Raw genomic sequence first — 144,179 nt, forward strand, 5'->3', positions numbered from 1 at the left:
GCGTGATCTTTATTATATTAACAAGGAACACTTTTATTCTAGAGGTATACGAACTAAATTATAATTTGAATAAGTGCTAATAGCCCTTACGTATAATGATTAATACATCTTTCTTATCCTAAACCAAGAATGTAAAGCAAATTGATTCGTCAAGCAATCAACTTGTATCTGTGTGACTTTCAAAAATGCACGTAGACATAATATACAGGAATAGATTTCTGAAATACATTTACTCACGCAAGAAATCAATGGTGCAATTACGAAGATTTCATGCATAGTAACTGTATATACACTTGATTATTCTAGAGGTATGAAGACTAAATCGTTCTTTGCATAGGTTTTAGCAGTTGTTATCATGATTATTATGATTAAGCTGAGATCAGGAGCACATAAATATTATAGCCTCAATGTTTACAGGCACTCAGAGAAGATATTAATGGTATTTCATTGCTGAATGAGAAATAATTACACACCATGGTTTATATGTACTCCGTATCATTAAGTCATTTAGTTAGCTCGAATTTTGAGGGACTGCAAATTTGATAACAAATGGAATTTCTTTATTCATATTTCGTTTTTAGGAGGAAATGATACTTCCAAACAATGTTGTAATGATGTCCAAAGTACTTCTTTTACCCTGTATGTCTCACTAAAAGGGAGAAAATGAAAGGAAGGCAGATACCTCTCCATTTAGGGTCACGTAAAAATACACCCGCTATCGCTCGCTTCGCTTCCTAACAATGGCGCCAGAACCTACCCATGAGCGTACTACGCAAAACCGAGAAAGTAGACCCTCTTAGCGCAATCTATATTCTTAATGTGTTTACAACTATGATCTTCGGTATTACTTCATCAGTATATCATCAAAACCGAAACGAACACACTTTGGCGGTGCCACATTTTGAAATACTAAATCCTCGCATTATGCAGACTTAAAGCATAATAAGATGAGGATACCATTGCATAATTTGTAGGACAATCAATATTTTGCACTTCTATGAGCAATTTGACATGGACAATTTGGCAAAGCAGATTTCATGGTATCGTAGATCTATCCATGTTAGTCGGATTGACTTTGGACAAAAAAAGGAGAAAGTTTCGAAAGTTTACAACTTTATTTTTTTTTCTTCAAAATCAATTATGGAAATTGGATGCTACAGTATCATTGTCAATCAATTTTTTACGTTAAAAAAGATCAAAGCAGACTTGTACTAAGGTCAATGGGAGACTTACAAGGCCATGTCATTATCACCTCACCTATTTTGCATAATTATAATATAACTGCTAATCTTATGACTGTTCCACAAAAAGAAATGAAACTTTAATAAACTTCTGTAATTGTCTTTTACAATGAACTTTTAATTGAACTTTCTTTTAAGTGTGAATTAAATGAAACCTAGATCTATACGATTCTGTTTTTATTCAAGACAAGTCAAACATGCATGTATAGAATGGCACGTCAGCACATATCACTCCAAATAATCACCAAAATGAAACACTGCGTGCATGCCGTAATTTATTTTCACATGTTTATTCAAGATTGATGAATCTGCGTGTTACAGCAGAAACTCTCAGTAATCAGATAAACTGATAATTATACATATTTGATATGTGTGTTCTCTTTCGGCAAGTCAAACACATAACAATGACAATGTTGTCTTTTAGACATATCACATACACAATGCACTCATATCATCAAAATTCGATGTTAAATATACCTACCCGGTACGCTTTCAAGAGTCATATTTGAAATTTGATAAGCATCAACATCTTAAATGAAAGCAAGATATATTATTCAGAGGGTTGAAGGTTCAGGTGTGAGCTTAATCTCCCTCTGAATTATATCTAATTGCTATGCCTTGTCCGCCTGTGACTACTTAAAAAAACAATGTCGGAATTTCGGATCTTGGGTGTTTGTTCTAAGTCACCACGGCAACAAGGAATTAACAATTTATGATCAACTGCCTGTCATGACTGATTAAGATCAGTAATCACAGACTGACGACATGAACTGGATGCAGAGCGCACTTATACAATTGTAGTAATAGAATGGATGGTACAGCTGTACTGATATTACGCATTTGTAACTGGGCCAACAATACCACACGTGTACAACATCAACTGTATTTGCATTTGATTTATCATGAAAAGAATATGCTGCTTTAGTTCAACACATCACAAAGCACAGTCCAAACTCAACTGACGGGCTATCAGGTTTTTACGTGCATATGTTGCAGTGTATACCCTGAAGTGAGAAGGGTTCACATTGCAATATTATAGTAAGAATATGATTGTGTGTTTCAATTTATACATTCTGCTAATATTATTGTTACGGGTCAGTCCCAGAGTTAGGCAAATTGGGACTCCATTTGAAAGTTTATAGGACAGCTTCTCATGGGCGGACACCTCTTATGAGAACATTGTTCTTATCTGTGGCTCTTCTCTTCCTCTACCACTGACGAGCCCCCCTATAGAGTTTACTACCCCCAAGCAGACTCTCTGTCCCAAGACCTGACCACATTTGATCTTCTGTTACCATCACTATAGAATAGAGTGATTGTTCTTAAAAGTAGTCTACTGTAAGGGGATGAACCAATTCCTTAAATTAAATTCCTCATGCGACTCAAACAACGACTACTTGCGTATATCAGCGAACCATCCGACATAGGCTTCAACAGTGGCAAGTATGACATCAACGCGTCATGAAAAAATACCTATACCCCGAGCTCCTGTCTATCGATAATATTTCCTTTGTCATCAAGAGGAACAACAACCACATGACCATCAAGACAGAAAGTCTACTCTTCCTTGACATTGTCAACTACCTGGCATCCGGCTTTTCTTACGATGTATTTCTAAAAGCTTACAGCTGTTCACAGGCGAAGGACTATATTTCTTATGGATGGTTTGACTCTCCCGAAAAACTTGACCACCCTAGCTTGCCATGACACGAAGCTTTCTACTCTCGTCTGAAAAGTTCCGACATAACATCTGACGAGTACATACGCCTACTGTCAACGCGTTTGAGACGAGTATAATGCGCGCACCTTGCGAGACTTAAATAATAACAAACCGAGATACCCAACCTTTTTTCGAAGCTGTAGAAAAGATGATAACTTTCTGTATAGAGAAGTCTATCGACATATGTTAGAGGATGGGATAGGTTGGATGGGTTTGATGCTGAAGTTCCTCATGACATTCACTCCCTCCTCTTACTAACTTCAGCCTCACTCACAATAACGATGCTGACCTGTTCTGAACCATGAAGGCAAATCTCGTTGGCGGTCCATCCATTATATTTCAAAGATACCACGAGAAAGGAGTCACCAAATAATGTGCAGTGGAAAAAAATTGTTGAAAGGTGAAATGGTATACGATGCTAATGCACTTTATTTGTGGGCTATTATGCAGACGATGCCTACTGGACCACAATATCAAGGCGTCAGTCTCAGCATCAGTTTAAACGAGAATCTCAACGTCCAGTCGCACAAGAGTGGCTAGACTATAAAGCGTTTTCTAAGGGAGTCTACATACTAGCATGCCGGGAATAACCATGAATAGATGAGGACTAAACATAGGGCCTACCCGTCGATGGTTTCCACGCTGCGTCCAACACTGTACTCTACCAATTCCACGGATACTGGTGGCACGGCCACAATTGCCGCCTGACGCAAGGAAGAGATTTCAACGAAAAGCGAGGCAACGGCTACCAGCGATTACATCAAGGAGTCTGGTAATCAACCTCGTTGAAATTGAAATTGGGAGTGCGATTACCGGTAGAAGCGTCAAAATGATGCGGGCTTGTGTGAGTTTCTTTCTCAAAACAACAGAACACTTGACAAGAACTACATGAGGGGTGAATATTTTGATATGGATGATCGGCTACTGATCATGTTAGATTCCACTGTAAATCACTGTTGCCAATGATTAATTTAGTTTCCAGTTAGTTTTCCGTTGTTGTTTTCTGGCTCACTACGCCATCTGCACATATGTTGGTCTACGACGTTTGCAAACAGTCACATAGTCAGCATACACACAACTACAATTATCGGATAATTTCTATTTTGGATTTTATCATTGTGTAGGCCTGATCATGTGTTACAAAATACCCTTAATTAAGTAGATCTTGGTAGGGCAATTCTTGTACATCCATAATTGAATTACTTTTTCTCACTGCTATACTACGAAGTGGAAATGTTCAAGGATGCAACAAGTGAACGCATCATAGACACCTTGGAAAAGATGTTCTGTAGGTACGGAATCCCCATGTCTGTTACATCTGACAATGGGCCACAATTCAGGTTAGACACATTCAAGACCTACATGACAAAGAATGACATCTGTCATAGGCGAACGACGCCACTACGACATCCATCTGCAAATGGTGAAGTAGAGAGACAGAGTAGGTCACTTCTAAAACCCATTAGAATTGCGCATGCAGAAGGTAAGGACTGGAAAAAGAAGTGCGATCTTATTTGTTCGCATGTTGGACAATTTCACACTGCACAACAGGTGCAACACCTGCTGAGTTGATGTTCAATCAAAAACTAAGAACTAAACTACCAGAAATCAGATGTAAGAGCTGTGAGCATAGGCAAGATGAAGAAGTGCGTGACAGATCGAGACGCATTAAGCAAGCACAAAAACAAAACCTACATGGATGAGCAAAGAAATGCATAACAGAGCATGCTGAAAGAAGGCGACCAAGTTTTGCTTAGACAAGCGAAACATGACAAACTGACTACACCTTTCATCCCAAAACCATACACTTTGGTAGAGAAAAGGGGAAACGGTGTAACAGCAGGATCACCAGAAGGTGTAAGATACAAAAGAAGCAGTACACAAATGAAAAGGTACAACACTGACAATGAAACGGACGAAACAATGTCTGAAAATATGACAACACAAGACACTACTGACACAAGAAATGGAACTGACTCAGAGACTGCACAAAACTCAAAAACTAATGTGATGGATAGACCAAGAAGAGAGGGAAGGAAACCTCCTGAAAGATTCAAGGATTTTTTTGTTACATAAGTAGTTTTGCATGATTGTAGATTTGTATGTATTGTAAATGAACAACACATTTTGCTTTGCATTTCAATGAGTGTAACACGGTATACTGTTATATGACATTCAAAATTATGTGAAAGAATCCATAACTAAAACAAATTTTGTACTCATGTGGACTAACAAGTCAATAATTATGTGGAACACTTGGCGATGTCACAAGGTCGACTTCTATGAAAGAAGGAAAACACAGTTTAATTCATTTGGTATACACACAAAAGTAAGATAAGTAATCTAAGGCATTTTTTTTTTTGCACTCATTGCCACAATTTTCAAGGATTATTAATTTATTGCAGGAATTTGTGGATCTATTGGCCCAAATTCATGAGATGGTACACTCTTTGTCCATGGTTTAAACCATGGACAAAGACCATAGTTTTGTATGGGGTGCCAAGTGTCGCATGGCCTATTTCATTATGAAATCAGTCATTTCGTTACGAAATGTTAAGGAAGTGACTGATTTCATAACGAAACAGGCCATGCGACACTTGGCGCCCCATACAAAACTATGGACTTTAATTTGTCCATGGACAAAGTCTTTACCACCTCCGTGAATTTGGGCCATTATGTTTGCAACAATTCATAATGAAATTCACAAACTAACCAATATAGGTATTGGTTAAATTGAGAATGTCTTATATTTGATGTCATCATGTCAGAAGCTTATCAACATGTATAAGAAATATAATTTTTGAAGTGACCAAATTTAACAGTGAAATGTAAAACACAAACCAGAGTAAGGAAAGTATTTTCTTGTTGAGAAACCATTACATTTGTGTGTATATGGGTACATAAAGCAAAATGCAAGTTAAGACTGAGTGTGTGAGAAAGATTAGTAAGTATGTAATGTATTTGAATTGCATTGATTCATTGGCAGCTAGCTGCGCATGCGCTTTGCGAATATTACACGGATGCAACATGGTGAACCAGTAAGAAGCGTGTCAAAGTGTCTCTAAACGAGGTGCAGTACCTAGGCAATAAAGTCAGCGAAGACGGGTTGCAGCCAACAGAGGGACGAGTTCAAGCCATCAACTGAACCGACTGAATCGACGAACGTCAAAGAGCTGAAGGCGTTCCTGGGCATGATCAACTATTATGCCAAGTTCCTGCCGAACCTGTCAACAATGCTGGAACAACTTCATCGTTTGTTGCGAAAGAACGCATGATGGAAATGGGGACCAGAACAGCGAAATGCGTTCTCACAAGCGAAAGAAACACTCAAGTTAGCACAGGTGTTAACGCACTATGACACCAGCAAACCACTGGTCCTCACCTGTGATGCCAGCCCACATGGAGTGGGGGCAGTGCTTTCACAAGTGATGGAAAACGAGACTGAAAAGCCAATAGGCTACGCATCCTGCAGCCTGAATGATGCTGAAAGAAATTATTCACAACTATAAGGAGGGTCCAGCCATCATATTCGGAGTGAAAAAGTTTCATACCTACGTGTATGGGCGCAGATTCGTCGTCAAGACAGATCACAAACCGCTGCTTGGTTTGCTCAACAACAGCAAGGCCGTTCCAGCTATGGCATCCCCCCCCCCCCCCCCCCCCCCCCCGCATGATTCCCTGGCCGTTGACTCTCGCAGCGTACGACTACGAGCTTTTCTACCAGCCAGGTCCGACGATCTCCCTCGACGTCGTCTCCCTCAACAAGTCACAGTTGAGCGAACACCGATCCCAGGGGATATCGTTTTGCTCATGAATGAGATGAAAAAAAAAAAATCGCCAACAAATACCGCGAATGTGAGAATGATGACGCAAAGAAATGCGATGCTCTTGCATGATCGCGATTTTGTCATGAATGGGTGGCCGGAAAAACCACCGGATGAAAATGTCAAGCCCTACTTCAGCAGAAAGAGTGAGTTGAGTGTGCACGAAGGATGTGTACTGTGGGGTAGTCGCGTTATACTCCCACCCCAACGTCGCGCTCAAATGCTGGAAGAAGTTCATGATGCCCACCTGGGCATTGTAAAAATGAAGGAGATTTGTCGAAGCTGTGTGTGGTGGCCCGGGATCGACAAGGACCTGGAGAGAAAGGTCCGAGCATGTGTCACTTGTCAAGCACCTCAGAAAGAGCCGCCAAAAAGCACCCCTTCATTCGTGGGAGCAACCTTCGCCGCCGTGGTCTATAATGTCTATGAAATGTATATGTCTGTAAATACAAGCCTGATCATCAGTTGGCTGCCAGAACTCAATTAAAAAAAGATATACTGCACACTTGCCTGTGCATATAGTCATTCTTCATACTTCACTGTGAGAGAAGAATACCAGTACTACATGACTGAACGTGCTATATTGGAGGCTGTTATGACCGAAAGGGTTTTTCTTTTTTTTTTTGAATCATAGAATGCGACAGCCATGCTCCCGATCATCTCAAGGACAAGTTCTCTGAGATGTGTCCTATATTTAAGAACGCAAACATCGCCAGAGATGACATCGGGGAATTCACGAAGGCGTTTGCTGAAGACCATGATAACATGATAACGCCTAGAAGGAGCCTCATAAGGAGAATGTTCGCTACTCAAACCATGATCATCAGTCCTCTCCTCAAGTGGTACCTACTGCATGGACTTGTAGTCACGAAGATCCACCAAGTCGTCGAAATACACCCCACAGTGACGTTTTCAAGACTTTGGCGAGGCAGTCTCAAAAGCTTGATGTGATGGTAATCGGAATAAAGACAAAGCTATTATCGCAGACACCATGAAATTGATAGGCAATTCGTCATATGGTAAAACTATCACCAACAAGGAGAAGCACTGCTCGTGAAAGTCGGCAATTTCATCAACACAGCAAAGTGTGTGCAAGATAAAAAACCTTCGGTCTTAAAACCTTGACACGACGGTGATCGGGATAAAGATAAAGCCATTATCGCATATGCTATCATATGCAATTCATCGTATGGTAAAACTATCACCAACAAGGCGAAGCATCGCAACGTAAAAGTCGGCAATTTCATAGACGTATCAAAGTGTGTGCAAGATATAAACACACAAATAATGTGCAAGAAATTGAGTTGGCGAAGAGGACTGGGGAATTACTACGGCTTTCTGGTAAAGTACTTGGATCTTTGTGATTATCCAATGTGTCAGATGGACACGGACTCGGCTTACGTGGCCCTAGCCGGGAATGCAATTGAATCCCTCATCAAACCAGACAAGCAAGAGGTATTCGAACAGGACAGGTGCAACTGGATACCGGGAGATGACACCCAAGAACATGCTCGTATACTAAGGCACATAGCATACTACTGCCAAGTGCCTCTCTTTCGGCAAGCTACATTTTCTGGAGACTCTTGGTAGTCCTTTATTCAAGTACCACGTCACCGCCTGCCACTGATTTTACTGAGGTAGCTACGCATCGATGTGATTGCGCGGAACTGGTTGCCATGCGAAGTAATCCGACTATGACTTCACTTCAGCTTGACGACTTCCCCACACCCGATTCAATGATACGCTTGTGTGCGACACCTCGAATGGGCGACCTCGCCCATTTATTCCCTGCGAGTGCAGACGAGCCGTATTCGATGGTACCCACGATCTCACCCACCCCGGAGTTCGCGCTTCTCAACGCCTGATTGCGGAGTGCTACCTGTGGCCTGGTATGAATCGAGATATTTGTAAATGGGCTCGAGAGTACACCTCTTGCCAACGAGCGAAAGTGCATCGCCATATCAAGGCACCCATCAGTACCTTTGTCACGCCCTATGCCCGCTTCAACCATGTTCATATCGACCTCGTCGGCCCGTTGCCATCTTCGAATGGATTTTCATTCATTTTCACTTGTGTCGACCATTTCACTCAATGGCCCATCGCCATGCCTATCGTGAACATCACTGCTGACACCGTAGCAAAAACTTTCGTCGACCACTGGATTGCGTAGTTTGGAACGCCAGCTACGATCACCACTGCAAAAACCCTCCATGGAAGGTTATCAAGGCTTGAAGAGCAGAGTGGCAACCTACAGCATCAATGGTCTCTCGTCCAAGGACAAGATGTGGAGTGCTACCACTGAAAGAAACATGGCCACTTCTCGAGAGAGTGTACCGACCCAATCCAGCTGGAAAACTTCACCCAGTGCTGAGAGTCAAACTCTGGGTGTTGTGTCAGAGAGAGAGGATAAAAGCTTAAAAACAGAAGGATTTACATTCGACGGTTTGTTGGGGACTGCCACTCTGTCAAGATAATTCTTGCAGGGGAATATAGAACATATCCGATCATCAGCCATTGCTTGTGGACATCTCCCGTCAAAGCTCTCAAATGAGTCACTTAACACCAAATATTGAATGAGTTTTATATTCTAACCAGGAAGCTATTCACTTTGTGATGGACCTACTGATAAAGGATATCTTGGCTGGGTTGGAGCCCCTGCATTTTTTTTTTTCCAGGAGCTTTAACATTTTGGGTAAAACTAACTACGTTTTCGAATGGTTCTGTTGTCATTTGTACCACTGAATCATGTCAAAATAATCTAAATGCAGAGCATGCTCATCGACCGATATATCGGAGAACACATTAGTGACAAAATGTGGAAAGCTCTGGACGTCAATGGTGAGATAGTGGACATTCTTGTGTTAAAAATCATGGAAATGCTACTTCGCGAGATGGCAAGAACTTGATAGAGTGGTCAGAGATAGACAGATTTATGAGCTCCAAATGGAACTGGCAGGAAGTTACAACATGACGAGATGGAGAAGTACCAACTCAGGAAGAACCTGCTTGATTTTTCATGGCCTGCTTGAACAGGAGTGACAGGACATGGATGATGTTGTTAAAAAGATCTGTGAGAAGCTAGATAACGACCTCAAAGTCAACGACCTAGACAGGACACACCAGCTTGGAGTTCACATACACAAAAGTCTGATAAAAGAAAGAACTGGCTTGTTTTGGGATATAAAGAAAAAAAAAACACACTGAAGACTGACATAGTGTGTAGACTTACGATGGCTGTATAAAAATGCTCATGCAAGACTCCTCGAAAGGGAGTTGCCTGATGATGCATTGGCCACCATACAGCAATTGGTACAAATGATGTCAGAGTTCAAATTATCAACAAAACATTCTTTAACTGGTGTGCATTGCGGGCAAGGAAAGTGTTCTGATCCCTGCCCACAGTTTCGAAGTCATCACTACGACTGGCCAAACATGAACATCAGAACTAGTCAACTGGTTCTTGCAATCTTTAACAGGAATCGGGAGTAACCTTTGGGTGACATGTGTTCCTAAAGAAAGGATGTGAGTAGTAGTGGTCAACACAAATGAGGAAGATGTCTTTTTGAAACGCTGCACACCTGGCGCCTGTGTTCAGCAGGCAAACATGATCGATGACCAGAGTGCTGTATGGGACAGAGGGCAGGAGGCAAAGACAAAAGGCTCACTGACCAAATCAGCGGTTCCCTTTAACATGACCTCTCTCAAAGTACAGTGACCTTTTCAAAGATGGACTGGGCAAGCTGAAAGGGCAAATGCAGATTGTCATTCATAAGGATGCTCAGCCCAAGTACCACAAAGCGTGACCTGTCCCCTTTTTGTTGAGAAAACATGTCAAAGACGAGTTGGATCACTAATTACAAGAGGGAGTGATTCAACCTGTGTGTTGTTCTTTGAGATGCTCAGCCCCGTTGTACCTGCCATGGTGTCAGGTGCTTTACAAATATGTTGAGATTAAAAGACAACAGTAAATTGGCTTTCTGAGACTGACATCTACCCCTTTTCAAGAGGGTGACAGCAAGACCAAGAGTAATGAAAGTAGTCTCAAAGATATCACTTTATCACACGAAAGCCATTGGCAAATGGAGAAGCAGGTGACTAGCTTCCTCACCATTCAAAGACTTTTGAATGGGCACCTGATATGAAAAAGCAGAAGAGTGACTTGTTCAGGATGCAGATCTTGAGGGAACATCTCAATAAGAATACAAGCGAGAGAAATTAAACTATTGGTGCCAGGGTCTATCGTCATAGTCATCATCTAGGTCGACACAAGATTGCCGACAAGTGCTTGCCAAAGGTCTGCAAGGCCGTTGCTCATCCAAGGGATGCAGCTATGAAAGTCGTGGAGAGGGTAGATTGTACTGGGAAAGCACAGTAATCCATACTTGCATATGTGCATAGGCAGGAGTTTCACACAGGTGGAAGATATAGTCTATTGTCATGAAAATGCATCTTGAGTCTTTGACTGTATAGAAAGGAGGTGGATATTCCACACCTCTCATATTTTTCTTGTGTGAATGACAGGAAGGTTACATCTCCAACGAAGCACGATGCATAATCATGCACAGGATTCTCAACCATAGATACATCGGACGTCAGGGGACAGACAACAGGTCAAGGCCCCACCACAGCTGTGCCTTCCACAATAGACTTCGAGCAGCTCAAAACTCAACTGGCAGTTTTGATGGAGAATCAACTGTCGGACTCCCAACGCAAACCACCCGTCGGGCATCATGCGAAGCATGTACCCCAATCTTTCGCCGGGAATCCGTGGCGTAGCCAGGATTTGGTCTACGTATTTGTGGACCACAAAATCTGGAATTTCCTTCTGCCGAGGGCAAGGGCCACCAATGCCAAGTCACAATTGCAACTGAATACTGTGAAAAGTCTCCTTCCATTTGTGGATGTTATCCTACCTTAAAGAGGTCAAAAAAGGCAAGAAGACTGTCCATATTGAGAATTTATAATGTCTGGCCTCATATGGCCTCAGCCTGGCTGGTTATGCCAGCTATCAAACTGGTATGAGGCGTCGGGAAGACATTAAGTATTATCTGCATGTTATATGCATGAAAACAGTGCCGATAATCGATTCCCTATTTGGAAAAAAATCTGTCCAAAACTTTAAAAAGCATTTCGGAAGCTTTAAATGTGGGCTGGAAGGTATCGCTGGCAAGCTGATCACCTATTGCGATCGGCAATGCCGTCGCAGAGACAATGGCCCCTATGATCGCGAACCTGCCACATCATAAAGGGATGCTTTTTGCCAACCGGAGCCCCCAGCGACTGTTTCCTGGACGCCTCCAGCTGGTCATAAGGCTTTAGCCTACTTTCGACCCCCAACTCATCTCTAGAGGGCCGCATACACCACAGCCAAGCCTGACGCCAATTACTATAAATTCTGACACTCTGTACCCAGTATAACCAATTTATAGTTGTTCAAATGTAAAAGTGAATAACAGCCCAAGTTTCCCCTTTGAGGTCTTTGTGATGTACCCAACAATACACATTCAAGTGAAATCGGATAGTAAAAACAAGCAAAACATAACACACACTGTAGGTTACATGTGATGTGTGTATCTTTAGTGCAACATATTATTTAAGAAAAAAAAAAATTAATCAAATTTTTTTTTGTTTTGTGTTTTCTTTCTCTCTATTTTCAGAACAAACCGTCTTTTCTACATCATGAAGTTTTATATTAAGCTAACATGAAACATCACAATGCGTAGTTATAAACCAAAAACACAGGACTATTTAACATATTCCCCACTAGCAATGGCAAATGCAGTTAAAGCAGTCAAAGAACGCAGAATGGGACTAAAGATATCATGTGAGATATTTGGAGTTAAATGCACAGCACTTCAAAAGAGACACCATTTGTGGATGGGCGTCGAGGAACTGACTGGTATCGGGACTTTCTGAAGAGACATCCAACGCTGGCTCTACACAAACCAAAACAACTGACAAGCAGTCATGCCAGTGCCACAACAAAAGGGGTAGAACGGTAGTTCATCAATGGTTTGAGGTACTTGGCAAAACCCTCAGAAAACTTGGCCTGGAAAACAAACCAGCCCAGATCTACAATGTGGATGAGACAGGTTTGCCACTTGACCCATCAAAAAACAAAGTGATCACTGAAATAGGATCCAAGAATGTGTTCCGCATGATAGGAGGGTCTGGGAGAGAAAGCATCACTGTCCAAGGATGCAGATCTGGGTGCGGACATATAATTCCTCCTTATGTCATCTACCGTGTAAAGATCTTGTACAAAAATATGGACTCTTGGAGGGGTACAAGATGCCAGATACACAACGTCGACCAATGGATGGAGAGAAGGGACGCCTTTTATGACTGGTGTCAAAACATGTTTATCCCCAACATTCCCAAGGCATGTCCCATCCTTCTGATGAGCATGGGCTTTGATGGGCAGACTCCACAAGGGGCCTTCAATGAGCTAAGAGCAGAATATGGAGACGCCGTCACTGATGGTCCGTTCGCTGCCTTCTACGAGCAGATTCAGAGGACGGTCCTACAGGATCGCTCTCAAGTCCCTTTTCACATGCATCGCAGATGACTATCCTCAGGCCATTCATGATGGGCAAGGGGACTGCATCCTCGTAAACTAGTTCATGCATGGCCTAAGAGATGAGGAGCTCCGACTTCAGCTTGCCCCCATGAGACCACGCACCATGCCATTCAGGGGCCTCTGCCAGGAAGTTAGGATCACACCCATGACATCAAGGCCAGACTCCTCCATATCAGTAATACATCAGAGGACACTTTGACCTTGCTGAAGGGCATGATAGCAACATAAAAGAGGACCATGGAGAGGGTGGCTGCACGGGAGGAGAGACTTGAGGCGCTGGAACTGACGTCAAGCAGCCCTAAGGGGTCCGTTGGCCAAAGCAAGGAGTGCTGGGAGTGTGGCCAACCTGGACACTGGCAGAGGAATTGTCCTGCACGTATGGGACCAGGTGAGAGTGCGACACTCCAGGGCTGGAGGGATGCCCTTCATCAGGCCCAACAATTAAACGGGCAAGGCCTGCACCAGCAGAAGACAGGCTGAGTGTGGGCAACAAAATTTCAGTCAAATTTCAGGGCCCAGCAATGTAGATTGCCTTTTCATAAATAACATCCAGTGTACAGCCCTTGTTGATTCCAGATCCCAGGTAACGACTGTGTCGTCTTCCTTTGTTAAATCCCACCCAATCCTCTCCAAAATACCCCTTTCCCACTCTACCATAGAAATCAAAGGCACCGGCGGCCACACCCTTCCACACTTTCTCCCCATTGAAGTTGAACTACATGGACATCAATACCCAACTGATTGGGACGAATCTAATCCGGGCCTTTCGTAACGAGCAGCGGTGCATGCAAGGAGCAGCCTACCTTTCTCATGTGAGGGAGGTTAGCACTGCGTGGTACCTTGCCTGTGCTGCCATAGACGACGCTATGCCTGGTGACGACCAGGGAAGACTTGGAACCCTCCCCTACTTGGGGGCACCAAGAGTGATCCAACCGGGTGGAGAGGTTGACCTTCCCTGCCATCCACCGATAGGATCGTGGCAAGCATGCACCGCTCTGATTGAACCATTCGAACCAGCTCGACATGGTCTCCATATGGTTGTAGGGCAAACTATAGTTGACGTCTCAACAGGGGAGTGTGTTCCAGTTAGAGTGCTCAACTTTTCTGACCAGCCCCTAAGAATAAACCCAAGAACACAAGTAGCACAACTGTACGTCGCCCACTCCTATGGAGAACCCCATCACCTCGACAGTAAATCTGCTAGGCTGAACAGTCTAGCAGCCAGCCCTCCTACACGTGGCCCAATGAATACAACCCCTGTGATAGATCTGTCAAACACCCTTTTTGCCAACTCGAAAGAGGAAACAGAGATGGTCTCCCTCATTCAAGAATACGCTGACGTCTTCTCCCAACACAACTTCGACTCTGGATGTGCGACGGGAGTTGAACATGAGATCCCACTTGTCGATGATGAACCCTTCAGGCTACCTTACCGTTGAATCCCTCCCGCACAAAATCAGGAAGTCCGGAAACACATTCAAGAGATGGAGGAGGCTGGCGTTATCCAAAAGAGCACCAGCCCCTATGCATCTCCCACGTAGTCATGCATAAGGAGGATGGTACCATTCAACAATGCATCAATTACCAACGCCTCAACACCAAAACCCGCCGAGATGCCTTTCCAATGCCCCGGATCAAAGAAGCCCTCGACTCCTTTGGCAAGGCAAGATATTTCTCTACCCTTGATCTGACAAGCGGATACTGGCAAGTCCATGTAGCAGACCAAGATCGACCAAAGACTGCTTTCACCACCTTGATGGGCCTTTACGAGTGCATTCGCATGCCCTTTGGGCTACAAAATGCTCCAGCAACTTTTCAGAGGCTGATGACTAACTGCCTGGGTGACCGAAACTTTGAGTCAGTCCTCTTCTACCTGGATGACGTCATTGTTTTTTCGGTGACATTTGATGTACACATAGCCCGACTGAGACTTGTTTTCGACCCATAGGGATGCACAATTGAAAAATAAGAAAGAGAAGGTGTCAAAGTTGGAAAAGGACATTGAGAAGTTATACCAGGTGATAAAAGAACTGAGAATTACAAGGACAAAAAGGAGCAAATTTGCTATAACGTCAATAAATGTGCTGCAATCGAGAAGTTTGAGAATGAAAATCAGTCAACGAAAAAGAACTTACAAGAATTGGAAGTCGACAATGACTGTCTCCGAAACCAAATGGATGAAATCATGGCTGATACAGAGGTTACTACTTTTGAGGACGGTGTGACACAAGTGACATCCGTGTTGTATGCTATGAGCTCATCTCCCGAGGAGTGGGATCAGAACACGTATCAGACATCATTCGCTTGGTAGTGCAATGTGTTGCAGGCCTGGATTGTGGCAAACTCCCAAAGCCCACTTGTATTCGATACATGGCCTTTGAACAGGCCTTGCTTTCGAAACATGTGGCCAAGGAAGCCATTGAAAGCATAAAAAATCCAGTGACTATGCAGACGGATGGAACATCCAAAAAACATGTTCCATATGTTGCCATGCTGGCCAGTACTGACAAGGGGACCTTCGGTCTGGGACTAACTGGGGTCGAAACCGAAAACTCTGAGATTCTTCTCCAGGAAACTATAAGCGCAATGGAGCAATTACTGACTATTGAGAATGCTGTTGCCAATGAGGAAACAGTCACTCAATTACTTTTAAAAGTGAAGAATACCACGACAGACCAATGTGTGGTCAACAAAAAGTTTGTTGAACTGCTGGAGTGGCGAGAGACAACAGTCCCAAAAGTGACCAAAGACTGGGACAAATTAAGCCCTGAACTGAAGCGAAGCATGACAACTGTCAACGATTTGTACTGCAGTAAGCACTTGGTGCTTAACCTGCAGGAATATGCATTGGCAGCATTGAGTGACTGGGAGTCTGTGGAGGCAAGTGGGGGAAAGATTGGGAGAGAAAAGCATCTACCATGGAGCAGAAAAGAATCAGCTACATTTTTAGCCATACAGACAGTTTGTGAGGCATTTGGACCCAATGCAAATGCCCAAGCTGGTTGCCTCATAGAGTTCAATGATCAAGTCAACGAAGTTGGCACTACCAATAAAATGAAGGCATATCGAGGAAATCGTTTCAATGTTCCATTCGAAAATGGGGGTGCCGTTTATTTCCACCATCAACAAGGCCACATCAAAGCAGTCCATAACAACCTCCCACCAAACAAACAAAAGAACCAGCTTATTCGATCAGTAATATACGACCTGGAAGATAAGATTGTTGTTGGTGGCATCTGGGCTATGGGTCTCATCAATACACATATCACCTCACCGCTGATGAAGATGCTCGGCAAACAAGAGATCACCGTCGTGCATACGACCCGATATTATACTTGGCTTCATGAATGTGTGAGCAATTGGATGAAGAACCCACAAGATTTACTGGATGATAGCGCGGTCATGCTTGACGATATTCTTCCAGACAAAGATGACATTCATAAAGCCTTATATGCCGATGTTGACGAGGATGTAGAATTCAACACCAAACAAGCACTGAGCATTATCCTTCACAACATGTATGTCTGCATCACGCGCCAACTAGAAGACCATTTTCCTGGCGGGAAATACAATGACCCTGGAGATGACATCATCCAGGAAACAAAGACATGCCCAAAAGACAATGTCGCTGCTGAAAGGGTTTTTGCTGGTTTGGACTACCTCAAGCGCAAGAGCCCAAACATCTCAGCACTCGCCATGCAAGGGATCTTGCTTTAGAGTATGAACAAAACATCCAGCTATCTCAATGAGTGCTCTCTGTCGAAAAGAGATCAACTAGTAAAAAGGCAATCAAAAGCCGTAAAAATGTAGTTGCATTGTATCAGGCGAAAAAAAAAGAAAAATTAAACATAATAGACGTGAAGCTCTTGAAAAAAGGTTGCAGGAGAAAGAAGCCAGGGAACGTGCATTGATCTTGCAAACAGTTTCACATACAGAAAGTGTTTTAAAACTGTGTGGGTTTATTTGTAAGTCTACAGATGATGCAGACAGGCTTGTTAATACTCAGCCCGCTGATAATAGGAAAAATGCGTTGATTGCCCAGATAAAATACTACAAATGTGTAAACAGAGGAATTGTTAAAGGTTCTCTCTTTTTCATGAAATCAGAAGGGAAGCCCTTATGAGAATCAAAGCTCTCTGAAAACTTGAAAGAAATTCTCCATCACTTCCATGCAAGCGAACCTTCAACCACTGAGGGTAGCAGTGCGTCATCTCTACCAAATGACAAAGTCAGGGTCCGCGCAGAGCTAAAAGAAAAATTACTAGCAAAATTAAATTGTGGTGCCACCACCAAGAGAAAGTGCCCTTTTCCAGCTGAGTCTGTTGTAGGGAAGAAAATACGGCATACATGTTTGAGTCTCTGTGGTGAAAAGTTAGTTGTCTTCAATGGTACTGTCCTCTGTGAGAGTACACAGAGTGATATAGAGAAATTGATGGAGGATGAATACAAGTCTTGATAAGGAGTACACATTTTATACAGTGACATATGAACCCCCATATAACCAACAGTTTGTTTACCCTCTGAAGAAAGAATGGGATGATAATCTTCTCAAAATACGATAATGTAATTCAGTTCAACCATGTTATAATAACGTCCTAGGGACCATGAATGTTGTTGTTTTAAAGAACGAAAGGAGAGAGAGAGAAAAAGGAGAGAAAAAGGAGAGAGAGAGGGACCATGAACATTACCTTGTTATATCAGGAATCTCATTATATCAAGGTAAAAAACAAGAATACAAAGAGCTTGGACCAGCAAAATTACCTTGTTATATCTGACTTCGTTATAACGAGGTTCCACTGTATGTCATGACAAGTCTTCACACTGGTATCAGATATATTTAGTAAATAAGAATATATTGTTTTCCACAGCCCTCTCTTTTGGCACATGTAGATTATAGTATTATACACCCTGCTCACCAATGTTTTGGGATTACAGATTTGATGTGTGTTGAATTCAATGCTTTTGCATATTTAATTGGGTAATTTACAGGGTTAATTGTGTGCCTATAAAGATCAGCTTTACATTAGATTTCACTTGTAATGCATACCTATGTAGTAGGCCAATTATATGACCAGGTACTAACAGGATTTGACAATTTTGTGTGAGATTTTATAGCTCTTCAAAGTTTATGGATATCTAATAAGGTGGTTATATTTGTGCCAAATTATTGATTATTATTAAATCACACAGTGGGTTATTGATAGTTTAATCAATGTTATTGCATTTTCCTATTTCAAAATATGACAGGCATGACGAAAATTAATTTTTGGGGAAAAGTTGGAAATATGCATTGTGCCTAATTTGCATAATTAATGAGGTAAACATATCAATTTTGATTTCAAAAGATGCGAATTGGGACAATTAAACACTATGCCAAATTTGAGCAATATATCACTAATGGTATTCGAGTTATTCAAGTTACGCATATTAGCAGGACTTAGTCATTTTTTCGACTTTTCTTTGATTGCGGTCATCGATTTTAGCATGATAACGGGTTTTTGATAGTCCGTAAAATGAATTTCTGCCACAATGAAACTGCAACTTTTTTCGAAGTCAAGAGAGTTCATCATGGTTTACACCTAAAAATGTTTTTCATGGTTTTAATCCACGTTGTAATTAATCTAGAGGTATCCAAAATACCTTCATTATCATTTTCAGCCCCAAATTGCAGATTTTGGCAGGTTTTCGACTATTTTTGACAAACTGTCTTCCATGATAACTTTGAATGCAATGTTCAATTTGCATGATTTTTGTACCAAAATAAATGTTTCATTGAGATCTTTCATTTGAACCCAGTTTCAAAGATACCCAAGTGATTTGAAAATTTCATGTGTTATGCCTAATACAAGCATATGACAGTTTGTATATAATGTAATGCATACAAGACTATTCATTATTTTGTATCACAGTTTCTGTACAGTCACATACCTTTTGTATTATCATCCACAACATTTTAAAGCATGTACATTATTTCCCAAATATTTCATGTCACCTGGACAATTTTATGAGCAAACATGAAAACCAGAAATACAAGAAAGGAACATTAGTTGAATTAAATATCCCTTTTGGGTCAAAGTTCAAACAGGAACTGAAACCAATCCACTTCATCAAGAGCTCTTATTAGGCTCAAAACAGGACATGGTGTAGGCCTTTACACCAAATGCAACACAACACTTGTGAAAAGGAAATAAGGTGCAATTCATTTGAACAGGACACAGCCTACATGTAAGCATCAAAAAGTCAATATCTGCTTCTCGGTTGTGAACTCTGTTTGAGCCATCTTCAGTGCCGTCTTGTAGTCATCAAGGGCAACCAGTTTGTGCTGTGGCGCCCTCAATTGGCCAGACTTGGCCCAGCTGCAAAGGTCATGGAACATTTGCCTTGATGCCTCTCCTAATAGAAAAAACAAAACAAAACAACACAAAATAAACCAGTTGACTGGTCTGAAACTTTCAGCATACATAGCATGATTGAAAACCTGGGACAATATTCAGATTTGCTTGAATTTGCTTGTCACAATTGTATCAAAATGTAACACTACAATATGATATTACAATTGGTATATTTTTTCTCTGAATGTGGTTACACAACTTCATCACCCCAGAGAAAATTGAAATGGCTATGTAAACTTGACATGTCTTTTTCACACATCTTTTAAAAACATTATTTAACATAATTGCTCTGTGGGGATACAGACATTTTTAGACATGAAGGCAAAGGACATAAGCAGAATAGTGTTCTCTACAATGTAATTTCATCTCTATGAACATAGTTTACTGCAACTTGATGACTTCTTCTCTGTATGCTTTTACATATTAAATAATTAGGAAATAAGTAAATGAATAATTAAACACTGAAAGAGCTCATGAAAAAAAGAGGGCTACTACCTTTAATCCTCCACAAGTCAGTGCACTTGATTATAATTTGCTAAGCTTTTTGATTGGCAGGTAGTTACTAAGTTGTAATTCCATTCAAACCACAGACCAATATGTGCATTGAAAGAACAAACTCAGTCAACTGGGCTCCATCTTGTTTGATGTTGCCTCCCTATTCATCCTTATCCTTCAAAGGTTGCCCCCCCCCCCCCCCCCCCCCCCCATGGTCCTCAGGATCATCACTGACCCTCCTCTGCCTTTTGTCTGTCCACGATCCTTTAATCCCCCTTCTTTTATCTGTTGGGCTCCTTGCCCATGACCCCCAACTCTCCCCTTTTGTTTTCTTTGTTCTGTGTCCCTAGCCCCCCCCCCCCCCCCCCCCCCGATTGTTCCTGTTGTGTGTAGTCCTTATATGTGATTGCTGTCCCTGCCTGTTTGTCATTTTGCCTCTGATGAAGATTCTGCTAGGATTGAAAACTTAGGCCCCTTTGACTCCATTTTACTCCATTGGCTCGCCACTATTGATAAGTAGTTTTCAGCAGCTTTTTCCGCTACATATTTTATTAAACAAGACTCACTGGTGCAGTACTTCCAATTGAACTCCCTTGTAGTATGATACAGATTCCAGGACCACATGATTCCTACTTATCATGCAAAGAAAGCAAGCCAGATGATGTGTGAAATCGATGAGGAAAGCACGTTTAAACATTTGAAAGAAGAAATTGCATATTACCTGCTGTGTTTTCTTCGTGCCACCTGCTCATCCAGAAACCAAGGAACTTGATGTCGTTGAATATCAGGGACCCAGTGGGCACCATGACTGGTTGTTTGGACATCCCTCCATATGTGACTATCGTTCCCCCTTGCCTGGATGTGCGTATCACAGACACACACAGAAACAAGTATTTAGAATATTAATATCGCATGGCTTTAGAGCAAGTTGTATTTTCATTTTACATTCTGAGATTGTTCATAATATCAAGTATGGTGTCAGGTGGAATGTGAGCAAATCAAATACTCCTTTTAGCCAGAGTGAAAAGTGTGGAGTTGCAATGCAATATAATTCTGTTTTCAATAAGATCATATAAAGGTCACCCCTCTTTCTTTTTCGTTATGATCCACTCTTTTTATGTTCACATACATTAAAGCCATTGCTAGACACCCAATCAAGGTCAAATTAACTGTCATTATTCATTCAAAAGCAAAGTCTATACCTTTTTTGCGATAGTGTTTCACAACACATCACTGACAATTTGATTTTCCTTTTGATACATTGTAAGTATTACTTCCACATTCAAATTTTCTGACTTTTTTTCCATTCATTTTTATGCAAGTGGAATAGCAATGCTGATGTCAAAATTCACGCTGTGACAACACGATGAAATGGACAATTGGTCAATACAGGAAGGTATGACACAATACCTTCTTGGTCAAGATAACCTTTTCTTACTTTACATTTTACTGGGTTCCTCTGTACTTACTGTAAATTCTTGATGATACTAATCACACTCTTCCCACCTATTGCATTGATGGCAAGTTTGGGTTTTGGCAGTCCCTGTTGGCACAATGACAGAAAGACAGAACACTTCTAGTAATTTTGTGCATACATTCCTCTGATGGGGCTAATCAAAAGAAAAAGAAAAGAAAAGAAATATGCTTATTCACATTCCTCAGTTTATTGACATACACTGATTGGAAATATACATGTGTATATGTGACCCTGCACCACAAAACCAACAAAAAGTCACCAGACATGGATTTTTAGTTAAGGGCAGATTCTGAAAGAGCAGACTCTAATCTCTAAAATGATGTACAACTCAACTGAAATGGACTCTAAATCTAAATATTGGAAAGAAAGCCACACTCAGGAAAAGTGTGAACTGAGAAGAGGCTCTGAAGCACAGTCTATTCAAGCACTTTAATCTTTACCAAGCCGTGCTAGCTGTGCGATGAATGGGACAAAAAACAGTTTGTAAACGAATGGAGTAACAACAATGAAGGGATTTTCAGATTAAGCTGAAATTAAATATGCTCTGTTAACACATTCTGTCCATAATGCCAACTTTCAAAGGAGTAGCACTATCTTTTCTAAAGTTATTATAGTTGAAAGTGAAGAGTGTGTACAAGGATTTTGAAGAAATGAAATGGGGACTCTAAAGACACACCTATTCACACTATTATAAAAAAGTGTTCAAGATAAACTGCTACAAATCACACTTTCCTGTTTGTTTTATGATCCCAAATTTTAGCATAATGTAGAAGAAGACTTGCTCTTTCAGAAAATATAAAGGAGTTAAAATTGGCTAGGTCGGTCCATTTCACCTTTTTTCAGTCCTCCCACAAAATCAGTGAGTGTGACTTTTTGTTTGTTTTGTGATGCAGGGTCACATACATATTTTTCTTCTTAAATGGAGCTTTCCCTTTAACCAAGTACCAGGTATTCAACATTATCAACAGGGTCAACTTGTAGTTGACTACATACTCACAGGAATATGTAACACAGTCATTTGTTCTTGGATAGTCCTCCTAGCTCTTTAAAGCCAGACTGCACTATTACATGTTTATACAAACAATGAGTCTGATTTAAACATGAAGGGCAATTATCATATAATGATGAAAAACTACAATGCCCTTTTTTGAAGGCTTTAAAGACTTGTCATGGATGAACATATTCTGTGAGCACACATCTTTATAACCCATCTTTATAACTCATCTGCAGTCTTCCAAATCCACTTCTAATGTTGCATATTTTGCTAATCTCTTGTAACTGAAACCCTTATGTTGTTGTGTACCACACACTTTGTGTTACATGTAATTATCCTAGATATGTATTCTTTTTGATAATTCTATGGTTGTGAGTTGAATAAACTCTGCAATTATTAAAAAGAAGGATTTAGAAAGATAACAACAGACCTTAACGGGGGACTAACGATACAATACTAACCTACTTGTGTGCGCTCCTGCTCTTTTTTAAAAATCCAATCAGGCTTCATCAAAATGACCTGTACTCTAACTTGGTATTTATGCTGTGTCTTACTTTAAGAAGAGCTGATGCTTCTTTCCTGAGGGTACTCTCCGTCGTTACCACGGTAGCACCAAGTCCATGCAGGAAATCTGAGAGTTCTGTCAGATTTGGGCGTTCTCTCACAATGTTGATTGTCTTCAACCCTCTAGCGGCAGCAATCTGAATCACAGCTTGTCCTGCCCCACTGTTGGCAGCATTCTGTAATACTGTGTCACCTTGGTAGCACACAAACAAACAAACAATTAAAAACAAGAAAGCATTGAAATGTATAAATCTTTGATAACAAGCATGTCACACACTTCATTCATTTAAACAAGTATCATCAAAAGCCCTACATTTCATATCAAGGGAAATGCTGCTTTCATGTCTGGTACATTGACCAATGACTGGTCCAAGCTACATAAAAAAGAAAAAAAAAAACCAGTAACAAAGTCTACACCAAAAGCAGGTAACTTCAAGAAAAAAAATAAATGTAAATCACATGCTTCTGTATTCTATCTAAATCAATATTCTTTGTCAATAGTAGGTATGATATAGCATGGAAACAAAACTTTGTGAAGGGACTTGTGGAGTCCATTATTGCTGTAAACAGATTTCATAGCAAACATGAGATAGACACCACAAAAATATTTTAAATGGAAGCAAACAGCTGTAACAAACTATAATCACTCAGTGGAAGTTTGTTTACATATATCCAGACCACATTTTCTTGCGTGATATAGAATTTACTTTACAGCACACGCCATTGTTAATATCACTTCAAATTTCTGTAAAGAAAGAGGGGGAAAACTTAAGTTTTACTCCTGACTATAAACAAAATGACAACATAAATTGTCACAGATGCTACATACAAGGTCCATACTCAAATACACTGATATTTAATGACTTTCCAGAATTTTAATTTCTTAAAACATCCGATGTTATTAAAGTGTCATAATAATTGGTGCCAAATGGAAACCTGAACAACAATACTTTTATTTATTTACTTATTTATATATTTATTTATTTATCTATTTATTTTTTAGCTCACCAACCTTCCTCCAGGTGTTCAAAGTCAGCCAGCATCCGGTACGCTGTGCATGCATTAACTCTTAGTGTTGCTGCCACTAGAGGGGGTGTGCCCTCCGGCACTGTCATCACAGCATCGGCTGGACACACTACGTGTGACCGCCATGTGCCTACAGTATACAGTATGATAAGCCAACAGAAGGAAGCTCAATAGTAAAGGAAGATGGTACACATTCAAAGTTCAACTTCCTCTGCAATGATTGACAATGAAATTACAACTCTATCTATAGCAGTATCAAATTATGTTAGAAATTTCCCTTAAAAATATCATGTGGACTAGAATCTCTCAAATCAGCATAAGAAAAATTATCCTTCATCTTGCAATTTTGCCAATTTGATGCATTTTTAATGACCATACAACAATTTGAAGGTCAATGAGTTGTATGATTTGGGGTCATAAGAAGGACTCCCCATAGCGAGGTCCATGGAATAGTTTATAAAGTGAAGGGGGGGGGGGCCTGTGGGTCACTGGTACCCCACAATTTTCTTTTCTCTTTTTAAACAGACCTCAGGAAGTTGGAGGGAGGGCTGCACCTCCTCCCCCCTCCCCACCCAGTGCCACGACACCTGCACAGTACTTTTGGTCATGTGACCTTGAAGCGACTCACATAGAAATACTTGACTGTCAACAAACCAATCCTTGATGCTTTAAGCTATTAAAAAGAATAAAGAATAAATCAACTTCTGCTAAATTATGGAGAAGGTGTGATGAAACAATATCCTTTTGAGTAGTCTAATGAAAGAAGAACGACTTTCAAGCAAATGTCAAATGATATACTGGCACACTTGTTCTGTATACACCCACACACATTACAATGAGAAAGAAGTGATATTACAAATCATATAAAGGTAGCTTTGCATGCTACAATGGAAGACTTTCATACTGCATGTGATACCATGCCAACTTTTATCCATTCATTTTATTACTTCAAATTCCCCAATTTGGCGAAATACAACTGTATTTCACAGATCTGTAGCTTTTAACACGTTACACTGCGTTCATGCAACCATATCAAAATGCACAGAATATGACCCAGTAAATAACTCTGAACACCTTCTTGAGAGTAACAGGATGCTGAAATGTTACAAAAGGCAAAGCTTACAGAGTTCTTCTCACCTGTAAATCTTCCAGGAAATATGACTCTTTCTCCCTGATGCATGTCTGTGACATTGCTTCCCACTTGTAGAATTTCTCCAAGACCCTCAAATCCTGCAACAGCTGGAAGGGATGGCTGGATGGGATAGATACCTGCCACCAATCAGGGATGAATTACAGTAAGTTATCTATTTTCTCATCTGTCCATGAAGTATTTTAACCTCGGCTCTGTTCGTGGTTACCAACATTATACTCTGTCATTACAACAAAAAATATCTACACTTTGTATCAAATGAGCTACAAGTATAATCAATATAAGTATAATACCCTGTCAAGATTTGATACAGGGCTTTCAGTCAATGGTATTTAGTAGACAATACAACAACAGCTGGTAGTGGTACTCAGGATAAAAACTGCCGAATAACAACTTAAAATTATATAACACACAGAGTGAAATAACACTACATACAAAGTTATCTTTCAGGTAGAAATTAATATTCATGACATGGCCTAACAATGGTAAATAATCAGCTTTGTCATATTTCTTCAAAATTAAGCCTCCAACAAACATTCTTTTTTTTTCTGTTATTTTTTCTGTTTTCTGTATTTTTTTTTTTTTTAATCCCTGCTTATCCATGGCCATCACGGCAGGCCTCTATCATCTGCACTGCAGATGTGATGCAATGTATTTTTTTTTTCTTAAATGATTAATCACTGTGACTAGCATAGAGATGTTAATAGTTCACCTTGGATGGCATTGATGTCTGATGGGTTGATTGGGGCCGCCACCATTTTGACCAGAACTGAGTCTGAATCAATTTCAGGTAAGGTTTGTTCTTGTAGACTGTAAAGAAAATGATTTCAGAAAAAAAAGCACAGTTACCAACTTCGGCTGGAACCTCAACTTCAACTTTATTGAAAGTCAAACATATACATCAAAATTACATGAAATAAAAATATTACAAGAATTTACATTTGAGTTAAACATGATTTTTTTGTTTTCCCTTTTTTGGTTTGTGAGTGCAAGGAGTGGGGTCAGACAAACAAAATACAAGTTGGGACTCAGTTGTGTGGCACAATGGACAACAGTCAATGATGTCAAGTGACAAGAAAAGTAGCTACAGTTGTCAATGACAATTATGTGTTCCCTTAAATTTACATTGTTATTTTGCATCAAATAATCAATGATGATGCAATGTAGATGTAAATCAGACATCTGTGACAATTTGTGTGTCAAGATGTACAGTACCACTACCAGTATTCCATTTAAATTTACCCAATTTAAAATTTAATGAATGAAACTGTCTGTTCTTCTAACACTGTATTATTCAGGTGCATGAAGCATTAATCCCTGTCTGCATCTGTCATGTCCTGATAGTGATACTATAAAATCCTCACCTTTTAGTTTTGACTTACAGTCTACTTAACTTCCTTCTTTTGCAAATGTCAAAGAACTCTAGAGTAAAACCCCCAATTTTCGGACACTTAAGATTTTTTACAATATTTGTTCAACTCAAATAATACTCTACAAATATCTATAATAATGTATGTTAAATATATCTACCTACTTTTTCCCAATATTGATTTTGTTAAATACATTATAAGATTTCACAAAATCACTGAATATTATCACCTTGTCAATTCCCCAAAATTCGGACAGCCTCTCCAAAATTTGGACACGCATGCAATGACAATACGCATACAAGGCTGCTGAAAAATGAGCGCGCGCCACACCTTGTTGGCGCAAGGTTGCATCAGGGACGTTGCGGCGCCCGTTCGTGTCCGTATTTTGGTGACTCTACACTTGCATTCACCCCCTGTACATTTATTCACTGCATTGGCACGTACGGAGATTTTGTTTTTCTTTTGTGTTTTTGAGGATACCATCACACTCTGAGCTTGCAATAAGCGAAAAATCTCGCAACAGAACGGCGTAATTTTTCAATTTTTAGCGCTTTTCTGGCGACCCTCATTCTTTACACAGGACCCAATTTGCGCGCGCTTTGGAAAAGTTATGGCGATTCTGCGTTTTTCACAGCAAAATTTGGGATTTTAGATGGAGTTTTGGAGGTGACCATGGTGACTCAGGCACTTTCCTGTGTAGCCCGACCAGATACTGTTACGCTATGCGAAAACAGCGTCTGACGAGCACGGCATGCAGCCTCGAAGTGAGGAACCTCAACACAACTACAAAGATTGAAAGATTGTGTACGGTGTGGACATGCTGGATATGATGATCAATTTCGGTAAGTTTCATTACGTACATTTGAATACTGATAGCATCAGATGTAGAGTAAATATTGAAGAGTATACTCGATGAGTTTGAGGTGACAAAAATTATCGTAAGTATCAAAAGTCGAAGCTATCGTGATACGATTACGTCGCTCTCCTAGTGGTTGGTGGTCGCGCTCGTACAGCCCTGTCGCGACGTACCATGTACAGCGACTGGGCTGTGTATAGTTATTTCCTGTGGTGAACGAGTGTGCCAGTATGTGAAACGATGTGACGGTAGAATTTGCTGGCTTGTGATAAGTGATAAGTGTCTGGATTTTGGAGGCCGGCCGAAAATTGGGGCTTTTATAGTTTTAACTCTAAATAGACCAGCTAAGTTAAGAGTAAGACTATCTGAGTAAAAGACAAAGCAAGAAGAGAAAAGGTGACAGAAGACATTGTCATTGATTGCCTTCCATGAACATGACGAAGCCGAGCAAAAAAAAAAAAAAAGTTCTGAACAGTCGAATCACAACATGAAGCTAGCATACCACAATCAATATCTGGCCCTAGAGATTTTCCTAAACAAGATAGACATTCTAAGTTCGATTTCAAGCCAAGTCACACTGCACCGAGGTTGACACATAACATACATAAAAGATACATAGTTTTGTACACATGGGCCTGCTACACTACTTTCACATGCACATTTCATTTCATTCTGTAGGCCTAACGTTATATCTATTTTAGGGTAACTCAACTTACGTTATCACCTTCTCTGGGTCACCACGCTCATGATATATCAACGCTTTTCCTTTGAATATTGAGGAACATAGTCGTCTGCATGACCTTAATCGATGTGTTGAAATTTTCAGCAGTTCTGAACCTAACAGCGAAATACCTTTGGTGACCATGGGCGCTGCCATTTTGAAACCTTGAGAACGGAAGTGCACCCTCTATCGCGGCTTATGTGTGCAAACGCGGGAAATTTTGTACGACGACGGTGTACGTAGCTATTGTACCACGTATATCAGCCCATGTAATGTGGGGAATGAATGAATGCATAATATCAATGCAGTATCGTTCTACGCACACTCACTGTGACCGGTGTCATTGACATTGTGGGCTATCGCCGTAAACTACCAGTGCCACTAGATATCTAATCCTAGTATACGACTACGAGTAAACGTAACTTATTTTTTTGTTGTCAAGTCGTCTGTAGCTCTACTTTCCTTGATACCATGGAGTTCTCTGAAACTAGCACCAAGAAAAGGATCAAGAAGGAATCTTTCCTGGATAGAACCAAAGAACCTCATATGCTGTTTTATCGCATCCCCCCGATTGAAAATATTTCCCTCAGTGAGTTCGAGGAGTTGGCGAAGAGAAGACTTGAAGGTATGTTAATTACAGTGAAATCATCATTAATATCACATCACATCACATCAGATACGGGAGTAGAGGATTGGTCCTGTAGTATTCCGGTCTCAACATAGAAATAACTTCAACTTCGTTGCTTTGTATTTGCGTTGATGGTTGAGGAGCAGAGCCAGAGGTTTTGAATCTCTCCCTGCTCCAATGTCTATCGAATAAATCTTTGAAATTATAATTGAGGAAGCTTCAATAAATTACTACAGTAGACTAATCTACAGTCAGATAAACAAAGGCCACAAAGCAACATGTGTTTAACGAGGCTAGACAAACAACTGGACGATCCAGACGTGAAACCATCTGAGATGAAGACAGGAGGTCACCATAAAAAAAGTGCATTCCTGTAGTCTTATAACATGAAGACACTATCAATCATTGTCATGACATTGATGACAAACTGATTGTGTACCATTATGCATGATGACAATGATGATAATTGACCTGTGGATGGATGCACAAAACTGTTTTCATGTAATTGTAAATTTATAATGATCATATATGATATGAAAAAAAAAAATGATAGTAACGTCTTCATAATCATGATTACGACAAAAAGGGGATCTAATGGTAAATTAACACCCCGTCGAGACCAAGCGCAGACGGCCGGTACGCAATATAAGTCAAAGTGTTTGTTTGTTTTTTAGCATGTAGGGCCTAGAGGTCTGCATGTTCATGTTCCCAATGCTATTAAAAATGTTGTATGTGTAAGAAATACTGCATGTGTGACTGATGACTGTGTAGATCTACTTTGTGTGCGCGTGTGTGTGAGAGAGAGAGAGAGAGAGAGACAGAGACAGAAAGAGAGATAGAAAAAGAAAACATGTTTCTACAAGTCAAGTCAAATGTACATGAAGAATAGTGGCAATCTGGCAAGCAAGCAGATTCATTTCATTTGGGATTGAGATGTGAAATTATTTCTTCATACCAAATCTGCACGATTGGTTAAAATATTAATGGCAAAAACAGTATTATTAAAAAAAAAAATCAAATTCTTTGTTTCTTATAAGGGAGAGAAAACATAAACAGGGTTACAAATGTAGCATTCACTCTGGAGACACAAAATGCTTGTCAAATGTCAAGACAATTTGTTCCTTGATAATTAGAAAGTTTATCCTTTCTATGTGCCTACAAGGTCATTTACACACCCAAATTAATACCAGGATAAGCCTTATTGGCAATAAGGCCTAAAGATGCATTTTGTTATTTATAACTTTCTGTGTGTCTTCACTTGTCTGAAGTGGAGGATGATAGACATACTGGTAATGTTCAAAACATGAGTTATGTGCATATTAACCCATCTTTTGTACTGAGTGTTTCACTGTATAGACCTGTTGTTCTCTCTCTCATCAAACAGTTCTGAAGCATGTGGAATCAGTTGGGATCCGTCATGTCAAAGGGAGTGATGAGTACAATGAGAGGATGGACAAGGAATTAAAGAAGCTGATGCCTATAGCTCACAAGAGAGTAAGTAAATGCATGGCTGCACACTAACGTATTTTTTTTTTTTTTTTTTCTACTGGCCCAACCTTTTTATCTGACCAGTAGGTGCCCAGTTTTTTTGTTGTTGTTTTTTTTCATTTTTTACTGGTCTATTCCTGAAAAAGTTGCTGGTCTGACAGTGGTTTTTACTGGTCCTGAACTGTTGGACCAGTGCCAGTTTGCAGTATTGAGTAATGGAACTGATAATTCCAGGCTCAGAAACATTCAAGATCCCTCACTCATTGTCTGTGATGCCCATCTGTTCAGTCTTAACTTCAGTCTAAAAATCAACATTGGTATATTTGGTTTGATACTTTTGATACCCTTGGTGTGACTTCTTATTCATTATGTGTAAAAACAAAGTGACTTTTAGACAAGTGGCCTCATGTAGCCAATATTGACTATCAAAGATTTCAATGAAATCACTTTAAATCATATGTACACTTTATGTATAGTATGCTTTCTCCTGAATTTGAAATGGAGCTTGAACTTCTAATCGATGCAGACTTTTCCAAACAAGTGTTTACAATTAAAACATTACAATTTAAATTTGATAGTGACAGTTGCTCCATTATCCTTCCTGGATATCATTTTAGCTATTTTTCACTGTTGCTGATGATATGTTTTAATTACTTTGAGATTGTGTCAGTCCCCAAACCCTAATGACAAAGATTACAATTATGTACTGGTAAAGTGGAAATTTCCTGTGCATTTCTGGAAACATGATACTAGCTAAAAAATGAAAATACACACATTTTTGCCTGTTATGTGTACTTTACCAGGCCAAGCAAGAAAAATTACTCATGTGAAAATTTCCACTTTTTAGTATTTATTCAGTGCCATTGAATCCATTATTTCTTGTTTTGGGTTTATGTGCAGATGAGCGGGGAGGACTTGGCCAAACATTTACGGGATGACAGAATCTCACATTTCATCCTGAGGTTGGCCTACTGCAGATCGTAAGTAAAGCCTGAAGAAGGTACAGGATACCCATGCAGGTGTACTGGTAGGGGACTTCAAATCCATCAGCCCACTTGCTTGGAGGTAGCTAAAACTTACTGAAAAGCAAGTGAAATGAAATAGTAGTTGCCTGTTAAGAATGTGGAACTCTGTCTCAAATGCCCATTTCGGATAACTTGATGATGTATATTTGTAATGCAGTAATGGGATGTTGTGATGTGTCAACTTCATTATAATCTTATATTGTATTACTTCTTTAGGTACCTTAAAAATGAAACTTTGTTCGTTCTAATATCAAAATGTTAGTCTTTTTCTCTCTCTCTCTCTTTTCATTCTTTTGTATACTTGCCTGATCCCACTTGCTCAGTTACTATTACCGCTTTCATAACATAGTCTTCAAATCAAAATGACACTTTGCAGTGACCAATGTGGTGGTCACACAGTACTGTAGTCTGTACATTGGTATTGAAATTATTTCAGACATAACTTCTCAGTACAGCAAAACAATATGTTCTAATGATGTGTCTTTGTTTAATCATCCATGCAGGGAGGATTTGCGGAGGTGGTTCATACAGCAGGAGCTTGATTTGTTCCGCTACCGATTCCTGCGAGAGTACAGTGAAGCCATTACCCAGTTCCTGGCAGAAAACAAGTTGCACTACTCTCCAGTTAGTATAGAGAAGATCAACCTTAGCAGGGCATAGTGGGGGGGGGGGGAGGGTGGAGGTTGCAGTGTGTACTACTTAGAAGGTTAGAGGTTCAAATCACATTGATATCTTTCATTGTTTTCATCATTCAGCAAGACAATTTTTATGTCATTGATCTAGGAGTGTGAATACCAGCATGACTGGATGTGCACAGTTTCATTCAAATGCATTGTGATAGATGTATCACATGAATAGTTCATGTCTAGAACGATGTATTATTCTTTCGTTGTTTACATCCTTCAGCAAGACAATTTCCTTGTCATTGATCTGGGAGTTTTGGAACATTGAGGTTTTTCAATAAATGTACACACCCAAATTCCCAGGCTGATGGCATGTTGTGCATAATTAAGACAGTAAAAGTAGTAGTAAAGACACAGCACAACTTGGTTATCCTAACTTCCTCAATCCAACCAAATTACAGCATGACAGGCAAGCAGAAAAAAGTGTCAACCCCCCCCCCCCCAAAAAAAAAAAAAAACACGCACACACAAAAAAACAACAACCAACAACCAACTTATGAATAGTTGAGTATTTATTACTTAGAATGAGAATATGAGGTATGCCATGATGATTATTGCCACATCTAGGAGTACAGTGGACTCCCATTATAATGAAGTCCTTGGGAACGGCAGATTTCTTTCGATATATCGAAATTTCGTTATAACCGAACAAATAAACAATAAAAGTACATATAGTGGATTATAATGCGGCCTGAATTTTTACTTGGTTGTAACCGGAATTTCATTATAACTGTGTTCATTAAAACAGGAGTGCACTGTAGTTCTTATAAATATTGCAATGCATTCAGTGTCTAAAACTTCTTCCTCTCTCCCTTATAACCCATCTTTTCCCTTCCTAATGTTTTCCTGTTCTCATTTTGCAGATCCCTCAGCAGGAAAAGGATGCACTGGCCGACAAGCTTGTCAAGTCTTCCCACGGGATCAGCGCGGCCATGTTGGCCCACACAGACTTCTTCAAGGTGCCCTTCACAGAGGCCCTGGATCTGGTCCGAGGACGGAAGGTCTTTGTGCAGAAGGTAACCTTTGACCTTTGTCATAGTCAAAATGCTCCGTAGCCGTCGTTATCACCCCCGTCACTGTGGTTTATGCAAGAATAGTTGCAGAGGTTGATGACAGGAAACAAAGTCAAGCTACCAAGGGGAGGCAAGCCCCAGCAAGGGGCCTTATGGAGACCTGTCCAAATTTCTTATCTTGTGCCTCCGCAAATTGGTGAATTTTGCTACCAGTATCTGACAGTGAAAATCACAAGCTATCAGCAGAGTTGAACTGAACCCCCCCCCCCCCCCAAAAAAAAAAAAGAAGGAAAAAACAAACAAACAACAACTATCATTGCTATGGGGAGAAGACCTTGTATCTTGAATTTTTGTGGAAATCACTTTTTTGGATTAACTGTCAGATAATCAGTTAAGTAATGTTCTGTCCAAATTTTAGCTCTATTACCCAATAATGCTGCCACCATGCCATGTCAAAGGAAAGGCGATCTCATTTGTTATCATATTGCTTTGCCTGCCAAATATTATTATCTGTGATGCAACAGGAATGTAGATTATAATTATGCTTTGCAGAAGTGAAAAAGGATGCAGAGATGGAGTGGTCTGAACCATACCCCAATCCTCTTATGCCATTTTCCACCTATATATAAGTTTTTATACAGATTTCATGATGATTGGACAGGAAATTATTTCCAGGGTATGGCATCAAACTTTTTGCATAATTTTCAGAGAAATGCCACACAGATGATAGTTTCATAGAGGCATATGATGCTGAATTGTGTTGTACACAGTCACTCCATCATTTTGTACTTTTGTAACTAACTACAATGTACTCATACTAGAGTGCTCTTCAGTTTTAGTTTCCTGTTAGGCAACGAGATCAAATTTACAAGTGTTTCAAGGAAATTTGAGATAATTCAATGACTATCACATTTTTTTTTTTTAATTTTCCATAATGAACTGTTCATCCACATGTGATGTTGACTGAATATTTCTATTTATATTCATTATTAAGTGATTTGGTGGTGGCTTTATTTTATTAATTTATTTTTTATTTATTTATTTATTTTATATTACTTATTTATTTTTTTTTTTTTTTTGGGGGGGGGGATGGGCTATGTTGCACTGAAAGAGAAATGTTTCATGGTAGCATGATGCTGAACTTTATCACTTTTAGTCCATGGCTTGGTACTTTAATGACTATGAATGTTTGTGTGCATTTCAGTTCTTTTTTCCTGTATCATATCCTGTAAGGCAAGAAGGAAAAGTGTTAAGTGCTTCAAGGAAGTAATGAAACACACAGTACTAGGGTGTTTTTTTTTTTCTTTGTGGCTGAGGAGAATGAACTCTACATCATTCTTCATTTTTTTGTTGTTGTTGTTGTCATGTCTGTCTAATGGATATTCGAGATAGGGGAAGGGGGCATGACAGAGTTAGGCGGGGCACTAGGAGGAACTTTGCTTAGGTTTTTTTTATTTTTTATTATGAATACACAAAGTATTGGTACTTTGTATGAAATTCTGTCCGAATCTTAGCTCAAAACATATATTTATAATGGTTGTTTTAAAGTCAATACAGAGAGAGAAACCATTCGCCTACATATCTTAATGACTTAAAAAATTAATATGCAGACTTGAAAAAAGTTAATTCCAACACATGTGCTTGTTCTCTTTGCTGCAGGGATATGCCTTTGTACCGCACGGTGATCTGGTGTCCATAGTACTGACTGCCTTCCGCTCCCATCTCTCTCATGCTTTAGCGGTACATGAGAATTTTGTCTCTTCACTTTGTGAATATGCGTGGAAATGTCATTTCTGTTAGTAATGTGGAGAGGGAGATAGAGAGCAGCAATTATGTACATGCATTTACGCAGAATGATTGGTAAATGAGTCAGAGAAAGAGAAAACTATCTAGATGTAAATATAGAGCAGCAGACAGAGATGGGCAGAAAGTGCCAGAAAGAGAGATAGGGGATTGGAGAGAAAAACATAAGACAAGGAGATTGTAGAAAAGTAGACTTTGGTAATGACAATGTATTTGGAAAGGCCAGTTTTCACCACAAATAATCCATAACACCTATTTGGTGATATAAACAGTATGATGGTTAAAAATAGTTTGTGCTATGTAAAGGGAAGAACATGGCAAAAAAACTGAAATGAAAAGTTGATATAAGGAAATCTGATTTAAAAACAAACAAAAAGGTGTTCTGTATTAAATTGTAAATTAGAAACAAATACCCAAAATGACTGTTCCCTTCCTGCAAATACTTTTAGCCTTACAACCAAGAACATGATTTTGAATAACTGTAAAAGTGGAAATTTTCATGGTGTGGAAATTTTTGCACATTTTGCACGACTAGAAACTAGTGAACTAGAAAATAAAGCACAGAAATAATTTTGCATATCAAATGTACCACTGTGGTATGTCTTGATTCTGCAGAATTAAAAGCAAGTGAAATTCATCGTACTCAGCAAAACGCAAAAAAAAAAAAAAATATAGATATATATATATATATATATATATATATTTGCGTGAAAATATCCACTTTTACAGTAGAAGAAAGGATTAGCAGGGAGAAGTATAATTTCAGGGCAAGATTTTGTACAGTCCTGGAAGATATATTCTGAACTTGGCTTCTCATTGACAAGGTGCTCTTTAGTCTTGTAATGCCCTTTTATTTCTGTAGTGGATAAAAACTGCTACTCCCCCCCCCCCCCTTTTTGTTGGGTTGACTTGTAGCATCACACACTCTTCCATTTTGTGTCTCTTCAGATCACAGCAAGGGGGGTTCCCCACTTGGAGGAAGATGGCCGCCTCCTGCCAATGCTGAACAACCTGAGCAAACAGTACCTGGGCCAGGACTATGGCAGCAACAAGAGGTCTGGGAACTGCAAGATCAACCTAGAGGACATCAACAATGTGAGTTCTGAATTTAATTTGCCCAGGACCAAGACTACTGTAAAATGTGAAATTTTAGCGGCATGAATTTTGCGAATTGGAGCCAACAGCCTTTTTCACAGCATGAAATATTTGCGAAGTGCCTCTGGCTTTCAATTTATTATAGCGTAGACAAGAGCTTTCGTGTGCATTTTAACTTTGCGAACATTGGCTCTCGCGAAATGTGAGATATTAAAATGCACGCGAACATTCCTTGTTTTACAGTAACTGTAGAAATTGAAACCCAAGTGTTATCTTTTTCTTTTTGTTATTACGAGTATTATGATTGTTGTTGATATTGCACTGGCTAAATTTCAGTTTACTATGCTTGTACACCAACCTGAGGAAAAGAGTGTTTTTATACATGACTTTGTATGATCTCCAAAATAATCATAATGAGTTTTTATGCCTCCATCACGAAGTGTTGCCAGAGGCATTATGTTTTCGGGGTGTCCATCTGTCCATCCGTCCTTCCATCTGTCTCTCTGTCCTTTTGTCCATCTGTCCGTCCCTTCGTCCGTCCTTCCATCCGTAATCAATTTTGTGGACAACGTAACTAAAAAAGCGTTTGAGATATCCTAATGAAACTTGGCATGTACACATAATATGTATGAGTGGGTGAAGTTGTGCCTATCAACTTTTGGGCACACATGCTCAAGGTCAAGGTCAAATGCACAAAATTTCACTATTTCCCCCTGATCTATGCAATGCCTGAAGGTATTTTATTGAAACTTAGCCTATATATGAACTACCAAATGAAGATTCTCCAGAGTGTTTCGGGTTGTAAGGTCAAAGGTCAAGTGAAAATGTTAAAATTTCACTTTTTTTCTCCATATCTCACAAATGGTTCAAGGTATCTTCATGGAACGTAGTACGTATGCATGCACTGACTGGCAGTGATTATCTAGGGAATGTAGGGGTCATGGGTCAAAGGTCAAGTGAAAGTGCTAAATTTCACTTCTTTCTTATAAACATATGAAAGGGTCAAAAGTCAAGTAAAAATCCTCAAATCCCCAATTACCTGCATTCTAAGACAATATAGCCATTCATCCAATTAAACCTAGTCAAAGGAAAGTGAACATTTAACACATTTGTTACAAACCTGTCATGTTAATATTTTGCCAATTATATGAAACTGTCATCACACATTGTCAAGACATTGTACTATAGACCTATTAGGAGAACCATGCATTATGGTGGAGGCATACCAGTCGCCATAGTGACATTTCTAGTTTCTTTTTGTTATTATCATTACAATCATAATTGTTCTGTTGCTGCACTAGCTAAATTTCAGCTTTTTATGCTTGTACACCAACCCGGGGATGAGAATATTTTTGTACGTGACTTTTATGTCATTCCAAAATAATCATCATATGAGTTAATGTGATATTTTAGTTGGCTGCTAATCTTGTGAAATTTCTCATACTGCGAAAAACTTCTTATTTGCTGTATCAGAACTTGTTCATTACTTTTCTTGTACTTATCAAAGTTCTGGCAAGTTCAAGAGATTTGCCTTTAATATGCAAGGTTAAATGCATATGAAGTTTTGCATTATTTTTCCAGACCATATGCCAGGGCAATATCTCAAGATTTACAATGCAGAGAGAATTTGATATGCAGATGAAAATGAATGTCAACCAGAATGCATGTTTGCATTAAATTTGATCATTCTCCTTCTAAATTTGTTATATTTTGTCCATAAGTATTTGCTTCTTCTGTGCCCTACAGTTGGCCAAGCAGTCGTTCCCGCTGTGCATGCGTCAGCTCCATATGTCCCTCCGCGAGCACCACCACCTTCGTCACGGAGGCAGGATGCAGTACGGCCTCTTTCTCAAGGGAATCGGCATGACCCTTGAGCAGGCCATGACCTTTTGGAGGTCAGAGTTCACTCGCATCATGGATATGGACAAGGTGAGAATGTCTGGGCTATGAGAGAAAAGGAAGTTACATTACCTTAAACATGGCTAGATTCATTGTGAGAAATTTGAAAATTGTACCATGTATAATATGGTTGAATCAAATTGTGGAAGTTTTTAAAGCAAATGTGTGAGTCATCTGACTCAGCTATGCCTCAAAGTATATTGCCCAGAGCAGTACGTTAATGGCAGATAGTCCATAGTGTAACTGCCCTGTTGAATTATCTGTGAAATGCAAGTATTACTAACTACTTGATTATTGTATCATCAACAAAGAAAGCAAAGATATCACTCCTGTTTGAAATGATAAAAGATGAATCGCTGAATAATACATACTCATAAAATCAAATCAATTGGGAATGCCTAAAAAGAGCTGGGCTGATTATGTAATTATTAGGAAGAGACACATTTACAAATCTATTCAATTATATGCTTTCCTTTACAACAAAGAAAAGCAGCAACTAATGTATGCAAACTGGAATCCAAGTATCATAAAATGAATTCAGTCTGTGCAGATGGATGGACTAGCATGTCACTATGTCCTCAAGAGAAAAACTATCCATATGGTGTATGATGTAAACTTTTGATATTCAGCAACAGCTAGTAAACAGAGGATCCATTGCACTGCTTCTTTCATTCAATGATACACGTATGTTTTCTTCTTCATGGGTGAGGTTTGGGTGCGAGTAAACTTCAAACTTGAATGGTATTTCTTAATACTCGATGCATAATCTTAGATGAAAGTAATGATTTGATCAAATTGTAAGGGCTTTGACTTGTAACATGACAAAATTCTATGGTTGCATTATTGGGAACTTTGAAATGCCTTTTGATGACACATCTTTGGTTCCCCCCCCCCCCTTCCTGCCTTCAGTTTGAAAAGCAGTATTCGTATAACATCCGCCACAACTACGGGAAGGAAGGAAAACGAGCAAACTACACTCCCTATAGCTGCATGAAAGTCATCATGAGCAACGCCCCCGGTCAGGGGGACTATCATGGTAAGACACAAATTATGTTAACCCATTGAGGACAAGTCCCGCGTATACTCAGGCAGGTGTCTATGGGAAATGCGTGTTGTAGCAAAATCAGTCTGTCCGCAAAGGGTTAACAGATCAACCACACTTCTCAAGCGTGCTGCACACTACATGATCTGACTAGTCGCACGACTCTGGAGCCAAGCCAGGTCGTACGACCAGTGGTGCGACTCGACACCGCACAATAAGCAAACCACATACTTGTAGATACAGACTGTAGGTTTACAACTGTACTGGCATCAGTACGTACAGTAGCGTGATTGGCTGAAAGTTCCACGTCTGGTCGTGGAAATTCAACATGTCAGATCTTCATGACTGGCATTGCGACATAGTTGCATGACTAGAAACTGGCAAGGACATTAGACTCACTATATACTACCAGGAAATCAGCTGTACTGTTGTTTTTCCACAATTATATGAAACAAGAAATGATATATATCCATTTCAGGTGCAGACAGACAATGCTTAAGAGCAAATATGCTGGCAGACAGTACTAATTTTGCAAGCACAGAGTAATCACATTTGTCAAATACGTGTATCTGTACGTGCTGTATGTGGTTTGTTTGTTTGTTTGTTTGGGTGTTTCTTTGTTTTTGGTTCTTTTTTTTTTGGGGGGGGGATGAGCAGATCTGCCAACTTTTCACATGATATTTAGACTGAGTTTACTTCATTTAGAATAAGAGTTTCTTCTTGAAATAAAAAATTTAGTTGTTTTGTTTTTTTCTGAAATGTGATTCTGCTTCATATATGCAGTTTTCCTATTTTCTAATGAAGTATTTATTTTTGCATTCACCTTTCAACTTTCCTGTTTCTTTATTCTTTCAGACTTGTAGTTTGCATACCTCCAAAAAGCAATTAAATTCTTCGTGGACACTAATGATTATGATCACACTGAAATTTGTTTACATTATGACTCATTGATGCAAACTACAATTGATTAACTTTGTTCATACAAAACCACATTGTTTGCAATGCAGCCAGGTTTTTCATGCTACAGTGTACTTGCACAATGGGTTTAAACCTTTGTTGAATTCTATTAGGTTATAGCTTGTATGACTTTCTAATTTTAAATACAAATTAGTAAATGTCTGACAATAAGCAAAGACAGGTATGATGAAAGATAGTCACATTCCTGTGCTATCTTTGAAAATGTGAATTTTATGAACATAATGTTTCTGTCTTTGGACATTGTTATTTTGATGGAGGTGTGAAAAAGATAGTTGTAATGAATTGATGAAACTCATGGAAAAAGAAAATTGCACTCAATATCTCACATTCACACATATGACCTGCAAGGACTCGTTACACAATTAGTGATTTAACTGATCAAGTCCAAGAAAAAAAAGATGCTATGGTGTGATGCTCTTTCTCTTTATCATAATTTCAGCATTAATTGCTAGTTTTTGATAAGACAGAAGAAACATATTTATCAACGTATTTTTTGTTACTTCAGCCCTATTTTGTTCATGTTCAATAATTAAAATTGTTTATTTCAGACACAGTTCTATTATCAAAAGCCTATGACTGATTCTTAAAGGGATGATATAGTTTTGATTGAAATGGGGCTTTAAGGAATTCAAAGTTTACTTGATGATAATTGGTTTTGAAATGGCTGAGATATCAAAAAAAAAAAAAACAACAACAAAGAGGTCTTAATAAAAGATGGGACCCAACTTTTATTAGGACCACTTTTGTTTACTTTGTTTTTGGATTTCTCAATGGTTTAAAAACCGATTTTCATCAAGTAAACTTTGAATTCCTCTTAGAATTGTATGCTCTTTCATATTTTATGAGTCTATCTCTTTATTTCACAAAAAAGTTGGAAACCTTAAACCCCATCTCAACCAAAACCATACCATCCCTTTAAGGATGGCTCAGCAGTAAAATTCAAAGTTGCCAAGATAAAGAGACTTTTTTAAGTGTAATATTTTATATTTCATAGAATAAGTCGTATACTTCATTTGAGTTTGTTATGGATATTTATGTGTATAGTTACATCTTTTTGTAAATATATTCCTCTTTCGAGCTATTTTTATGTATTCTTTTATATCATTTGCTGTAAAACGTCACAATTCGGCCTTTGGCTGCGACGATGTTGATATCAATAAACCATTTCAATTCAATTCAAAAAAAAATTAGGACAACATGATAATTTCTGCAGCAAAATTTACCCCAAAGCTTGATGGATTAAAGCGAAAGTGATTTTGGGAGGATAGCTCACAGATTCTAATGTAATCATATTGCTCATTTTGGTGTAGTCTTATAATGTGTGATCTCGCTATCTACAACATCAGTACCAGTCCGAGACTGGACTGCCAAGTATTCATGATTTGTCCAGGGTTGTGAAAGTAAAATCTAGTCATGGATTCCACACTGCACGTAGGCCACAAAAGAACTGCACTATTAAATCCTAGGGACTACAATAAAAAGAAGAGTAGAATTCAACCCGTTGATTTCAAGTTCAAGGCTACTACATTCATATCTTAGGTACCAAAAAACCTCTGTTTTTAGATGTTTAATTTCAGCAGTTTTAAGCCCATCAGTTTTGTGCACATAGCTGTAAATAGCTGGTAAATATGTATCAACTATAAAACAAATACTAGCCATGAATTGACTACTGTAAAATGAGGAATGTTCGCGTGCATTTAAATTTTGCGAATTTCGCGAGCGGTGACATGCACGAAATTAAATTGCACGCGTAAGTCCTTGCCTACACAATATGCATTGGATGCCACTCGCGAAAATTCGCGAAAATTTCATGCTGCGAGAAAGGTAGTCGGCTCCAATTCGCGAAATTTTCATGCCGTGAATATATCATGTTTTACTGTATACTTATCATTTATTGCACCGCTAAGTGATACATACCAGCATCGTCTTTCCCCTCTATTCATTCTCTGCAAAAATTTGCTCTTATCAGCTCAGCTGATTTTGTTTTGGTTGTGTGTTTAGAAAAAAAAACAAACCAGAAACCAAAACCATTTTGACTTCTCTTGATGCTGAAAAGGCCATTCTCTCCTAGTTCTTAACTACTTCCTTTGTTGGCAGAAAGGCCTTTGCTGAAATAAAAGCCTTTACCCTTTGTAGCTGAGATGAAATACTGCTGCCTACTAATTCTTCCTTCATGTCATTTTTGTGTTTTTGTTTTTGTTTTTGTTTTGGGGAAATGGATTTTTCATGTAGGATTTCTAATTGACCAAAGTCATTAATTATGAACCAAAGATGAAAAGATCATTGGAAGCAGTTGCCATGGTTTTCTTGGCAAGGCACTCCATCTTTATTGTTAAGTCCTTTAGAGGGAGACTTACAGCTGTTGGTTCTTTGGTAGTGGTTGCTTGCTGCTTCTGTTGTGGCCATGTGAGATACCGCTATATCCAAACTCAGTCACAGTGCTATGAGCATATTTCTAAAGAAATTTGTCTTCATAACAAGTCTTCTCTCTGTTTTGTCTTGCCCTAATTGATTGACACAGCATTTAAGCATAGACACACTTTTAGTAATGTTTTATTTCCATAACCCCAGGTTGCCCATTCCGTCATACCGACGCCCCTTTGCTCAAGCAGCGTCTCTCGTCATATGGTCTGACCCAAAATGGAGTTGATCAGGTAGGTTGAAACATTTGTGTTGTTCATGATGAAATGTAATATATTAACAAATTCTTTGAGACTAGAGATATAAAGTTGTAGTAGGCTGGTTGGGATTTGGTAGAATTATCTTAGAAACATACTCACTTACCGAAGAACAAATTTATAAGTAGGATTCACTGAATAATGAGAAGAAACATTGACTTTTGAAATTATGTGGACATTAGCTGGTAGGACTAAATTCTATCTTTCACTGTTTTGTTTATCAAATTTTGCATGACATCATGATCAGAACAATTATTTCCTGTTGATAAAGTAAAATGTATTTTCTTTTTCATTTTAAATTTGTTCTGTCTTTCTGAAACTTGTAATGTGCTCATCACTGTATTGTACAAGCAAAAAAAAGGATTATTTTCAAGATTCTGTTATTAGTACATCATTCAGTTCATTCTTTTTCCCCAATATACATAAGTAATTCTGTTCAAAAATACAATCCGACACGAAGGCTACGTTCATCATCAGATGCATTCTTACTCCAAACACCCAGAGTAAAACATGGGTATGGTGATCGTGCTTTTTAGCTCACCTGAGCCAAAGGCTCAAGTGAGCTATTGCGATCGCCCTTCGTCCGGCGTCCGTCGTGCGTAAACTTTTTACATTTTCATCTTCTTCTTGAAAACCCCAAGACTAATTTTCATCAAACTTGGCAGGTAGCATCCCTAGGGGGTTAGGAACTCAATTTGCAAAAATGGGCACCATGCCCCACCCAGGGGGCCCCCAGGGGGCCCCCAGGGGGGCCCAAACCCCCCAAAATTAAGGAATCTGTAAAAATCTTCTTCTCTAGAACCAGAAGTGATAGAGCTAAGTTAATACTATGAGTATGGGGAGGGGGGTGGGGAGGGGTCCTAATAGGGCCTAAATTGTACATTTTCATCTTGTTCTTGAGAACCCCATGACCCATTTTCACCAAACTTGGCAGGTAGCATCCCAAGGGGGTTAGGATCTCATTTTGTTAAGATGGGCACCATGCCCCACCCAGGGGGCCCCCAGGGGGGCCCAAACCCTCCAAAATGAAGGAATCTTTAAAAATCTTCTCTAGAATCAGAAGTGATAGAGCTAAGATAATACTATGAGTGAGTACATTAATGACTGTAGTTTCAAGTTTGTTCACAGCAGATCCAGGGGTGCCCCTCTTGGGGGCGGGGGGGGGGGGGGGGGGGGGGGTGGGAAGGTCCAAATGGGGGCCTGAATTGTACATTTTCATCTTCTTCCTGAAAACCTCAAACTTGGCAGGTAGCATCCCTAGGGGGTCAGGATCTCAATTTATCAAAGTGGGCACCATGCCCCACCCAGTGGGCCCCAGGGGTTCCCAATCCCCCCAAATTAAGGAATCTTAAAAAATTTGGGCCCTTATAAGTTATTGTACATTTTCATCTTCTACTTGAGAATGCCTGGTCAAATTTTAGTAGAGCTGTGAATAATTTAGATTAGTGACTGCGTGAAAGGTGAACTTGCGATACTCAGGTGAGCGCTAGACCCGCGGGTCTCTTGTTCCGTTATGGGACCAAAATTGTGGAATCAGTTACCTCTTCAGTTAAGGGAACTGTCATCTACAGAGTCATTCAAATCCAAACTTAAAACTTATCTGTTCCTTTCATACTGAGGACTGTAATTGCTGTATGTCATTAATATTGGATCAATATTGTATTTTTAATTGATATATGTTGTATTCTTTATTTGGTATATATTTGCTTTTGTTTACCATTTTCTTCTTTGTTGAAATGTTTGAATATGTATATGCATGTAAATATATGATATTTTTTTCATTTTTGAAGCGCCATGAGCACTGAAAAGAGGACCTGTGCGCTATACAAGTATCCACTATTATTATTATTATTATTATTATTTGACAGCTATGCCTCTTATATCTCTGCAAGGTTCTTTGCAAGGAATTAAAATAGCTGCAGAGATTGCAACTGATTGATAAATTTAAAAAATAACTTGATGCAAAAATCATTACTTTGAACTAAAGAGATTGTTAAGTGTTCAAAACCGCATGTGCTTCAGAGAGATTTACAGATTGATTTCCTTCTTGGAAAATAAAACTTTTTTAAACTGGCTTAGACTGTTGTGTGTAATAAATATCTGTTGTCTGTTGTGCATATTTTGTCAACATTTGTCCATTGCATGTAAAATCTGCACCACTCAAGCCAAGATTTTGTACTAATTTGGCAGAAATCTTCATTAAGGGGCAGGGAACACAAGGTTATTCAAATAGAACAGGATGTGACCCTAATGCAGGCCCAAGGTCTGGGCCCAAAGCAAAATTTCAATTGTAATCTGCTTTAGATTCAGCAGAGTAATGTTGCATGTAATACCTTTACATGTTTTGAACAATGTCAGCATGGCCCCATTGGGCCTTTGGGGGAGTAATATGTTTGTGCTAAAAGTCCCCTGTTGCTTGCCATTCCATTCATAGAGGCCTTTTAAACAGGAATACCCTTCCATTTATTACAGATCTTTTGTGTTATCCCTCCCATAAGTTTCAATCATCGTCCCTCTGTCGGTAGTGCAGGTAATGTGTATTGTTTTTAGATACCTTTAACAGTACAGAATGAGGACTGTTAATAGGGGGGGGGGGGGGGAAAAACCTTTAGAGGTACATAACTACAGCTCACTTTAATAATGACATACTTTTAAGGGGCACCACATGGAATTTGCATCAACATAAAATCTATTTTTATGCTAAGGTGAGTACTGAGCTGCTGGAGGCTGTTTTTGGTTTCTTCCTAGATTTTCACTACTGTACATTGTTGTCAAAACTGTATTTCATCAAATAGCTTATAAATGCGAGAGCAGATTGCAATGTGCTAAAAAAAAGTCAAAATGTTGTGATGGTCTGTGCTCCAAATAAAGATTATGAACAATAGATGACATTATAAAAAAAAAAAATGTATTCAATCAATTTGCTTTGCAAGGTGATGGACTTGGTCAAAGGGAACCACTACCAGTTGGCCTGCACCAGGTACTTTGAGCTCTCACACAACGTCCCCGAGGCAGAGTTCCTCTTGAATCATCCCAACCAGTACTTTGAGGAGAGTGTGAGGGTCCGTGGTGGTGGAAGCAGCGCTAGGAAGGGTGAAGGTAAGGAATATACTAAGGAGCTTCTTCTTTTTTCTCTCACTTTTCTTCCTCTCCTTCTTTTCCTTCCTCGTGTTCATCTTCATTTTCCTCTCTTTGTTTGTGTTTGGACTTACATCCTTCTTCCAGTATCTTAGAGATTTGTGTGTGTTTTTTTTTTTTCAAACTCTATGTTCTTTGAGTGTGTGTACCACAGAAGGAAAATGCACAGCATATAAATTAATGCAATCAATTTTAAGTGAAAACAGTCCAGGAGCTTAGTAGTGGGTCTTCTGCCAGTCAGTGATGGAAAGCCTTCATCTGTGGAGCAGTTTGAACTGAGTTCTCTTGGAGGTCATCTAGGCTCTTTCTCCTATCCTCGGGAAACGAGCACTGTCAGTAGCATACTGTGGTGTTATGGTGTGTGAGCTAACCTCATGAATGAACCTTTCAAAAATATGCAGCTTACTGAGAAATGTGTGGTTGTCGTACAGTTTGATTCTTCAAGCATATAGATCATTTCTCACAGGATGATTTTGCCAGAAGAAATGCAGATGAAAAGTACAAGCATATTACTGAACTAGGAATGATAATAAGCATTCAAAGAGTATCATTCTTTGTGAGTACTAAGCCCCATTTAATCAAAAGATATAATCGATTGTGAATTCCCTTACCACACAGGTTGCCATACTCAAGACAGAAATTAGCCATAAAATAACTCTTCATAAAACAGGGCCCTGATTTGCATAGATTGTTTCATAGATTGTTTCATAGATTGTTACAATGCTGTTTACCTGAAGTGAAAGAAAGTAACAGATCAGCAAACATCAAGCAATGTTGGACAAATTTCAATGAAAAAAGAGATATTGAAAGTCAGCAAGTCATCCTACAATGGCAAGCTGCCAGGATTGTGACAGAGCTGTTTTAGTCTCATGACTATTATAGTTTGTGCACGATTCCTCATATTCCAGTCATATGGACACGGGTTCCCTTTCCTGAATCACAGTCTACCATAATCTGAGCCAATCTTTAGGTTTTATTGCATTTCCTTTCATCAAATCAACTTTCTCTTTCACTATTGACAGCAACAAAAAGATGACAGCTTCATACAGCACCTTTACAAATGTAGTGTGTAATTATTAATCGAAATATTAGTTTTGAAAGAGCTCTGAACAGTTACAACTGCTTAGGAAATATTGACTTCCTTGTAGATCTGTGTACCACAGTACCAATATGCTAGGTACAGCATATTTTGCATTGGTTTTCAATTCATTTTTTTTTTTTGTAAGTTTGCTGACACTTGCAAAACAAAAAATATGCCAGACAATTGTCTCCCACAGCAAATGCATTATTTATTTTGCCTCTGAGTTAGGTACACACTAACTTTGCTTTTTAAGAGGAGATCATTTTTATTTCTCATTCAGTCACTTTGGTTCGCAATCTCAAAAATAGCCTCTGACAAAAGTAAAAGCGACCAACTGTTTTGACCTGTTACATGTAACATCATTTAATGTTTTGATGCCAAGGAATTAAAAACAAGCAAAATTTATCTCACCCAGCAGAGTGAGGAAAGTCTCCACCTTTACAGTACAGATCCAAGTGACTCCCATTTTAAACAAGTCCTCTGTACTGGCATATTTTTTTTTTTTTTGTTATATCAAAATTTTCGAATATCCAAACAAATAATGCCTATATCTGATAAAGCAAAATTGTACAGAATATACAATGTAATTTGGGGATCTGAATTTTTACTTCATTGTAACAAAAATTTGCTATGATCGTGCTTGTTGTAATAGGAGTGCATTGTATGTTGTACATCAGAAGGATGAAGTGGCTTAAAGGACAAGTTCACCTTTATACACATGTGAATTGAGAGAATGCAGCAATATTGATAGAACATACCAGAGAAATTTTGAAGAAAAGTGGAAAATCCATACAAGAGTTATGATTTTTTTTAAAGTTCCAGTGCCACCATGGCCGGATAAGAAGACTTCTTCAGCTTGTGATGTCACATGTGTAGAACGACATAAAGAAAATAAAAGAAAATTCAACATATTTTCACTTTTCTTGAATGATAAAAGAGCACTTGATTTGCCTCTTTCAGAAGGCAGGTGGAAGGACATTATTGTTAACATACCTCTGTGACAAGTCGAGGGAATGTGTACTTTTTCAAAAATGAAAGTTTGTGAATTTAAGAAAAAATATTTTCCTTAACTAAATCATTCTACACATGTGACACCATAAACTGTAGTAGTCTTCTCATCCAGCAGTGACTGCACAGAGACTTTAAAAATTTGTAACTTTAGAATGGATTATCTGATTTTCCTAAAAAAATTACACCGATGTGTTCTGCTGATATTGCCGCATTTACTCAATCCGTATGTTTACAAAGGTGAACTTGTGGCCTAGTCCTGTAAAATAGATACCCTATCCCCCCGAGAATGTGTCGACATTTTAATCAGTACACCTTCACTAACATTTTCTGGCTCTCTTAGAATTTTCCTTTCATCTCCTCAGTGTAACAGTTACATGTGCTCATGAGACAATCAATGGACCTTCCTCTCTCTCCCTCTCTCTCTCTTTCTGACACACACACACACACACACACACACAAATTAGAACTACATGTATATGAAATACAGTGATATGCTTCTAGAACTTTATTGTATAAAAACCAGCACTAGGCTTCTTCTTTGTAACAAAAGATAATATTGACAGAATAATGATATTTATGCTTTGGGTCGTACAAAACTTGCATACAACAGGCCTGTTTCTACATTTTATCTCACAAAAGTACTCTTAACATTGTTGGTACATGAATAATGTTTAGATTAACTGCACTACATAAATGTACAACCAGCTCCCCTAAATTGCGTCATTTTGTGCACGTAAAGGTTTCAAAGTCATTTATCGTCCTGCAGATGATGATGAATCATTCTGCGCATTACCACAGCAACAGCAATTTGATAGATGATTTATTGCCAATATCTGTAACACAAAACCACTGCAAATACGTACTGCCCAACAAAAGTATAGGGTTTCTGTTCACCAATAATCACACAAATATCTACAACAGTAACTGAGGAAATATACTGATGCTCCTCTAAGCAGGAGATAGATGTTAAGCATATTTATGACATTGAAAACAATTTGTTTATTGATAAGAAATTCAATAAATGTATGCAGATAAAATGGGTTTCAAAGGAATCACATAAACTTGTTCTGAATGACAGATAACACCTTTGTATGTAGTAAACAACTACATACTCACTACTGCGTGTATGTTCAAATGTTTTATTAATCTTTTGCTCACACAGGAATGGTATGGTAAATTATAGTACGATATAGTTTGGTACAATATACAAAAATTGAACAGTCCTGAATGTGAGGATAAGAAATTTCCCACGGGGTGAAAGATGAGACACAATATTCAACTTCGCTTTGCCTTGCAGAACAATGCTTCTCATCTTTCATCAAAGGCGAAATCTTGTTCTACTGCGCGAACAAAGGCCATTCACTGTTTGTTTTATACGACGTCGGATGTTAAAGGGAAAGGTCCATGCTAAGGCCTGAATATGTTGTATGATGATATAAATGTGAAACTTCGAGTTTGATGAAGAACCTGTGGGGGTGAGTAAGTGTTTGGCGATATCATCGAATGCTATCCTTTACAGTAATAGCAAACAATATTGAGAGGGAATACATATGTTTTCTTACTTGACGTGATGAGCAGTCAATAAATCAGATACCAAAAATATTTCAAAGGCAGTGCACACACTATATGGTATAGTACAGCATGGTGTGGTACAGATTAGATTATATGTCAGTTTGCGCTTTAATGCCTTCTGAATTTAATATTTGTGAAACAAAAGACCACAAAGAAAATATCACACCTACATCACTATAGTGTATGTTAATTCACTATGTGGAAATTCTGGTCATCCCTTACCGTGCCTCAGTACTTTACATGATGGTATGATAATTCTTTATTAAGGTCACAGATAAAAGGGAAACTTGTTTTTTCAAAGATGTCTTTCATTAAAATCATAAAAGAACTTTCAACAGCTGACATGCCTTTTAGAGTGTCAGAGAGAAAAAAATCCCCCTATGATACACTGTATTACAGCATAGTTACTTGGAATAAAAAGAAAAAAAAAAAAACCTTCAAGCAACACATAAAAGAAAAAGTGTACTTATTTAACAGTAAAGTAAGATTCTCACTTTATAAGCCAAGTCCTATTTTGTTTTGTGAAGCAAAGGGAAATGCAAATTTGACGACATGCTCAAATGTCAACATGGATGGGATTAAAACATTTGTACAGACACACACACACAAAAGAAAAATAGTCACAGATGTCTACCCTATTTATATGATCAATGCACTTTTGATAGAACATGCTTATGTAACACACAAAGAACAGTGCACATCTACAAAATCTTGCACAGAGAATGCTTTGCATCTTGGCTTCACCTTTGCCTTTTTACAGAAAAGAAAGGAACAAAAATTACTTCCTTCCTGTCAGCGAATGAAACTTTAGGACAGCTACTAAAGGATGTTTTCTTGTTCTTCTGATTGAACTCAATTATCGTGTAGAAGCAATATGCCTAGGAGATGTTTTTCTTGCCAAATTTTATCGATGCCATGATTTAAGAGCAACTTCTATGGTAATTTGTGCCCACAGTATAGTTGCTTGGGCAGTCACAATTTAGTTTAAAAAAGAAAGGCTTCTCCTTTAATAGCGTGATATGCTACAGGATACAGACACAATTTTACACATGAAGATATTCAGCCATTGTAAGTTTAGACTTCAGCGAAATTTAAAAAACAAAACAAACTGTGTGCCATAATGCTGGACAGCATGGAAGCACATAACTCAGTTACAAAATTGCAGAATAAGTCTTTGTGACCGAAAAGAAAAAAAAAGTGACTGCTGCAAGTATATCGTGGCAATGAAAACCAATGCATGAACAATGCATGTCCGAAAGATTAAAGCATTTTGTGGACAATTTGTAAATTCGATATGACCAAACACAGATTACAATTGTATGTGGTACTAACTGGCATGCACTGGTATGCAATAATGCAGGAGTAGTTCGGAAGCCAAATTTGTAAAAGTGTTCTGTCAGAACAGCTTTTGCACATTATATCCACAGGATTTGTGGAAGGTGGTCCTGACAGCATCAATACAGCTGTAGTAGTGCATTTTTTTCAGCCATGCACAGTGGTTGAGTTCAGGCATATTTTCTGACATGTATAATCATTTTGCTCACATACTATCCATTACCCAATGATTTTTTTAAAACTTTTTTTTTATGAAGCAGGCACCAATGCTTCATCCCCCCCCCAAAAAAAACAAACAAACAAACAAACAAACAAACAAACAATGAAATAGGATTTTGGGGACAATGGCACCAGGATTGATGTTAACAAGTGTGCTAATCTCTCGTAACAGTTGACTTATATATGAAAATTTGTACCAAATCCAGCACAAAGTCTGAGTGTTTGACACATGCTGTAGCCGTGTCCTGTTACTACATTCAATTTAATTTCCACTAGTTGAAACCAAATAAAAAAAAAAGGAATCATCTCAGAAGTTGAAATGAACTAAATAAAGAATGAATAATTTGTATATGAAATAAATTGTAGTCCACTATGACATGCAGGAGGTTCCATGAAAAATTACTGTTGCAGGAAAATACAATTTGCAAGTCTTAACCCCACCCCCAGTAACTGGAACTGGGCATTCACAAAAAGCAACAGTAGAAGGGATTATGTGTATGTTGTACATGGAATATTTATTGGTGGATAATTACTCAGTGAAGCTTGGTAGCTTTTGATTTATGTGTTGGACACACAGGGCATGCAATATCCAAATCTTGCATCTTAGGTGCGTACAGTATTAACAAACATTTCCAAATTTCCCGATGAGCAATACATGGTGAAAACAGATCTCGATGTCATTTCCTGTCATTCTATACATTTAGAACTGTGAAATTTTGTTGTCATGTGACACTTTATAGTAATGAGAAGATTTCCTGGTAGACATATAAAAAATATATTGTATAAAATGGATGTTTACCCCACATCAAAAGTGTATTTACAGTTACTAAAATATTGTCTGGAATACATGGATACTAAAGTATTTAAGGATTTAAGCATTTCCCAGTAATATACAACATTTGTACACACTTTATTTACAATCTATGATTGATATGCTATAGTTAGTCTCTTTGATCTGTACATTCAATGTCACATTTTTAACACAATTAGATTTTCTGATAATCATATTACTTGTTGAAATATCGTGGCCAAACTGTCATATGAGAGTAACTGCTGTAGTTGTAAGTACCACTGTCCTGAACATACACTTGCTAGTACACTTACATTAAATTTTATTAAAGTGCACAATATCTTTTTGTCACACTGGTACAGCTGTATGGTCATACATCACTTGTGGTCAATGAATCTCTGCTGACATAAGCTACCAGTACTCCCTGTTGATTCTCAAAACACATTATACAAGTGTAGACTTACATTGTGTTTTGTATACATTGTAGTGGATTTTTCCAGCTGATTATTTACAGAGAAATTACTAGACACAAACTTTGTATCTACAACTGTAGTACATGTACATGTACATTCAGCCATGAATATGGACATGATAGAACTTGTACTACATGTACATGTAAATCGTATTATCAATAGTACCTACGTAACTTTGTTTACAGATCTGAATAAATCAAACACTTACTGGTTTTTAACAGAAGATGCAATGTCTGCCACAAAAAAAAGTATTTCTCCAATTTTCCTAGCATCGAAAGAACTGAAAATGCACTGTACGCACTTACATGTACATCGTAAAGTGTACAATTGTAGCTTATTGTTTAAAATGAATACATGCCTATATGACTGGATATGCCAGTGGGCAAGGTCAGACAGCATCAAAGCGTATAATGTAAGGTCTGTAACTGATGGAATGGCAAATGTACAGATGTTGAGGCAAGACGATATTGTGCAGCATTTTAAATGTGCAACAAATGGAGATCCATTACAATTTTTCCACTGAGAGGAGCATCTCTTCACAAATGCATTTTCCCTGATCTTACCAGCACAGGATTACTTTTGTCAGTACCGGTATCCACACGAAACTCAGGAACTCAGGAAATACCTCAGCTCCTCCTATTTTTGGAATCAAATGCTCTCATGCCTCATGACTCTCATGCCTCACGACTCTCATGCATGGACATGGACCATTTATGGTGTGTCATGACAAAAGAGTAAAGAGCGAAAACAGCAAACACACAATATACTGGTGCTTTCTATTCATAAGAATTCAGCCGTATTTTCCCTTTCATTGACATTTTGTTGAACTACAAAAAACATACAAGTACGTATGCAGAGGTGTAGGGAAAAGCAATTGAAAAGTTTCTGCCAAACATATTCCCCAGAATATCAAGCTTTGAGGTACACAGATAAACCTGAGCATGACACGATCTCAATGAACAATTTGTTTTCATGCAAAATATCTGCTTGAAAATGTCAGAGCACATCCAAACCTGAGATAGCTCCCACCCCCCTTAAAATAAATTCTTTGTATTATCCAATTGCAACAAATAGCATACAAGTAGTACCCCCATCACATCATTCTCTACGAGAAAATAAATTTTAGTGTCTCTTAATTATGAATACTTTTTGTACATGTGGATGACATACACATCTACATGTCATGAAAGTTGGAGAATCCTAATTACACAGTTTGTAATGGCCAGTACATATAGGTGGTAGATTATACTTTGCATAATCTCAAACAGACTGCCAATAATGAGCTGTCTTAAGGTTGAACTCATGGCCATATCACTTGCACTCGCCTGTTTCCCGAGTCTGCGACCACCAGTCGTCCATCTTTGGTTACCGAGATGCCAAGAGGTTCATCAAACAAGCCACTGTCTGTCCCATGTCGTCCAAGAGAGAGTGCGTAAGATCCAGACGGGTTGAAAACCTCGATGCGGTGGTTACCGCTGTTTGCAACATAGATGTATCCTTGGGAATCAACAGCGATGCCACTGGGGCAATTCAGCTCTCCAGGACCAGTGCCCCACTTGCCGAAGCGATACAGGTAGGTGCCTTGAGCAGAGAAGACATGGACACAGTGCTTGAATGCATCAGTGATCAGGAGCTCCCCACCTTGGGTGAAAGTGATGTAGGACGGGTTGCGAAACTGGCCGTCTCCTTCACCTTTCTTGCCAATCTGGCGAGTGTAGTTGCCCAGCGGATCAAATACTTTCACACAGCCATTGTTGTAATCACAAACATAAATGTTGTCCTTTTTGTCACACACAACTCCAAGAGGGCCATTGAAGTTGACGTTGGCCTGCCCTCTTGATCCAAACTGCTTCAGAAACTTTCCATGGAGATCCCAAATTTGCACCTTATGGTTATACCAATCTGAGATGATCAGGTGACCAGCGCTATTGGTACACACACACTTGGGGAATTGTACCTGACCTGCACCTCCACCCCTACTCCCAATCTTTGTAAGCATTCGCCCTTCCTCATTCACAACCATGATGCAGTGCTGCAATTCATCCACCACTGCAAAACAATTATTGAGCTTGTCGAGGGCATGCACTCCAGCTGGTTTCTCAAATATTTGCCCTATTACCACACTTCGCTTGCTCTGGTCTTGACTGGGTTTTTGTCTGCCCGGCATATCAAAAGTCACCCACTGGTGTGTGCTGTTTCCAGTACTCGTAGAACTTGCAGCAACTGCAGTTTGACGGGATTGTTCAGACGCCTCTGGTATGTGCACGTTCCTTCTTGGTGGAAGAGGAGGTGCTTGAGGAAGGACTGAAGATGGTGCTGTGTTCTGCCGCAACAGAACACTCCTTGGTCTTTCAGGTGCGCTGGTCGAGGACAGCCTTATGCTACCAGGTCGACGAGGAACAGGAGGTGGCTGATCTCCTCCAGCAGGGCTTGGTTGCTGACTCGAGGATGTGGTAGTTGGTAAGGATGACCCAACTGACTCCATAGATATGTGTCGCATCGAGGCAGATTGTCTTGTCGACTGTGACTGAGTTGGTAATCCTGCTGACAGTACTGGACTGGAAGTGGAAGATTCTGGTTGACTGGAAAGTGACTGGATGTGCTGAGCAGCAGGAGTGGGAGGAACCACAGCACCTGTAAGCATGGCAGCTGGTTCAGAAAGTCTCCTACTCGATCCAGTTTGCTGTCGAGTTAAAGCAAAAGCTCGACCATCATAAGAGGGTAGGGGATCAGAAGTACTGGATGCAGTGACTGTTGACTGACCTAATGGAATATTGCTATTAGCAGGAGATCCTTGCCCTGAGAAAGAAGACACTGATCCATTGACTAATGTTGACAAAGAAGGAGAGGAAGCATTCATGGAAGCAGTTGGTAGCGAAGAAGGAGAACTGAAAGGATTTGAAGAGGAACTTTGGGTAATGGAAGTGCTAGGAAGGGACATCACCCCTGACCTTGCAGCTTGCATGGACTTAAGTTTGTCTGTGCTAATGTTCAAGCACCCATATGCCTGGATACTAATTGAGAGTTGCTGCTGATTGGGATCTGAAAATGCAACATTACAGATTCGTTGGTCAATGTTCAGAGCATAGTGTTCAATCTGTGCAAGGTATCCTCGACACATGCTCAGCAGATTGATCAAGTCAGCTTCCCTTGGTTCAACAGATGACATGAGAGACTGCCGCATTTTGGAGAAGTCCACTTGGAGTTTCTGCAGGTACTGATACGCGCTAACTCTTTGACCCTGAATGAAAGCCAGTTCTTCTTGCCGGGCACTGGCAAGTTGTTTGATCATCTGATCCCGACGCAACTGCAGTTCACGAGTCCTTGCCTCAAAGGCTTTGTCTACCTGATTTTTCACAGATAGAAACAGCTCTTCAGTTTGCTTTTCCTTGCCATCAATCTTACTTAGTTCCACAGACTTTTCCTGGAGCTTTTTCGCCAACAGAGCGATAGAATTTCGCACTCCCTCATTTATAGCTGGAGGCTTTGATTCAGACTTGGGAGGAGCTGATGACAAATGTTCCTTGAAATTCTGAGTGGCAGGAGATGGGCCAGACTTCTGCTGAACCTCAAGTAATGCCAGCATAGTGAAGTTGTTGGGAAGCTGCTGGGGGCCCTCTGCTGGGCATGCATGCTCCTGCCGGCACTGAGGGCACTGCAGCTTGCTACCCTGGTTGAGCATGTCCATGCACTCCAAGCACAGAGTATGCTGGCACGGCAAAAGTTTTGGCCATCGCGTTGAAGAGTTGAAGAGCTCCAGGCACATAGGGCATTCCAGCAGTCTCTGTATTTCCTCAGCCATTGTGACAGATTCAAATTCCTCTGATGTTGAGGCTCAAACGAATTTTGAAGAAATCGAAGATCAGCACATATGGATCACCATGAGAATCAACAGGATTTTATTCACGGTCTACAAATCTAATCATTTCCCTCCAACGACGGCAGTCACTCGATCTCTCAGTTTCACTGAACTGAAGTGACGAACTTATGACACGGGTTGTGATGCATGCACGTCAGTGGTTAGCCTTGTGCAGCTTCTGATGTCAACCAGGAAGTGTCATCCTTCCAAATGTCTATGCAACACCCAAGCTGGAAAGGGCCGTGCTGATCACGTTTCTTCTGCAAAAACCTGACAAGAAAACAAACAAACAATACAACAAGAGTGAAATGTGGGCCACAGCCAACGATCAAAGGATATAGGGAAAGGGCAAATGGATGGTTGATTAATTAAAGTACTATTTAATGGAAATATGGCAGCAATCAGTAATATAAACATATGTGCAGTTAAAATAAAGGTTGGGAATCACGTACAGGATACCGAGTTAATGAAAGTACCAGTTCATACTGAAGTGTACATTTATACCCATTTCATGTCACTGGGCAGTGTGTGCACTGTACTTTCCTGCCACACAATTTCTAATTTGAAAGCTTTCTATTCAAACTTGAGTTTGCCAGGCACATACAGTTATGGTTCATTTTTAAGGAATATCATATTGTCTTGGCAGAATATTTCAGTTGCTAAAAATGTGTTAAAATGCACTTTCCAAATATAGTTGTTGTCCTTTCGGAGTGAAGATTTCTGGTATCACACATTACAACATCCATGTTTTTTCAGGGGGGCATTTCATGGAGGAACTTGTCGGATAAAATGTCCAACAAGTTCAGAGAAATAAGCCAATCAGACTAAAGAATTTCTCAAAACTTGTCGGATATAATTGACTTGTCAGATATTTTATCCGACAAGTTCCTTCATGAAATGCCCCCCAGATCATACATTATAATCATCTCCATGTATTTTCTTTTAGATTTCAAATGAAAAGACCACTAGCTGCTAAATCTTTGAACAAAGGGCTGACATTTGAAAACACAGTATTGCATTCGTGCAATCAAAAGCTCCAGAAACATGTTTCAATCACTTATCAGGTTACTTGTGAATTCTTTGTAGAGTGAAACCAACTATCTCAAGAGTGTGTACATAAAGTTCTTCCTTTTTAATTGCTCCTTGCTCTCTGAGTGTTCATATTTGATCTATTGTAGAAACCAGTAGAAGACAATGGTGTGGGGGTTTGAAGAAATTGCTTCTTTTGCCCATTGCTTCAAAATAAATGGGTAAGTGGTTTGTTGTGACACACAACACTTAGCTGACTTAAAGTATACAATCACCTGGAAATTTCTGAGTTGATGTACATGTAAACCACACATCGTAGGAAGCTACACTTAGACTTAGTAAACTTAGGAAGATACAATGTATGAAGACCTGAAAACTACAAGATGCATACAAAATAAGGACAGAAAAGCCCAGAATTGGAGCCCTGTGATAACCTGATAATATAAAAACAAAAAACAGCTATATATCCAGTAAAGACGTTCACACAATTGTTCTCCAGGATAAGTCACTGATATTTGTCATTTTTACTTCTATTCAATACTAATCCATTTTGTTGCATATTATTAAGGACAGATCGCAGGTAATTCCACATTTTTTTTCCCCAACACCTACAATAATTTTGTCTCTTTTTTTAACACAAGCTTGTCATACAGTTGTAAACCCATGCAATTACACTTTTTCTACGATTCTATGTCTCACACTTGATGATGCATATTGAGGTAGTAAGAATCTGGCAAGCCAAATGTCAAGCAGGACAGGATAATTAAACCAGTAGACAGAAGCACACAAATTAACTGTGTACCAGGATCCTTTGTGCGTACGTAGCCAAACAAATTACTCACATGATGGACGTCAGAGATGTTAAAATACTGACTTGCTGTCCACCTGACCAGACATTTCAGTGTGCTACAGAATAGACAATGTCACACTCACTCCCCTACATCTAATACAAATCTTATCTCACGACAGCTGAAAGGGATCTGTAAAATTCACTTCTTTCCGTGCAAAAATGATGGGCTGATCAGTATAAAAAGAAATATATTATTGCTGGACATGAGTATTATCATATGAATACAATAATACAATATGATGTATGTACAGTATGTGCAATCATAGCCAAAGACTACCCGACTTCTCATACAATTTAAGAAGAGTTTTGGTCAGTACATGCATGAAGACGGGATTGTGTGTCTACAAATATTAAGGCACCGATACATTAACATTTATACTGCAAATACATGTTCAATCTTATTTCATTTATCTCCTTGGACATTCACAGTCTTCTTCTATGAAGAGTTATAAATGCTATTCTAAAATGTAATAATACTTGTATAACAGCGTTTAGGGTTATGAAGTTTTGTGTTAAGAACCTGAATTGTGAAGGTAAAAGCAAGGTCATGATTAGAACACAGGTACTGTAAGAACAGATACTATGTCTATCAGTTTACGTCATCTCTTCCAGTGCACAATGGAGAGGTAATGCAACACAAATTAATTGATTTTCAGACAGATCCTAATGACGGTTGGGTGTATGGACCAATCAGGTTGTTCCCTGATGTACGTGAGCACTACAATCACTGCCGACGTAATCCAAAATTGCCCCCCCTACTAATGGATATGACAGATAGTCCAACTGCCCTGTGCATTGATTGATACATGTACTACATGTACAGATGTTGTCTTATGTATGTATAGGACTAGGAGTCTGTATGTGTGTGTTTGCATGTGTTGTATAACGAGAGGCTAATTCTTATAATTCCACTTATGTGTTAGACTTTGTATGCTGATCCACGCGATACATTGATAGTACACGCTTGATCTTCACTATACCATTTGTGTGGTGTCATTTCTATGGGTAATCACATCCAAATAAGGAAAAGTTGGACAAATAGATGAAAATTAATAATACAACTATCATACGGCAAATGAGTTTGATGATCACCAATACGTAATGTTGTGTTTTGATCATTAAAACTCTTTTCAAATTAACTCCAATCAAGCAAGCAAAGTTCTCGTTCACCTTCAAGGATATCACAAACCAGCATTTTCCAAGAAGTCAACACAAAACTTGCTCAGTAATACTGTTATGCAGAATTTCATGTCAGTTCTCTTATACAAACATGGTATGATTTGGAAGAAAAGAAAAATACCCAAAAATATATTGTACTGTATGTTGGAAAAATGATTTAGCAGCACAAGAAAGAAGAATAAAGCTGCTTTTTTTTTTTGTTCGGCCGAATAGAAAAAAAAAAAAATACTGAATATCAGTGACTGACGAAACATGCACAGTCAGCAAAGAGCATCCACTATAATTTATCACAGATCAGTCTTTGTCTTCACAAAGCAAACAAATGTCTGTTATATTTTCTGCACATGAATTAAGTTAGTAACACCAGGAACAGTGCACTTGGACTGGTATTCTTTCAAATCATCCTTTAAGGTAAATACAGATAGGTGCACCAGAACTTGTTCAACCTTTTCTTATTGCTGAGCCTCCACATGTGCTGGTATTTAAGATGAACTTTAGAACTCCCCAATGTACATACACGTAGCACACATACAGTATATAAATGCCACTATACCAACCATACCCACTTGCTCTATAATGACTGAAAGATTCCAATGTGTTCCCGTTATACATACTGCTGTATGTAGCAGTTTTGAAACTTTACATTCCCTGATTATACCCCAAGGACTGGTGTGAATACATTGTACAGTTCTGTACATGTACAGAATTTTTTAGTGAGGGGCAGTACATTGTACTGTACATTTATGTATTCATTTTCAGGAAACAATTGGAACATTCTGCACATAAATTTTTAGAAGTACATGTCTCATCACATCTTATTCTATACATCAGACAGAAAGAGATGTATGTTTCCTTATTGGCTAGATTTTCATATTGTAAGTTCCTGAATTGAACGATGAAATACAAATTATCCCATTGTCTGCATGTGTTATTGCCAAGTCAAGAGTCGTGCTGGTATATCAAGAAATGAAAATGAGCGCTTTACTTTTTATTGCAAGACTGATGGATAATCGGTAGAAAAGACTCCTATTGTACTTTTAATTTTTGAATATACATTGTATATTCCTCTGTTCAAGAGAGAACTCAAGACCTTTTTATTTCAGTAACTGTGCTTTCTTTCAATTGGGATCTCTTCATGAATGAAGCAATTTGGGAGGAGGTCTTACCTTTCTGCGCCAAGAGTGCCACTGTGTGACAGACATGGCGCATTACAAGACTCCATTATTATTATTATTATTATCATTATTATATTTCCATTTTATATCTTTAAAGGTTTTCTGTGTACTGGTACATGTGAATATCATATGAAGGAGTGAAGAGATTGTGTTACAGGACACATCTTAACTATTTTTATTTCCAATGGTGGGTATAGTGGATCCATCTTGTGTACGTTGAGTCTCTCCTGAACCAATCCCCCACCTCTGTGATTTGACACTAATGAGGCATGGAACACAATGGAAGATTGTAAAAGATACTCTACGTGTAGATTGTAAACTTGTGCCACCACACGGCTGGGCTGGTTTCCGCAAATTCAAGACTAGTCTCAGGTTGTGTGGATATCTGGTCATGACCTGGAAAATTAAAGAGATCTATCAGTGCGGTATTTGCGGTGGACAGAAATCCCACGATCCCATTCCCCGTATCCTGGTCACTGAGTGAAAAACGTCCTTCCTTCCTGCAATAGTGCCTTCCTCTGTACTAGCTGCTCACGCCCACACTTTAAAGGGACTGTACAGTAGTGGTTGAGGTGGGGATTCATGTTTTGAACATTCTTAAGTGAGATAATGAGAAACCTCTTATGAAATATGAAAGAGCATGTGATTTTAAGAAGGATTCAACGTTTATTTGATGAAAATTGGTTTTCAAATGGCTGAGATATCCCCAAAAGTGATAATAATAAAAGGCGACATGCCCCACCTTTATTAGGATCTCTTTGTTTCACCTTGTTTTTGGATATCTCAGCCATTTCAAAACCGATTTTCATCAAATAAACTTTTGATACCCCTTAGAATTGCATGCTCTTTGACATCTCATAGAGTGGTTTCTGAATATCTCGCAAAACGTTAAAAGATAAATCCTCACCCCGACCAGAACTGTACACACCCTTTAACTAATCAACTGTCCTCGTTCTGACTAAGCTTCTCTTTGTTGGAGGAGGACAATTTGCAGTGAACAGGTGGAAGCCATACCACAAGTGAATAATCAATCAAGACAGAGGATAGTGTGCAAGGAGAGTCACAGGTAAAATTTCAGGCAAAACAGGCATTGTTAAAAGAGCTCAACCATTTGAAACACAAAAATTGATTATTTGGAGGAAAAGAGGTTTGCAGAACAGTACAAATGTATGTACAATGTGTACATTTCTGTTTCTCATCTCTATACAAAAAAAAAAAAATAACTTTAAAGTTTAAATTGACAAAGTACAGCTGTATTCAGACCCATTTTTAATTTTTGATAAGTGAAGGTGTAAATCTGTAGATTGCTGTAACTCTGCACTTACCCTGTCCTGTTGTTTGAATTTTCTTCCACTAAATATAAAATTCGTGTAAATTACTTCAAACTGCTCTTTAACCTTCAAAGTCGTTTTATGTAAACCCTAAAAACAATCGACTGTGAGTTAACTTATAATACATTGTATATATGTATCAGTAAGTTGCCAAATGTAACATCTCACAACATAATCCATGGGTAGACATATGACAAAGATAATGTGAAAGATAGCCTGTGCTTCCTTTCCTCTATGGTTCATCATAGCTTCCTTTTGGCCATGTTCCTGAATTTCAGTCAGTGGGACAGAGGTTGTAGCCCACCAGCATTTAACACCGCAAAACCAGAAATAATGGCGGTATCATACCGGTATGGATTTTTTTTTTTTTTCGAATTGGAGCCGACAGCCTTCTTTGCAGTGCTCACGAAATGTTCACGAATATGAGCCCGCATGAGACAGCCTTCTGTATGAAAATTTTGTGAATTGCCACTGGCATTTAAGTGATGCATTAGAGTAGACAAGAACTTGCGTGAATTATAATTTTGCAAATCTTGGTTCCTCACGAAATTCATGAAAATTTCATGCACGCAAAAAAATTGTGCATGTAATGCAGTTTCTTCAGTGACAAGGTACTTTAAAATCAGCTCTATACTGTTTCCTTGTGCATGTGATGCGGTGTTTTCAGTCTACAATGTATTATTAAACCAGATAGAGCTGTATGTGTGTAAGTGCAGTTTGTTATAGCCAAACAAATAAAGTACATATTATGTTATGTGGATATTTCATGATAATTTTGGGGCATGATACTTTGCTACATTGTAACAATTTTTATTTTAATCATATATAACTGTTTGGAGCATACTGTAACAGGACATGCAGCTGAGACATCCAATTCCCCTTGCTTGTCACAACAGACAAATTTAGACAATGGGACATTTCTGAGAATAAAATGTAATATTTCATCTGACTAATCTTTAGGACACAAATGTATTAGAAGTAGTTCAATATTATGCTTCTGTCACAATCCTTCTAAAACCTGGATCTAGACATCTGAACAGGGAAAATTATCTGGAGCAATATTTAAACCATACAGTTGGGGTCTAATGATGCTGTTACCTCCAGTTAAATGAATGGTATATATTATGCTGTCCAATGTATGGATAGAATAACATTTGAGATAAGCCCTGTACATGTTTGACTAACAGAGATGTCCAATTTTCCATTTTTTTACTGTTCCGCACCTATAGTTTACTAGTCCTGTTCTTTTTTCTTTTTACTCTTTTTTTAACTGGCCCCAATGATTTTTTTAAAACATTTTTTTTTCCTTTAGAAACAGTCGTGTCAGACCACTGAATTTGGCAATTCATGAAAAGTTACTGGCCCAACAGTGATTTTGACCGGTTTTGGAACGTCGGACCGGTGCCAGTTGGGAAGCATTGTATATAAAACTCACGCCCAAATACAAAATACATGTACAGACATTAGTAATGGTCACATTTTGGCAACTACTGTACGGTACATGGAAAGTATGCTCTTCCAAAAAAAGTTTTTATAAACTCCCTCTGCCAATTATAGCCTTCCTACATTTAATATACACATAGGTCAACAGAGACTCCAACTCTCCCGCTTTCGACGGGAGATCTCCCGCCGAAAGCTCATTTTTACAAAATCTCCCGTTCTCCCGCTTGAGGATTAATGTCTCTCGCCCTGGCTCTGTGTCTCCCGTTTGAAATGATTTCTTACTTTTTGTCTTCGTTTGTTGAAAAATAGGCCTTAGATAGCACGAGAGAGCATCAAGAACCCTAATTATTAGAGCTTCCAGGGCCCAAACGGGCCCTGGACCCCGGCCGCAAGGAACTTCGCGCTCGTGATTATGTGCTTCGCGCACATTAAGTTGGAGTCTCCCGTTTGCTAGGGGTTGCAGGTGGGAGAATCTCCAGATCAAAAGGTGCTTGGGGTTGGAGTCTCTGGGTCAAGCACAGGATACCAGACAAAATCAGTACATTGTATGCTTATCATTAGTTTGCACCATGCAAACTTGGAGCAAACTCAAAACATGTTCAGTTGTACACATTTGTTGTTCAAGTGTATACATTGTAAAATGCACTGGCCAGCCACAACCTTTACAACTTGTCACATTCTGACAAATGTGGTGAAACAGGAAACGAAACTGAATGCTTCTGATGCGATTTCCACATGGCTGCCAGATATCGCGCCTGCTGATTGCCCTGCTGTAAACGTTTACCGACATTTTAGCACCATTACAGGGATCGCATGGAACAGCATTAACACATGCGCTCAAGGTAAAGCAATTGATGTGGCGTAACTCGGAAGGATGTTCATATTAAATATACATTCACTTGTCACTCTTTTCATTTTAACTCACGTAAACTAGCCCAAGGTAAAAGAAACCGATATGTTAGTAGCATCTGCCATATGATGCATGTATACAATTGTCATGTCAACTCAAACAAATCTCTGGAATTCACCATTATGCACAGTGCACAGACACAGATGCACAATTTTAACCATTTGTTGGTCCTTATCCAGGTCAAATTATACACAAGAGTTCTCCATTAAAGAACAGAAAATAAGACAAATAAAAAATAGTAAGTAGTACATAAACTTCTAGATTCATACAACATTTAATGCTCCAATGATGTACATGTACATATCTTTATGGGATGCTCCTTTTAGGTCCTACTGGTATTGCACAAGACACCATTATAAAACATTCTCTACCTGCTCTTCATGTATTTTTTTTTTTACCTTACAGAAAGGACCCCCTCCCCCCCCCCAAAAAAAAAAATAATAATAATAACGTACAATGTAGCTTTACATCATGCCTTTCATTATTCTGCATTTTTTCTCACCCATTCCCCCCCCCCCCAAAGTTGAATGAGCTTCTTCAAATCAAAGCAATTTTTTTTTTCAGACTTTGATAAAATAAGTAAAAATCAATTTGCCCATACCTTTATGGGCATACATTATATCAAATGTCTCTCTTTGGCAAGACCTCTTATGGCACGAACTCAAAGGTGATAAAGTTGGCACATGAATGCCAAAATCAGACTTAATTGGCATTCCTGAACTTTCCTGTGTCTTGTCCGAGGGTTCCCATGTCTTGTGAAATTGTAAACTGTATCATGAAACCAAGGAGTTATAGTGTACCTGATAACTCCTTGATGAAACTATGAACAGCATTTTGATGTATTTTTGTGTGGGGTGACCGTGTTGTCTTAGACCCATTACTTTGTCTACTGTAATAAGCCAAGCTCATCGCCAATCATGTGCAGCATTCAAATAAAAAGTAATCATACCTTGGAAGTGGGCTTGAAGTTCAACCAATACAAGAAATGCATTTTCTCTCCTTTTCTTATTGATTTTGCTTTGGGATACTACTGTATAGACCGAATATTTCGCAAGGTTTTTATTTTCGCGAATTTTGCGAGTCGGGTGCCATAAGCTGTAGTTCAGGTTCCATAAGCTGTATTATTTCAAGAAATATAGGTGTTATAAATAAAGTTAAATTTTGTTTACCCAAGAATGTTCTTTTAAAGTTACATTCATCTTTGATTTTACCTTATTTGAATTATGGTATACTCACCTGGGGAAACACATATTCTTCACATTTGGAAAGACTACTTTTGTTACAGAAAAAAGCTCTACGTATTATTTGCAATGAATCGTGGAGAAGTCACACTGTGATATTTCATGAAAACAAAATCTTAAAGGTAAAGGATTTGTATTTTCTACATCTAGGACAATTCATGTACAAACTTACCAATAATTCTCTCCCATTTGTGTTTGAGTCCATGTTCACTAAAAATAGATCTGTTCATCTTTATCCTACCAATCCAACTCATTTCATTTGCCATTAACTAGGACGTATGTTTGCTAAATCTACATTTTCTTTTACTGGCCCCAAATTTTGGAATTCTCTCGATAATAGTATGAAACAAGTTCTAAGTTTAAACACATTCACATTCCAACTGAAGAAGTTGTTCATAAATTCCTATAGCGGAATGAGTTACATTTTAGTTAGCCTTAATTTTGAGCTTTCTTTTTTTATTCGTCATACTCATTCTTTTCTTTTATCTATTCCTTCCCTACATTTATCTCGGTGATCCATCGCATCTTGTACCTCGCACGTGCTGGCATAGACCCTTCATCTCTTCTCCCTTCTCGCCTTTTTCCTGTCCTCGTGTCTCTTTCTATTTCTTCTTTTAAAATAATTTCCTCTTTTTCCTTCAGTTTTTTTTTTTTAATCTTTCTCTTTACAAGAGGTTACTTGTGTTTGTTTGTCCGTCTGTTTGTTTGTTTGTTTGTTTGTATAGGTCTGTATGTGTTGTGCACCTGTTATATTACATATATCTAGCAACTTGCTTCCTTTATGTTATTTAGTCTTTCAAATTTCATTTGCTTTTCTAATGCGCAATATTATTTACTTCACATATTTTTATTTGTGACTACATTGTATTGATATTCTGTTATTTTGTGTATGAAAATGTTTTGCATTGTTGGAAATGAAATAAGTGAAATGAAAAAAGGTCTTATTCATGAAATTAAAGACACGTGAAAATATTGACTCTGATCCCGATGTGAATGTTACGTACGTGTGTACATTTTGTACATTTCTCTGTTCAGTACAAGACTCCACGATCATGAATTTAACTACTCGCAAAATCGTCGGGAATTCCCGGTTCGCGAAAATTTAGACTTGCGAAATACATTGTAGGACCTACATGTGTATATGGCGTATACAGTATGTCAGAGTGGCAGGGATGGTAAATGATATGGTAAATATCCTCAGAAACAATCATATTGTAGATTAATCTTGTATTCATGACACCATTATTAATTTTCTACTGTGAAGATCACATTGAAATGCAACCTACAACTTCTATAGTTTGCCTGCCGTTTGGCAGTGTTTTTCTCTCTTTGGAATGCAAACTCACATTTTTAATTTGTGCACCTACACTGTACTACGGACAATTTTCAGCTTCAGGGAAACCCCATTATTCAACGAGGTCTCCAGGTCCACCAACTCTACCTCCTCATAACTGATATCTCGTAAACCTAAATACAAAAACACAGAAATCGAAAATCAAGACTGCCAGATTTGCCTCATTAGAAGCGGTACCTCGTAAATGAGCCTGATATACAATGCTAATTTGGTTTCCCTTTACTATAAAAACCATTCATTACAGCCTGATGTGGTATGTTTAAACAATGGATGTCACCATACAGACAATGCTTTAATACTGTATGTTTACTTTGATATTCCCTCTTGAAAATAAAATGTATAACAGTGAATCAGGAAATCTCCTTACACAGCATAAATCCCTAGATCACCTGGGATCAGTCCTGGAAAAAAAAAAAATCTTTTTTTTTTTCCCCTTTTAACACAGACAGGGTTTGGAAAATCAATTATGATCCCTGGGTATCTGAAGGAAACTGCCAAAGCCAGCAAAGTGAAGAAAAATTCCATGTCAATATTGAATTCCCATTCTATGGGTGGGGTTAACAAAGGAAGTTCACATAGACAACCTTGTACATGTGTGCAATAAAACTGAAGTACTGGTATCTGCCTACCAGTTATCAACTTTAAGTCGCAAAAAAAAAAAAAAAAAAAATCCTACAATTATTTCTTATGTTTTGAAAATAAAAAGTTCATGACACATTTAATGTTTAGTATCTTTTAATACATTAACATTATGTGAATCCTTGCTCTTCAGTGAGGAATTGTATTGTGAGATATAACAATGCTCAATAAATAATTGTATACTCCGGTCTGACCAGACTTCAGAAACTTGTGACTTACAATATTCTGACAACAATACATGATTTACAGGTATATGTTTGATTTTTTTTTTTTTTTTCGTTTTGTGCGACACATACATATAGTACATGTACAGTAACTATAAAAATTACAATACATGTACAGGTGTTCAACCCATTCAGGGAAAGACAAACAAACTTTGACATCAATAGACTATTCAGAAGGATGTCTCTTTTCCTTGATAATTCTGTAAGTCCTGCTCCATTGAACCAGGGAACCGCTCACCCCCCCTGACTGAACAACAACACACTGATCAACTGAATATCTACACCGGGCAGGCACATGTAGCAATACTGGACACTATACACAATAAAATGTTCATGGGCATAGTACATAATATTACCTTTGATTAGACCTCATCAATGTTTTATTTCCTACACTTAATTTCGCACAGCATATAGGCTTGTACATTGAAAGGTTGAATGCGCTGCACACTGCATCATCTGTATGTTTGGCACATTACCAAAATATGACTCATTTTGTGTTCAAATGTTATGTTTCCTTGTCGCACCAAAAATGGTTTTTTGGCATGTTTTCTCTAGGTGTATGATATACATTGTACTGTACTGGGTGTGTAGTGACTGAAAATGTTAAAGGGAAGGTAAACCCCAAGAGCAATGTGGATTGAGTGAAAACAGCAGCATTAGTAGAACACATCAGTGAAAGTTTGAGGAAAATCGGACAATCGATGCAAAAGTTATGAATTTTTAAAGTTTTGATGTTGGAACTGCTGGATGAGGAGACTACTAGAGGTTATGACGTATGAGTGGACAACAATACCAAGAAAATATAAAGAAAATTCTGCAAAAATCCATTTTTCATGAAAATTACAAATTCCATCAACTTGATATTGACATATGTTAAGGGTAGCAATTATTCTTCCTACTTCCTGAAAGCGGTTGGTCCATTGCTCTTTCATAATTCTAGAAAAGTGAATTTTTGTTGAATTTCCTTTATATTTTCTTTGTATTGTTGTCCACTCATACGTCATATCCTCTAGTAGTCTCCTGATCCAGCGGTTCCAACACCAACACTTTAAAAATTCATAACTTTTGCATCGATTGTCCGATTTTCCTCAAACTTTCACTGATGTGTTCTACTAATGTTGCTGCTTTCACTCACTCCACATTGTTCTTTGGGTTTACCTTCCCTTTAAGTGGCCCAGAGGGGCAAGTATCATTACTAATATCTAGCACCTTTTCTCACTCCCATACCTAAATGGCTTGTGCAGATACAACTGGGCAAGTCATTTTAGCGCCGAGTGCAGTGCGCTCCCAATATTCGGGACCTGCTAGAGTGGGAACCCTGTTCAAATGTGAAGTTTGTACATGCTACACACGTCTATAATTATGTGCTCTTTGTTTACAAAAAAAAAAAAAAAAAAAGATGAAGAAGAATAAATAAAAGAACATGTGCAGGTACTCTACATCATCAAAGTTTGTTAGTGTGAATTCAGGTTGTAAAATGCACACTTACATGTACAGTGTATTTACTCAAGTTATCAGTACAGGGTTCAAGTGCATAATGTACAATGTATGTCATGACATTCAGTCATACAGTATGCACATAATGTACAAATTGTAGGTACCATGATATGCTATTCCCCGAGTACTGGGGATTAAACTGTGAAAGTTGTTTTGCAAAATGAAAATTACAATTGTCTAAATTTGCAACAAAAAAAAAAAATAAAATGTCTTAGCAACATTCATCATTTGCCATTTCCCTTCTGGGCAATGAAGCATACAGTACAATGATTTGTATAGTGTACAATGTATGTCTCACTATTGTAGTAGGCTACATGTATCATACCGGTACACATTTTGGTTTTTGTTGTTGTTTTTGTGAGTGCTGACTTGCATACAGTACTGGTACAAATAACAATGTACAGTATGTAGGTCAACTATAGGCCACTCTTGAAGTAGAAGCCCCACTTGAATGTGATACATACTGTAACTTTGTTTCACAATACCCGCCAAATTAAGCTTGTCTATTAAAGTGTACCAGTGTATTTTATAAAAACCCCTCTTATGGCCCTGATGCTGCTGTATGTACGTAGGTCCATTCACACACACCTTGGGGAAGGGACATACAATACATGTACGTGTACAATTACCAAAGGGCACAATTATCAGTTTCTTTGTTTTGCACAATTTTTGTGATTTTCCACACAACAATGTACTCCACTTTCACCTGACTCTATCTGTGTTTGAAATGCTGTGCATTTGAATTGATGTTTCTTCCAGTAACAAAGAATATTGGCCCAGTGGATCATCACACTTCGGATTTACAAAGTGCATTCTTCTCCCTCAACTTAACCTTGCCATTACTCTGAGCATAAATGTTACAAAGCCACAGCTCATTAGACTATCAGCAGCACCAGGATTCTGCCTGCACTGTTTTCAATTCAGTCCATGCCATTGCACATATTTTTTGTGAAAGTTATTTCTATTTATACTCATTCCTTTTGTCCGTCACTAAAAGCTAAAAGCATCTGTCAGAGGATATGGATATGGAAATCAAATGCGGGGAGGAAATGGCCTCTGGGCTTTCACAGTTTGGGTGCAGGTGTACTTCGGCGGGCGATGACATGTATTCCTGTAGCTGTGGCACACGTTTCTTAGCATCCATGTATACACGTACACCTGACCTGACCCACGGTGCAACAGTTGCATTTTGTTGAGGACTGCATAATTGATTAATGTGAGCATTGTACTTTCTCAGTTCTGGCCATGTCACATACATTGTAGCTGACATCAAGCACTGCCAAAAGTACATATAAACCTTTTATGGCACTTGCATGGGTGATGTTAAACACATCGGGTAGCAACATGCACTTTAACAAACTACTGGGTATATGATGCACTGTGATTCCAGGAAAATGCAGACTTGATTATCTTCTAGCCTTTTACAGCTGTACATACTGAAGGAATTTGGCATGGTTTTGCCAGAGAACCCACAGCTAAAACGAACTTGAATAGCAACAGCCAGTGCCAAATTTGACAGGTGTTCAGTCACAGTATAGTGCCATTAATGTGAAGTACATGTAGTACTGTAAATCTTCAGCACATCTACTTACTGTAAAATCTTTAGCACATCCACATACAGAATTGGCTATTTCCAATTCTCAGGACAAAACATGACATGTCTGCTTCAGCAGCTTTTCTAGGATTATTTTGAAAGAAATCCTGTTATTATTTTTTTTTAATATACAGTTCAAAAACAAACTGAAGTGCTACTAAATCTCTTCTTACAGTAATACTGCTCAGGATACTCTCATTACAACTTTTTTGATAAAATTTTGTGACGGTGAAGTAAAAATTCAGGTGCCAAAATTATTAATTCTATATGGTGCAAAATGCCTTTCAGATGTACACCGTGTACATGAAGGAAAAGAAATCTGCCATTCCTGAGGACTTCATTAAAGGGATGGTATACATTGTAGTTTTAGTTGACATGGGGCTTCAGGTTTCCATTTTTTTTGACTATTTTTTTTTTTTTAGATAATGAAAAATCTCTAATGAAATATGAAAGAGCATAGCATTCTATGAGGAATTCAGAGTTTATTTGATGAAAATTGATTTTGAAATGGCCGAGATATCCAAACCAAAGCGATCCTAATGAAAGGTAGGACCCACGTTCTATTCAATAGGATTGCTTTGGTTTACTTTGTTTTTTGATACACTTGTACAATTGTATCTCAGCCATTTCAAAACCGATTTTCATCAAATAAACATATAATTTTTCCTGGAATTGTATGTTCTTTAATATTTCACATACAGGTTTCCATTAAAGTACATGTATCTCTCAAAAAGTAAAATGCTGAATCCTCATCCCAACCAATACCATACCATCCCTTTAACCCGTTGAGGATGATTGCTGAGTATACTTGGGCAGGTGTCCATGGGAAATGCGTGTTGTAGCAAAATCAAACTGTCCTCAATGGGTTAAAACAGGAGTCGCCTGTACGCTGTACAGTATATTCACGATAATCCATGGTGCTGGTAAATCTCTTTTGATGGATACTAGCTGCATTTTACTTCCAAGTGGTACAATATGTAGATCATTCAGTCTCATGCACTTACAGTGTATGTTGATCAGGATGACCGGATAAAAAGCTAATACAATGTAAATTTGCACCAAAAAGGGACACCCAAAAAGCATTCATACATGTACAAAGTCACAGCAGAGCTTTGGGCAAGCGAGTCTAATGGTAATGTCCTGTAAAACAGGGGAAAAGTAATCTACACTGTAGAGATTCAGTCATTGAAAAGTTTAATCCTTGGAAAAGTATCTGTACATGTGTATCAAAAAATTATGTGCATTTTATACAGTACATGTATGTTGATATTCATTATCTGGGATACATGTAATGTAAGCTGGATGCAAGACTTGCAAATGACTTGAGGTTTACAATGGTTTACACATACATGTATAATGCATTGTATCAAGCACATCTTTCAAATACTTTGAATGTCATACCACAAGCTTGATTCATGTGCTAGTAAGTCTATGAGTAGCCAAATACCACAGGAATACACCAGAGTAACGAGCAACGTACTGCATGGTGCTGCTCTTATCATTCTGCAACACAGAGCACTCTTCCTGAATGGAGGCAAAGCTTGGTACACCTGCCCATTCTGTTAACTTTCCTGATTAAAATTTGACATTCCTTCTTTTGGTTACTTAATCCACAAATCAAACTGAAGAAATTTACAGAACAGTACTGGTATGCTGAAGAGGTGAAAACAAACCTTATGAAGCAACAGACGGTACAAGGTGTATTCCATAAATTTCATCACTCATGCAAGCTCTCTTAAATTATTCTCATCATGAATTCTTCTTTCAAATTTCAAGACATGCAACATGAATGCTGATTAAGTTCAGTGCTTTCCTCAACACTTACATTACAGTTGTACAGCAAATATTTACGTTAACAGTGTGCATTAATTAGAAAGAGCTCACACTTGGTTCACAGCACGTATCAAAATGTTGGAAGTGATTACAGACAATGAAATCAAACTCATGACTTGCCATTTGATTTTAAGAGTCTGCGAGATGCAGGTTTCATATTGAACAAGCATTTGATCTACCAGCAATATGAGAAATGCTGGCTCTACTCTATAGCGTGTATGCCCATCGGTGCTCCGACAATTTAAATTGTCGCTACTGAGCTTTGGCAGTACTCCATATTAAACTGTGAACAGTAGTCACCTATTACAGTACTTTTTGTTTTCCTTTGTCTGGACTAATGCAGTGAACTGTAAGTAACTATTACACATATTCCACTGTTATGAAGGGTAATATCAATAGCTCTAATCTATGCGTACATGTACATCTTGCCAAACTCCCTGCAAGATCACAGAGTGACTAACGTGCCAACTCCTCACGGACAATCAGTGTTTACAGCCAGACAAGCAAAATGGCATGCAGTTGGCTGCTTAATGTGCTGGTTGCTTGCTTTCAAGTGGGACAATAAACTTTTCTTGTTTTTTTTTTTTCATCTTCTCTTCATTGCCCTAAAGAGCTATCTACAGTGTAGGTATTTAAGATTAAATTAGTTGTTTGTTTTTTTTCCCCATAAGTCAATTTATGTCAACAAAAAAAAAAAAAAAAAAATGCTATCACTTGATTGCAGTAATTTGCACTCACACATACACTTGTACACGTTTTTGGTAATTTCATTAATAAAACACATAATTAATGCACATAATACTAAACCATAAGAGTCATCAAAATATGTGTACATGTACGGTACAATTTTGTCTGCACCATGCATGGTGGAAGTTGTTACAAATACCAGGTCAAAAGCTCAGCTCCACCTTTTCCAAACACACATTAAAAGTACATGTGGTAAATCCATTCAGACCGCAGGCACACACCAAGAATCAGGCAAAGCTCGACTGTCGATTGAGAAACACCTTTGGTAGATGACGACCGGCCGAATAATGCCCTGTGCGGTTCGAGGAATGTGGTTGCAATTCGCTTTGTAGTGGTTGCCCAGCTTGAGCATGATATTGACAAAAACCATTTGCAGCCCAGTGCACTTAGTGTGTGATGTGCTACCTTTGCCAGTTATTTGATCATTAATTAGTTATTAGAGAATAGTTACAGACTGCAAACTTACTGCAAGTGTTAATCCAAATAGAAGCAAGGCACTTAAAAAGATCACATTTCAGCTGCATTTTCAGCCACTCCTAGAGTTCTACAGCGTGCACTCAGAGTTACAGTTAAAAATACCTTGCACAGCCCAGTCGCTGTACGTACGTAAATGTTCGCACAGCGTATTAACAGCGTCTGGTCAGACTAGCATTGCACTTGCTTACAACTGACTACAACTGTACAACAAAGTCCAGAATCATGCCAACCGATACAGGTGCCTGCTGAGGTGGTATTAATATTTGGTTGTTGACATTTAGGTTTTCTACACAGCGTACTTGGTACCAGGTACTCTACTGTACTGGTCTCTTTCGTGTGAAGGAAATTTTATAGGCCTACAAATAGAGAGGGGAATTAGGATCTGCATAGCACATGTGCCCGAGCTGAAGTAGGCCTAAATCTACATAGTTCTAGTACATTGTAAGCATCTCATTTTATCAGAAACCGGCTTAGATGTCAGCCCACATGATTGCCCTATTATGCCCACATAAGCACAACTAACGTTCAGAACGTTAGGCAGTGTTTACGATACAAAATGCCTTTCGCAATATCACCAGCTAGGACTCTACGCGTAGAAAGACTTCGTAGGTCCCTAGGGTCTACATGGCACTTGTCAATGCCCGTGAGAATTCGTGGAGGTGGTCATTGCCATTGGCATTGGCATTGCATTTTGTCAAAGGCACGGTCATCTGTCTAACTCTAACGTTATAGCGTGATATGAACTCACCGCGTAAAAAGCGAAAAATAAGAATAGCCGGCATCAGTGACAGTGTTGAGAGACCTTTTCTCCGTGCTGTAGTAGAAAGAGTTACTAGTATTCGACCTTCGAACGCGAACGAAAATACCGTTGGTTTAGTATGGAATCTCTGATCTTCTCAGGACCGGTGTAGTGTGGTTACCATGCGATGAAAAACGTTTATGTACATGTACCACACTGGAAGTCAAGCATCCTTTGAACGTTCAGCTGCTCGGCACGCTACCGTAAATATTCTGTGGCGATGACGATACTAAACGTATAACCGCGGTTCGACGCGGCATATGCAACTGATATCGGCTCAAATCAAAACACGACTTAAAAGTAAAGTGTCGACTGTGCATGTGGGGTCTTAACATCCGATTAGAAGGGTAATTTTGATCTCCTCGTTCCTCTCACCTTTGTCACTTTTCCCTTCCTGATTTCGTGCTTGTTGTCAGTCACCCAACACCGCACCGGAAGCTGTGTGCGGATTATAGTCAATTGCATTGCATTGCTGTTGATAGATATTGTTCGTTGCGTTTTTTCAGGTGGAAGTCGTGTAGATTGGTCTGTTCCATTTTCATCATCAGCGATGACGATCTTGAAAAAGGGGTGTGGAACTGGAAAAAACGTGGAAGGAAAGAATTCACCACATTTTACTAACCACAAACGAAACCGAAAATACGTGACTGACAAAGGTTGCATGTGACAAGTAAAGCTGATGGTCGCGATAGTCATGAGGATGTCCCAATACACAGACTGGGTGCTGTACGCAAGTGATGGAAATTTCTTTCACTTGTCAAAAGTCACGAATAATGTTCTGAATGGACGAATCCGATTTGATTAACCAATTTTCTTTCCTGGAAGTCACAAGTTGGCCGTTCCGTCGTCACGTACGTCAGGTTCACGGACGAGATCGAATGCTTTCGTGGGTTGACCATCGGAATGGATTACTGTACGTCTCTTTTTCATTTATAGAGTTTGATTCTGATGCCAGCTGGGAGAAGTAGTTTGTCGCTTACACAGTAGTAATTAGACAGCAAAAGGGGGAAGACATAAATTTAAGATATTCACATGTCACAACATATTGTCGATTCCTCCGATTTTCTGTTTACTCAGCAAAAAAAAAAAAAAAAGAAAGAAAGAAAGTAAACACTTTTTCAAGTTCATCTTTCTCATTGATTATTTGACTAATAGCAATGTTATGTTAAAGGTAATTTGATTGGCTATCAACCTTGTAGGTCAATAAAAAGGGAAACTTTACGCATCAGTGAACACATTCGTTTTTCTCTTCCAAGGCACAAAAGTAAAAAATTGCAAAAATGGACAACTTTGTTATTCAAGCGTATACGTGCTCTTCCATGTAACAATGAGAACAAAAGACAAATTCATCACAATAAGAAATGCAAATTAATTTACAACAATAAACCTATGATCTCTATAATGCCTCTGCAAGCCTCCAAAGATAAAGAAAGGCAAAAAAAAAATATGGAAGAAAATCTAGCTAGAAGAATCTTCAGTCAAATCCACACTTAAAACACATAAGAGAAGAAGCAATGGTAACAAAGATGGTAGAAATTTGAAATGTTATTCCAAATAAAGAAAATTTGAAATTTTTTTCTTGAATTTGTCTCATGCATTCTTAAATTCCTTAAGTAAAATATGAAATGAGGAAATTCTGTCCATTCTATCACCTTTGCGTCTTACTGCCTATGTCATTTAAAGTTTGAGTTGACAGCAAATTCTTATGTTCCCCCTTCAGTTTCCCCGCTATGATTGTGTTTGAGAATATAAAGAGAAACTTAAGGGAACGGAAACTTATTTCTACTATTTCACTCATGTCTCTCATTGAGTTTAATTGGTCTTTTGTTATATCATTGCTATTGCAAACGAATTTCAAAATGTCAATTTCTGCATTTTTTTTTTTAACTTTTCTGCCTTGGAGGACAAAAACGAATGTGTTCACTCATGCGTAAAGTTTCTCTTTGTATAAACCTACCAGGTTGATAGCCAATTAAATAACCTTTACAATGATTTTTATGCCTCCGCCACGAAGTGGTGCCGGAGGCATTATGTTTTCGGGTTGTCCGTCCGTCCGTACGTCCGTCCGTCCGTCCGCTTTCGTTTCGCGATAACTTGAGTAATATTGACTGGAATTTTACCAAACTTGGTCCAAGTATGAAGTATGATGGGGCAATTATTTGATTAGATTTTGGGTGAAATCGGCTAAAGGTCAAAGGTCAAGGTCAAATCATGAAATTGTATCTGTTTACGCGATAACTCAAGACTGGATAGAGCAAATTTCACCAAACTTTGTTGGAGGATAATGTATAATGGGACAATACTTGATTAGTTTTTCAGTGAAATCGGACAGAGGTCAAAGGTCAAAGATCAAGGTCAAATCCTAGAATTTATCTGTTCACGTGATAACTCAAAGCTGGATGAAGCAGCTTTCACCAGACTTGGTCCAAGGATGATGTATGATAGGACAATTAGTTGAGTAGATTTTAGTGACATTGGCAAGAGGTCAAAGGTCAAACGGTCAAGGTCAAATGCTACAAATGTTGCAATTTCCCCCATATCTATGCAATGCCCAAAGGTATTTTCTTGAAACTTGGTGTGGACATGTACTACTGTGTAGAGATTCTCCAGAGAGAGTTTCATGTCATAAGGTCAAAGGTCAAAAGGTCAAAGGTTAAGTGAAAATGTAGCAATATCACTTTTCTCGCAAATGGTTCAATGTATCTTCGTGGAACTTGGTACATACGCATGTACTGACTGGCAGGGATTATCTAGGGAATTTAGGGGTCATGGGTCAATAGTCAGGGGTCAAAGGTCAAGGTCATCTCAAAATTTTACTATTTCCCTCATATACTAGTATATGCAATGCTTGCATTATTAGTTTCAAAAATTAATACATGCTTTACCTAATGGAGATTCTCTGGGAAATTTCCAGCCAGAAGGTCAAAGTTCAAAGGTTAATGGTCAAGGCCAGGTTTCAATGCCCCCCCCCCCCTCAAAAAAAAATCCATTTTGTACCGTCATTACACTCTTTCTTCATACCTTGAAAATTACTCAATGCATAAACTTATAAAAAGGTCTGTCAGAATTCAAGTAAAAATTCTCAATTCCCCATATTTGTGTACCTGCACTCTTAAAAGATTAAAGCAAATCCAGTTCAAGACATTTCTGACAAACCTGTCATTTCAATATTTTGCCAGTTATGTGAAACTGTCGTGGATCACACATTGTGAAGACATTGTACTACTAGTATACGCCTATTGGGAGAATCATGCATTATGACGGAGGCATCAGTCGCCATAGCGACATTTCTAGTTTTTTTCTAATTCTTCTATGAAAAATATGAACTGGAAAAAGTGTTTATTTTCTCTCTCTTTTTTTGCTGAGTGTATTTCACCAACTTACTCAGTTACTCCGTAGTATGTGTGTGTGTGTGGGGGGGGGGGGGGAGTCTTCTTCTGGTGTATAAGTGCTTATACTGTTAATTCCTCGACATCAAGACACGAGATCCATTGTTGCTTGATTGTTAAGCCATACAGTGAACAATATCATAATTATGCGCTGATAAGTAGGCCTAACTAATGAAGTTTACAAAGCTACACCGGAGAATCAGCAATTGAAAGGTTTATTTGGTTCATCTTAAAGGAATGGATAGTTTTGGTTGAGACCTAACTTCAGGTTTCTAACATTTTTTTTGTTTTGTTTTTTTGTGAGGGTATATAATGAGAAATCTCTTTATATGAAAGAGCATGTTGAGAGCATATAAAGAGCATGTAATAGAGATATGTAATGAGATATCAAAAATAGAGCGATCCTAATTTTTTTTATACACTAGGATCGCTTTGTTTTACTTTGTTTTTTTTTTATGTCTCAGCCATACCAAAACCGATTTTCATCTAATAAACTTTGAATTCCTCTTATGATAGGACTATGCTCCGTACGTGGTTTCTTGGTATCTCGCAAAAAGTTAAAAGCCTTCATCTCCACCAATACTAGACCATCCCTATAAAATCTACATGACCATGCCTATAATTCCTGTCGCTTCACAACATATAAAAGTCGAGTAACTTTATCCTTCATTAGATATTCGTGCATAGTTTAAATCAACTTTTCAGCGTGGTTATAATTAGCAGAGTGTACTAGTACACCGATTCTGCAGCCGAGGTAACGTAATTCTTCATAGAGGAAGTACATGTATTAACGGTTTGGCAGGCCCGTATACATGTATCATATTTTCTGCTGTCCTTTATATTTTCTCTTGATCGTGTCCTAATGTTTCATATATTAATATATACACGTGTAACATAGTTTAACAACTAACATGAATATATTCGTTAATTTAATTCTTTACAGTGTTGTCAGAGTAATAAAAGCAAGCAAGAGTGGTTTCCCGTCTTTTCTTTTCTCTCTTTATAGAGAGAAAGAAAGCGAAGAGCTGCACATTGTCTGTGCCGTAGATATTGTCATTTGACTACAAAATATTAAAACTAATGCTATATACACAGGTGTGAATTTTCTTCAATTTGTCTTCCTCTACAAATGAATCTACACCTCAACCTTCACCCTCTGATTAGTATTCTCTTGCTTTCATTAACTAGTTTGAATTATAATGCTTTTCGGAATAGAATATATGCGACGTCGGTGATCACTTTTCGAAAAAACGATAACTGTGTAAATGTGCAGTGGGACGGTACTCTTTCTTTCTGCAGGAGAAATAAGTTCAATGAGGTTCTATCGAATTGATTGACTTTCAGAATACGTCTATTGCCATGTTTGAATGGTCCATAACCAGCTATACACTTTAGACCTTTGACACGAGAAAAGAAACTCGGTTTCGAATGACGAAATACTTATTTCAACGAAACAGGAATTTCTGGGTTTCATTCTTCTTCCTATTAGTATATATGTGAGATATGTAACATTAATATGTTCGTGGACCAGTGGTGGAGGAGGAGTCGAAACATAAAACTTAGGAGGATAGCTCCCTGAAACGCCAAGCACAGCAATATCATTTCATAATTATATGTTTTCGGATTATCATTGAAAGGTTGAAATGGCTCTAGCCTTTACAGATAGGGCTTATACATGTATAGCAGTGGTGTGTGGGCCGGCTCCCATTTTTTTCTTTTTCATATAGACCTTCTTTATGCTTCATGATCGCCAATTTATAAAGAGGGATTAACCCGAAATGTGTGGATTCTAAAATGTAGAAATACACATCCGTTAAATTTTAGGAAATGGGGACAAGCTGGATCGACCAACTTTCCTCAAGCATCACTTCGTTTGTTATGCTGTATCTGTAGCAATGAAATTTTTGTACTCGTGTCGTATATCTAGTACAATATCTCTTGTGCTTTTATACTTTATAACTCGATTTAAATTCAGATTTTCACCGATTTGTTTTATTGTTTGTTCATTTGATTTTTATTTGTTTATGTAAAGAGTTTGATTAGCCCTTTGATAGAACCTGGTAAAAAAAAAAAGAATATTATATCCCGAAGAGACCTGTTCTTTATTTTCCATATCATTTTAGGGTAAGGTTTTTATATTTTTAAGAACGTTCTTTAGCTAAACCGCCACTTATATAGAGCCTCTTGTATGCATTACAATTTCAAATTCTGTAATGGTTAGTAGTTTATAGCTAATGTCGTTTCATTCGAATTTGAAACAGTCTCCCTTTACCTGTGTTTGTGTGTGTGGTAGCAACATGGCATGACAATATTGTGTGTGTACGTGCGTTTGCGTTTGCTGTATGGTGTCTCCTGGGTGAATGGAGCTAATTGGTGCACGTGTCACGCTTTCTTCGTTCGCCCGAGGCTTTGATTGAGATTGTAATCGATATAATGGACAACCGGAGATGACTTTCCACAAATTCAAGTCCATGAAGTTGCGGATAATGGGGAGCGGCGCGAAGCGTTACCCTCATAACCTCGTGTTACACCCACCCGTCAGTCTTAACAGCATGTGAATGCGCGTTTACTGTTTTAAGCTGTTATTTTCGCGAGGGTTTAATTTTCGCGAATTTCGCGAATCATAGAACTTTTGGATCGCGAATTTACCTAACGAATATGGTTCTCGTAAAACTTGTGCGTGTTCAAAACGTGAAACATTTTAAATCACGATTGTACCAGGGAGGTACGAGGCTCGCCTAGCCAGCGGGTAGTACGCTGTACCTCCTTGCATTAGCGGCGGAGGCTGCGGCATTAAGTGAATGCTGTAATAGATCTTTACACCCGTATACCCCCTACTCACTCAAGCTGTATGGATTTGCTTTTTACGTGTATGTAAATTACTCTTCTCTTCAAATCTCCATGTATTTCTCTGTTAGAAATGTTGTTTTAATGCCATTTTTATCCAGACTGTAAAGTGTTTGTAAAAGACTAAAAGTCAATGAATTTTGAATGTTTCAATGCGTTATCTATGCGTTGTTTGTTTTTTCTTTTTCAATGGTTAACAGATTTCATTGAGTACTAGTAATCACACGAGTTCTTTGCACATCTATCGTCATACATTTGTTATGTAGGTCTAAGTGCACACATCTATAAAATATGTGTGGGACCAAATAGGAATCTCTATGTAATCATTATTTTATAATATTATATGAATGCAATTTTTATTCATCTATTTTTCTGTGCGACATACCAGGGTTCTCTTCTACCCCGTCCGGTCGAAGACCAACGATGCGCTACTCGTCGTCGCAGCGGTCACAACCCCCGTCGCAGTCATCGCAGGCGACGGTGAAGACGGACCCCGAGGCGGAGTTTGACGAGATGGACATCTCGTTCGAGGAGGCCGAGGCACTGGAGAAGGCACTGACGGAGGCTACTGCCTAGACGACAATTCACAGCGCCAGCAGCTCTTCCCGCGTGGCCAGGAGAATTCAGGAAAGTGTATCAACAAACCTCCTCACCCAAATTAAAGGCTTTCAAGATTGTGATTTCTTTTTCTCCTATGTGTCTGGTTAAACTGAATAAGTGTGGATATATCTTATCTTCATGTGTTGCTCCTGCAATTGGCACGTGCATACGAAAAATCAGTGAATCATTGTCAGATAAGCTTTTTCCAAATTTGTTGACTCTGTAAGGGTGGGATTTCACGGAGCACGCGAACGATTTGCGAAGGACGCGAATGGCAAAATCCAGCATTCGTATTTTAGTCTGCAAAAGATCGCCAAACGAACGTGAGGGTTCGGAAGCGTCGTCAATTGTTCGCGAATGTCGTTTTTACTTCGGCGAGAATTTAAAAAAAGTTTGAAATTTTTTGCGAACCTTTTCCGCACACTTGGTCGTGATTTGCTCGTGAATTGTTCTCGAAAGTGTCTTTAAAGCCTCGTCATATGCGCAAGACCTTCGCAAGACACGCGCGATGTTCGCAAAATGTTCGTGAAACCCCAAACAGACTCCGAAACTTTGGAGAATGTCTCGCGTATGTTACGCGAAATCTGCGAAGTTTTTCCGATCATTTTACGACGTAATCGCAAACTGTTCGCGTACCTTTTGAGACATTCTCGCGAACGTTTAGCGCACGTTTGGGGGATGTATGACCTATACGTTTTCTACAAATAAAAATCGTAGCATACATCTAAACATCAAACAATTATTAACAACTATAGTAACAAAAGAAATTAAAAACTAGCAAAGAGAAATAAATGTTTGATATAAAAAAAAAATCGCAGAATACACTTAACAATAATCTAAAGTATGTAAAATTTCATTTGAACTATAGAGATTATGTGTTGGAGGAACTGAAAAAAAAAAGAAAGATCAAATGCTTTACTAGTGGAGATATGTCCTAGCAAAAAAATGTAGGCAAGCACACGATAGAGAAATGAGAGAAAAAGAAGGGAGAAATAGAGGAAAGAAAAAAATTCAACTCGAGACAGCTTCCACCTCTCCTTGGGTACATTTTCTCCCATGATTATTGAAAATTTTTCGTTGTTCGCATTTCCGTCGCGTGTTCTTCGTGTACGCAACATGCTGTACTTTAGCAATGATACACACCACATTCGCACATACGTCGTGGAAACTTCGCACAAATTGCGCAAGAATAGTTTTCGGCTTCATTGTCGGAAAACATTCGGAGAAAAAACTTTTCCGAAAGTTGGATTTTGTCATTCGCGTCCTTCGCAAGTCGTTCGCGTGCTCCGTGAAATCCCACCCTTATGGTGGATTTTGTCATTCGCGTCCTCCGCAAGTCGTTCGCGTGCTCCGTGAAATCACCCTACGGAGCACGCGAACGACTTGCGAAGGACGCGAATGACGGACCACTCTATAATATCTCAGATGCTCTGTGCAGGATTTCTGGTTTCTGGTGAGAGTGAATTAAGTGAGGATAACTTATTTTTATGTGTTCCTCGTGCAGGTGGTACAAGATGTGTATAATGGTAAATCAGAGAATTCTTGTCGAACAAGCTTACTTCAAATTTGATGGATCTTTAAGAACCACTACTCTAAAATACCTTAGAAACTTTGTGCAGGATTTTTTTTTTCTCTCTCTCTCTTCTTTGTGTCTGATGAGAGTGAATAAAGTAAGGATAACTTTATGTGTTTCTTAACTTTATGGGTTTCTCCTGCAGGTGGTACATGACAATTCCATGTGTGGAGAATTCTTGTCAAACAATTGAATTCTAAATTTGACGGACCTTTAAGGAACCACTACTGTAAAATACCTCAGAAACTTTATGCAGGATTTTTTTTTTCTCTCTCTCTCTCTTCTTTGTGTCTGATGAGAGTGAATAAAGTGAGGATAGTTTATCTTTATGTGTTTCTCCTGCAAATGGTGCATGTGTATGATAAATCTGAGAATTGCACAAACTTACTTCAAATTTGATAGACCTAAGGGACCACTATATGACTCTAAAATGCCTTAGATACTTTGTGCAGGATAATTCCTAATGGAAGTATAAGAGTATGTGTGGGCTATGTCACGAGATCTTTGGAGGTATTAGATGACAATTGCCATAGCGACCTTAGAAATAAATATTTGAATATTTACTCCATCCAGAACCCTCTTGAACATGCCTGCAGTGATGTGCTCTGCTTTCATGCAAAGATCTCTGTAATAAGTCTTATAGTAAAGTACAATTTTATATCATATAATGATGATGCTAATAATTCTAGGGATAATCACAGTGATTATAATAATGTTGTTGATGATATTGATAATGGTAACATACTAATTATGTTGTAGAATTAAAGATGAAAATACTATTACATGGATACGGTAGTTGTGGAGAGCTAGAGGAAAATCTATGTGAGAGATTTCATCATAACTTGTCAGATGCTCATGAATGAAATGACAGTGATAATTTGTGAATACCGCAAGTGAAAATGAGTCATAGACAAGGAATCTGGAGCAAGTCGATATCCCAACGTATCCACAAATCAGTAAATGCACCAAAGTAAGTCTGAACCAACGAAGATCGGGATATTTGGGGGTGGGGTGGGGGGGGGGGTGGGGAGAGGGCTGAGGAGAGTGGTTAAACAATCAATAAACCCTAAACCTTGTCATGACAGCCTATGACCAAACCTTGGTACTGTGTGAAAATTCAATCGCATACAGTCTGAAATGTCTCATATTCTCTTAATACTCATATTTCCTAAAATACACAAATTGTTTGGATAACTGCAAAGGATCAATTACTAGTACCTGTCGTGTTTGTTATGCTAAATAGTATAGGCATGTCTCAATTTCATTATGAAACATTGCCAAAGTGACTGTACATATCTCAGGTATACATCTGCTTTATTTTCTCACCATTAAATGACACCTCCTTATTAATGCCTATAAATATAGACATTGTGTCAGCAATCATTCTGACAAATCATGTAGGGTGCTGAGATTACCAAGACCAGCATTCATGTAGAAATCTGGATTGCATATATATGCATACTGTAAATACAAAATTAATCCATTGTTCATAATAATTATACAGTGTATGTATGTAAGCAAGTCCGTTATGTTGGACTGATGTTATAGCCAGTGATAACTGTTACTTATTCTCAATTGGATGTTGAGTTCTGATTTCTGTGTAGTCTATTAAATATGTCTGAGAAAAACAAACAATTATTTGTACATTTTACTGCTTCTTCATCAAATGCACATATCATATGAAAAGCAAAAAGCATAAAAGAACACCAGATTTCTGGTAATAAATTTCAACTTTTGTAAAGCAACAAGTGTGTGGCGAGTATCAGTAAGCATTATCTGTTGTATCAGATACGTGTGTGGGAATAATGAAGTTCTATGGATAATGCATTCCAGTTTAAGCCATGTCAGAACTATGTGAGCGAGAAATGTCGAAAAAAAATTATATATATATATATATATATATATATATATATATATATATATAATGCTCTTGTATAAATATATACAAGAGCTTCCACAGGATGCTAACAGTTTTCCTTGCAAACTCTTTCAAGATACTTTTATAGATTTCAGTAACTTTCAACAGCTACTGTGAGTGTAACAAGAAATTGGAATGTTATGTGTTAATGCACAGTCATATCATGTGAAAGCTTTGAGCAGATGGTTATCAAAGTTTTCAATACCACCTCTTGAAGATCTTCTTGTACCCTGTAGATATCGGTACTTACAGTACAATAAAGTGTATGCGATATGTGTGGAACAAGAAATGGAGTGGTCGTGCAGTTTAAATACATGCGTCGTAGCTAGGATAGGCCACACAAGTAGGAAGTGTACAAGAGCTTCGTGGGAATGATAATGAGCTCTCATCAACCTGTTGAGGATGAGCAGATTCTCCTATAACACGCACTTCCCACAGACATCAGCCCAAGTATGCTCTAGTCTTCAATGTGTTAAAACCTCTTTCAAGATACACGGTACTCGCATAGTTTACAGTATTAAAGGTAGGGAATCCCATTTGCATGCCTTAAATGAAGAGTTGTATAAATACAGTGGTATGTTGAAGAGAGTATCATTTTAGAAACTCCCATAAAGTATTGAAAGTGGAAGGTAACATTTAGTACATTTTTATTGACCGATAGATTTTGAATTTAATTTTTTCCGGCGCTCACCGTAAATTCCAGTACATTACTAGGCTACCTTTGCAGACCCATGCACTGCATGTGTGTCCATCATGTATATTTTGTGAAGAAAGTTCATCAAAACTTACAAACATTTCTATATACATTCTTGCCACACACTCTATATGTTATTAATACATCAGCTCTTATACTTTTAGATTTGTGTTTATAGATAAAAAAATACAGAAGACTGCAACAAAAAGGCTTAAGTGTGGCTGACACACAGAACTACTGAATAGATGAGTTTTGTGCATTACTCAAATTGTAGATAACTGTTGACTTCCAAATTTCTCAGCAGTGGCCTAAACAAGTCCCCTGAGGTTCATATTTAATGTTTTGCTGCATTTTGGGAGGTCTGTAAAAGGTATCCCCTACCTTTAAAGCACCCTACAATATTTATGCATCATGTGTGTAACCAGGAAAGAAAGTGGTTTACTTTTATGTCAGCAGACTGTCAAAACCACATGACTAAGAAGTGCATGGTATAAGAGAGCTCAGATGATGTTTTATGAGGTATCATCGCCAATTCTCGTGAGGCACTCTTATAGATTGCAATACTTGAAATACACATGTACACAGCACGCTGTATGTGCGAAATATGAAATTAGGTGGTTGTGTTTAAATGACACAACATTGTAATTTCCATATTAAAGGCAGACTTATTGAGGTGTTTTCACCACTTAAAACCAAACTTACTGGCATTGACAAAAGAGTACATCCATATATGACACTCTAGGCATAATCTTGTATATCTTTCCAATGGTTTACAGATTTTATTTTCCATATTCTTACATTATAATATTCTTTGCTGATTAACATAAGCAGTTCATTGTTAAGCAGCTCTTATGTTAACACTAAGATAAACACTCAAAAGTGTGCCATTCTAGATGCCATTTAAAGAGGAATCATCCTTGGGATTCCTGGCAACGTTACTTTAGCAAGTGTAGTCATGATATCAAAGGTCCCATGACAGGATCAACCGTACCTTTCCAGGAATTTGATTCCTTTGACATATCAACACTCGATACTGCCAAAATAAATGCCATCCGTTGACTGTAGACATACAACAAAAATATCTTGTGGCTAAGAGTGAAAAACTGAAGCAAGAGTCATGAAACTACCAGGATTGTTTTATCATCGGTGTGTCATTGTACTGATAAAACTCCTGACGGATATTCGACTAAACTCGGCAACTAAAATCGACTGGACACAATATTGTAATCAATCCCACAAACGGACCAGAGGGGAAATAGCATGAGGTATCATCTGCTTGTTATTTTCAGATGGTTGATGTCACAGGGTGGACACTTTTTTTCTTTCCTTTTTTGTTGTTAAAACTGAAAACTAATTAAATGTACACACTTTAGACTGAGATTGAGTAACGCTATGGATTATGACACTGACACAAAGGTGTGAAGACATCTTGTAACCACATGACACTAGAATCTTCCAAATTAAAAAAAAATAAATAAAAAATAAGAATGTGGAATCTGCATGGACATGGGGAAAATGAAAGTTCATCCCTTCAATTTTCACTACAGTTTCCTGCCTTTGTCAGCTACACCGACACTAAGTAACAATTTTGTTTGGTAAATATGTGTACCAACACATACACATGAATGGTATGTTTGGATCTAATGGACTCAATTAAAGGGAAGATAAGAGGTGGGGCATCATTGGCAGTGAACCATGTGGGGTTTTTTTTGTTTTTTTTTTTGTGGGGGGGGGGGGGGGTTCTGACTGCACACACAATGATGTACAGTGGAAACATGAATGTGAATTAAACCATGGCAGTCTGCCATCTCATTAAACTTGAGCTATGGGAGCAGAAGAGGGAGCTTTACTGAATTTTTGGACGAATGCCATCAAGTCAATAGTGTTAAAAAAAAAAGGATGGGAAAAAGCCTCAATAGATCATAACTACCATCACATTTCTTAAAGGACAAGTTCACCGTCATAAACATGACAATTGAGGGAATGCAGCAATATTAGTAGAACACATAGGTGAAATTTTGACGAAAATTGGACAATCCGTTCAAAAGTTATGAATTTTGGAAGTTTCAGTTCTGCGATCGCTGGATGTGAAGACTACTACAGCTTGTGATGTCATATGTGTACAACCATATAAAGAAACTATAAAGAAAATTCACCATATTTTCACTTTTCTCGCATGACAGAAGAGCACATGACTTGCCTCTTTCAGAAGGCAGGGGGAGTAATATTACCCTTAACATATATCAGTTACAAGTTGAGGGAATGTGTACTTTTTTCAAAAAATGAAATTTTGTGGAATTCTCTTTATATTTTTCTTATATCGTTGTACGCATGTTACATCATCAACTGCAGTGGTCTTCTCATCCAGCAGTGACTGCACAGAAACTTTAAAAAGTCATAACTTTTGAACGGATTGTCCAATTTTCCTCAAACTTTCACTGATGGGTTCAACTTATATTGCTGCATTATCTCAATCCACATGTATATGAAGGTGAAATTGTCCTTTAATATTCATGGTTTTGAATGCTGCATCACTCCGTACAGATATTATTTCTGAGGCTTTTGGTGAAAGATTCTTTCACATCACTACCTAATTTGGAAGAAAAACGCATGACCACAAAGTTTGACACATAATAACCTTTCTTTACCTCACAACTTAGAGGTACAGAAAAAAACAAAAAACAGATGATGATCTGTGGTTTTCTGAGAGGCATCTGCAAGTCTGATAAGAGTGAGAAGTGAAACTTTGAAATAAATCCCTGCACCACCTTCAGATAGATCTTTGTCACAAGCACCAAAAGAACCAATATCTTGCTGAAATTTTTCCATAACATCCACTGATGTTCTTTTTTCCTCACGCAAAATGGTAATTCTATAATTCAATAATAGATTCTTCAGCCATCAATAATATTTCATTCAATTTTATGGATGTTACATGCAATAAAGGTTTAAACATGGCATATGCAAAGCAAGTCTCACATGGACTTTGTCAATTCTTCTTCATTTTAATACAGACATTATCAAACAAAAGAATGGAACTTTACTGTTGATCATGTTTAAATAATCCATTCTCTGTACTTCTATATTCTATATCTGGAGCACACAGCAACTGGAAAGGGGTGAAAAAAAAAGGAATAGACATGCCTTGATTTCATATGATGCAAGAATTTGTAATTTTGTAAAGTATGTACCCAATGCCCTTAAAGCTTTTGATAATTCAGACAGTTCAAGTAGGTACACATATATTTAGAGTAGTATCAGTAGAGGAAAGAAGGTCCATTAGTCCGATACATCATACAATACATACACATTTTGAATTTCCTGTACAAAACAAAATCTTAAAAATAGCATTCAATATCGATCTAAAAATAATAAAGAAAAAAATGTATAGATGAATTAAATATCAGACAATAATCTTTTAATATACACAATGAAAAAAAAACAGTTACATTGACACAATAATATAGATAGATACACCTCTACATGTCTCGATAAGTAACTCTAATCATCTTGGTAAATTTGCAGTCATATGTTGCTCTCTCTCTCTCTCTCATACTGACATTGCAGTGTCTGAACAAGGAGGAATCATGCTAAGCATTGTGAACAGGCATAATGATAAGAATGTGTGCAAGCATATATCCTAAGGCTTCAGGAAAGTTGTGTGACTACTTCCCCTTAAAAGGCAATATTAAACAGTGTTGACAAACCATCGATTTCTACTAACACTGCTTGCCATCAAGCGTAACCACTACAAACAAAATTTAGTCAGATGTTGTCTAATGAATTTGATACAGAAGTTGCAATGGGTCCTTGGAGCCTTCCTCAGGTTCATGTAGAAGGTTAATTTAAAGGTGCATGATTTATACATTTCCATTTTACCAAGACAAATGGACTTTGTACACAGGAAAAGCATGATAAATGGTGGTACTGGTTTTGACATAAATGGCCTTGCAACCAGTGTTTCTCAACAAGCTTACCCAACATTTAACTTTCCCTAAACCGACACTCCAATTGGAAGTAATAGTTCGACACAACCGAAACTTGATATAGATCCCTTGGACTAGGAAATCCAGTTCATTTCATTACAGATTTTGCTATACATGTTACCAGAAGACAGTACGTCCCCCAAAAGCATACATTTTGTACATTTTAATGGGATGACAGAAAATGATTGTTTTCATGCCCACAACTGTGTACCTAGGAAACACATAATGTAATGTAAACCAGAAATATTTGCGTGCATTTCAATTTTGCAAATTTAGCAACAGCCATGGTTCGTGAAATTAACATGCTTGTGAAAGTTATTGCCTAAATCATATGTATTGAATGTCAGTGGCAATTAAAGAAAATTTCATACCACGAAAAGGCAGTCGGCTCCCATTTGCTAAAATTTCATGCTAAAATATCTTGCTTTACGTATACCGAGTTATACCAAGCTTCCACTACACTGTGCATGGTGCCTTGATACACACTGAATATGATTCTTCTTGCCATTATGTATGCTGTGAGCCTTGCAGCACCCATCATCTAGAGGTCCACATTTGCATATTACAAATCACATTTCATTTTTTTTTTTTGTCCACAGGCTAGTAGGGCCTACATGTACAATGTATGTTAGACCAAGATGTGCACTGCGTTGGTGAACATTTCATAATTTTAGTCAACCTTCAAGGTTAGTCTACAGAGAACCCATTTCCCAATAAAGAACCTGATAGGATGAATGCACTGGCCAAATGTACAGACTCAGGAGTGCAAATATGTCTGCTGCCATCTACAGGCAGCATTGCATGAAGTATCAATTGTAGTTTGCATGGTGAATGTGGGAGAACAGTAGAGGATCAATCAGCTTCACTTCATTTCCAGTAAATCAGAAAGGTGTCTTGCTGAATTCAAAGGAAATATTAACAAACAAATAACTGACATACTAGTCTTTGCTCATTACTTCATATAAATAACATGTTTTCATTCCTAAATATCTATGACCCTCTGAATTTCTAGAAAATAGATAAAGCATAAATATCAAGTCTTCTCATACTTTAATTTTGTTTATATTTCTTGGAATTTTGTTGAGGACTTGCAGGCTTCAGTATACTATAATCATGCTTTTGTCCAAAAATAAAACCAATTTCTTTAAAAGACAAACAAACAAAAAAGAATTAAAGTCAGTCATTGATCAACTCCTCCATAGGACAATGTAAAAACACTGATCTCAAACCTCACCATCAATATGTGTGACAGCTGAAATTACAAAACCCTGGGTTTTCTGAACTTCTTTCGTCACACGAAATGTCAGCATTTTTCCGACTTGTACAAGTGTATAGCTCAAAAAGGTTTTCCCTTCAAAACAATAAATAATCAATAAAAATAAAGACGCAAAGTCTCAGATGAATTTTGAGTTGAAATTGCACTGTTTAAGATTTTTCCTTCCATAAAAGATCATTCATGTCCAGAGTGAGTAGTAAGCCAGTAGGAGTGCATTAGCATACAAAAAGAGCAAAAAAGAAGAAAAAGGAATGATGGATGGAATTGTTCAGAGTATGGTGTATTCTATGAAGTGTTTCTTTCTAATAAGCACCTTGAAGCATTTCACTAAAATGTCAGATACATTGTCACGCACAGAGTCAGACATACAGTATTTCCATGTAATGAAAGCAGCTGAGAGATACTGGCATACGTAAAGAAGGATAATTTCTGACTCTATTTACACAACCTTGAGGCAATGCTTGCCTAGCACATGCTCTTTTCAGAGAAATATAGATCTGCTCTATCGTAAGAATACAACACCTATCTGATTTGCTTGAGTGGTCATGCATGACCCCATACAACTGACTTGACATGTCTCAAATCCAGTTTTTAATCATTTTGTTAAAATAAACTTGTTAACCAAAGTTAGGTAAGTGGCAACATAGAGAGAGAGAAAAGAGAAAAGAGATTTTTTTTTCTTTTTTTTGAAGAAAAACCATAGATCTACTCCCAACTCTCCCAGTCATCGTCAAGGTCATCATCGACAGTCGACATCAGCTTCGTTGAGGCATTCTTCATGTCCTCCTCTGTGACCTCGATGTCGTCGAAGTCCTTCTCCCAGTCGTCGCTCAAGCTGGATTCTATTCAAGGACAACATTGTATGAAAACCCAAATGTTCACGACAGCATATTGAATGTCACAGCATACGCAAAAACATATGCTTGAGTCAGAGCACCTAAATATGTACAGCTTTACAGCACCTCTGAATATGTACATTTTTTTTTTCTTTGCTTACATACGAGGTGTTGAAACCCCAGACAGTTAAGACTAATTACACCAAATAGGCCTATGTTTAGTGCACAATAGCAAAATAACATAGCAATTGTAATTAATAGTTTTTCGTTTTTCATCCATTATAAAACAGCAATGTTCTCTGGACACTTGTTTTGCTTAATTCTCTACTTTTCCATTTCATAAACAATGAGCAATAAAAAACATTTCTTTTGTTTACACTGAAAATTCAACTTTTAAATGAAGTCAAGCATAAACATACCAGTCTGACATTTTGTTTCATTAAGCAGAGCTCCACACTAACTTTTTTTTGGGCGGCCCGATGTGGTCACCAAAATCATCAATTTCAAATTTTTGGTGGCCCGAGAGAAAAATTTGGTGGCCCGAAAAAAACAATTAAAACATTAAAAGTCCTTTCTTTTATGAGTCACACACTCACTGTATGCATTTATGCAATTTCTGCGCAAAAAGTTACGAATTTATTGACATACTTTTCAAGAAAATTTGGTGGCCCGAGGCGGGCCACCAAATTTGCCCTGTTTTGAAATTTGGTGGCCTGACTTTCATTTTTGGTGGCCCCGGGCCACCAGGCCACCGTTAGTGTCGAGCCCTGCATTAAGTATATCACTTTAGAACTAACTCTATGGGACATGTTCTGATAGGGAAATGATTTTGTTGATATTTTCGCACAACACAAACAGGATGAACTAAATACTTAAAGTACTACAGTTTGCCCACGAAGATTAGTACTAATTGAAATAATGCCAAACTCCCATCCAGTTTACAATAATTAACTATGCCTAAACTTCACAAAATTTATGCTAATGAAAGACCAGGAAGTTGGACTTGGCATTAATGCATTTAATCGAAGGTGTGACACCATCAGAAAGCATTCTATTTGTTTCACATTTGCAGTTGTACCCTCAGGCACACTGGGGTGTGAACAAAACAGCCTTACAGAATACCCAAATTTATGTGTAGATTGAGTGAATGCAGCAATATTAGTTGTAGAACACTTCAACGAAAGTTTGAGGAAAATTGGAAAATCTATTCAAAAGTTATGAATTTTTACAGTTTCTGTGCAGCCATCCCTGGATGAGAAGACTACTACAGTTTGTGATGTCACATATATGCAAACGATATAAAGAAAATACAAAGAGAATTCCACAAAATTTCATTCTTTTTGAAATGTACACATTCTCTGGACTTGTTACTAACACATGTTTAGGGTAACATTGTTTCCTTCAACTTTCTGAAAGAGGTAAGGCAAGTATTCTTTTGTTTTGAAAGAAATATGAAAATATGCTGAATTCTGTTTATATTTTCATATTGTTGTACATATGTGACATCATAAACTGTAATGGTCTTCTCATCCAGCGATGGCTGCTCAGAAACTTAAAAATTCATAACTTGGGAACAGATTGACCAATTTCCTCAGACTTTTGTTGATGCGTTCTACATATATTGCTGCATTCACTTAATCCAAACCGCTGGGTAAACTTGTCCTTCAAAATTGCTTTGGTGGGTATGGCATGTAAACAAGGTAAAGGCAAAAGGAAATACTGTATACGCCGTTATTTTCGCGAATGACAAGGTCATAGACATTTTCGCGAGATGTTGTTTTCGCGAATCGACGCCGACGCTTATGTTAATGCTCTATTAACAAAGCGCATGGAGACAATTTCGCGTGTTGTTAAATTCGCCATGCAAGTGCAATTCGCGAAATTTGCGAAAATAAAACCCTCGCGAAAATAACAGCGTATACAGTACATGTACATCATATTTCAGCACCGTGGCAATTCCACAGCCTCACCTCTATTGCTTGCCTCAGAAGCCACTGGTGAGGTCTGCTCCTTCTCAACAGTCTTGCCATCCTCTGCACCTGGTGTTTCCACTGTGAGTTCCTCAAGTTTCAGGGTGTCCTTGGACTTGAGGGTCACCATGTCCGTGTCACTTTTCCTTTCCATCTCTGTGGCATCAACAGCCTCCTTTGGTGGTAGGGACTCCGCACCACCTTCGGCTGTGGAAGACACTTGTTTGGGACCGGAACTGTTCGATTCTGCTGCTTCTTTTCTCTCCACCGATTTGCTTTCTCTGCTTGGTTCCTGTTTCTGCCCTTGTATCGTTTCCGGGTTTTCATCAGTCCTTGTTGAAGATACCGCCGATTCAACTTTCTGGTCCGTTGTCTCAGAGTCTGTTGCCGAAGTCATGGGCATTTGTGAAGAAGGTATAGTCTGTTCCTTGGCTGTTTGTGAACTTGTTTCTGAGTCCCGCATCATAGAATTCGATTCCACTGGTCTGTCACTTGGCAACTGTTCGGGTTGGTCAGCAGAGGATCGGTTTGGTTGGTCCACTTGTGACTTTGTCTCCCCCTCAGCACCGCATTCGCTGAGCCGCTGCTCCGCATCTTGCGGTAGGACGACAAATCGTTCAACTCCGGACTGGTTCTTGGTAGCTTCTGGCATGGTGTCCCAAGTTTCGTCTGACAGAAAAGGGATAATCAAAATTTGCCATTATAATGCATTTCATTTGGTAAACTGATAGGGATGTTCTTAGAAGAATTAAAACAAAAAACAACTCCTATCAGCATTTAAGGAAACTTTCACAAGAGAAGAGATGCCATATAAACAGAACAGCCACTAAAATTGGATAAAAACTGAGAAAGTTATTGAATTGTATAAATTTTGTTTGATTTTGCACAACAGCGTTACCATAACACAATAACAGATGAAAATAGATCTGGCAATGATGTCACTATCTTGTAAGAAACAATATAGAAGTGCAATGGCAGTTGTGAAGGTTGACCCAGAATTTTCTTTTCCAGAGAGAATGAGAGAAAATTTTGAATGCTTGAATGCAAAACAAAAAATAGAAATAAAAAATAAATGGCAATAACATCACCTCAATGAGATGCTGAACATTGTCACCTTCAAAAAGACAGGATGGAAACATGAACTCCTGAGACAAAGAGAAAACACAAGACTATGAGATACTGATGGACTGATTTCATGTCTTTTCTACAAAGAACAGTTTTATTCTACAGTCAAAGTAACAAGATCTTCCAGAGACCTTCATCCCCCCAGCCGAGGTCCTCCTCTTCAAACTTCTGTGATGACGTCATCTCGGCCCGCTCTTTTAGCGCTCGCCTCCTTGCCTCGTCCTGCTTCAGTTGCTGGACGCGGTATAAATAGCGCCCCCAGAACTCCACGTGGGACACGGCCGCCGGTACCTGTTCACATGGCAAAAAAACACATCCGCGTCAACATTTCCAGACACTTCGTGGTTATGGAGGTAGAAAAACGTTAATGACATTCTCAGGCTAAGAAGAGTTTGCAAGTCTGATTGTCATAATGTGGTGGAAGTCTCAGGAACAGAATAACTGCATACATGAACAGTTCCTTTCCAAAGGTGCTTAATCCATTTGAAAGGGGAAAACTTGGATTTTTATTTCCAATGCTTCAAAGTGTTTTCACACGATGACATTATGTCCCATAAATAGTATCATTTGATTTTTAAAGAATTTATATTTTGGGGGATTTTGTAGATTTAGCACTTTTTTGGAACAAAATTTAGGCACAGTGATGTACATCATGTAAAAGTTATTTTAGTGACTAGTTTCTGTGACTGTGAATTTTCTGGGATGATTTGTAATTTCTACCCAATCCCACCAAAGAATTTATATGCACAGGAATGAAACATTTCACAGCTTTTTTCTTAATCAAGTACTGTAAGCTGTTATTTTTGCATACAGATATTTTCGTGAATTAGGAAGTCACAGACATTTTCACGGGATGTTATTTTCACGGATCGACACCGAAGCTATCATGAATGCATTGCTACCATAGCGATGGCAACATTTTTGCGTGTTGTTAAATTCGTGATCCAATAGTGATTCGCGAAATTCGTAAAAATAACAGCTTATACAGTAATATGTGGGTGATCTGAAAAGCTACACAGGTAGGAAAACTATCCAGCTTGGCCTTACTCTGGGGTCAAAGTGCGTTCAAGCATGCATACGGCTCTCTGATTGGATCCTGTTGGACTAAGCATCTGAAACCAAACTGATTTTTCATTGCCTGAATTCTCCATTTTTTTCACAAGAATTTCAAAACATTTGAAGAGATTATTGTATGCAACTCCTAAATATGAGTACATTTCTTTCAAAAAGTCCAATTTGATCCAAAAAAAAAACTAGAAATGTCGCTACAGCGACTGGTTATACCCCCGCCAAACAACATTTCATAAGCTTTGGTCAAAACAACATTTCATAAGCTTTGGTTAAAAAACTGAGGAAGTAGTTAAATCTGCAAGATCTTTCCTTGATCTTCTGCCATTAATATGCCGTTACCATGGCAACGTACTTTCGGGTACTGTCGAAAAATGCGTCTTGCACATCTACAACCAAAGGCACACATCTGTACCAAGTTTCATGGAAATTGGGCAAAAACTGAGGAAGTAGTTTGCAACACAAAATTTTCCATCATTTTGGCTCATAATATGTGAGCTGTTACCATGGCAACATACTTTTTGTCACTGTCAAGAAATGTGTCATGCTGACCTATATCCTACGACAAACATTCAATATGAATTCCATGAGAATTGGAAGAACACTGATGAAGCAGTTTTGCCATGAAGCATTTTGCCCTATATTTTACCAATAACATGCCGTTACCATGGCAACGCACTTTTTGCCACTGCGGAAATATGTGTCTTGCACATTAACATATTCAGATGAACATCTGTACCTAATTTCATAAAAATTGATCAAAAACTGTGGGAGGAGTTCGCGACGCAAGATTTGTACCCATTTTTGCCCATAATATGCCGTTACCACGGCAACGTACTTTTGGGTACTGTCAAAAAATACGTCTTGCACATCTACAACCCAAGGCACACATCTGTGCCAAGTTTTATGGGAATCGGTTGAAAACTGAGGAAGTAGTTCGCGACGCAAGATTTGCAACGGACCGACCGTCCGCTGATTCCTATATACCCCCTTCAAACTTCGTTTGGCGGGGGTATAAAAATGGATTTGGCACCTTTTGGAGAGGAACTTGCCATATGCAGGGAATCCATTATCCTTCACAGTCATCAAGTGTAATAAACACAATGTAAACGAGTACCTCACTGGCACTGACAAAATAACAGTAAGTAAAACATGTGTCTGCCATGACACTCGACATGAGCCTGTTCAACACAATGTTTGCTCTTTAACCTTTTTTGTGCCAGGGGCTTTTGACAGTGTATACTATGCTACCGTTTTTTCTCCGGCACCCAAAGCACACAGAGGGTCTAGTACTGACTGGATTAACCATGATAAAGGATAGCTCTTGGGAGATTTCTGCAGGAAGCACCAACTTACCAGCTTGGTGTAGAGTGCTCGAACTTCGGTGTTGGCCACAAGCAGCTCGGAGATGTCGCCCTTGTACGACTCCACGTTGAAAGACTCCAGCCACTCACGGAAATCTGGGTGTCCATCGGGATCGCTGCAGTAGGTGGTTGGGTCGGTCTGCATGGCATGCAGGCGAGCCTGAGTGACGGAATATTGAAGGAGCAGAAAGTTTGGTACACTGGCTATTCTTCAGCAAAGAGTTCACATATTTACAGATTTTTGAAAGTGTTTCCCTTGAGAACGATATAGAAAAAGACCAAATAAAATACCAAAATATAATCACTGCAAATCCTCAACACTGGAATACCAGAAAATTTTAGTTTCAAGAAAGAAACCAATAAAGCGATATTACATATATGTTAGGAATGGTTCAACATCTTCAGCAAAATACAAAAAAGAAGCCCCCATTAGCTAGCCAAGCCTCAAAAATAATCAAACTGTTCACAAAATAAGAAATGTAAAACAAAAACACATCTTCCATCCAGCAGCCTCAGTTGCCATCAACTCTTAGTGATGGGGAAATATCATTGCAGCAGCTTTGGAACACTTTCTGAATTATCACAGCAACACTCAAAAGAAAATGATAACAAGTATTCAAAAGGAAATCATAACATGTATTCAAAAAATTAACAAATATTCTGAGGGCTAGCAGATTATAATACTACAAGTACTAGTATCTTCTATATGTGATGGCATGACCAGACAATACATTGTCTTTGAGAAACAGCCATCCAAGATTGACTCTGTACATGGTATTCCAAGTTAATCATAAGCAGAGGGCTAAAACAGCTGATTCACTAAGCTCTAAAATCAATCCTAAGTTCAATTGTTGATCTTCAGGACAATTTTGGGATCAATCAGTCCTCAGAAGTTAGGAACTGTTTCACTAGGCCATTTGGGAACAACAATATCTTGCGCCCATCTTGCTGTGTTCTAGAAAACATCTTGAATTTCTATTTATCCTTCCAAATTAGATCTGATCAGGATCTGTCCTAACTGTGGGTTCATCATTTGGCTTGATATAGTTTCCCAGTTCCCAAGAAGCAGGGCCCTGGACCTTAAAACAGCATGACTGGGTATGAAAGACAAAGTCGGTCACTCTCACCCTGGCCTTGTCAAAGATGTGGGGATCTTTCTGGGCAATGGGGACATCATCTTCCCCTCTCTCTGTCTTCTCGCTCGGAGTGAGACTCTGGGAGAGGCCAGTCAGGAGGTTGGAGAAGCCAATTTTCATCCGGGCAGTGGTCGTCACGTCATCCTCATCCTCAGGTACCTTTGAGAGATGGATTATATATGGGCATTCTTCTATCATTTTAGTCATATAAATCATATTATATTGTAATACGCACAAAGAGAGGCTTACTAATCATAGATATCACAATCAGAAACACAAAGACACATGGAACTGGTAGATCGACAACCAGACAACGTTCATAGTTTCCCTTTATCAGTGATACTGTATGGTTCTTTCCACAGGGAATAATTTTCCTTGCATCGGATCACAATTTGCTAAGCATTTTTACATCACTGCTACACAAATTAACTTTTATGTAGCAGTTTTCTTCCATAGAAGTGTACAGGATACCATTTGAAATATTGTTCATCAGCTGAAATTGCTATCAAATTTGAGTTGGAAAATTATTCCTTTACAATAAAACTTTTCTCTTCATTTTCAAATTATGAACCACATAATGCATTGCAAAAGAAGACACAAATGTGACTGAAAGATACTATAATTCCCTGTATCTTAAAAAAAAATGGTTAAATTACCTTAAGTTTCTCTTTGATTAGTGTTGCTGTACTGGCGGCTGCTTGAGCTGTATCTTTTTGGATGGTGGATCCAAACTCACCAAGATCCTTCTTCATTTGCTCCAAGGCCTGGCCAGACTAGGAAAGAAAATGGGTCACAACAATATAGTAAAGACACAGACAAAATATGTATGGAAAAGACACCCCCCCCCCCCCAACACACACACACACACACTGAAACAAACTAAAATCACAAAACAACAGCAACCTTTCCAACTTTCAATGAGAAAAACCGCTTTCAATGCATAACCACTTATTAAAAAATTACCTTTTTCATGTTTTATTTTTTTCTTGAGTTGAGGCAGGATTTGGAAGTCTGTCATGCACAGGTTTAGCAATTTACTGGTAGTCTAAATCTCAACTTTCAGGAGGCATACTTGTTTGTATTTTTCTTCCTTTCCTTCTTTTTTTTTGGGGGGGGGGGAGGGGGGTGGCTATTTCATGATAGAGTCCTTTGCATCCTCCCTCCATAATAAACTCACAAAAGCAATTGTCATTCACACGATCATGAGTGTTTATTGTCTCATTTTTTTTTTCTCCCAGTGATCAAAATGGTTGTGTTTATCAAAATGCATCATTGGCAGATCTTTTCTTTTGCTTTACAAATCTACATACTAGGTAACGGTAAAAGAGGCATAATCCAATATATGCTAACACTGAAGTATTTGAGCACTGACAAATTACGATTTAGATATCAGAGTTGCATCAATTATCCGTATGCATCAAAATACAGAACCTATTATACATGTGTATAGGTTCTACATGACTTTTACATTTAGATCATCAACACTTTTTGTGTTGTTTCAAAGTGTATAAAGGCAGAAAATGAACGCTGTAATGGGATCATGCAGAACACCCTCAACTGAGTGATGTCCAGGTGTACCCTTGTACAGTAGTGTATGTACAAAATATGAACAAAACCTAAACTATGGAAATGTGCAGGACACTCAAGTTCAGCTACATTCTATACACTATAGACAGGAAAGGAGAACACTGTAGTAGGGTTGTCATGGTATTATCATTACTAAGTGTTATAACTTTAGAAAAAGTCACAAGTTTTATAAATCATCTCACTTTTACCATCTTATTTTTTCAAACTTCTTTTCCTTTCATTGAAGTTCATTTTGCACATACGTATCCCCCTTCTGATCACCCTGGCTTGGGCGTGTTGGGACTCAAAAACATGGCAATACAATGACAAGAATGAATTGCAAAATCATTTGAATAGAACACTCAGAACAGCTGATGATTTAACAGATGGACTAAGCTTAAGAATTTCAACTTCAGGAATTCCTGTATGGTGTGCAATATGTCACCATCATTTATTTCATGTTATGGTATGTACATCCTACCATGCATCTGACTGGCTTTGCACTTTTGCTTTTTATACTGTTGATGTTGAGGTTTGGACTATATGACTTTGTGTACATGCATGTATCAGCACCCGCACCAAGGTTCGACCTCCCATGCCAAGGCTCAACTGTGCGCAAAAGCATACATGGGTTTCTACATGTAGCAGGCGGTCAAATTTTGGATAGCGTTGTGTTGTTGTTTGACCGAAAGATTGGTCTGTATCTGGTTGTCGGGGATATGTTCCACGGAGACTGCGTCTGGCTTCGTGCATGGTGGATCCCCTCCGGAGAGTGATAACGTCAAAAAAATAAAAGACTCCTCCGGACAGACGGATCTTTCTATGTTGTTGTTATGGTCAAATTATGGGCAGTTTGCATTAGAATTCTACCTGTTACAGGTACACTGACTGTTTATCAATATCAGCATCCATTGCACTGAGGCAATCCTGGGTTTTAACTGTATAGGGGGTCTAAAGTATTTTAGTTTCCCTAAAGAAAACCCAGGATTAGGAATGCAGAACTGCCTCAATCGTGTGTCAATTGAAATAAAATGAATTGATCTGTTGTCAAAAGCTGAGAGTGAGAGAAGATCATCTGGTTGGATCAGTTTAACTCAAAGGAACCATTTAAAGGTACAAATCAAATGTTGCATTCTGAAGCTTTCTTACCTTCTCCTGGACAGTTTTCAGCCAGCCTCCCCAATCGTGCCCCCACCATCCACCCGCTTCCTCGTTACTGCAAGGCAAAATCCGAAGAAAGGCACTGGTTAGCCAATGGCAGCTGCAGTTACATTACAATTTGTATATGACTAGAATATCTTCGTTCCAAAAGTACTGGTACTTATACTGATGAAATCATCAGGAACATATAAATAAGCACACTATGAAAAGTTACGTGCAAGGACTCACCTCTCGGCCATTTTGACGGCCACAGTACAGCACCTAGCTCAGCTCACAACCACAGATATAGCTTTTGTTTTGATGATGCGATGATGTATGACCTTATGACGATCACCACACGCATATAATACTCTCATAGCATGCATTGTCGTACAGTTTGTGATACGTAGCTCGCTGGCTGGCAGTCCTATCTTAGCTTTATTCGACCGTAGAGGGAGCTCGATAGAAACGAGCAGAGCGAGTTGATAGATAGAGTTGCGACACTGGGGTACAAAGGTCACGTCAAATAGTTCCCCCTGGTCGTCGATGTCGACTAATTATTTCTACAGGGTTTTCACATAGGCGCGCAGTACCATACGGACCCAGCGGCAGTGTGAGATGCATTGTTGCTTGCGACGGGAGTGTGACTTGTTGAGAAAAATGTCGTGTTTTTACGGCAATCATGTCAACTTAATGAAGTAGAGAAAGGAGTACTTACTGTCGAGGTCAAGGAAACGGATGCAAACAACCTGAAAGGATGAAATATTTTCAGAGTTGTTTTAACGCTCCTGGCTGATGTTGATGGGCTCACGTCAAAGTGTAAGGACGGAGTTATCATGTAGTCCCACTCCTTTACAATTGTTGTTGTAATTCAAAATCCCGGGGTGTGGGTCTTTACTGTTGTTATGACGATGAGGGGAAGCTATTTTGCACTCTCGCGCAAAACCCATGCGCGGAGCGCGTAACTCTACTTTGCGCGAGCCACGGAGCAAAATAACAATAAATGCATTGTTTGCGTCATAATAGGGTACGCGGTTTTCTAAAGTCTTATCGACATCATACGACCAGGGGGAACTATTTTTAGGGATTGACTAATCAGCGCGAACTTCCGGTGTCGCAACTCTATCTATCAACCCGCTCTGGAAACGAGCCATCGATCGTAGTGCTTTTTTTTTTTTTTTTTTTTTGCATTGAGCTATAACATACTCAGGAGGTCGGTGCAAGTCAGTGGTCAACCCGAATATTAACAGATGTGCGTGTATGCGTACATGTATCATTATAATGTACACGTGTATATCATATAAAAAAATGACTATCTAATAACAGAATACTTTCCTTCAATTTCAATTTTTAAAGAAATTAAAGTGGGCTGAATTTATGAATTATAATTGTTTTGAAGTCAACCCATTCAAGTACCTTTGTTATTAATATCAGAAATTATAAAGAATCTATTCAAGAAGCCTGTATTTTATTTCATTGAAATTCCTAAAATGCATTACCTTATGTTTTGACTTCCTTACATGAATATTACAAAATTCCACTTCAAGCATTAAGAATCGAGATATTACCGTGATTTTGTTCAATACATTTTGTAAATTAGGAATGAACGTTTCTGGGCAACAACATAATTCCTTCTCCAAAATGATTATGATATATATCACATTCATATTCTTTGGAAGAGGAAATCATGTCACCAGAAACGTCCATTCCTCATTTCAAATACGTTTACACTGATTATATGTAAAGGACCTAGTAAATTATATATATATATATATAAGTAACAAAACTGGAACAAAGTTCATGCTGTATCACCAACGGTTTATTTCTGCACACAAATTTTCGAGCGTCTCGCCGCCCTTTCTCAAGTGTTGATACTGAGAGAACAATAACAAAATTAAGCCATAACAATATGTTGCAACCGTGTTGCCAAGGATGCGCGCTTATACATGTTGCAACATATCGTTATGGCTTAATTTTGTTATTGTTCTCTCAGTATCAACACTTGAGAAAGGGCGGCGAGACGCTCGAAAATTTGTGTGCAGAAATAAACCGTTGGTGATACAGCATGAACTTTGTTCCAGTTTTGTTACTTATCTTTTTATCTTGCCAACACGTGGATTACCTAATCAACATATGAAGAGTTTGTTCGCAAAAATCGATAAGTCCATTTTTGAAGATTTTAAGTACGGACTCTGTCATAAAGTACAATAAAGTACAAAATAATACCTTTTAAATGATAAATTGTTCAGTACATATAAAGGTACATTTTTGAAGTTATGGTCAAAAGAAGCAAAAATTTTCTTATTATTCTCTTTATTTTTCTTGACCTTTAATCGCAAATATCTCCATTTGGCGAATATGGACTTATCGGTTTTTGCGAACAAACTCTTCATATATATATATATATAAGATATATCTTCAAAAATAAAATTGAAACCAAGTTCATATGTTGTAATCACCAACAGTTTATGTCGGCACACAAAATAATTTTCAAGCGATTCTTGGAGAAAGAGCGAATTGCTCGAAACATTGTGTGCCGAAATAAGCTGTTGGTGATTACATGAACTTGGTTTCAGTTTTATTTTTGATGATATTATCACACCAACACATGGGAAGTTACTAAAGGTCCAGGGGCGGATCCAGGAATTCCGTAAGGGGGGGGGGGGTGCAAACAATATTTCTGGTGTTACTTCCGGATTTTAATCTCATTTTTCCTTTTATTTCTTTAGTTTTTAACAACAAATAAAGAGGGGGCGTGCGCCCTGTGCTTCCCCTCTGGATCCCCCACTGAGGCCTAATCAACGTTTATATCATACACATGTAATTATAATAAGATCAGCGCAAACGTCTTGTAAGTATCGTGTGTTTAAAATCTGTTCCGTGTTCCGTATGTCATTATTAACTTTTCCTGCAAGTTTCATCCAAATCCGTTGACAACTTTTTGAGTTATTTTGCACACTGACAGACAAACAAACGCTGATGAAAACATAACTTATTCCTTGATGTAATTAAGATGAGTATTTATCCTCACTGTTTAGGAGTGTAGGAGAGCATTTTATTTTATAGATATACTGTGTAAACATAATCATCGCATATCCTCGTGCTTCCAGTCATTTCTTAGCAACACATACGCTCCAGAGATAACATCAACACCATCAGTAAATCAACCTAAAAGAACAATAGGGTAATATCAGGCGAACAGATCGTGGATGGTCCAGGAAACATAACGTAATGGAATTTTATAGAGTTTGACATAAAAACCGTACTCATTTCCACTCAAAATAAAGTTGCTTTTTTCGGGTCGTGGGATGGTATTGATCGCGAACCAAACTTTGAAATTTTAGCAGTTAGAACAGAAATAACATTGTGTGTGTGTGTGTGTGTGTGTGTGTGTGTGTGTGTGTGTGTGTGTGTGTGATCTGGGTTGCGGTCCCAATCGAACAGATTCGTGCAGTTTTTGCCAAAAGGCGAAAAATACAGCGATCAACGAATGGTGACAGTAAAAAATTTCAACAGTTTTATATCCCTATATAAGAATTATAATGCACTGCGCATGTGGAGTGCTATATATACAGGCCCAAAGAATATTGAGTGGCCTTGAGATACAAACTATACACCATTCAAAACATGCGCGGTTCAACTCTTATCACAACAATCGCCACCCAAAAATATTCCATGTTTTAACAATGAGAATGCTGAATCAAAAAGACATGACCCTGATCGTGACGCAATTTTAGAGATTTTTGCTCATTTTGCTCAATTTATTCATGACGTCATGTGTGGAAAACAATATAATAGAGAAAATATAAAGAGAATTCCACAAAAATAATTTTTTAATGAAAATTACACATTCCATCAACTTGATACTTAGATTATGTTGAGGGTATAGTAATAATTCCCCCTGCTTTCTTACAGTCTGCTTTCTTCAGCCTATTGAAGGAGGCAGACTTAAACAGAAGAAGAAGAAGAAGCGGTTAGTCAAGTGTTCTTTCATTACGCTAGAAAAGTGAAACCATGTTGGATTTTCTGTATATTTTATTCAAATTGTTGTCCACACATGAAGTCATGAACTAAGTCTAAGTAGTCTCCTGATCCAGTGGTTCCAACACCAAAACTTTCAAAATGCATAACTTTTGCATCGATTTTCCTGAAACTTTCACTGATGTGTTCTACCAATGTTGCTGCTTTCACTCATCAATCCACATATCTCTTTGGGTTTTGGTTTCCTTTAAAAATCCCCTGATCACTACCACAATTTAATCATTTTTTGTTCCTTGTGTCATTCAGGGATCAACTTTTCCTGCAAGTTTCATCCAAACCCGCAACTTATTGATTTACTTTGCACACAGACAAACAAACAAACACATTATCTTGCACACAAACAAACAAACAAACAAACAAATTATTTTGCACACAAACAAACAAACAAACGCCGATGAAAACACAACATCCTTCCTTGGCGGAGGTAAAATCACTTGTCAGCATGTTCAAAATCCCTCGTTATTAAAATACTTCGCCCATTTTTGGCTTGTCATAGATTTACAATTACTCTTTCACGCGAAAATGCATACTGCTTTGTTGACCGTGCAAAAGGCAGGGGGAAGTCTGCATGCGATCTGCGGCGGGCGCGAGTGTATGTGATATATACAATAGTGTAGTACCGAGTGCACAGCTAGAAGTCAGGGAACCCTAGTGTAAACATGACTGTACTGAAGCAAGGGTGTGAGCACTGTCGTCTGGTTGAGTCTCATTTACTAAAATGGTTTGAGCATTGCCGATAACTTTGCTTCCATTTGGGTTCGACCTAGAATTGAGCTGTATTTGGTTAGAAATCAGAATTACGCAGAAATTCATTTGAACTGAAGTGATAACCAGTGCAGTGCATTGTGTTCATTGCAGTCAGTTTGCTCGGCTGTCTATACACGGTAGGGCCTACTCCTCGATCTCGTCTGTTCATAGATCATGCTCATGTTTTGTGTAGGTCCTAACGTTAGTGATCAGTAGTGATCGTCACCACCGCACGGGAACGGAGTGAAGCCTAAGGTCAGACTCGCTCAATACGCAAGATGAGCAACCCAAAATATTATGGGAGCCGGACCGAAATAAACTCAAAAGGACGGCTGGGTCTCTCAAATGGTTCCCTTGATAGCAGAGTTCTACGAGAACGGAGTCAGCAAGGACAACCTCATTCCCATGCCCATCATCATGGGTCGAGACAACAATTGCAGGTAAACTTTTAACTGTTAACGTAAAAGCTAACAATAACATAGGCCAGGTCTAGTGACCTGTACTTGTTCTCCTCCTCCTCCTCCTCCTTCTTCTCCTTCTTCTCCTTCTCCATCTTTTTCTTCCTTGTCATCTTCTTCCTCTTCTTCTTCTTCTTTTCCTCCCTCAATTTATGTTGGAGATTGACGAGTGCAGTGTGGGTAGCAGACAGATCTTTACAGTGAGGAGTGGACACCTTCCCAAGATTAAATTTAATCATAATCAAGGTCAAAGGAGCAGAAGAGTTGGAGAGATTGAGATTCGATCTGTTAAAGGAGTTTAAAGATAAAATTGATTGAGCACATCAAGATTTCATTAGTGTTCTACATTTCTAATGTTACAGAGTGAGGCGGGGTTTTCAGAGGGGTCATAACTAAAAGTAAAAAAAAAAAAGAAAGTGTGGCTTATGAAATAAAAAAGTATAGAATCTAAACTGAAAATTGGTCTGGGTGCAATAGTCATAGGAACAAGAGGGGTGGTCCAGTACGAGCCCAGTAGGCACTTTCTGTTCCGTTTGATAATTAAAACAAATTGTCCAAGGTTTGACCTCCCGTGACGAAATTCGACCACACGCAAAAGCATAGGTTTACTTTTACATGTAGCGGGCGGTCAAATTATGGATGCCGTTGTGGTTGAATTATGGGCGTCTTGCTTTAACCCGTTGAGGACGAGTGCCGAGTATACTCGGGCAGGTGTCTATGGGAAATGCGTGTTGCAGTGAAATCTAACCATCCTCAATGGGTTTAGGAATGTGGAGTTTAAAGATCATTAAAATGGATGAAGCACGTCGGGATGTCATCATTACACAGACTGAGGCCAAGGTTAGGGTCATTGTGGCATATAGAATAAAGTAAACTGAAAATTAGAAATGTGGCTGTGGTCTAGGTGCAAGAGAGTCATTGAAACAAAATAGGGGTGGTCCAGTACATGTAGGCACTAAAGTTTTGTTTGATGAATTCTTGGCGGATTCCAGTGGTGTGGCAACAAAATGTACAGTCTCATCTTCCTCTTTGCATAGTAGGCATGTGGGGTCCACTTCTTCTTTATCTTGTGGAGTCTCGTTTGCAACAGGTATGTGGATGTCAGGAGTTGGGCTCTTTACGCGTATATCAAGGCCTGCCAGATGATATGGGATGGAGGGTTTGAGGGGTAGAGTATCTTTGAGTTGCTGTGGGTCCAGTGTATCCAGAATGCAAGTGAGGGTTTGAGATTGATCCTTTCTGTGAGGTCCTCTTGGCCCAAATTCACGATTTTCAGGTGGTACAATGTTTGTACATGTTAAACCATGGACAAAGAACATAATAATGTACATGTACAAGTGTAGTTTTGTATGAGGCTCGAAATGTCGTATGGCCTATTTCGTTATGAAATGTTAACAATTTGTTAATGAAATAGTCATTTTGTCAACGAAATTACTGATTTCGCTTGTGTTGCTGAACAGTGATAGTGTTCCTATTAATGAGGGGGGTGTGACATGAGTTGGTTAATGAGGTCATCAAGCTTGGCCAGGTTGTACAAAATGTATTTAGTTGAGAGTGAGCTTCAGAGCAGCGATAAATAGGGTGTTGCAGCTTACTACATGCACAAAGGTACAACGCTCAAACCTTCAGTGATCTCGTCTGAGGGTTTGGCTGAGCAGTAGTCCTGAGGTGTTCACCAGGTTGTGTTGTATTTTATAAAACATTGTTGCTTTCACTAGAAAACTGAGTGTGTAACAGGTCCCAGTCCGGCTTGGATAGTAATGGTGTGGCAGGAGTTGAGTGTCTAAAGTCTCAGATAACAAAGCGGGCAGCAGCTTATTGTACCTATTTCAGAGGCATGGATTGGTAGAAGTAACTTCATAAAGCAATTTTAGGGTTCCAGGCCAGTACTCCATACTCAAGTTGTGGGTGGACAAGGGACTTGCAGGCTTGGGCTTTCACTTCTTGGAAACATGCCGACAGAGTCATCCACAACAGACTGCTTCTACAAGAATATGTACATTGTAGGGTTTGGTTGGCTTTGGCAAGCACAGACTGTCTTCACAGACAGTCTTCTTATTTTGTGATTCTAGAATTTCATTGTCCAACTGTATCTGATGGAAAAAGGAAGAAAAGAAAATCAAGTCTTCGTTTATTGTTTTGTTTTTGTTTTTGTTTTGTTTTTTGTTTTTGTTTTGTTTCTTTACACTTGACATCAACCAAACTTGTAAGAATAAGGATCAAGGAGAATTATCACAAACAGTTAAACTAGTAATGGCAACTAATATACAATCTGTTGTTCAATGTCCATGACATTGAAAGTTTATTAAAGATAATGTGATCTGTGTCAAGTAAGAAAATGATGTAATTTGTTTGTGTGCACTTTTCAAGCCTGTACTTGTAAGCAAGAAGTAAGAACTGAAATGGGCGCTGATGGCGCACTTTCATGTCCAGATATACAAATGTATACATGTACAATATCCACCAAGTCATGTTTCATCTTTACACAGAAACAAATTTGTTTGTAGCTTTCTCCTTTCTTAGAAGTGTTGCTATGAAGGATACCATTTGAACCCCAGCTGAAGTTGCTAATCAAATTTGAGTTGGAAAATTATTTCTTGAATCAAGTACAAATGTACAGTATGTACAGTAACTGTAAGTGCCAAATGTTGGTCCCATCAGCTATAATACAATGTTTTTAAAAATGGTTAGAATCTGGTACAATGTACATGATATGTAGTTCTTCATAAACCTACGGGTTTTGCCCTGATTTATTAAGTTTTCCTGTTCAAAGATCATTTTTGTGCAATAATATTTAGTAGGCTTGTAGCTTGCTATGATTTATTTCCTGAGCTCTCTGTGACCTTATGACACTATACAGTACCTAACCACCAGTGGCAAACATGTGATACAGTGAAATGTGTAGGGGCTTGTTCAACTTCGAAGGAGTACAGCAGTTATTGTACACAGTATAAAAAAATGAAAGAAGACATTTTACCTAGCACAAGATTTATTGTATCCACACTGGAACATAATTATCACCTCTCGTTCACTTCCTGATAATGGGGCCTGAACATTGATCCAAGGATATGCCCAAGGAAGTAACTTCATCTTTAGTGCAGGGATGTTTTTGTCCAGCATACATGTAGGCTGTGTACATACAACAATTGTACAATGGACCTTCTAGAGTCTTTTTTGAAGTGCATGTTACATGTATGTTCCCATGTTGTAGCCACAAGCTAGTGAGACATAGTACAATGTCATTGAATGTCTGATTTGTTTACCGTCACACTAGATAGGACTTGGCCACCATAGGGAAATTAAATGGCAGAAGTAGCCACTATAGACAGGTGACCATTATAGACAGGTCGGTAGCCATTTTGAATTTCAACATTGCATTTAATGATAGCATGAAATACCGCATGTAGAGCAGCTATAATATGGAGATTTTGTGTGTGTGTGTGTACAATTAACTTCGATATTATTAGCCTGCTTCTGTTCTTTTCATAAGACTTGGATGAATTCACACCACGAACATAAAATTTAATATATTCATTGCTGATGTTAATGGTTTAGCTAAATTTTTGTGGCCGCTATCAATGCAGTTAGAATTTTCGCTGATTTATGTGATGAAAATCACCGATGAATTGCGCAAGAACTACAGAAAGATCACGCAAAAATCACTTACAAACCACACACTTTCAGCGCAAACATTGAAGGCACGCAAAGGCCCCAAACAGAGCCAATACGTGGTTGTGCAAGACAACTGAGGTCCACGGAATACCATGCATAATCTGCGCTTTATCACTAATGAATTGAGCAGGAATCGTGCATGATTCGCGTATGAACGCGATAGAGGCAATATTTTCACGAATGATCGCTGATATTCCACGCATATTTTGTGCATTGTTTGCATAAGAACTACGCAAACTATGCAAAAATTACGTAAAGCAGCGCAGTAAACTGCGTAAACTTTTACGCGAAGCCAAGTTTTGAGCTGCTCAAAACGTGGAATCGCATTTAAAGCGCCGATCCAGCGCACATCGGCGGACAACTATGAAGGTTCCATGTCAGACAAACTCATGAAATGCGCAAATCGCGCATGTATCACGTACAAATGATGTAAGGCTCGAATTTCTTACGTGATTCATGTGTTAACGTGACTTTTGGGCAGTGTGACCGGGCCTTCAGAGTGTATGTACAGTGTAGTGTATAACAGAACAGTAATTACTGTACAGTGATTTAAAAGGGAATTTCCCCACAGTGCAGTTCCACAACCCCATCTGAATTAAGCAAACATTGTTCTCAAAGTTATAAATCTCAATGCACTGAGTTTGCTTTGAATCTACAGGGTTAAAGCATGAAGGTGCTATGTGGCAATCTTGCTGTTTGTGATTGGGATGCCCCATTGCATTCTGTATTTGCAAAGGAAACTAAGTAAATGGTGGTAGCACTTCCTCTTGACCTGTTGGTACGATTAACACAGTATGTAAGAAGAGATGGGCATGTTTCTTAACCTGTTCTATTTGGGAACCTGGTGGCCTGCGTTTTAAGTCTGGGCATTTCAGAACTCAGTATGGAACGGGTTAATGCGCATTGTATGCATGTAATTCTTGAATGTATTCTCATTGATACAATATGAATGTCTCCAGAAAGTTGACAGCAAGAATCCCTAATAATTTGGTATGATTTGTGGCATTTAAAACTACAATTGTACTACATTGTACATTTGGATGATGGATTTCACAATTCATTACATTAATGCATTTATTTGAGTGTGTGTTGTGTTTGTTATACAATTGTATGTGTGTGTATGCGTATTGTGTACTTTGTGTATATGTCAGTGTACTGTCATTAAAAGGGTGTATTTTACAGGGATACCATGGTACACACTTAAAGTTTACATAGTATACAACAACGTATAACAAAATGTATGTGCTCATTAAAATCGAATTAACTGTAAAATGTGCATTTGAACCATGATATGATTTTATGTGTCGCAAGTCTTTGATTAAAGAAACAAACATCAGGGAGAATGCATTTTCTAGTACAATGTTTATCAATGTACACAATCATTACTGTAATTTGTCATTGATTATGATCTTTCCTTCTCAAGTGGTACTTTGTAGGGCAGATTGTTTGCTAATGATTAATGAATCACATATTTATTTGACACACTCTATTCTGCAATGGCATGTACAGAAGCTTAATTTGCCAAGCCCATTTTAATCAGCAGTCAGTGGTGGGCCTTCCAAACTTGACCTCCCAACAGTACATGTCGTGTACACTACATAAGAGTAAATGACAGGCCCAGTGAGGTGTACAAATTGTAGCAATGTGCCTCAATCTGACAGGAAGTTCATGGTGACACAGTATGGATTATGAGGATCAGATGAAATTAATCTACATCATATGTGTTGTCAGTGAAGGTCATACAATCCACTTCAAAGCAGCCCTTTTGAGTAAAGCCCTGAAACAATGGCATCTGCTTATACCACTAAGTCCATGAAGCTGGAAGCAAATAAGGCTATACCCCTTCAAATATCTGAAAGTACAACATAGTATTGTATTTAGACTGTACCTGTCTTTACGATTTGTCGTAATTTGCTGATGTGATAACATGTACACAATATCATGCTCCTGTTCTTGTTCATTATACACTTCACATATTTCTTGACCTCTGACCCCACAGAAGCCCTCAAGGAGCAAGAAGTCAGTCTACCTCTGGACCACGGGAGATGTTCTGTCATGGCTTCAAAAGAAACACCGGGAGTACCTAGACCTCTATGGTGGTCTCTTTGAGGAACATGATATATCAGGTATAAATACAATAATACATTTTACATACAATTCTCTCTTCCTATCACTCTTGGAAAGTACAGTACCTGTGTGTGCACTGTAAATATGAAGAGAAGATACACTGTACAGTTGTATGGTACATACATTGTATGGTGCATACAACGTACAATGTCAATGTTTACATTGACAGGGCTGCCAACTCTCACGCATTGAGCGTGAGACTCACGCAATTCAACCAGTTTTTATTGTCTCACTCTGATAAACGAAGTCTCACGCTAAACCCCCAAAATGGAATGTACATGACTACAAAAATAAATATATCTCTAAATTCTCTGATATTCCAAATATCGATATGCCCAAGCCCAAAATTTCGAGATTTTCCGTGCGGGTGTAAAGCTTAACCAATAATAATCGTTTTCAGTTCACGCGCAAAGACGAGCTATTGGATTACGATTGGTTTCTACCTATACCACGTGAGCGTAGCTTGTACTTTTGGCAAATTACAGTACATGTATGGCTATGACGTGTGCTTTACATCGCTTTACATACACTGACTGTGTATGTAGTACGTACGTACGTACGGCCGCACAGCAGGCCGCCAGATGCTAGCCAGGAGGTCGCTCCGCTCCCTCGCAGTGTCTCACGCCAAACTCTCACTCAAGGTTGGCAGCCCTGCATTGACCTTAAAGCCACAGTTCACCATTGTAAGCAGTGATTAAAAAAAAATGATGGAGTTATCACCTTTGATGCACATGTAGATTTCAGTGGTATCACAAAGCATCCTACCATAAAAAAAAGTTCACAATAAAGCCACACATTCAAGGGGATATCACTAATTTTCTCAATAAACCATAACTGTGGATCTATGGTTTATTCTAGAAACCACTTCAGCTGCTTATTGCTGCTATTGATTCTAAAGTGTCTGGGAAACCTGTCAGAACATTGTTTCAACACTAGGGATGTACAGTGTAACTTGAACCTCATGATCATACATTTGGTTTCCTAGACGACTTTGTTATCCCCTGAGTCTGTCAGAGACGGGAAGTGTCAGGTGTATCACCATTTCTTGTCCGTAATTGTGGTTTCTCCTTAGAACACGAAAAGTCCATGTATGGAGTTTTGCAGCCATAAATTAGCTCTTTAGTTGTACATGTATGCCTTGACAAGAAATTGTACTTGTGCATGATATAGCCAGTGATTACAATGTACAGTAGATGATAAGCTTCTCTTTTCCATTCTTGTTGTCTGCTGTCTGTAGTGTTTTGTATTGCTTTTTGTCACTGCAGTTTAGAACAGTTTTGATGGCATGTGAAATGAGATTTAGATGTAAAATGATCATTTACTTTTGTGGGCCTGTGTGGAGAATATGCCCGCTTCAAACTTTTAGCCACATTATATTTAAACTTAGATGTCTCAAAAACATTAGTTTGGTCATCTTCCCCAATCCCTTGACTTCTTGTCGTACGTATGTGTATTTTAACGTGCTCCATGAAATGGATCACATACAAGTATGTAAACATGTATATGAATGATATATGTAATGCAGAATGCAAATGTGATTATGAAAAGATGACAGACCTCAGCCTTCCTCAAAAGCTACTGGGTTTGAGTAAATAGTAGTGAAACAAAATCAGTGGAACTGTTCAAGTTATGAACAAATTGAGAATATTGTGCCCACTTCATACAGTACATGTATTTGCACATTCAGGTTTGTGTCAGTATTGTGCCTTGTGTATTGGGCTTGCCCTGTTGATGTAGAATGCTGAAGAATGTGAAGATCAGTGGTCCTGTGCCCCCTTCACAAATATTTTCAGTTGCCTCTATTTCTATCTTGTCATTAACAGGCAAGGCCCTGGTAAGATTGAATGAGATGAAGCTGGAAAGAATGGGTATACAGAACAAAGAACACAGGTAAGAAGAGTATTCATCCTACCTGCCCACCCCCCCCCCCCCCATGTACACCAGTGTGGACCCACACATATACCTTTTTATGCTTTTATTTAGCCCCATCCCAAGCATTTGCCAGGCATTAGCCATGATAGCTTGACCCTGGTCTTTCACTAATGGTTTTATCATGCATGCAGACTGGAAATTAAAGGGATCATATAGTTTTGGTTGAGACCTAATTTCATTTTTCAAACATTTTTGGTAAAATAATGAGAAACCTCTTATGAAATGTGAAAGAGCATGTAATTCCATGAGGAATTCAACAGTTATTTGATGAAAATTGGTTTTGAAATGGCTGAGATATCCAAAACAGAGCGATTCTATTAAAGTGTGGGACCTTCTTTTATTACAATTACTTTGTTTTACTTTGTTTTTTGATGTTTCAGTCATTCCAAACCCGATTTTCATCCAATAAACTTTGAACTCCTCTTAAAATGGTACACTCTGTACTATTTCATAAGTGTTTTCTTGATATCTTGCAAAAAGTTACAAGCCCAATTCTTATCTCACCAATACTGTACCATCTCTTTAAGACCAAAGTTTGAGCAGCTGTACCCAGCGTTCGGACTCACCCAATGACTCTGCTGTTAATACCAGCTATGTTGCCACCTTTCACAGGAGTATGACGCCAAAATATAGTGAAGTTGCTTTAATTCGTACGGTGTAAATGCCGGGCAGCACAGTCATCTTTTTATACTGCTTAGATTTCAATGTCTTGCAATGCGTGCACACGTCCCCTCATAGAATATGAATTCTTTGTTTTGTACAATTCACACTGAAACGTATCCTGATAAGTGTAATCAATTTTGAGGCCAAAAGTTGATATGTAAGTGTGTAACTCACACACTTGGGTACACAAAAACATTAAATCTAAAGCTAAAAATTTTTGTATTGCTGTTTGCAAAATGCGAGCCATTTCCTGCATAGGCCTTCATGTTCTGTAGCCTCCGGCTGGGTTTTATACAGTACCAGAAGTCAATCCAAATACAGTGAGATTTAAATCAGATGGTGCTCAAAAATATAGTCTAGATGTACTTATACAAGTATGCTTTCCTTGAAGACTAAATGTGATAGAAAATGAACAGACAGTAAAAGTAGTAACATGTACAATGTAGCGTTGGTTGCAATTGGTTTATAATGCAAGAAAGACTTTTTACACTTTCAACTTACGTCTTTTGTGTGAACGTCAATAACCTCTGCTCTGTAGGCCTAGTAATGTACACTGTATGTTATCGAGAATACTGAATGTTTGTATACTGTATTACATAACTGTGACATTTGTTGCACTGTATATTTAGTACATTATTTATGTAATGTAAAATGTTATATTTGTTATTTCACCGTGTTCACAGGACTGACATTCACGTTCACATAGTGCGACTACGCATCAAGCACGAACAGACGGAGCTGAAACTCCTCAAAAAAGGAGACAGAGGAATTGTGGTGCAGAGACCGTGACCTTTGACCTCCAAAGAGCCTCGCACTGAATACCGAAGTTGTCATCTTCCAGTGCAGATGACCATCTGTGACATGGATTGGAACATTTTGTGACTTCTTGATATTCTGAGCGTCACGCGTCAGACACTAATTACCAGCAATTAAACAAGCCTTGACTGTCTGATGGCATACAATGTACACTGTACTGAAAAGATGCATATACCCTGTTGGGATTACTTGTGTGCTGCCTACCAAAACTTGTAAGAGCTGTGCCAGTTCCTGAGAGTCTTTTTGAAAACAAACAAGATCGTAAAGGATGGTATCTGTACTGTGGATGGACTCTGTTGTTAAGTGTATCTTTAAGTGGCCACATCACTTTTTTTGTGAAGTTCTGTGTGTCGATGACCTCAGCACTTGCGTGCACTGCAACACTTTTATGTTAGAAGGCACAAAAGCTGTATGAATGGTGGAGGGCTAAATATTGGACACCCAAATCATTACTTGAGTGTCATCCCTAAATGCTGTCAAACTGCTGAAGATGATGTCTTGACGGATGAACATATTCGGTCCACTTACTTTAGTGGGTGGGTGTCTTATTTAGGGCATGATTTAGCACTGATATTGCAAGTTCTTTTTGTAGACTTTAGTTGTCATGTGAAGACAGATTTTGTTGTCAGAGGTTTTGAAGTATTTCACAATGGAAGAATTTTAGACAGTATTGTCTTGATGCATGATTCAGATATTCCCAGTGTATTGTGACCAAATACTGGAATGAAATTCCCTAATTACAGGCAAACCCCGTTACAACCAGAACGGACACAAGACGTTCTTTATAGAACAAGGAGATTGTCCTATAAAATTCACAATTTTGCTTACTTTGTCCTTTTTCACAAGATTTTGTTATAAAGACAAAATTCTTGCAGTCCTGACTATTTTATTTTTACAAATACACCTTCTTGACTTGCATGCACATTGGTGTTTTTTATCTTTAGTGTAGCGTATTTGTCGTGTTCAAGCACACTGTATTTCTTACATGGAGGTATAGGAACTGCGTGTCTTTTTTGATGTTTGCGGTATCAGAAGGTCACCATGACAAAATGCATGACAAAAGAGAAGAATTGAAACAAACTGTATTCCTATTAACAGAAGAGCGAGGTTTCTGTGACAAGAGAATGTGCTAAACCGAAACTGAAGGAGTTGTTCAGTGAGCTTTGTGAATTTATAGAAGTTTCATGTTACAACTAATCATATATGAAAACCCATAAAGTGTCATTATATGAAATCTTTATGACACTGCGAAGAAGCCAACCGACAGCTTTCATTTTTGTGCCATTGATAAGTATGAGTGGCTACTATAACAAGGGGTCCTGTTGCATTAAAGTTTAGATCAGACATACTGTAAGTCTCTGAGTACTAACTGATTGGCTGATACCTGACTTATGTTTGATTATCTCAAGTATGTATGATTGTATCTTTTTATGCAACAGGCTCCATGAGGCAGATTTGTGAGCAGATCTGTCAGCAGATTTGTAGTAAAGCTGGAGAAAGCATTTGAATTAGAGTTTTGGAGTACACATTAGGGACATATGAATGAGGGTTTTTTGTCCCCGCCGAACGAGTTCGAGCAGGGGACTATGAAACGGGCTCCGTACGTGTGTGTGTCCGTGTGTCCGTCCGTCCGTGCGTCCGTCCGTGTGTCCGTCCGTGCGTCCGTGTGTGCGTCCGTGTGTGATCAAAATCTTCAATTTGCTACTTCTCTGTCATTTATGAGCCAATTTTGATTCTGTTTGCTTTATATGATAGCACTACATGGGAGCTTTAAAACTTCTACACAGAATTTCAGTCGTGACCTTTGACCTTGACCTTTGACCTATATTGTACATTTTGCTACAAAATGCTACTCCTTCGCCATTTCTAACCCGATTTTGATTCCGTTTGCTTTATATGATGGCACTAGGTGAGGGCTTCAAAACTTCTACACAGAATTTTGACCTTTGACTTCTTTGACCTTTGACCTTGATTTTTGACCTATATTGTACATTTTGCTACAAAATGCTACTCCTTCGCCATTTCTAACCCGATTTTGATTCAGTTTGCTTTATGTGATGGCACTAGGTGAGGGCTTCAAAACTTCTACACAGAATTTTGACCTTTGCCTTCTTTGACCTTTGACCTTGATTTTTGACCTATATTGTACATTTTGCTACAACATGCTACTCCTTCGCCATTTCTAACCCGATTTCGATTCCGTTTGCTTTATGTGATGGCACTAGGTGAGGGCTTCAAAACTCCTACACAGAATTTTGACCTTTGCCTTCTTTGACCTTTGACCTTGATTTTTGACCTATATTGTACAATTTGCTACAAAATGCTACTCCTTCGCCATTTCTAACCCGATTTCGATTCCGTTTCTTTATGTGATGGCACTAGGTGAGGGCTTCAAAACTTCTACACAGAATTTTGACCTTTGCCTTCTTTGACCTTTGACCTTGATTTTTGACCTGTATTGTACATTGGCTACAAAATGCTACTCCTTCGCCGTTTCTAACCCGATTTTGATTCAGTTTGCTTTATGTGATGGCACTAGGTGAGGGCTTCAAAACTTCTACACAGAATTTTGACCTTTGCCTTCTTTGACCTTTGACCTTGATTTTTGACCTATATTGTACATTTTGCTACAACATGCTACTCCTTCGCCATTTCTAACCCGATTTCGATTCCGTTTGCTTTATGTGATGGCACTAGGTGAGGGCTTCAAAACTCCTACACAGAATTTTGACCTTTGCCTTCTTTGACCTTTGACCTTGATTTTTGACCTATATTGTACAATTTGCTACAAAATGCTACTCCTTCGCCATTTCTAACCCGATTTCGATTCCGTTTCTTTATGTGATGGCACTAGGTGAGGGCTTCAAAACTTCTACACAGAATTTTGACCTTTGCCTTCTTTGACCTTTGACCTTGATTTTTGACCTGTATTGTACATTGGCTACAAAATGCTACTCCTTCGCCGTTTCTAACCCGATTTTGATTCCGTTTGCTTTATGTGATGGCACTAGGTGAGGGCTTCAAAACTTTACACAGAATTTTGACCTTTGCCTTCTTTGACCTTTGACCTTGATTTTTGACCTGTATTGTACATTGGCTGTAAAATGCTACTCCTTCGCCATTTCTAACCCGATTTTGATTCCGTTTGCGTTATGTGATGGCACTAGGTGAGGGCTTCAAAACTTTTACACAGAATTTTGACCTTTGACTTCTTTGACCTTTGACCTTGATTTTTTACCTATATTGCACATTTTGCTACAAAATGCTACTTCCGGCGGGGACATATATTACGCACCGCGTAATTTCTACTTTTCCTTGTTTGTTTTGTTTTTTTGTTTTTTGTTTTTTACACATTTTCCATTATGAGTCTGATGTTCCTGGCCATTTTTTTATTCTCACATCTACACTGTATGCATAACATGGAGTGGATTAGTATTATTTGTACCAGTGGGCACCAAAGGAATAGAGGGAGCGCAGTTTGAGAAATCACCATGAAGAATGATTCTCTGTAATTCCATTAATTTTTGGAATTTGATTAGTATTCCTAGCCTGTCCAGTATTCAATATTCCAGAGCTGTCACTCCCTTTGTGTGGTCAACTGTTCACTCAACGATGCTGTGTGAATAAATGTGGACTCGCAAAGAAGGAAATAAGACATATTGCATGTCGGTAATTTTATCAGCCCACTTTACTGATCGGTTATTTCGACCGACAGTCAACCCTCTCAGCCTTTATATTGCTGTCCTTTTCAAGGAGCGTACAACAGTTACAGTGTCTCATGGTTACCAGTTGAGACACCATTGTTATCAGTGATCATAGTACTGTACAACTGTATATTGCAGACTTTTGTTGTGGATGACCATTGCTTGTACAATACTGCCTTCATCTTTGACCCTTGCAGAATGTAATATTCTTGAAAGACAAAATTTGAAGCTTCAGATTTTTCAGGATTTTTCTCATGTGGACTCTGGCTGATTATTATGAAAGGGATATTCACAATTCCTTTAAGAGTATAATTCTTGACGCAATAGCTGAAGGCAACTACATACTGTATGACTTTATATTGTAACAAGTGATTGCTCAGTTAACAATATTTGCAGATTGTAACCTACAATGTGTACAGTGTAGTTTTGATGAGGTGATTAGCCAATTATAAATGGATGTCATGGATGTATTGTGTCATCACAGTGCAGAAAAAAGAAACACAAAAGGACTCAAGTACTTGTCAATTGAATTGATGATAACAAAACTTGGATACAGGCTTACAGTCTGTGATACTGTTCTGCACTACTGAAAATGATACCACCCACTATATTATAATCAAACAAAGTGACCATAACAGAAAGATATTATAAACGTTTGCCTCTTAAGGTTTACTGATGTATAACTGGAAAACCACATGTTACTCAGAAGCGGATCTAGAGGGGGTGGGGGGGGGGTTGCAACCCCCCCCCCCCCCCAAAAAAAAAAAAAAAAAAAAAAAAAAAAAATCCGGGGACCATTTTTTTTTTATCTTATCTTTTTTTTTAAACTTGTAATTTCATTTTTTTTCTATTTATGGCAATGACCTCTATACCAAAAATAGTGGTGTTTTAGATGCAAGGAAACGCCATTTTCACATACAGATTTTCAAAAATTCTCCCTACTGTGGGAGGGGGGACACCCCCCTCCCACACCCTCCCCCCCTTGCTAGCTCCGCTCGCTCGGGCTCGGTCGCTACGCTCCCTCGCATACCGCCCCCAACCCCCCCCCCCTTTATAAAAAGCTAGATCCGCCCCTGTTACTTCCTACTTATTCCATTCTCATGATAATGTAGACTGTATGTAACATTTCCCTACGTGATATTAGTTTTGTTCAGGCGTTGATCTTTAACTTTGAGAATAAGCTAACTTCGAGGTTAAGTTCATATGGAAGTATGGGGTGCTAAGTGTTGCATGGTCTCTTTGGTCACGATGAAATGACAACTAGATGTCAACGAGATTGCCATTTCGTTGACAAAATTGTAATTTCGTGAGGAAATGACCAATTTTGTGATGAAAGAGACCATGCGACACTTGGCACTCCATACTTACCTGCCTTTATCCCTGCAGTTAGCCTATCCTTGAAGTTAAGGATCACCGTTTGAATGTAACTGATGTTGTAATGTATGTGTACATTTATATTTAAGCCCCCATCCCACTTCCTAAACATGACGTGCATTGATGCTATCCTGGGTTAGTTGACCTGACCTACAACAACCAAAATGAAGAATGAAAAATTGTGCCTTAATGAGAACTCTATGAGTTTGAGAGAAGTATTCATCTGAGCTCAAGAATTGACCATTATCTTTGGATGGGATGGGGTGGTGGAGGGGGGAGTGGACTGTCATGTTCACTAGTTGAGAAGGTGAATATCTTGTATCATCAGTTCATATGAAATGATCTGATTTAAAAGATAGTATATCAGATTCTGTGTGTTTATGTCTTATATAATTGTTGATGAGCTGAACTGATCATGAAGTAAAAGTAATTTGTCTGCTTAGAAAGTTATCATTGTCAGATGTTTTTAACTCACCTGTTTGTTTTTTTCTCAATATATGATTATACATATATATTTGTATGTATATTATACATATACATGTATGTATTTATATATATGTTTATATATATATATATATATATATATATATATATATATATATATATATATATATATATGTAACGAGCTGAAAAATGGGGGGCTCCCGAATAGGATGGGCATTATAAAGGGACTGATAAGAAATTAGAGGGTCATGAAGTAGATAGGGCAAAGCACAGGGTGAAAGAATAAAGGGAATAAAAGGGAAGGAATAAGGTTCAGACAGCGGGCTTAGGGCATGGCAGGACAGTGTAGGGAACCAGACAAAGGGAATAAAGAAGAAGGACATTTGATAGACATCAGGTGATTTTTTTAAAGGACAAAGAAATAGATACGACTGGCAGGATGTTAGGAGTATATGTTTGATAAGGAGTTGAGGTGTTTAACGAGAATATTGTGGTAGTGTGAGTTCAATCGGGAATCCTGCTGGAGGAGTAAGTTAAAGGGCTCGTAGCGAAGCTGGGTTTTGTTTTATAAATATTAGGAGGAAGGGAGAGTGTCAGGTTGGGTTCGAGACGCAGGTAGGTTACGCAGGTGAGAGGAGAGGGTCAAGTCGGGGACAGGTAAGCGGATTGGTCGAAAGAGGGTTGTCAATAATTCAGGTGTGGGAAATTAATTAAAATGATTGGATAATGGAATTGTAGGAGGGATTTAAGGGTTAGTTTAAAAGGGCATGTATTGTAGGGAGAAGACAGATTACAGATTTTGAGATTTTGAGATTTCAGATTTCAGAAGACAGATTTCAGAAGACAGATTTTATCGAGAGATTTTTCATCGAGAGATTTCAGGAGAATTTGGTACACATTTAGAGAGAGATTTCCGGACACAATGTGGAGAGAACTTTGCCAGATAGATTGAATCTTAGTGAAGATGTAGCCCGTTGGCATCAAATTTTTGAACGTTGGTGAACGTTGAACGTTGTTAATGGAGAGAGAGCCGTGGGCCGAACTTTACTTCTGACGTGGGGAATGCCGTCCGTGCCACTGTCCGAAGAGTTGCCATGTAACAAGCGGGAAAAAAAAAGATTGTAACTTGTGCACAAACCCCACCCCCGAGGCCCACTAATGTTTTGAGGAGAACCAGAAGGAAGTGAGGCGCAGCCGGAGACCAGCCGCAGGTGCGACGAACGCGATTCGGGCCGAAGTGACGACGACAGCCACCGACGGAGCTCCGGGTAACGTCGGCGACTAGGACTGAGAGAAGGAAGGGCTTCCATAACAACTGCAGTATTCCGCGGACAATTTCCCTCTCCCTATTAACCCCCCCCCCCCTTTTTGCGCTTGCACCCGAGGCCATGTAAGTAAAAATAACCGAGATTGAATTATGCGCATGCTTGGTTATATTGTATCAAAATGTTGAATTGCCCAGCAACTGTGGGTTTAAAGTGATTAATAAGAGGAGATTTTCCCCTTAAATAAATACCAAAGTAAATTTATGAATTTGATGTAACGGTTGTTTAATTTTTGTCTTTAAATAAATTTAATTAATATTGTTGATGGTGTGGCAGGTGTGTCGATAAGTCCGAGTGCACTAACCAAATCCCCTCGCGCCTTACAGACCGGGCGCGAGCCCAGCCATCCCCTGCCGCTGGTAGCCCCAGCCCAGGGCGGTGAGCTGGGGCGGGAGAGTAGAGGGTTAGATATATATTACATATACATATATTTAAGGTCATCATTGTGAAAATATCGATTGAAATTAAAGGGTGTGTACAGTTCTGGTCGAGGAGAAGATTTAGCTTTTAACGTTTTGCGAGATATTCAGAAACCACTCTGAGATGTTAAAGAGCATGCAATTCTAAGGGGTATCTAAAGTTTGTTTTAGGAAAATCGGTTTTGAAATGGCTGAGATATCCAAAAACAAGGTGAAACAAAGAGATCCTAATAAAGTTGTGGCATGTCGCCTTTTATTATTATCACTTTTTTGGATATCTCGGCCATTTGAAAACCAATTTTCATCAAATAAACGTTGAATCCTTCTTAAAATAACATGCTCTTTCATATTTCATAGGTCTCTCATTATCTCACTTAGGAATGTTCAAAACAATGAATCCCCACCTCAACCAGTACTGTACAGTCCCTTTAACCTTGCAAAATTTGACCATTTTAGATGTTATCGGTATAACAGTCCGGTTTTTGTTTTTTTTTTTTTGGTTTTTTTTTTGTTTGTTTGCGAAATGCCAATTGACATGACCAAGTTCATTGAGTAAAAGTTCGCTTTTCCGTGGACGAATTTCTTCCAGATTTCATTATGTTGTTGCTGATACTCCGGGTTAAGGGACCATGTCCCGTTTTTTTTTATTTAATGTCAAATTCATAATAATAACACTGATAATAATTACATTAGTAATACGCTTAATACCTTGTTTCTAAGCGCAGAGGGAAAAGACGAAAGGAAAAATGAAAAACAAGAGGTAAACAAGTCAAAATACCATATGTCCCCCAAAAAAATTACAACGGAAGCTCCGCAATGATATCTTTAAAAATAGTGAATCAATCTAACTACAAATTCAGGGTATGAAACTATAACTCATTGCCCACATCTTAATACAGAAAACCCTATTCGATTTGATTCAGTGGTCAAAGAGAAATGAGGAATTTTGTAGAGGATGTCCGGAATCTCTTCCCTCCAAGTTTTGTCTATTGTATTCACACACAAGAGTATCGAAGTGCTAAACTTGGAAGAATCAGACTCATGACATGCTTTACAACAATCCACATTTCTCTGTGACCGCTTAACCAAATTGAATGGGGTTTTCTGCAAAATAGAGCTAAGGTGTCATATTTTAAGACCTTGATGAAGCATTTAGACAGTTTGATATTGGGTGTTATCAATGCGAAAATCTGTAATTTTTTTTTAGGGACATACTGTACAAGTAAGAATAATGTGACATACATCAGTGTGTACCAGTGAAGAAACACATGCAATAGGTTACGCTCAGCACATTAACTTAGGGAATTAATCAATATGGGAAAAGGTGAGTTTAAGAAGTGCCCTAAACGATTCTACTGATAGGTCTCGTCGCATATGAGTGGGTAGATCATTCCAAAGCTTACGGGTGCAGTATAAAACCGCGAATGAGCGATCTCCGTAGCGTGTCTTGATGCGAGGTCCGGGTAACAGTTGAAGATGGGCAGTAACATTGGCGGGCAGACGTCTTGATGCAGAAGAAGTTGATGAGGATCGGAGGGAGATTAGGTTCTGTAGGTATGAAGGGGCTTAGTTTTGGATAGCTTTGTAGACAACTTTTAAATTCATGTCTAAAAATCATTTGATTAATGTGTAAAAAAGTGATATTCAAAAATTACGCCATCAAATTTTGAAATTTGTTGAGCATATCTCACTTTTTCTTGACCCATTCCAGATTTCAGAACTTTCTAGCTTATAAAATTCTCTACGTACCTAACGATAAAAGCTTTTGATGACGTCATCATTGTGAAAACATCTTAAAGTACATGTGTATTGGTTTTTACAGACATTTCAAAACGGAAAAACTAGTGTAAATCATCCTTGCGTCTCCTTGACTCCAATATATGATGAGCATCTAAGTTTCTTCTCTACGAAAAACACCAAAATCAGAAACAACAGTTTCTTAATTCGGTCAGGAACCAAAAAAGAACTTTAGACGACAAAATCTTCCGTGAAAAGCAGGTAAAATTTACGCAAATTCAACTGATTATATAGTCGTGATAAGATCCGATGTTATAGGCAAATTTAGTATCAAAATAAAGATCAAAGTCTGGAGAACAATTTACCGTGACTTGTAGCCATGACGAATGGCTATGTACAAGTCGCTACACTGTGAAAACCATAACCCTATCAAAGTCTCGCAAAATCTCGCACGACGAGACACCTTTCGAACGCAAAGATCGTCAACGAGAGTGCTGAATAAATCTTGCCTGATCGGCTCATTAGCATACGTCCTGCGGACTGACTGTGGTTCCTTTTTTCCGACATGTTTGTTAATTTACAGATCAGCAGTTGCGATCTTAACAAATTTTCATTTGTAGAGGGAGACAAACTGAAGAAACTCAAACCTGATGTTTCTCATTATCTCTAAAAATCACCATAAAAAACAAGTTGGAATCTTGAAGCCCCAACATGCCCACCTAAACTAAAGCTGTACCATCCCTTTAAGTTAACCCCGTAAACATCAATTTGCTTGTCGATTTCATTAAGTTAACCCCGTAAAACTTTACCATTTACGTGTTGATTTCATTAATGTCAAACTTATCTGTGTTTATTCCACTCATTCTCGACTCATTTTCAACCAGACTTCAGTATGTTGTAACTTGATTGATTATCTATCGAAGTTGTGGTTATTGTTTGTTTGTTTGTTTTTGTTTTTTTTTTCAATATGATGATGTCATCACTGAAATCACTCATTGAAGTCAACCTGAAATTTGACAATCTTAGGGAATGACGTCATCAAATGTCAATCTTTTTAAGCATATCTCACATTCATGACTAATTTTCGACTAACTTTCAGTGTGTTGTAGTTGAATCCATTCTCCATCGAAGTTACACTGACAGTTTTTTTTTTATGGCGTCATCAGCGACTGTAGAAAATCGATTAAAGTTAACCATGTAAAATTTGAACATTATACGTGCTATCTCCATGGCAGTCCTTTTTTTTTTTTTGAAATGTCAATGCACATGACTGTATTCAATGAGCAGTAGCTCACTTATTCTTAGACATCTATCACGTCTTCTCCCATCAGATTTGTGCCCTTCGTGTATTATAACGACATGTCATGGTTAAGTATATCTTAATTAAGGATATTATGACTAAGTATAAAGTTTGGACTACTGAAATTAAAGATTAGGCCTCGAATTAGTGAGATTTTGTGCAATACTCATCGTGTGAGCAGAACACGTAGCTTATCGTCCGCAAGATGTCAGGGTGCGAATAATATCTGTTCTCCGGTGAACATCTCAGAAACTGCATGGCTAATTGCCCCGATCACGATTTGAACGGACCATCAGTTTGTCAGTCTTGACAAATTTACTTTATGAATGATGAAAGACCAGCACTATTCTTCCCAATTTTCCGGACGTGCATAAAACAAATTAAAAAGAATCTACACCAGAAGAGATGGCGCATAATGTGCTTTTGTAGTTAGCTACAGGCCCTGCCCTTTTTGTTTGTTTGTTGGGTTTGTTTGTTTTTTTTTTTTCATAATACAATGTGCATAGGAATAAAGTGTCTTACCATTTAATGGTCCCCCACTTTTTTTCATCCCGAAAGTGACACACACACACACACACACACGCACGCACACACACACACATACGCACACACACACACACACACACACACACACACACACACACACACACAAGCGCGCCGGAACACTTCTGGTTTTTTTTTTGGTTTTTTTTTGGGGGGGGGGGCAAAATCTAAACGGGGGCACATGTATTTTATGTGACGATGTAAGATCCTCGGCGCGGGAGCGAAGCGAGCCAAGGGGAGGGGTGGAAAGGGGGATTCTCCCCCCCCCCCCCCCCGCTGTAGGGAGCTTTTGTAAAACAGGGTACAAAAGTCGCGTTTATAGACCATTTAAAAGCAAATTTCTAAGGAATTAAACATAGTGAAAAATAATCAGTGCGAAGGGCTATGATTATTACTTGGGAGTACATAATAATGTGATGGTGTGAGATCCTCGGCGAGGGAGCGAAGCGACCGAGCGGGGGAGGGTTAGGGAGGGGGGATATATCCCCTCCCACGTTGAGGACTTTTTGTAAAAACAGAGTATAAAAGTCGCGTTTATAGAGAATTTAAAGCAAATTTCTAGCGAATTAACATATTGAAAAAAATCAGTTGGAAGGGCTATGATCATAACATACGGGAGTACATTAATAATGTGATGGTGCGAGATCCTCGGCGAGGGAGCGAAGCGACCGAGCGGGGGGAGGGTGTGGGAGGGGGGACACCCCCTCCCACGGTAGGGACTTTTTGTAAAAACAGTATAACAGTCGTGTTTATAGAACATTTAAAAGCAATTTTCTAGGGAATTAACATATTATTATTGAAAAAAATCAGTTGGAAGGACTATATGATCTTAACATACGGGGGTATATCATAGTGATGGTGTGAGATCCTCGTCGAGGAAGCGAAGCGACCGAGCGGTGGAGGGTGTGGGAGGGGGATACCCCCTCCCACGGTAGGGACTTTTTGTAAAAACAGAGTATAAAAGTCGCTTTTATAGAGCATTTTAGATTAAATTTCTGAGGAATTAAACACAGTAAAAAAAAATCACTGCCAAGGACTATGATGATAACTTATGAAGACTTTCCAGTACGGGCAGAACGAGCGAGCTACTTTCACTTTGTAATTTATCTGAAATGTACTCATTATAAGCTTAAACATGATCGCATCGTTGGAACAATAAAAAATATTCTTATACTGCTAGAAAGCAAAGAAGAAAATGAAAAATGTAAGGTTTACTAAAGGTATGTTTCAGCGGGCACACTCGAGGACACGAGGCTACCATTCATAATACTAAATTTATTCATAAGTTACTATTAGTGTATAGATACATAATGCATGTTGTTAGTGTATTATAATTTTCGCACGTAGCGCTCGCCCTGAACTAGCCAGTGCATTACTGAGTGAATGAAAGTAAGATATTTATGACAATGCATGAGGACATAAATTATTGAATGCATCATTTCACTCCGCTAGTCTGCCACATATGTTATTATAGGCCTGCTGTCCACGATTTCCATTGTATTTTAAGACCCTCCCCTTCATATAGTCGTTATAATATGACACTCGATTCTTACTTTCAATTGACTACATGTATAAAACTTTCGATGAAATCATGTGAGTTAAACTCCGATGTGTGTGTGTGTGTGTGTGTGTGCGTGTGTCTGTGTTTGTGTGACACATACTTTCATACGAATAATACATGTTTATTATATGCACTTCCAAACGCTCATTCCACATTGCCTGCTGTAGGTCCAAATTTTGTTTTTAAGAAGTACCGTCTTTTATTATCGCATTTGGATCTATAACTGTCCATTGAGTAGAAAAAGGATAACAGTGAGAAAATTGGGTTAAATAATTGAATCGCAAAATAGGGCCTATACATATCTTTATCTTTTCTCGTACGATGCGATAGAAACTATACACAACTCCAAGCTCCTGGCCATCTATTTTCATCCAGATACCGCCGATTGATCACATCCAAATAATACAATGGTAAAGTATGAGGCATAAAAATAAAAATAGCATATGTTGATTAAATCATTCTGGTTGTACACGTATACGTGAAAGATATACCAATCATGAAAACATCCCAGAGTATATTGTGACGGAAGACTTGTATTATACACAATATGCATTTCACTTTAGGCAGTTAGGCGTGTGGCGTCACTACATGCGGCGCACCGTTTTGCGCATGGCCACAGTGACTTGAAATGCGCATTTTTATTTATGCCTCCGCTACGAAGTGGCCGGAGGCATTATGTTTTCGGGTCGTCCGTCCAACCGTCCGTCCGTCCGTCCGTCCGTCCCGTTTTGTTTTTGTCGATATTTCAAGAACCGTGTGGTGGTTTTACATCAAACTTGGTATGAGGGTATATCCTTGGGGGATGATACTTTGTGTGGATTTTAGGGTCACAGGGTCAAAGGTCAAAGGTCACAGGTTATTTTGTGAAAAAAAATGAAATTTCATGTTTTTCCCCATATGTCGCAAATGGTTCAAGGTATCTTCATGGAACTTAGTATATGCTTGTACCGATGGGCAGTGATTATCTAGAGAAGTTGGGGGTCATGGGTCAAAGGTCAGGGGGTCAAAGGTCAAGGTCAACTCCTCAAAATATCACTACTTTCCTTATATTTATGCAATGAATGAAGGTTTCTTTTTTTTTAACTTGATGTATACATGTATTACCAAATATATATTATGTGGGGGGTTTCTTGCCAAAAGGTCAAAGGTCAAAGGTCAAGTGAAAGTGCTGAATTGCACTTTTTCCTCCATATCTCAAAAGTAACTCAAGGTATCATCATGAAACTTACATATTTATGCATGTTCAATTTAACAGTGATTCTCTTTGGAACTGTAAGGTCAAAGGTCAAAGGCCAGGTTTAGATAATGCTATTTTCCCATTTGATACTGAAATTATACTTTTGAGACCTATTAGGAGAACCATGCATTATGGCGGAGGCATATCAGTCGCCGTAGCGATATATCTAGTTTCTTATATAATTATGCTTGCATAATAATATGATACTGCACACTAAATACGTGCGATATGATATGAATGCATTTTACTCTTTTGATGATATATAGTCAAATCTAGCGGCCATTTGATGGAAACACAAAACGTTGGCCTTTACAGAGAGGTGAACACTTTTTACATATTGATTCCATCATTATTATTTTTTATCATCTCATTCTGCGTTTCGCGCATGGGTGTATGTCTCCCGTATACACATTACGGCTGCAAAGTGTCATAATAATTTGGACTATTCATTTAGACTGACTAAATATGAGTATAAACAATAATATTATAGTGTCCCTTTCCACTCTCGGTTAACAATATGGCTGATCCCTGCATAAAGAATAATGATTAAACAGTATAGCATTCACTTAGAGATCAAGACTGAAATAGTATACAAATGACTGCTATGAGGGGCACAGTTAAAATTATGGGCCCAATGTGATGTCGAAATCATAACTATGCCAGAAGCGAAGCTGAGGGCATAGTTATGGTTTTCACATCACCGAGGGCCTACATAATTTTAACTGTGCCCCGAATATCAAGCTGTCATTACTTGTTTTATATACCGAAAATATAGATTCTTCTTATCTGATTGGTTAAAAGGTTACCTGAATTAAATAAGGACTCGTAATCGAGATCTACAGCGCGGCGGTCGTATCATTGGTGCGTACATATCGTACATAATTTTGAGCGATCTATGTGTACGGGGTGGCGACTGTCTCCAAACCTATTTACAGGGCACAGTAAATCATGACGTCATTTTGATAAAAAAATGGGGCACAGCTATTTTGATGACTCCACTTTTAAGCAATCAGATGAGAGGTATATAATAAACAATAATTTGTACTTTGACAGACATAACACAACCCGGAGTCTATTATGCAGCTATACAAGACAGTGAACTATTAAAGGGAAGATAAACCCCAAGAACAATGTGGATTGAGTGAAAGCAGCAACATTAGTAGAACACATCAGTGAAAGTTTGAAGAAAATCGGACAATCGATGCAAAAGTTATGAATTTTTAAAGTTTTGGTGTTGGAACCGCTGGATGAGGAGACTACTAGAGGTTATGACGTATGAGTGGACTACAATATCAAGAAAATATAAAGAAAATACTACAAAAATCCATTTTTCATGAAAATTACAAATTCCATCAACTTGATATTGACATATGTTAAGGGTAGCAATTATTCCCCCTGCTTTCTGAAAGCGGTTGGTCCACTGCTCTTTCATAATTCTAGAAAAGTGAATTTTTGTTGAATATCCTTTATATTTTCTTTGTATTGTTGTCCACTCATACGTCATATCCTCTAGTAGTCTCCTCATCCAGCGGTTCCAACACCAAAACTTTAAAAATTCATAACTTTTGCATCGATTGTCCGATTTTTCTCAAACTTTCACTGATGTGTTCTACTAATGTTGCTGCTTTCACTCAATCCACATTGCTCTTTGGGTTTACCTTCCCTTTAAGCGGCAACTAGCTGGTACCAGCCTTGAGACAGGTGGCCGTTTAATTGGTCAAATATGCAGGAGGCACCTATATTTTCTTTATGTATTCCTTCATAAAATGCTCACGATAAGAGCTCGCAAATGATAATCATGTAAGAAGTGTCAATGTAATACGATACTGTTTCATGTCACTATAATTAAACTTTGTACCTATAGAGTCAGATGGCACAACGAAAATATCACTTAGAATTTGATTCTAGTCGATCATAATCAACGTCCCATCTTCTCTTTCTCAGGGGTATTCACGTAGTCGTGCTTCGGGCGCGTCGACTTCGTTTCCTCCTTCAATGTATTCGGCGTGCGGTGTATTCTAGACTCGTAGTCGTGTTTCGTCGGCTTTGTTTCCTCCTTGAGGCTTTTCTCGTGCATTTCTTGTGGGCGTCTCAATTCGATTTTCTCTCCACCCGGGAACGAAGTCTCAATCTCATGGGTGTCAACATGCCCACTATTTCTGGGTGGTAGTTGATCGTACTGCCCCGCTGGGTTCCCAATCATTGTCCCTTCAGGTGCAGAGTAAGGCGCGGCTGATGTTGGGCTTAGCTGATCATAGCCGGTATCGCCATCGACTGCGTCTACGTTCTCATTAACATCTGACCTCGGTTTACTAGTCTTTTTACCAGACGGCTTGATATCCTCGTATAGATGCCCGGTTTTCGCGTCGATGTCGTGAGATTGATTGGATGACATGGTCGAAAGTGGTCGATGGGGGCGCTGATCACCTGTCTTGTCTGTCTCGTCACCGCCGTCTCCAGCTTCGCCGTCAGTCCTTTTTATTGTGGATTCGTACACGTGTTGTGGACCCGTATCGTCATCCATCACAATCGTTTGGTTATCGTCGATCACGATGGAGTCGTACATGGACGTTGCCGTCCGCCCCTCAAGAAACGCTGGATCATGTTTTCGCCTTTTCACCTTTGACTCCTTTGGTGCCGACGAAGCTCTATCCCCGACAAAACAAACAAACAAACAAACAAACAAACAAACAACACCAGAAATCATAACGTGAAGATCAGAGGGGGATTAAGTAACAAACAAACAACAAAAAAGAGGGAAGCACATAATCAAAACGAATAACGAAAGCAACTAATATGAGAATAAGAAACCAATATTCAATGTCCATAATAATATGTTGTAATGTCCTCGTTTGACTTTTCATTCACACTATATCAGAATTACCGGGTAAGGAACAGGCATACAAACAATACAGTACAACATTGTTGTTGTTGTTGTTGTTGTTCATTTTTCCATCTGTGAAGATGGCTGGATAGCCCATATTCAGCTACACTATAAGCTGGTCTTCCATGGGGTCCAGTTGGATGTGGGGTGGGACCACTTCACCGGGTTAGACACCCTGCTCTTTGCGATGAATGAATGAAGCGGGATCTTTTACGTGCATGAGCTGTGACTCTCTCATACACGGGACCTCCATTTTATGTCCTATCCGAGGGACAGAGTGTTTTGCCTCTTACTAGAGGGGACGGTATGTTTACACACAACATTGCTCAGTCCAGACTAAGGGCGTAAATCCCGGGGGGATGGGGGGATATATCCCCCCCCCCCCTGAAATGGAGGAGGGGGGATGGCCTGTACAATCATCCCCCTGAATTTTTAGGAAAAATATGGAGGAACCAGAAATGTGATATGTATCAATTTTGGCATATTGCATGACGTTTGTACGCCGGCCTTCCGACAGGTAACAGAGCTGAACAATATATGCTATCTTGTAGGAAAATGTATACACAATTTTCTCAGGCGCTCGCTCGCTTCGCTCGCTCGCGAAGAAAGTAACATCGACATACACTGCGAGGTATGGCTCAGACGTTGACAACGTCAAATAGTATAGGCCTACATGTAAACATCCTATGACGCGAGTAACTGGGGACCATCTGCAAAATATGTACGAAAACAAACAAACAAACAATAACAAAAAATATATCGCCATAATTGAACCCCCTCCATTTCCTGAATCATTATTGAGAAACGACAGTGACTGATGACTCAGTCAGGATACATCTATGGGCATACCCAGGGAAGATCAGGGGCGTCGAATCTATGGGGGGGGGGGGGGGGACAAAGGGGCATTTGCCCCGCCCCTTTACGGATGTGTTTAGGCAGAAAAATCATTAATTATCCCCAAGCAATTCCCGAGATGAGGACAAATCTCGAACTTTCTTAATGGAAAATACTGTCCAAATATCGCCAGAATTATGCACCAGATCGTTGTATTGCAATCATAAACATGCAAATGCTCTGCTATACAGGATCCCTTTCGATAAACTTTGTACACTTTTGATATTGACGTATATTTCCCTAATTTATCAAAGAGTGTGGAGCAGATCTTTCACTTAAAGGACAAGTTCACCTTCATAAACATAAGGACTGAGAGAATGTAGCAATATTAGCAGAACACATCATTGAAAGTTTGAGGAAAATCGGACAATCCGTTCAAAAGTTATAAATTTTTGAAGTTTTAATGCAGTAACCACTGGATGAGAAGACTACTGCATTGTATGAATAACTTAGATATCACATGCGTACAACAATATAAGGAAAATACAAAGAGAATTTCACAAAATTTCATCTTTTGAAAAAAGTACACATTCCCTTGACTCGTTACCGACATAATGTTAGGGGTAATATCATTCCCCCTGCCTTTAAAAAGAGGCAAGTAAAGTGCTCTTTTATTATGCGAAAAAAGTGAAAATATGTTGAATTTTCTTTACATTTTCTTTATACTGTTGTATGCAAAAGACTCACAAGCTGTAGTAGTCTCCTCATCCAGCGGTTCCAACACAAAAATTTTAAAAATTCATAACTTTTGCATCGATTGTCCAATTTTCCTCAAACTTTCACTGATGTGTTCTACTAATATTGCTGCATTCTCTCAATCCTTATGTTTATGGAGGTGAACTTGTCCTTTAACAAAAGCACCCTCATATTATGAAGAGGCGTCGATGGGGGGGGGGGTGGTTCCCCCATAAAAGTGGGACAAACAAAAGCGAAAAATATAGCTACAAACGGCAGTTTTTGGAGTGTAAAATGTCAAAATTTTAAAGCTCGCTCGCTCCGCTCGCTCGCATTTAACCGCTATGCCATTCTCCTGATGTTGCTGCCAGTGACTGACAGCAGTTGCGCCCGGTGTGCCCCCCTTAATTGCCAAAGCGAAAAATTAATATAGCTACAAACGGCAGTTTTTAGACTGTAAAATGTCAAAATTTTAAAGCTCGCTCGCTCCGCTCGCTCGTATTTAACCGCTATGCCATTCTCCTGATGTTGCTGCCAGTGACTGACAGCAGTTGCGCCCGGTGCGCCCCCCTTATTTGCCAAAGCGAAAAATATAGCTACAAACGGCAGTTTTGGGACTGTAAAATGTCAACATTTTGAAGCTCTCTCGCTTCGCTCGCTTGCATTACTAATCATTATTCCATTCTCCTTGTGTTGCTGCCAGTAATTGCCAGCAGTTTTCGCCCGGTGCGCCCTCTTAATTTCCAAAGCGAAAAATATAACTACAAGCGGCTGTTTTGGGACTGCAAAATGTCAAAATTTTGAAGCTCGATCGCTTCGCTCGCTCGCATTTAACCATTATGCCATCCTCCTGATGCTGCTGCCAGTAATTGCCAGTAGTTTTCGCCCGGTGCGCCCCCTTAATTTCCAAAGCGAAAAAATACAGCCACAAACGACAGTTTTTTAGACTGTAAAATGTCAAAATTTTCAAGCTTACTCGCTTCGCTCCCTCGCATTTAATCATGCCATTCTCATGATGTTGCTGCCAGTACATCATTGCCAGTAGTTTACGCCCGGTGCGCCCCCTTACGTATTTCCAAAGCAAAAAAATACAGCCACAAAGGACAGTTTTTTAGACTGTAAAATATCAAAATTTTCAAGCTCATTCGCTTCACTCGCTCGCATTTAATCGTTATGCCATTTTCCTGTTGAAAGGTATTTGTTGAAAGGTATTTATTAGATAACATCTCTTGCAGCCAGGAGGCTGAATTGCGGACATTTTACAAAGATCATCATGAATACATTCAAATATACAAACTACATTAGAAATATTAACTATTGCACAATAAAATTGACCTTTACCATCAACAAACAAAAAATACAATTATTCACATCTCTGTTCTTATTTGCATAAATAATCTCTTTTGTTTGATAAATAACCTTACTAAAAAAACAACTTTCTTTTCCTCTACTCATCTTCTTTTCCTCCATCTTCTCTTTTACCCCTCCTTATAAACTTTACCATCCTCGTCTTCACTTTCACTCCTTCAACCTCTTCTTATTCTCTGAAATAATTATCCTTATCATAATCACACATTATTATTTTTCATCATTAAAAATCAAAATACCCTTTAGTCTCTATTAAAAAAAAATCAATATACATTCATCAAAAATATACTATTGCAATGTATTATGTAAAACACTGGTTTCATATCAGTAAAATATTCAAACTATAAAAAATTTCTCATTTCACATAACACAGGACAGAGGAACATAATATGGCAATTAAACTGATCTAAAAAAATATGCTTAAGACTAAAAAATTCTGGCAAATGAAAAACAAAATTGAGATGAAATCAGAAATAAATGAATGAATGGATGGCCCATAATCAAACACATCATTACAAAGAGAGAGAGAGAAAAAAACAAAAACAAAAACAACCTCAACAATAATGAATCTACATGCGATTTGTAACAAAGTTGAGTGTTATATCAAAAAGAGAAAGTTTCGGCGTGCCTGTAAAAGGCTGAACTTGAATAGCAAAACATAAAGTGCATGGGCGATATAACTTTCAGTAAAACATTGATTATATTCTTCTCTGTCAAAAAAAAAAAAATATATACATATATTTATATAATCATATTTATATTAAAACACTTAAAAAAATTTCAGATCTTACACATATGAAAATAAAATCAGTTGTTATCTCATTTTCATAAATAATCTCGATTGTTCATACAAATGACCTGACTAACCACAACTTTTTTTTTTCATCTACTCATTTTCTTCTTCTCTTTCCCCCGCCTTATAAACTTTACCATCCTCTTCTTCACTTTCCCTACTTCAACCTCTTCGTATTCCCTTACTATCTATTACAAAACTTCAATCAAAAACTCAGACTTTACATTCATCAAAAAGTATACTACTATTATACAAAACACTAAATTCATATCAAAAAGATTATTCAAAATACAAAATTTCATATTTCACATGACACCGAACAGAGGAACGTGACGTGGCGATCAAAATGAAATCAGAAAGTCTGTTTAAGACTAAAAAATTCTGACAGGTGAAACAAAATATTGAGATAAACTCAAACAGGCTTTACACATATATGGAAAAAAAAAAGCGTTGGCATACTACTTTTGCTAGTGTCCTCTACGAACGGTTCAATCAAATAAAAAGGGGAAATATCTACACATACATCAATTATGGCGTATAAACTCCCTTCAGTATTCGGCATTAGTAAGGCGTCTGTTATTTTCTAAGAGGTATTAGCTCAGTTTGATTTCTCTTCTTTCTTTTTATGCTGGGGGTTTGTTGTTCAGTGTACAAAGTGGTGTGGGCTTTCTTCTCTGCAAAGGTTGAAGAAAGTCAGGGCACTGAAATAATTGACTGAAAGCTCCCTGATGAATGATATTAGTCAAAAGAAGCCAATAACACGCTTCCATGGTGAATTTGCAGGAAACGGCTATTAATCGCAATCATGTTGCAAAAGGGCTGATGTTGCTGCCAGTAATTGCCAGGAGTTGCGCCCGGTGTGCCCCCCCCCCCCTTAATTTCCAAAGCGAAAAAATACAGCCACAAACAGCAGTCTTTGGACTGCAAAATGTCAAAAATTTTCAAGCTCGCTCGCTCCGTTCGCTCGCATTTAACCACTATGTCATTCTCCTGATGTTGCTGCCAGTGATTGACAGCAGTTGCTCCCGGTGCGGCCCCCTTATAATTTCCAAAGCGAAAAATATAGCTACAAACGGCAGTTTTTAGACTGTAAAATGTCAAAAATTTCAAGCTCGCTCGCTCCGCTCGCTCGCATTTAATTGCTATGCCATTCTCCTGATGTTGCTGCCAGTGATTGACAGCAGTTGCGCCCGGTGCGGCCCTCCTTAGTTTCCAAAACGAAAAATATAGCTACAAACGGCAGTTTTGGGACTGTAAAATGTCTAAATTATTAATGCAAAAAGATTTCATCGTGAGAGGGGAAAACCTCCCTACCATACCCCCCCCCCCCTCGCTTGCTTCGCTCCCTCCGTGGCACATAACCGCTCCTCCTAAGATCAAATCCTGTCTACGCCGGTGATAGGCCCCATTATTTAGTAGGCCTTCACAGTGATGTCGCACAGGCGGAGCAAGAGCTGAAATACCACGATTAGTCATTCAATAACATATTGTGAATATTTCATTTTCTTATTGTTTTTTAAAGAAAAGAAAACAAAATTTCACCAAAAGTGTGCACCAGTACGGATTTACGCCGTTGGTCCAGACTCGGGTTCGAACCCGGGCCGCGTGATCGTGAGGCAGACGCGCTACCGACTGAGCCAACTCACCGCGTCATGTTACCATGACGCTTTCGATTAAGATGTGTGTGTCCGTGAGTATTTAGATCGAGTCGTTATGCCGTTTTTTGGGGTGATTGAAATGTGTAAACTCCGGGCAGCCTTTGCTTAAAAATCTACCCAAGCATACTATCCTATATACATTTTTGTATCATTAGTTATTCATTTGTATATAGTATACGATTACACTATAAGGAAGAACGTAAGACCACTATACATTTTCTGATACATGTACAAGTTACAATCGGCAGTCAAAGTTACAGCGGTAAGGCATGATCTATGGTTATTATAGTCATGCGGGCTTCATGCATATTATTATTGTCATAAATATGCATAATAATTGACAGTATTTTGCACGCAGAGGTCGCATATATATATTAAAGAATAATTAAACTGAATAGTAATTGGTATTGGTATATTTACGTCGATGAAGGGCAATTTGTCAATCACTTGAAAAACAAACAAGCAAACAAGCAACCAAACAAACAAACAAACAAAAAACAAACAACTCTTATCCAATAAAGAATAATTCTTTGAATACTAACTTTTCGCTTTTGTACACAAACAAGATGCGAGTAATCGAGAACGCGATGACAGCGTTCTATTATATATTCTTGTACTACAGTAGAATTTAACACTTGTCACACTGCAGTTAACATTTAGAGTGTGTGTGTGTGTGTGTTTGTAAGGGTGTGTGTGTGTGTGCGTGATGATATTTCCTATGACTGTCAAGAATAATATGGAGTGCAGTTCTTGTGTGTAACCACAGGGATGCATGACAAGACGATGCATAAATATAGTGTACGAACACCCACTACTACGTTACTCTGCCATCGTTTTATGTTTGTGTCTGTGTGTCTGTGTGTCTGTCAAATCATAGTAGGGGAGTAATGATTTTGTTAGCCCCTGGATTGAATTTTAAGATTGATCAGGTTATGAAAGATGATGAAGGGCGTTTTGTGGTTTTAAAAGGGGATTTGCTAGGGTGCAAACTGCTTCTGGGAAATGTTTATTTCCCAACAAGGGATAGGGTGCAAAGACAAATTGATTTTCTTGTGAATCTTAATGATTGTTTGTTAAATTTACATTCTATGAATTATTCGTTAATCGTGGGTGGAGACCTTAATGTAGTAATGAATAAAGATTTTGATTATATAGGTGTAAGTACTAATTTGAGCATGAGTGGTAGTAAAGAATTAGAGGGTGTTTTTTTTAAGAAAATGAATTTGATTGATATATGACGGGAACGGAACCCAGCGATTTACTTTTAGGCAAGTCGCTCCGCTGGTTCAAAGTTGTTTTATATACTGGTTTATATCAAATGATTTGGAAAGTTTAGTAAGAACATGTGAGATTATATCATCAGTAGCACCTGATCATTCCGGGATTTTTTTACAATTGAAATCTATTCGACATAATGAAAGTTATGGGAAGTCTTATTGCAAATTTAATAATAGTTTGTGTTTTAATAGGGAATTTGTACAGGGAATGAATGAAGAAATAAAAAGTATTGAATTATAGTGGTTGACGGAGTTTGATACTAAATCTTCTTTCTGGGTTTTTTTAAAGATGAAAATGAGAAATTTTGCAATGAAATTTTGGAAGGAAAAATCAAAGGAGAGAAGATGAAGTATACGGCAATTGGAATATGAAATAGATATTTTGGAGAAAGATCTCCTGTCGTCTCCTGATAGTGGTGGAATTTTAAAGGTTATAGAGAGTAAAAAAAAAAAACGGAATTGAAGAAATTGTATAATGTGTATACGGATGGATTAAAAGTTAGGTCAAGAGTGATCTGGTATGAAGAGGGTGAACAAAATCAAGAGTACTTTGAGCAGTTGCTCAAGTCGAATAAACAGAAAACGGTTATACGGGAAATGTGCGATGATAAGGGAGATGTGATTAAAGAGAAGGATGTAATAATGCGATTGATTAGAAATTTTTATAGAAATCTGTATTTAGAAAATTAATTAGTGTGTGATGATTTCAGAGAAAGAGTATTTTGTAAAGATATTCCTCAATTAAGCGATGATAGTAAGAATTTTTGTGAAGGAAAAATACTGAAGAAGAATGTTGGGAGTGTTTAAAAAGTATGAAATTAGATAAATCACCTGGGAATGATAGATTTACAGTTGAATTTTATCTTACATTTTGGCCACAAATAGGAAGTTTATTGGTTGAAGTTTTCAATGAAGCTTTTGAGAAAGGTTGTTTAGCAACGTCTCAAAAACAAGGTGTAATAACATTGATTGAAAAAGAGGGCAAAGATCCATTATTTATAAGGAATTATAGACCGATTACTTGTCTTTGTTGAACACGGATTATAAGATGCTTTCCAAGATAATGGCAAAGCGAATTAAGGGAGTTCTACATGAGATTGTTCATTTGGATCAAGTTGGTTATATAGAAAATAGGTATATTGGTGAGGCGTTGCGTTTGATAGATGATCTGATTTTTTATTGTAATAATTATTGTGCAGAAGAGGCATATTTGATTGTAGTTGATTTTGAAAAAAAAAATATTTAAAGGTATTATCCCACATTTGTAAACCTGCAGCAATTGGTCTCATAGTTAGCATGGAGTTTGGGTATGATTGCAGTAACACCTGTGCAAAATTTCGTTCCAATCAGTCCATTACTTTCATAAAAATAAATGAAAATGCACCGTATGCATGCGTATAAAAACGCTCGTTAGCTCCGGTCCACGCGCGTACTACATGCATGCGATGCTAGCCCGCGCTCGCAATTCGATTTTGGGTCGGGTTGACCCGGTTTGAAAATTGATTTTAAAACGATGATTTTCTCTCTTTTATCGAATGGTATAGACAAAGAGCAACAGGTGAGGTATGTTACTGTTATAACTTGTACTTGAAGTCATATTGGACCTGTTTCATGCAGTTTTGATTTTCGTGGGTTTGCAAATGTGGGCTAGCACTTTTAAGGTATTAGAATTATTCGGGTTTGGTGAGTCGTTTTGTTCCTGGGTAAAAATCATGTATAATGGAATTAGTAGTTGTGTTATGAACGGAGGTGTTTCGACAGGTTATTTTGATATAAAGCGAGGGGTGAGGCAAGGCGACCCATTATCACCATATTTGTTTTTATTGGTATAATGGAAATTCTGGCGCAGGCGGTGAGAAGGGATAATGGGATTAGAGGTATTCAGTTTGAGAATTTCGAGGTTCGACAAGTTTTATATGCTGATGACATGACTTTATTTGTTAGACATAGGTCATCAGAATACAGGAAATATCTAATGATTTTTATGAATTATGTGGTTTGAAGGTCAATATTGATAAAACAAAGGTAATGAGTATAGGGAAGAAGAAGGGTGAATATGAAAGGTTACCCATGGGCAATGTTGTAACTGAAATAAAGATTTTAGGAGTGTATTTTGCATTGGATATTACGATCAGAGAAGATTTGAATTATAAAAAAGATATCGAGTAAGATTAAAAGACTTTTGGGATGGTGGAGACAAAGAGATTTAACTGTAATGGGAAAAATACATTTGCTTAAAACATATGCTTTGTCTAAATTATATTATGTTTCTTCATCAATAGAGGTTCCAAAGTGGGTAGTTGCAGATATTGATAAAATTTGTTTTGAATTTATATGGAATGGTAAAGATCGAATTAAAAGGGTTATTTTTTATCAGAATTATAGTGAGGGCGGTCTTAGAATGACAAATTTTGAATTATTTGTTAAGAGTCAACGTATTATATGGTTGAAGCAATTGTTATATGTGAGAAGCTTATGGGATGGAAACTTTTTTTTTAATTATATTTTTAGGACTGCGGGGGGAAGATTCATATTTTTGTCTAATTATGATATACGATTATTAAAGCTTAATGTACCATTGTTTTATTTAGAAATTTTGAGGGCATGGCAAGAAATGGAGAATAACCGGAATTATCAAGAAAGGCAAGATTAATCCAATTGTTTTTAATAACAAGGATTATTTGTGTAAGGGAAAATGATTTTTTTTTTTTTTGGTGAAAATTTATATAGGAAGAATATCTATTTAGTGAAACAAATTTTGGAAAAAGACTGTATGAGATCAGCAGTATATTTTCACAGGTTAGGATTAGATAGTGAAAATATAGTTAAAGTTTGGAAAATAGGGGAGGTTGTTGTAAGAAGCCAGAAATTTGAGGGAAATATATACGATTTTTATTCTGTTGATAAAGAGGAATATGATATAGGTTTTCCCGGCCAATTTCGCACTTTTGTCAGTCTATTTGATAAAAGGTTCATTCAATTTAGCGAAAATCCTCGTCACTGCACATTCTGTCATTCAAAATTGCAACTTGTTCATTCAATTTAGCATTTCGATCAATGAAATTTGCACATGTGCCTTTCGAATTCGTAAAACGGGCATTCAAATTGGCACGTGCTCTTCAGTCATTCAAATTCGCCAGCACTGGCGGAAAGTGGTATTTCAGTCATTCAATTTCGGGTATGGGCAGTCAAATTCCAATCATGTTCATTCAAATTGGCGTAATGTTATTTCTATTTTGAAAAGGTGAGAACCGTGGTTTATACGTAGGGGGTAAATGTGAATTTCTGTTTCATCCACACACTGTAGGCCTAGCAAAGTTATCTTTGACCCTAAATAATTCAAGTTTGTTGTTCTGTAACGCCCCTCTTCTTTTATACATGTTATCAGAACTATACATGCACCAGTACCATAGATTCACTTTACTTTCTTATGTCCAGTAATGGCAGTACGAGTTAGATACAGGCGTATCTCTCAAGAAGACAGGGAAAGAAGCATAGAGGCATTTGAGGGTAATAACCTTGACAAATAATTGATGGCTAGTGCTGATCCAAGAACTTTATTCATAATGATAATTTACGAAATATATATAGCACCCATCAAATGAAAATAATGAAACATGCAGATGAAAGAAATATATAATTACGGTGTAAATTGAAACCTCCTCTCAATTAATGTCAAAACAAACAAGATTAATGTATCTGTGAATGAAATCGAATGCTATCGAACATTAAAGTACTGTTGCAAAGTGATATCAGCATAAAGAATGAATACGAAAATATGAAATGCTAAGATGCTTGCAAACACTACCTATGACGAATGAAAATGAAAAAAAAAAGGAATAAATGCATTAACGTGTCTGCTAAATTGACTGCAGTAAATGCGAAATTTGGATGCCCAAGAATGAATTCGAATGAACGAGCGCAGCGTATACGTGATCACGTGACTATATCATGCTAAATTGAATGAACGATTTGCAAAATGGTGCTTGTCTTACGAATTTGAACTGAAAAAGTGCTGATTCGAATGATGTTAAATGTAATTTGAATGCTCCAAAATGAATTTGCATGAAAAGATTATAAAATTGAAATACCAAACACGCCATCCAGGCTAAATTGTGCTAAATTGAATGCACAAATTAGGAATTGGACTGAAAAAAGTGCGAAATTGGCCGGGAAAACCTATATTTCTTTGAAAATTTTTGAAAATGTAATTTTATTGAAAGATGTTTCATTTAGAAAGGTGTATGAACTCTTTGTTACAAATTTACAGCAATTGTATATTTTTCGAATGAAAGATGGCCAAAATGATTATTTGTTTTCGAAAAAGGAAATTACACATATATTTTTAAGACCAAGAATGACAACACTTTTAACAAAACTTAGGGAATTTCAGTATAAATTATTACATAGAGTTGTTTATACAAAGGAAAATCTTTTTGAGTTTGGTTTCGTTGCAAATAACCGGTGTTCTTTTTGTGAGCAATCGGTAGAAACATATAAGCATTTATTTTGGGATTGTGTGTACTAGTATGTTAACAATTTGTGGCAGGAACTGATAGATAGGTTTGAGATGGCAGATCTTCGAAATATAGAGTGGAGAGATGTTCATTTTGGTGTTATGGGAAGGGATCCAAAAGTAAAATTTTATAATACAATAATCTTTATTTTGAAATAATTATATTATTTTTAGATCTAGGTCGGAGGGAAAAATTCCTACTTTTGAGGAAATTTGTAAAAGAATAATAAGTTTTCGGGATGAAGAAAAAGAAATTGCTTTAAAAAGAAATAAGTTGGGATTACATTTGCTGAAATGGGAAAATGTTTCTGAAAAGAGACCTTAAGTATTTTTTTTTTCTTTTTTTAGTACAGTGGAGTAATCAGTGGTGAAGGCAATATAATGTGTCATCGGCCGCGCGCGGGCAGGGGTAAGTTTTTTGTTGGTATAAAGTTTATAGGATTTCATTAGCAGTTAGAAGTTTGATGAATTTTGTTCTGATGAATTTGAATATGTATTTGGAGCGGTATTGGGATACGGGCGGACGATGCTTTTCTGCATACGGTCCATCACACGTTTGTATGTTTTACATATCAATCAACATTTGGAAGTCGTTTTCATTAGGAAGGAAGGTGGTATCGCTTCGGGTGTGTTTGTGTGTGGGGTGTATGTGTGTATATGTGTTTGGTGTTTGGTGTGTATGTGTGTTGGTGTTTGGGGTGTGGTGTGTTTGTGTGTTTGGTGATTGGTGTGTATGTGTGTTGGTGTTTTGGGGTGTATGGGTGTGGTGGCTGTGGATGTATGTATTTGGGGTTGTGGGTGTGGGTGTGGGGTAGGTTTGAGTGAATCGGGGTTGGTGGGGATGGGGATTTGATTTCCAATGAAATGATTTCATTCTAGTTTTGTATAACGTATTTTTGTTGCTTTCTAATGTATATACTCTTGTGAGTGTGAGTAACATGATTAAGTATAATCAAAGAATATATATACATATACAATATATAT

At 38.4% G+C, this 144,179-nt stretch overlaps 6 protein-coding genes and 1 pseudogene across 6 annotated transcripts in view; 3 read left to right on the forward strand and 4 right to left on the reverse strand.

Annotated features, from left to right (window-relative positions):
• Positions 1-15,951: 15,951 nt before the first annotated feature.
• Positions 15,952-17,927, forward strand: LOC140233861 (uncharacterized; annotated as a pseudogene).
• A 1,670-nt stretch (positions 17,928-19,597) lies between these two features.
• Positions 19,598-28,490, reverse strand: LOC140234293 (enoyl-[acyl-carrier-protein] reductase, mitochondrial-like). The gene is made up of 8 exons (XM_072314357.1): positions 28,406-28,490; positions 26,176-26,273; positions 25,451-25,582; positions 24,300-24,443; positions 23,278-23,480; positions 21,722-21,795; positions 20,974-21,107; positions 19,598-19,758 (listed from the first exon to the last, which is right to left on the reverse strand). The coding sequence occupies exons 2-8, from the start codon at positions 26,219-26,221 to the stop codon at positions 19,598-19,600; spliced, it is 894 nt and encodes a 297-aa protein (XP_072170458.1). The 5' UTR covers positions 26,222-26,273; positions 28,406-28,490.
• Positions 28,491-28,843: 353 nt separating this feature from the next.
• Positions 28,844-82,557, forward strand: LOC140233678 (DNA primase large subunit-like). The gene is made up of 12 exons (XM_072313777.1): positions 28,844-29,035; positions 30,423-30,532; positions 31,427-31,506; positions 32,055-32,175; positions 33,098-33,250; positions 34,907-34,987; positions 35,999-36,145; positions 37,892-38,074; positions 38,954-39,080; positions 42,636-42,718; positions 45,676-45,841; positions 81,167-82,557. The coding sequence occupies exons 1-12, from the start codon at positions 28,882-28,884 to the stop codon at positions 81,352-81,354; spliced, it is 1,593 nt and encodes a 530-aa protein (XP_072169878.1). The 5' UTR covers positions 28,844-28,881; the 3' UTR covers positions 81,355-82,557.
• On the reverse strand, positions 53,039-56,303 carry LOC140234214 (uncharacterized). Its single transcript, XM_072314276.1, has one exon. The coding sequence runs from the start codon at positions 56,161-56,163 to the stop codon at positions 53,662-53,664; it is 2,502 nt and encodes an 833-aa protein (XP_072170377.1). The 5' UTR covers positions 56,164-56,303; the 3' UTR covers positions 53,039-53,661.
• An 8,681-nt stretch (positions 82,558-91,238) lies between the features above and the next one.
• On the reverse strand, positions 91,239-101,340 carry LOC140234539 (BSD domain-containing protein 1-like). The gene is made up of 8 exons (XM_072314578.1): positions 101,280-101,340; positions 101,040-101,106; positions 98,981-99,097; positions 98,316-98,483; positions 97,181-97,348; positions 94,888-95,047; positions 93,632-94,300; positions 91,239-91,667 (listed from the first exon to the last, which is right to left on the reverse strand). The coding sequence occupies exons 1-8, from the start codon at positions 101,288-101,290 to the stop codon at positions 91,531-91,533; spliced, it is 1,497 nt and encodes a 498-aa protein (XP_072170679.1). The 5' UTR covers positions 101,291-101,340; the 3' UTR covers positions 91,239-91,530.
• Positions 101,341-105,726: 4,386 nt separating this feature from the next.
• Positions 105,727-117,028, forward strand: LOC140234157 (protein aveugle-like). Its single transcript, XM_072314232.1, has 4 exons — positions 105,727-106,258; positions 111,948-112,074; positions 113,899-113,965; positions 115,354-117,028. The coding sequence occupies exons 1-4, from the start codon at positions 106,097-106,099 to the stop codon at positions 115,457-115,459; spliced, it is 462 nt and encodes a 153-aa protein (XP_072170333.1). The 5' UTR covers positions 105,727-106,096; the 3' UTR covers positions 115,460-117,028.
• Positions 117,029-131,048: 14,020 nt separating this feature from the next.
• Positions 131,049-144,179, reverse strand: part of LOC140233862 (uncharacterized) — a 16,571-nt gene continuing 3,440 nt past the window's right edge. Inside the window, exons 4-5 of the mRNA XM_072313953.1 lie at positions 142,040-142,045; positions 131,049-131,778 (exon numbers count right to left, since the gene is read on the reverse strand). Coding sequence (XP_072170054.1) covers positions 131,049-131,778; positions 142,040-142,045 — 736 coding nt within the window. The remainder of the gene's footprint in view (positions 131,779-142,039; positions 142,046-144,179) is intronic.

Source organism: Diadema setosum, chromosome 10, assembly GCF_964275005.1.
Source record: "Diadema setosum chromosome 10, eeDiaSeto1, whole genome shotgun sequence".
NCBI classification, from domain to species: domain Eukaryota; kingdom Metazoa; phylum Echinodermata; class Echinoidea; order Diadematoida; family Diadematidae; genus Diadema; species Diadema setosum.

Coding starts and splice junctions, on each gene's coding strand:
- LOC140234293 (XM_072314357.1), bottom strand. CDS start 26,221: ATGGTGGCGGCCCCAATCAACCCATCAGACATCAATGCCATCCAAG. Junction 25,583..26,175: donor AGACATCAATGCCATCCAAG/GTGAACTATTAA, acceptor GATTGGTGGCAG/GTATCTATCCCATCCAGCCA. Junction 21,108..21,721: donor AGTATCATCAAGAATTTACA/GTAAGTACAGAG, acceptor ACGCACATCCAG/GCAAGGGGGAACGATAGTCA.
- LOC140233678 (XM_072313777.1), top strand. CDS start 28,882: ATGGAGTTCTCTGAAACTAGCACCAAGAAAAGGATCAAGAAGGAATCT. Junction 33,251..34,906: donor GGAAGGTCTTTGTGCAGAAG/GTAACCTTTGAC, acceptor TCTTTGCTGCAG/GGATATGCCTTTGTACCGCA. Junction 45,842..81,166: donor CAGCGCTAGGAAGGGTGAAG/GTAAGGAATATA, acceptor GCGACATACCAG/GGTTCTCTTCTACCCCGTCC.
- LOC140234214 (XM_072314276.1), bottom strand. CDS start 56,163: ATGGCTGAGGAAATACAGAGACTGCTGGAATGCCCTATGTGCCTGGAG.
- LOC140234539 (XM_072314578.1), bottom strand. Junction 99,098..101,039: donor TGAAAACTGTCCAGGAGAAG/GTAAGAAAGCTT, acceptor TTTCTTTCCTAG/TCTGGCCAGGCCTTGGAGCA. Junction 94,301..94,887: donor CCTCGGCTGGGGGGATGAAG/GTCTCTGGAAGA, acceptor CTTTTCTGTCAG/ACGAAACTTGGGACACCATG.
- LOC140234157 (XM_072314232.1), top strand. CDS start 106,097: ATGAGCAACCCAAAATATTATGGGAGCCGGACCGAAATAAACTCAAAA. Junction 106,259..111,947: donor GGTCGAGACAACAATTGCAG/GTAAACTTTTAA, acceptor CTGACCCCACAG/AAGCCCTCAAGGAGCAAGAA. Junction 112,075..113,898: donor TGAGGAACATGATATATCAG/GTATAAATACAA, acceptor TGTCATTAACAG/GCAAGGCCCTGGTAAGATTG.